The 144179-nt window shown below is 34.9% G+C and overlaps 1 protein-coding gene and 2 long non-coding RNA genes across 4 annotated transcripts; 1 reads left to right on the top strand and 2 right to left on the bottom strand.

Annotated features, from left to right (window-relative positions):
* The first annotated feature begins 25298 nt into the window (after window positions 1–25298).
* LOC132285495 (fasciclin-like arabinogalactan protein 14) lies at window positions 25299–26487 on the top strand. Its single transcript, XM_059787689.1, has one exon. It carries the CDS (start codon window positions 25378–25380, stop codon window positions 26242–26244), a length of 867 nt encoding a protein of 288 aa, XP_059643672.1. The 5' UTR covers window positions 25299–25377; the 3' UTR covers window positions 26245–26487.
* Window positions 26488–83666: 57179 nt separating this feature from the next.
* Window positions 83667–135981, bottom strand: LOC132285876 (uncharacterized). Its single transcript, XR_009472628.1, has 3 exons — window positions 135612–135981; window positions 134065–134195; window positions 83667–83754 (listed from the first exon to the last, which is right to left on the bottom strand). It is a non-coding gene; the product is annotated as an uncharacterized LOC132285876 (long non-coding RNA).
* LOC132284750 (uncharacterized) lies at window positions 85444–88690 on the bottom strand. 2 transcript variants are annotated; one of them, XR_009472340.1, is made up of 5 exons: window positions 86783–88690; window positions 86448–86695; window positions 86078–86290; window positions 85868–85960; window positions 85444–85795 (listed from the first exon to the last, which is right to left on the bottom strand). It is a non-coding gene; the product is annotated as an uncharacterized LOC132284750 (long non-coding RNA). The 2 variants fall into 2 exon arrangements; XR_009472341.1 differs by lacking the exon at window positions 86078–86290 and having other exon boundaries at window positions 86783–88684.
* Window positions 135982–144179: the final 8198 nt, after the last annotated feature.

Raw genomic sequence — 144179 nt, 5'->3', positions numbered from 1 at the left:
TTAGTACATAGTCCTTAAACACTCTAAAATATTACACAAAAGCTTGAAAGAAAACCCTACTACACACAAACTTGAAAGAAAGCACTCTTACGATACCCTATCTCACTCTATAGCTTTTGATGCCCCATATAAATGCCTTAAGAGCCTTTTTTATAGACCCCAGACTTGAAATAGATCTAAAATTCAATTCGAATTTTAAATTCAAATATAACTTTATTACAAACTGACACTCTTTTCAGTCTGTGCTTTTTTAAGATGCTTTTTATTTTAGCTGTTTCTTCTTTGGAATGCATCGCTGTGGTGGAAAGTTAATATAGTGGAGGACAATTAATACTCCATCATGTTGTCTAGATTCTGGTTTCCAATATCTTCTAGTTGATCATCATCATCCATGACATCAATGCTATAATTCATTATTTAATAATCAATTTCGCTATTTATAGCTTCGATTATTTCCTTGGTTTCTTGAGTGGTTACTAACCTTTCTTACTTAATGGATTTTGTTAATTCAAAATTTTCTTCATTTTTAAATGCTGAAATTTGAATTATTATCCTTTGTCCAGAAAATATGGTGGTCTATTGTTCTTTTGGTGTCCATGATTCTTTAAGCTTTTTCTAGATCATAGTTATCCCTGCTGCTCGATTTACTCGAATATCATGATCACTCGTGTATTCGGGCTTTTTCTTTTTTAGTTTGTTCTCATCTACGATATTTCCCAGCCATTGCGGTGTTAAGTGCAGTTTTATCAAATGAATCGAGGGGATAATAATCTATTTCATCCTATTCTGGTGATGCAGTTATGACCTCAACATGAAGTGGCCGTTTTGGCTTAAATGTGCTGTAGGCTTCCTGGATGGATGCTGGCATTCCTTCTTTGTCTTCTTTAGTGTGATACTGAAAACTTGTCAAGAATCCATATTCTAAAGCATAACCTTTAGTTTTGTGATCTCTTTTGGACAGTTGTTGACCAGTTGTGAAACTTAACCCAACTACCTTAGGACTATGTCCCTGAGTAGCATAACAATTTGGAATTTTAAAATCCTATATTCTTTTAGCGAACTCATGCCAAAGTAAGCACTATTTGGTGTTCCTATAATCTTTAGGAATATGTGCGTAGTGAGTTTTTCTGCCTTTTGATAAATTGAATTTGCAGAATCCACTGATAAAGTGGTCCAAACTTTTGGATCTTGAATCGTTTTTTTCTTCTTTTGAAAGTTCTTGAATTTTTGCTGTTTGAATAGAAGCATTAGTAGTTTCAGGAGTAACCCTGTTTATTTCTAAGGCATTTACCCTCTTACATTCTTTTTGGAGCATAGTGATATGCTTACTTGTCACTTTTAATGTAGTAAGCATATGTTTTGTATCTTGGGTTTTGAAATCATTCCATACAGAATCCAATATACTTTTTGAGAACAATGATTGTTTCTCATTTGTTTTAAAAACATTTGTAGGATTTTTCATCCTACTAAAGTGCAAGATTTCCAAAGAATAATTCTTCAGTATTCCCAAATTATTTGCCGTTGAACTTGTCGACCGTAATATTTTCAAAGGGACCATTTCCTTTCAAAGGATTTGAAACTAAAGTTTCATTGTTAAATTTATAGTCTTTCGACTTTCCCTTACGGGTTTTTAAGTCCGTAGACTGTAATGGTACTGGTGCACTGTTTTTATCCTCGTGGATAGTTAATTTATGTTGGCTATCACCATTTTTTATAGAACTGTCACGGAGTGTATAAGCCATCTCGTGTGTTAATGCTTCTGGTAGACTATTGGCTGCTCCTGCAATATGTTCAACATTAAATCGAAAGTTAGCAAACTATTGTCTCCATCGTAGTAATCTTCCTTTACTCATGTACCTGTCAAAATTAGACTTTATGAAAGTTGTGAAATACTTACAATCAGTTCTAATTAGAAACCGTTGAGGTCTTATAAAGATTTCAAAATTAAACAATCTATTTTTTATAGCAAGGATTTCATTTTCCATTGGAGTATAATTTAATTCACTAGGTTTAAAAATTCATGAAGCATACTTATAAACTTTTTCTAAAATAGTATCTAGACTCCTAGCTTTCAGAATTTCACTCCAGTTTGCATTAGAAGCATCTGTTTCAACTATCAAAAAGTCATTTTCTTTAGGGATTTTTAGCCTTTCCAATTTGTTGGCTAAATCTTTTATCTCCTTGATTCACTGAATATCACTTTGATTGAACACCCAATTTTCTCATTTTCTAAGCTTTTTGGTTAGACTTAAAGTGTATTGAGCTATATTTGGAAGATAATCCCTCATATAGTTAACACATCCTAAGAACTTTTGAAGTTGCTTACTATCCTCAATTTTGTCTGGAAAACCATTGAGTTCTTCTAAAACATGGGTTGAAATATGCTTTTTCCATTATCTATATTTAGACCTAAGAAGTCTATTTTTCCGTTTCAAGTATCATTTTCTTTTCACTAATAATGACACCATGTTTCTTTATGGCTTGAGCCACTTTAGATAGATGTTCTCTATGAGACTTTTTATCTTTTGAGAAGACAAGAATTTCATCTTTATACACTAAACAATATTCTGAAAAAAGGACTAAATATTTCATCCATTCTTTTTTGAAATATATTTAGTGCATTTTTAAACCTGAATGGCATGACCAACCATTCATACTGCCCTTGTGGGGTACTAAAAGCAGTATACGGAATGCTATCTTCTTCCATTTTGACCTGCCAATACCCTGATTTGCAGTCAAATCTACTAAATAAATTGTAATTTTGAATCCTGCTAATGAGAACTTCTTTCTTAGGAATGAAGTATCCATCATCAATTGTGGAATCATTTAACTTGTTATAATTGATCACCATCCTAGCTTTTCCTCTAGTGATCTCTGCATGATTTCGGACCATAAAAGCTGGACTTGAATGTGGACTCTTACTCTTTCCAATAAGGTTCATCTGTAAGAGCTCAACAAGTTGTTTTTTAAATTCTTGATAATCATTTGGGCTATATGTCATGGGTCTAACCCTTATAATGGTTAAAGGATCCACAAGTTCAAGTTTACATCTAGCCTTATCTTTTTCCCAGAGCTTCAAGGGCTATTCTCCTAAATTTTTTTTAAGGTGAAGTTTTATTTTACTTAAGGAGATATGTTGTTGAGCTTTAGCAACCTTTCGTAGGTTGAGATAATGCTCAATTAAAACTTGAGTCATTTCTTCTTCTTGTTCACTTTCGACACTTTGTATTTCTGAAAAATCAGAAAGTTTTAAAGTAGGTTTTTTGAATTTTATATCATTCTCACCACGCTGTATATGCGTAGACTCTGAATGTTTAGATTTGAGTTTACTTGGTACAAAACCATCGTGAACTATTTCGAATGCGTGTTTGACCCGAATAGTAATAATTTGCTTAATATCTTTTGTGAATCCTAGTGTAGATTTTGTTAGGAAACGTGCTAGTTTTAAAAACTTTTTGAGGGATTTAAATTCATAGATCTTGATTCATTACATAGAGACAAGTTTTATGCAAAAATAAAACATGATGTATCATTCAATAAAAAGATTGAATACTTACATCAAGGTTTGAGTAAACCTTAGATCTCTCCTCTAAAGTGAATGTTCTCACTTATTGTAGATCCCTTAGCAAGATGCATTCTCCTTGGATCTCCATCTTCTTGGTAATTGTTTTGTCTTTAGGAATCACTCATATGCCTCCATGAATGACCTTGAAAACTAGGCTTGTGGGAGCCTCCATTAGATGAGAACATAAACCCTAATTTTCTAGAGAGAGAAAATATATTCCTTTTTTCTTTTACTAAAAATCACAGCTAAAATATACATAGACCATGTATATTTATAGGCAACATAAAGGTAAAGAAAAGGAAACAACTAATCCTTCTCAATCTCTAATTCACATGTCTCAAATCTAATATGATTCCAATATCAAGTTGGGCTATGAGTGAGAATTCATTGGGCCTATTATTTTATTGGCTACAATGAATTAATAATTGGTCCGGTCCATGGACCCAATTCAATTAATTCATAAATTAATTTCTACTCCACTAAAAGAAATTAATTGAACTCCAATTAAATAATAAATAACCTCTAAGTCAATATTGCACTTTGACCCCTCTATGCATAATTAGTTATCGGATAAATAAAGCCATCAATCCGACTACTTAATTAATATATTTATTTTGGTACCTTTGATTATTTCTGGCTCGATCATAATAAAACATTTGTTTGACAAAAATAATAATTTAAATAAATAAATATATAATAAATCATTTTGTCTAAAAATACACGAAGGCCTTTGAATTTACTTTGTGATCAACCATAATCAATACAAAATAAATACAAGTAGCAATGATGCAAATATTGAAAATATAACTCTCTAACTATTAATTACATAACTACCCAAAGTGTCGGTCTAAGGATCCCGAAGAATCCGCCGAATAAATCAAAGTAATTATTAATTAATAAAAGAGTCTATAATTTTCTCATACTTAAGAGTCAAATGCCATGACGGTGATAGGGAGCAATTGCATACGACGGCTCTCGCAATATATCTCAACCTAACGCGGATCCAGTTCAAATCTTAATTAATTATGAGTCCATCTATAATTACCGACTATGAACCATTTATGATTACTATTTATATATCATGCATTGATTGCCATCACAAACATATATATAAATATCTCTTGTAATCAAATGGACACTATCAATTCTATAATGAATCGAAATATAATACATTGAATTCACCAATTGTATAAAACATAAATATTTCATAAACGTCAGGAACATATGTCACTTTAATCCAAACAGGAATTTGCTATGCCAGGGCATATAAATCCCAACAGCTCCCACTTGCCCTCATAGTCAATTCAAATTGCACCTAACTCTAATGTTATCCAGATGATGATCAAAATTATTGATCAATAACACCTTTGATAATGGATCAACAAAGTTGTGTTCCAATGCAATGTTCTAGCCACAAGTGCATTTTCCTCATAGCCAATTCAAATTGCATCTAACTCCAATATTATCTAGGTGTTGATCAAAACTATTGATCGACAACACCTTTGTTTATGGATCAATAAAGTTGTGTTCCAATGCAATGTTCTAGCCACAAGTACATTTTCCTCATAGCCAATTCAAATTGCATCTAACTCCAATGTTATCCAGGTGTTGATCAAAACTATTGATCGACGACACCTTTGTTAATGGATCAACAAAGTTGTGTTCCAATGCAATGTTCTAGCCACAAGTACATTTTCTTGCCGGACAATATCATGTAGAACATGATACTTCCTATCAGTGTATTTTGTTCATCTATGGAACCTTGGGTCATTGGTTTGGACTACTTCTGCACTATTATCGCAATATAGCTCGATAGGCAGGCTAGTATGCCCCACAACCTCTAAATCAGTGAGATCAAACCAATAGGCTTCTTTTGCCGCCTTTAAGGCTGCAATATATTCCACCTGCAGGTTTGAGTCAGCAGTTGAAATTTGCTTAACAATCTACCAACTGATTTCCCTTCCATTAAGTGAACATACACTAAGTCATGAACCTCATAGTATCTACTTCTGATTGAAAATCAAAACTAGCATACCTGACTAGGACCATATCATCACATCCATAAATGAGTATGATATCATTGATTCTCCTTAGGTACTTAATGATATTTTTCACAACAGATCAGTTGTCAAGTCCAGTATTGGACTGATCTTTACTGACTATCCCTACAATGTAGCGGATGTCCTATTTGGTATAGACCATGGCATATATGAGACTCTCATATGCCGAAGCATATTGTTCCAGTCTCATTTGCTCAATCTCCTTTGATAGTCTTGAAAAACTACTTACTAGAGAGGGCAATCCATATCAATAAAGTAAGAACTCATACTTTGAGTTATGCATACCAAACCTGGTCAAAACTTTATCAATGTAGGATTATTAAGATAAGCCTATTTTCCTTTTAACCTGATCTTGCAAAAGCTTGATCCTAGGAATATAGCTTACATCTTGAAAATCCTTCATTTAAAAGTAATTGAACAACTACATTTTTATTGATGACAAAACTTCCACGTCATTATAAATGAGTAGGATGTCATCAATATATAGAATTAAGAAAAATAATGACATTCCCTTGTACACTAATGATTTATTCACTAAGAAATCTTCTGGTATCTTTTTGTAGATTAACTTGCCTTCCATAGGTATCACCCTACTAGAAAGTTCTACAAGATCCCAGAATTTATTAGAATACATAGATTCCAACTCTGATTTCATAGTAACTTGCCAAAACGATCTGTATCCATATCGGTTCACGCTTCCGTGTAGCTTACTGGGTCCAACTCATGTTTAACAAGGATGTCCATAACGGTCTCACCTAAAAACATGATTCTGTCGGATTGGATAATTATTTTCCTACTACATCAATGTACCGATGAAGGAATCTGTGTACTAGATGATGCTAACGCATCAATAGGGAATTCATCTATAATTCTAAATCTCTATACTAAGTGTGTTCATATGTGGTACATCTGGTACTCATACCATATTCTCTAACACTATGCTACTAGGTATGTGATTCATAATATGATTCTCCTATAGATAAACAGTGAGTGTAAAAAAAAATCAACTTTTATCATTGAGATCATAAAATAATCCGTCCTAATGACATTTTAGAGTAGCTATCAAATCTATCATGCATATGATCTGTTTCCAACTTACTTGTCCATATCAAGCGCACATGTGCAAGACTACCCCATATGTGCATGTGATTCAAACTAAGATTTAGTTAAAAACACAGCTCAACAGTATCCTTGAGACAGACTAAGATGGAATGCAGTTCATAATGCGCATCGATGTCATTAACGTTAAACTCTTAAATGAAAGAGATAATGTGGCATAACTTATCATAGATCTAACCATGTTAAGTGGAATTCTGTTATTCCTATTTGACACCTAAATTAATTTAGCGTCAATTGCGGAAAACTGGTACACAACACCCTCATTGACCATATAGTCTTTACACTATCCCAAGAAATACTCATATACTCGATCAGATCGAAGTGTCTTGATAAGTTTACCTAATCTGTGCTCCACATCAGTCTTGACCCTCTCGGAATATACCAAAAGTATAAGACTTGTGTCGCAACAGATAAATTTATCCAAAACGTGAGTGATCTTGATTGAATGTTCATAAGACCACACGTGTCCGTGTGTACCGACTCCAATTGTTCTTTATGTCTATTTCATTTGGCTGATTAAGCCCTTAGAGTTATCTATCCTTCAAAACAGGATTCACAAGTTTGGTTTAGGCTCCTCTGTCTCACTAGGTAATAAACCTTCTTTGACCAATCTTTGAATCTCATTTTGATTGATTACAACCCAAAAATAAACACCAAAAAAATACAATGAGTCGGGAATAACAAATTTTCTCTTAACATTCAATCTAGAGATGTAACATTAGTTTCTCCATCCTGCAAATCTTAAGAGTTTGTAATTATAGTATATTAACCATCTTTCAATGCACCAGAAGCAATCACATATCTATTCAATTTTATAAAACCAGTTTTACAAAATAACAACACAGTTTTTATAAACCACAAGTGAAACAAAAATTAGATTGCGTCTAACTTCTGTGCATAAAGATAGTTCTCTAATACTAATATCCTCATACTCTCTAATTTCAGATGTAATACTCCCACTGACCTAACTACAACCTTGGCATTAGGTCAAAAGATAAATATATATCCATATCATTAAGGCTTCTGGATTCCTGAAATCCTTACGATGAATTGCAAACATGTTTAGTGGCTCCAGAATCTATCCATCAGGAATTAATAGATGCAACCACATAACATGGCTCAATGATTAAATATATATTTTCTTATGCCACGTCATTGCTTAGACAGTTCGTCCTATAGTGTTTTAGTTAACGGCAAAAGAAACAGTTTCATTCGCCCTCAACATACACTGCCTTATTCCCTTTAACCTTTTAGATACCTATGTTTTGTGCTAGCCTAGTCCTATTATCATCCTTCTTCTTTGTTTTGCCCGTCCACTTGGGCCTAGAAGAAGATGGTATAGACTAGGTTAGATTGATAGGAACGCCCAAACTCTTGATTATCCCTTCATCTGTTACCAATTCTATAAGAATATTAGCGAGTGTGAACTCAAACTGATTCCTTATTTAGTTCACTCTAATAGAGTCGAACGAATTTGGTAACAAGGCAATAATCATGTCAACTTGAAACTTACCACCCAAGTCAGCCCTATTGATCTCCAGCTAATTTTAAATAATAAACAATCATTTTCCAAAATTCGATTTCATACTGGAGTTCCTTAGGCTATCTTGATGCTATTCAAGTCTGATATAGTACTTTAGCATACTCTCTATCTAATCTCACCAAAACATCTTATTGACATTTAACATGATACTTAAAGAAAATAAAATAATGTAAATGTTAGCTTTGGAGCGTATTCGAGGTAAACTCTAGAATATTACACCAAGTCATCTCATTTGCGTTATTTCACTTATTCAAAGCATTAATGTTCTCTTGGGTATCTTAAAGTAAAAGGATTAGGTTTAGGAGTAGTAAATACATTTGTACCCTTGCGTTGTGAATAAAATATCTAAGTTCCTTTCCAAGTCAATATTAACGAGGTCCAGTTACACTGAATATGTAAGCAAGCAGATAAACTGGATTAGACATAATTAATCTGAATATAAATGCATTCATACAACATGCAATGTGAATTATTAATACTGTCATGCATATTTAAAATTAAAATGAGTTTGTTAACCACATAATATAATAAATCTCAATCGAACAAGAGATCATTATCATTATTAGTGAACAATCCCTTTTAATTAATGCGGGTCCCTCAACTCTGTAGCATAATAAATCAACCAATCAATATGTCAATAACTTATCCTGTTGGAGGAGTTCATTATTACTATTGTTGAGATTCATTTACTATTAGGTGAGCACTTCTATTAAAATAGTATGTGGGTCCCTTAACCACTGCATGAAAAATCGGATAACCAATAAGCCAATAACTTATTCGGTTAGCGAAGTTCATTATTGCTATTGGCGAGCAAATCCCATCATCTCCATATCTCTTAAGACAATGCCTTGTCTATCTATATGAACTGATTACCGATTATGTTTAGCCTTTCTAAAATCACCTAGTGTAGACCACTCCGTTGGGGAGCTAACACTATTGATTTTAGATTGAGTGTATAACGTTATTGATGCTCTAATGAAAAATAAAACATTAAATATCTTGTCATTATAATCTAGACTCTTTAAATCATGCATAGGGCCTTATTTTTAAAGATCTAATTACAATGAACATTTAATATTATTATTTTCATGAGACAACCATTCTTGTAATATTAAGACTCTTCAAATCATGCGTGGGGCCTTATTTTTGAATATCTTATTACAATGGTTTTAATAACGAAGGCCATGGGGTAATGTATAAAAATCCCCGCTCCCACTCAATTTTTAATTATTCATAATTAGGGTTTTGAATTTATCTATTTACATGATATAATGCATGCAAAACGTCTTGATTTTAATTCAATTAAATTTAGAAAATATTTGGACTTTAAACGATTCACTAATATTTAATTTGAGGCACACTTTAAAAATAATTTACAAAAATAATTTTTCGTTTCCCAATAAGTGCTCTCAAATTAATTAGTAATCAAATCCAATTAATTTTCAAAATTTAATTAATATAAATCAAGTCATTTAATTAAATATCATGGATCCAATGCATGAATAATAATAATAAACAATTAATTATTCCATGCATCAGTTAAATAAATAAATAACAGACAGAAGCAATTTAAATGGCCAATGGATTCAGCTTTTAACATTTATATGCTCTAAGTAATGCGCGCGGGTCTATCATTAACCGTGTCACATGGGATTATTTCCCATCAATCCCTCTTGATCTCCGGCCAAAACCTTGCCGCCAACAACTCTCCGGTCGCCGGAAAATTCCAGAAATTAAATTAGGCCTTAAAAAAATTCCAGAAAAATTTCGGAAAATTTCTAAAAAATCCCAGAAAATTCCTGAAGCCTAATTTAACCCTCTTGGACCTTCTTGAAGCTTCATAGCATCTTTTGACGAAGATTACACGGCTTTAAAAATATTTACAATTTGAAATACAATGGAAAAAATTAAATTACATCATTGAACTTTCAAACGGCTAAATCAAAGCCTTAATTACATTCATCCAAAGATAAAATTACATTAATTTAACCTATAAGCTTCATCCATGGCCCAACCATACATCATCATTCATTCACAATTATTCATACATCATCATGTATCAATATATATCAACATATTAAATCATACATCAATAAAAATATATATGAATATAATTTTGGATCCATGAATAATGATTTTCATAAAATCATGATCTCTAGTAATGAATCAAACCATGCTCTGATACCACTGTTAGGAAACGTGCTAGTTTTAAAAACTTTTTGAGGGATTTAAATTCATAGATCTTGATTCATTACATAGAGACAAGTTTTATGCAAAAATAAAACATGATGTATCATTCAATAAAAAGATTGAATACTTACATCAAGGTTTGAGTAAACCTTAGATCTCTCCTCTAAAGTGAATGTTCTCACTTATTGTAGATCCCTTAGCAAGATACATTCTCCTTGGATCTCCATCTTCTTGGTAATTGTTTTGCCTTTAGGAATCACTCATATGCCTCCATGAATGACCTTGAAAAACTAGGCTTGTGGGAGTCTCCATTAGATGAGAACATAAACCCTAATTTTCTAGAGAGAGAAAATATATTCCTTTTTCCTTTTACTAAAAATCACAGCTAAAATATACATAGACCATGTATATTTATAGGCAACATAAAGGTAAAGAAAAGGAAACAACTAATCCTTCTCAATCTCTAATTCACATGTCTCAAATCTAATATGATTCCAATATCAAGTTGGGCTATGAGTGAGAATTCATTGGGCCTATTATTTTATTGGCTACAATGAATTAATAATTGGTCCGGTCCATGGACCCAATTCAATTAATTCATAAATTAATTTCTACTCCACTAAAAGAAATTAATTGAACTCCAATTAAATAATAAATAACCTCTAAGTCAATATTGCACTTTGACCCCTCTATGCATAATTAGTTATCGGATAAATAAAGCCATCAATCCGACTACTGAATTAATATATTTATTTTGGTACCTTTGATTATTTCTGGCTCGATCATAATAAAACATTTGTTTGACAAAAATAATAATTTAAATAAATAAATATATAATAAATCATTTTGTCTAAAAATACACGAAGGCCTTCGAATTTACTTTGTGATCAACCATAATCAATACAAAATAAATACAAGTAGCAATGATGCAAATATTGAAAATATAACCCTCTAACTATTAATTACATAACTACCCAAAGTGTCGGTCTAAGGATCCCGAAGAATCCGCCGAATAAATCAAAGTAATTATTAATTAATAAAAGAGTCTATAATTTTCTCATACTTAAGAGTCAAATGCCATGACGGTGATAGGGAGCAATTGCATACGACGGCTCTCGCAATATATCTCAACCTAACGCGGATCCAGTTCAAATCTTAATTAATTATGAGTCCATCTATAATTACCGACTATGAACCATTTATGATTACTATTTATATATCATGCATTGATTGCCATCACAAACATATATATAAATATCTCTTGTAATCAAATGGACACTATCAATTCTATAATGAATCGAAATATAATACATTGAATTCACCAATTGTATAAAACATAAATATTTCATAAACGTCAGGGACATATGTCACTTTAATCCAAACAGGAATTTGCTATGCCAGGGCATATAAATCCCAACAGATTTATCCTAATAAAAAGAAGAGTATTTAAGCAGGAATTCATTACCTAATAGGATATCACTTCCTGGATCATTTTTCCAAAGTGTCGTTTGGAATTTCTCTCCTATAATCTTAAACTACAAATTTGGAGCATATTCAGTGAATGCAAAGTGATTACCTTCAACTATTGTTCTAAACATAGGAGTTGGAGCTTTCTGCCAATATTCAGATGGAATTGCATTAGATTTTTTCATTGACATCCCAGCACCAGTGTCTATATATGCATCAAGGTGATATGATTCATATCCTTTGAACTTGAATTCAGTCTTAACATAAGTGCTATTAGGAGAAGTGGCTAACGCTTTTATCTTGGTTGACTCTTCTTCTTTATTAAGAAGAGTTTCGATTTTTTCTTCTACAAGTTTTTCTTTAGAAGATTGATCTTTCTCCTAATTTTAAGACTCATCTATTCATATAGGGATTTTGTATAGAACATCATATATTCCTAAATTCATTCTCGTTTTTGCTATAAAGCATTCATGGTGCTAATCTACATCAATTCTTCAAATCTAATGTGTTCATTTTCTTTAAATGTCAATGTGTTACATAGATTACATTGAAAGTGTCTAGATTGTTTGAACGTACAAACATGTTCTAGTGAAGTTACTTTCATTTGAAGCATTTTTATTGGTAATGCTTTAGACTCTGATGTTGAGTCTTCTTTTGATGTTGTAGATTCTTCTTATTCAACAGTATAAGTTGACTCCAAATCAGATTCATCTTCTTGTTCTTGTATAATGAACATGTTTTGTTCCTCGGCTCCCTAAATGATGGGTTGCCATATTTTAAAGAGTTTAGAATTTGATTTTGAGTATTCCTTACTCTTTTTGGGAAACTTATTCGTATAATATCCTTCGTTGCAAAGCCAACACCTGCAAGTTTTTGTCTTTTTAGCAGGAGTTGTTTTCCTTTTTTGAAATATCTCTTTTTAGGAAAGGACTTCCTATTTTTAATAGTTTTAGATTTTCAAAATCTATTTCTAAAACCATATTTTTTCTTTGGAATATATTTCTTTTTCCTCTTTCTATGTGTTTTTTCTTCCCATCCCCACTGGGCTGGCATATCAAGAAAACCATAACAAAAGTTTGAATTCCCTTTTAATTGTCTACGAGCTTGTCGCTGTAGTTTACTATTTATACAAGCTTCCTTAAGGAATTCTTGAGCTACTGACATGATTTCTCCAAGGCTATTATGTTTTAGTCCTCGAGTAGTTATTCTTCTTTTGATCTCATCATCCCATGGGGGTTGTAACTTTTGAATGTACATATTTTTGTACATTTCATTACCTGGATCTCCTGTCTTGTAAAAATATTTTTCAGATTCACAAGTGTATTCTTCAAATTTGCTTATGTCGCAAATTGATAGATTAATTATATTTTTCTTGGCTTTTTCTACTTCTTGCTCACCTAAACTATGAACATCGCTATAGAATTGTTTATATAGCAAAGTGGCTATATCTAACGGACTTCTAGATAGTTGGACATTTTCTTTCCATGCAAGATTTTTTAAACTTGCGGTGAAAGCCATCCACCATTCTTTAGCTATACCAGTCAAAGTGGCTTCACACCATGACCTGTCTTCTTTGTTGGTCCATCATCTTCCTGCAGTTCCTATTACTAAGACACAGGCATCTGTCCACTTAGACATTCAATTTTTAGGTATTCACCTGTTGAATTTATAGGTCTAGGGCTTGCTTCTCTAGGAATGTAAGTACTAGTATTCTTATCTCTTCTGGTCTGCCACTTGGCAGTCTTCCACTGGATCTCTTTGCGTCTCTGTGACAATTTTTGTGGAGTTAAAATATGTTATTACTGCTGGTTGTTCTGAGATTGATCATGACTCATTGACTCTGGATTTTCTTGAGTTACTCTGCTACTCGAGCATTCTCTTGATTCCATGTTTTAATTCTATTAATCAAATATTCTAATCTTTTTACATCTCATGTAGTTTCAAATTATTCTTCTAGTTTTTCTAGAGTCTCTCATTCCTTAAAGGTTTTGAACTTCTCGGTTAAGAATTCATTTCTTGTCGGCATTCCTGAACTGCTCGGAATACCAAGGTTTTTTCCTATTTTGAATTTCAGGATTATGTCACCATTTAGTGTCTCATAACTAGTTGATAGATTTGAAGATTCATTTTGTTTTTCTTTTCCTGTAAGTTTCCATCATTCAGGAAATTGAATTTCATTCCACTTTGAGATTTTGGGTTGATACATGTGATTCCTAGCCTCGGTTTGGATGAAAGTTGTTTTTCTCCCGGATTGAGAGAGTAAACTTCTCAGAGCATTTGATTGCATTAATTTATAATACACTCGGTATTCAATTGTGAGATTGAATCTATTTTTTCTAAAATTTATCCCATGAGTTGATAACGTGACTTTCAATGCTTCATGAGCATCTCTGATGCCCACTGTAAAATTTGGGATAGCATTAAAGAAAACAATTTGCTTATCAGTATCTGCTTGGATTGCACCTATATTGTTTGAAACTCTCAATTCTATCATCTCTTAAGATGCAGAGTAGAGATCCTAGATCCTAGTTTTTTTCTCGCTAAGAGTTTTATAGCTACTTGTACTGAGCCTATATGGACGTAGTTGTATCCTTGTTCTTGATCTCTAGGAATCTGATCTTTAGCAAGTAACATAGTAACATAATATCTATTTCTTCACTTGTAACTGAATGTGTCATTTCGACCTTTTAAAATCTATATGTTGGTCATAGGTCGAATCTTCCAATTTTATAGAGTTGTTTGAATTCAAATTCTGGAATTTGATATTCTTTTATTTCATTAGAAACACTTTTTAACTCTATTTCTTCCATATTTTTTATATCCATTATTTCGGATACTGATTTTCTCGGCCTTGGCTAAAGACTCGTAGCATTTTTATCGGCCTGATTGTTATAGCGGGATTAGGTAGCATTTTTATCGGCCTGATTGTTATAGCGGGATTAGGTTTTCTAAAACCACCTGTGTCTTGGTACAAATACTCCTGTATTTGTTTTTGCCTTTTTCTAGAGGATTTTCCTCTACAATTTTTTATTTTCCTTTTATTAGGATTTTAACAGATCTTTCCAATTCTATCATAGTACTACTAAGAATTTCTATTTGTTGGTCAATCTTATTTAAAGATGCATTGTTCACTATCGTGGCTGCTACTAACCAATTGTTTTGGTTTATAGCTAGTTCGGAATTTTCAAGAACCTTGTTTTTTTTTTTTTTTCCTAATGGTAACCTATAGCCCTTTTGGCTTGGCTATTCTCATATTATAATCTCTGATCAACCTGTTCTTGAAATTTGCTCATAATCTTTCGTCAATTCTTTGAATTAACGGTTTGATTTCATTTTGGATCTGAAAAATAGCTTTCACTAATTTTTCTGTTCTTTCTTCGAAAGGATTGGGTTGATCTGGGTCAACCTCTAGAGTTTTAACTATCCTTTCGATTTCAGTGGTTTTAGTTCTAAGTGTTGAGAAACGTGCTAGCTTTAAAAACTTTTCGAGGGATTTAAATTCATAGATCTTGATTCATCACATAGAGACAAGTTTTATGCAAAAAATAAAATAAAATATGATGTATTATTCAACTAAAAGATTGAATACTTACATCAAGGTTTGAGTAAACCTCAGATCTCTCCTCTAAAGTGAATGTTCTCACTTATTGTAGATCCCTTTTGCTAGACATCTTTTCCATGGATCTCCATCTTCTTGGTAATGGTCTTGCCTTTAGGAATCACTCATAAGCCTCCTTGAATGACCTTGGAAAACTAGGCTTGTGGGAGCCTCCATTAGATGAGAATATAAACCCTAATTTTCTAGAGAGAGAAAATTTATTCCTTTTTTTCCTCTCATCAAAATCACCCCTAAAATATACATAGACCATGTATATTTATAGGCAACATAAAGGTAAAGAAAAGGAAACAACTAATCCTTCTCAATCTCTAATTCACATGTCTCAAATCTAATATGATTCCAATATCAAGTTGGGCTATGAGTGAGAATCCATTGGGCCTATTATTTTATTGGCTACAATGAATTAATAATTGGCCCGGTCCATGGACCCAATTCAATTAATTCAAAAATTAATTTCTACTCCACTAAAAGAAATTAATTGAACTCCAATTAAATAATAAATAACCTCTAAGTCAATATTGCACTTTGACCCCTCTATGCATAATTAGTTATCGGATAAATATAGCCATCAATCCGACTACTTAATTAATATATTTATTTTGGTACCTTTGATTATTTCTGGCTCGATCACAATAAAACATTTGTTTGACAAAAATAATAATTTAAATAAATAAATATATAATAAATCATTTTGTCTAAAAACACACGAAGGCCTTCGAATTTACTTTGTGATCAACCATAATCAATACAAAATAAATACAAGTAGCAATGATGCAAATATTGAAAATATAACCCTCTAACTATTAATTACATAACTACCCAAAGTGTCGGTCTAAGGATCCCGAAGAATCCGCCGAACAAATCAAAGTAATTATTAATTAATAAAAGAGTCTATACTTTTCTCATGCTTAAGAGTCAAATGCCATGACGGTGATAGGGAGTAATTGCATACGACGGCTCTCGCAATATGTCTCAACCTAACGCGGATCCAGTTCAAGTCTTAATTAATTATGAGTCCATCCATAATTAACGACTATGAACAATTTATAATTACTGTTTATATATCATGCATTGATTGTCATCACATATATATATATAAATATTTCTTGTAATTAACTGGACACTATCAATTTCATAGTGAATCGAAACATAATACATTGAATTCACCAATTATATAAATCATAAATATTTCAGATATGTCAGGAACATATGTCAATACAATCCAGATAGGAATTTGCTATGCCAGGGCATATAAATCCCAACAGCTCCCACTTGCCCTCATAGCCAATTCAAATTGCACCTAACTCCAATGTTATCCAGATGATGATCAAAATTATTGATCAATGACACCTTTTGATAATGGATCAACAAAGTTGTGTTCTAATGCAATGTTCTAGATACAAGTACATTTTCTTGCCGGACAATATCATGTAGAACATGATACTTCCTATCAGTGTATTTTGTTCATCTATGGAACCTTGGGTAATTGGTTTGGACTACTTCTGCACTATTGTCGCAATATAGCTCGATAGGCAGGCTAGTATGCTCCACAACCTCTAAATCAGTGAGATCAAACCAATAAGCTTATATTGCCACCTTTAAGGCTACAATATATTCCACCTGCAGGTTTGAGTCAACAGCTGAAATCTGCTTGACAATCTACCAACTGATTTCCCTTCCATTAAGTGAACATACACTAAGTCATGAACCTCATAGTATCTACTTCTGATTGAAAATCAGAACTAGCATACCTGACTAGGACCATATCATCACATCCATAAATGAGTATGATATCATTGGTTCTCCTTAGGTACTTAATGATATTTTTCACAATAGACCAGTTGTCAAGTCCAGTATTGGACTGATCTCTACTGACTATCCCTACTATGTAGCGGATATCCTGTTTGGTATAGACCATGGCATATATGAGACTCTCATATGCCGAAACATATTGTTCCAGTCTCATTTGCTCAATCTCCTTTGATAGTCTTGAAAAACTACTTACTAGAGAGAGCCATCCATATCAATAAAGCAAGAACTCATTATTTGAGTTATGCATACCAAACCTGGTTAAAACTTTATCAATGTAGGATTATTAAGATAAGCCTATTTTCCTTTTAACCTGATCTTGCAAAAGCTTGATCCTAGGAATCTAGCTTACATCCTGAAAATCCTTCATTTAAAAGTAATTGAACAACTACCTCTTTATTAATGACAAAACTTCCACATCATTCTAAATGAGTAGGATGTCATCAATATATATAGAATTAGGAAAAATAATGACATTCCCTTGTACACTCATGATTTATTCACTAAGAAATCTTCTGGTGTCTTTTTGTAGATTAACTTGCCTTCCATAGGAATCAACCTACTAGAAAGTTCTACAAGATCCCAGAATTTATTAGAATACATAGATTCCAACTCTGATTTCATAGTAACTCACCAAAACGATCTGTATCCATATCGGTTCACGCTTCCGTGTAGCTTACTGGGTCCAACTCATGTTTAACAGGGATGTTCATAATGGTCTCACCTAAAAACATGATTCTGTCGAATTGGATGATAATCCTCCCACTACATCAATGTACCGATGTAGAAATCGATGATGCTAACGCATTAATAGGTAATTCATATATTATTCTCAATCTCTATAATAAGTGTGTTCACATTTGGTACATCTGGTACTCATACCATATTCTCTAACATTATGCTACTAGGTATATAATTCATAATATGATCCTCCTATAGATAAACAGTGAGTGTAAACAATCGACTTTTATCATTGAGATCATAAAATAATCCATTCTAGTAACTTTTAGAGTAGCTATCAAATCTATCATGCGTATGATCTGTTTCCAACTTACTTGTCCATATCAAGCGCACATGTGCAAGAATACCCCATATGTGCATGTGATTGAAACTAAGATTTAGTCAAAAACACAGCTCAACGGTATCCTTGAGACAGACTAAGATGGAATGCAGTTCATAATGCGCATCGATGTCATTAACGCTAAACTCTTAAATGAAAGAGATAATGTGGCATAACTGATCATAGATCTAACAATGTTAAGTGGAATTCTGTTATTCCTATTTGACACCTAAATTAATTTAGCGTCAATTGCGGAAAACTGGTACACAACACCCTTATTGACCATATAGTCTTTGCACTATCCCAAGAAATACTCAAATACTCGATCAGATCGAAGTGTCTTGATAAGTTTACCTAATCTGAGCTCCACATCAGTCTTGACCCTCTCGGAATATACCAAAAGTATAAGACTTGTGTCGCAACAGGTAAATTTATCCAAAACGTGAGTAATCTTGATTGGATGTTCATAAGACTACACGTGTACGTGTGTACCGACTCCAATTGTTCTTTATGCCTATTTCATTTGGCTGATTAAGCCCTTAGAGTTATCTATCCTTCAAAACAAGATTCACAAGTTTGGTTTAGGCTCCTCTGCCTCACTAGGTAATAAACCTTCTTTAACCAATCTTTAAATCTCATTTTGATTGATTACAACCCAAAAAATAGACACCAAAAATACAATGAGTCAGGAATAACAAATTTTCTCTTAACATTCAATCTAGAAGATGCAACATTAGTTTCTACATCCTGCAAATCTTAAGAGCTTGTGATTATAGTATATTAACCATCTTTCAATACACCAGAAGCAATCACATATCTATTCAATTTTATAAAACCAGTTTTACAAAATAACGATCTAGTTTTTTATAAGCCAAAAGTGAAATAAGAATGAGATTGCGTTTCACTTCTGTGCATAAAGATAGTTCTCTAATACTAATATCCTCATACTCTCTAATTTCAGATGTAATACTCCCACTGACTTAGTTACAACCTTGGCATCAGGTCAAAAGATAAATATATACCCATATCATCAAGACTTCTGGATTCCTGAAATCCGTGCAATGAATTGCAAACATGTTTAGTGGCTCCAGAATCTATTCATCAGAAATTAATAGATACAACCACAGAACCTGGCTCAATGATTAAATATATATTTTCCTATGCCACGTCATTGCTTAAACAGTTCGTCCTTTAGTGTTTTAGTTAGCGACAAAAGAAACAGGTTTCTTCGCCCTCAACCTACACTGCCTTATTCCCTTTAACCTTTTTGAATACCCATGTTTTGTGCTAGTCTAGTCCTATTATCATCCTTCTTCTTTGCTTTGCCCGTCCACTTGGGCCTAGAAGAAGATGGTATAGACTAGGTTAGATTGATAGGAACGCCCATACTCTTGATTATCCCTTCATCTGTTACCAATTCTATAAGAATATCAGCGAGTGTGAACTCAATCTGATTCCTTATTTAGTTCACTCTAACAGAGTCGAATGAGTTTGGTAACAAGGCAATAATCTTGAAACTTACCACCCAAGTCAGCCCTATTGATCTCCAGCTAATTTTAAATAATAAACAATCATTTTTCAAAATTCGGTTTCATACTGGAGTTCCTTAGGCTATCTTGATGCTATTCAAGTCTGACATAGTACTTTGACATACTCTCTATCTAATCTCACCAAAACATTTTATTGACATTTAACATGATGCTTGAAAAAAAAATAAAATAATACAAATGTTAGCTTTGGAGTATATTCGAGCTAAACTCTAGAATATTGCACCAAGTCATATCATTTGCCTTATCTAATTTATTAAAAGCATTAATGTCAAATTTGGTATCTCAAAGTAAAAGAGATAGGTATAGGAGTAATAAACACATTTTGTACCCTTACGTTGTGAATAAAATATCTAAGTTCATTTTCCAGTCATTATAAATAAGGTCCAATATCATAGAATATGTAAGCAAGCAGATAAACTGAATTAGACATAATTAATCTGAATATAAATGCATTCATACAATATGCAAGGTGAATTATTAATTCTGTCATGCATATTTAAAATTAAAATGAGTTTGTTAACCACATAATATAATAAATCTCAATCGAACAAGAGATCATTATCATTATTGGTGAACAATCCCTTTTAATTAATGCGGGTCCCTCAACTCTGTAGCATAATAAATCAACCAATCAATATGTCAATAACTTATCCTGTTGGAGGAGTTCATTATTACTATTGTTGAGATTCATTTACTATTAGGTGAGCACTTCCATTAAAATAGTATGTGGGTCCCTTAACCACTGCATGAAAAATCGGATAACCAGTACACCAATAACTTATTCGGTTGGCGAAGTTCATTATTGCTATTGGCGGGCAAATCCCATCATCTCCATATCTCTTAAGACAATGCCTTGTCTATCTATATGAAATGACTCCCGATTATGTTTAGCCTTTCTAAAATTACCTAGTGTAGACCACTCCGTTGGGGAGCTAACACTATTGATTTTAGATTGAGTGTATAACATTATTAATGCTCTAATGAAAAATAAAACATTAAATATGTTGTCATTATAATCTAGACTCTTTAAATCATGCGTAGGGCCTTATTTTTAAAGATCTAATTACAATGAACATTTAATATTTTTATTTTCATGAGACAACCATTCTTGTAATATTAAGACTCTTCAAATCATGCGTGGGGCCTTATTTTTGAAGATCTAATTACAATGGTTTTAATAACGAAGGCCATGGGGCAATGTATAAAAATTCCCGCTCCCACTCAATTTTTAATCATTCATAATTAGGGTTTTCATTTTATTCATTTACATGATATAATGCATGCAAAACGTCTTGATTTTAATCCAATTAAATTTAGAAAATATTTGGACTTTAAACGATTCACTAATATTTAACTTGAGGCACACTTCAAAAATAATTTATAAAAATAATTTTTCGTTTCCCAATAAGTGCCCTCTAATTAATTAGTAATCAAATCCAATTAATTTTCATAATTTAACTAATATAAATCAAGCCATTTAAATAAATATCATGGATCCAATGCATGAACAATAATAATTAGCAATTAATTATTTCATGCATCACATACAACAATAAATGACAGATAAAGCAAATTAAATGGCCAATGGATTCAGCTTTTAACATTTAATTACTCTAAGTATTGCGCGAGGATCTTCCATCAGCTTGCAAACACCCGCAGGAGGTTGATACGCGCTAGGAGAAGCAAAACACTGCTTGGAACGCGACTGGAGGGCCCCACACGCGCTCACACGCGCCTGGGGCATGCTGCAGGTGAAGCCACGCGCCCCCACTCGCTGGCACGCGCCTGGGGCGCGTGGGACGCGCCCCCACGCGCTGGCACGCGCATGGGGCGCGTGGGACGCGCCTCCACGCGCCTGCACGCGCGTGGAGGCCATACACACTTGGCTGGCGCGTGCAATGCACGCGCCAGCATATGTCACCTCCTGGCGCGTGTTCCTCACGCGCCAGGCTCACCCCACCGCTGCCACACCTGATTCTAGCCTCCTCCGACGTCTCTTCTCGCCGCCGGTGATGCTCCGGCCACCGGAAAAACGCCAAAAAATCCAGAAAAATTAATAAAAATTTCCAGAAATTAAATTAGGCCTTAAAAAATTCCAGAAAAATTCTGAAAAATTGGTAAAAAATCCCAAAAAATTTCTGAAGCCTAATTTAACCCTCTTGGACCTTCTTGAAGCTTCATAGCATCCTTTGATGAATATTACATGGCTTTAAAAATATTTACAACTTGAAATACAATGGGAAAAATAAATTACATCATTGAACTTTCAAACGGCTAAATCAAGGCCTTAATTACATTCATCTAAAGATAAAATTACATGTAATATTCCTATAAGCTTCATCCATGGCCCAACCATACATCATCATTCATTCACAATTATTCATACATCATCATGTATCAATATATATCAACATATTAAATCATACATCAACATACATCAATAAAAATATATATGAATATAATTATGGATCCATGAATGATGATTTTCATAAAATCATGATCTCTAATAATGAATCAAACCATGCTCTGATACCACTGTTGGGAAACGTGCTAGTTTTAAAAACTTTTCGAGGGATTTAAATTCATAGATCTTGATTCATCACATAGAGACAAGTTTTATGCAAAAAATAAAATAAAATATGATGTATTATTCAACTAAAAGATTGAATACTTACATCAAGGTTTGAGTAAACCTCAGATCTCTCCTCTAAAGTGAATGTTCTCACTTATTGTAGATCCCTTTTGCTAGACATCTTTTCCATGGATCTCCATCTTCTTGGTAATGGTCTTGCCTTTAGGAATCACTCATAAGCCTCCTTGAATGACCTTGGAAAACTAGGCTTGTGGGAGCCTCCATTAGATGAGAACATAAACCCTAATTTTCTAGAGAGAGAAAATTTATTCATTTTTTTCCTCTCATCAAAATCACCCCTAAAATATACATAGACCATGTATATTTATAGGCAACATAAAGGTAAAGAAAAGGAAACAACTAATCCTTCTCAATCTTTAATTCACATGTCTCAAATCTAATATGATTCCAATATCAAGTTGGGCTATGAGTGAGAATCCATTGGGCCTATTATTTTATTGGCTACAATGAATTAATAATTGGCCCGGTCCATGGACCCAATTCAATTAATTCAAAAATTAATTTCTACTCCACTAAAAGAAATTAATTGAACTCCAATTAAATAATAAATAACCTCTAAGTCAATATTGCACTTTGACCCCTCTATGCATAATTAGTTATCGGATAAATATAGCCATCAATCCGACTACTTAATTAATATATTTATTTTGGTACCTTTGATTATTTCTGGCTCGATCACAATAAAACATTTGTTTGACAAAAATAATAATTTAAATAAATAAATATATAATAAATCATTTTGTCTAAAAACACACGAAGGCCTTCGAATTTACTTTGTTATCAACCATAATCAATACAAAATAAATACAAGTAGCAATGATGCAAATATTGAAAATATAACCCTCTAACTATTAATTACATAACTACCCAAAGTGTCGGTCTAAGGATCCCGAAGAATCCGCCGAACAAATCAAAGTAATTATTAATTAATAAAAGAGTCTATACTTTTCTCATGCTTAAGAGTCAAATGCCATGACGGTGATAGGGAGTAATTGCATACGACGGCTCTCGCAATATGTCTCAACCTAACGCGGATCCAGTTCAAGTCTTAATTAATTATGAGTCCATCCATAATTAACGACTATGAACAATTTATAATTACTGTTTATATATCATGCATTGATTGTCATCACATACATATACATAAATATTTCTTGTAATTAACTGGACACTATCAATTTCATAGTGAATCGAAACATAATACATTGAATTCACCAATTATATAAATCATAAATATTTCAGATATGTCAGGAACATATGTCAATACAATCCAGATAGGAATTTGCTATGCCAGGGCATATAAATCCCAACACTAAGTTTACCAATTACTTGGTCACTAAGATTTTTGTCAGTGTTTTCTAAAGCTATAACAACTTTTGTTAGTTAATCTAGCTTTAGTTGAATATCTTTCTTGATTTCTCAAGATTTGATCTACTTTCTTTTCTAGGTTTGAAATCCTAGAATTATTTATTTCTTGACTTATGTAGTCAAATTTCTTATTTAGATTTAAAATCTCTATTTTTAAATCTAATTTGTCTTCTAGATCTAGCTTGATAGAATCTAGTTTTCTGGATAATTTTTGAACTTCTCTTTTTACAGAGATTTGTTCTAATTTTTGTTTAACCTGATTGAAAGTCCTAATTTAATTCCTTTATTTTTGGAACCCGACTATTATTGCCGATGGGGTTCATACAAAAATTAAAACTTAGTTGGTCCCAATTTTTCGTAACTTGGCTATGATACCAAAGAAAATAAACACAAACAGGCATACAACAAAAAGATAAAACAAAAGATAGACTTTACAATTTTTGATAAACTTTGGGTCTTCTTACAATTTTTCCTTATAAAAGGGTTTCAATTAGAAAGTCTCTATTATTGGTTCATGATATAATAAATACCACATGTAAACAAATCCCAATAAATAATAGAACTCCAAATTTATACTATAATATCCAAGGTTTTTTTTTTTTTTTTTTTGGGTAAATAAATCATCCAAGATTTTTCGTAAATAAATGATAGAAGTCCAAGATTTTTCCTTGGGTAAATAAATAAAGATAATACTTAGCAATTCACTGGTGAGTAGTTTCACCCTACCCACTCCTTGTATGTTCCAATAAGAAGAAAATATAGGAGGACGTGAATTATTTTGTTATTAAAGCTGATGTGGTAAATTCTTATTGGAACATACAAAGAGTGAGTAGGGCGAAGCTACTCATCAGTGAGTTGTTAAGTATTATTCAATAAATGATAGAACTCCAAATTTATACTATATATATATATTGTATCCAAGATCATTATTATTATAATTTTTTTTGGGTAAATAAAGCATCCAAGATTTTTCCTTAGGTAAATAAGTGATAGAAGTCCAAATTTCTTTTAATTTATCCTGAGCTCCTCTCTTCTTCCACTGTTTCAACACATAGTACACCCACAAAAACACACATACTCACATATATAGTCTAACAAGGGGGAGAGGCTGTGGCATGGAAACACGGGGAATTTAGAACCATAAAACTTCCCAAAAGCATTCAACAGAATCAAAACCCATCATCCCCTCGTGTGTGTGAAAGAGAGACCTTCACTCTCATCCACAATATCTTTAGAACCCACTCTCAAACCAACCCATATTTATACCACACCACACTTTCCTCTAAAGTATTGCATTCAAGTTTTCCTCCTGATCAGAAAATAAACAAGAACTCATCTTCAGGTTTGATCGACCAAATAATCTCAATCTCGAAGATGAGTTCATTCGCCCAGCCATCGTTCCTTCTCTTCTCCTCCTTCCTCCTCCTCTCCTCCACCGCCACCGCATTCAACATCACCAACATTCTCTCAAAGAACCCCGAGTTCAGCAACTTCAACCAGTACCTCAACGAGACCGGCCTCAACAGGGAGATCAACAGGCGATCCACCATCACTGTCCTCGCCGTCAGCAATGGCGCCGTCTCCTCCATCTCGGACAAGTCCACGGACCTCATCAAGAGCATCCTCAGCAACCACATAGTCCTTGACTACTATGATATTCCCAAGCTCCAGAAGCTCAAGGGTAAGTCCGAAATCTTGACCACATTGTACCAATCCAGCGGCGTCGCCAATAACCGGCAAGGGTTCTTGAACGTGACCAACTTAGGCAACGGAAACATCGTGTTCGGGTCCGCTGTGAAAGGCGCTCCTCTGGATGCTAAGCTCGTCAAGTTGGTGGCGTCTCAGCCGTTCAACATTTCCGTTATTGAAGTCTCTAGTGTTATAGTTGCACCCGGCATTGACGGAAACTTCACCGCTCCGCCACCAATGATGACACCTGCTCCGGCACCGTCACCGTTGAGGGCCAAGGCACCGAGGAAGGCCAACGCCCCCAAGAAGGCACAGGCCCCAGAGGTTGAATCCCCGGTTGACGAAGGATCCGATGATACTACTCCTAGCGAGGCACCAGCACCCAGCCCGACACCCGACAGCGCTCCTCCCAAGTCAGACACACCTGCTGCGGATGCACCAGCAACCGAAGACGCCACTGCTCCAGCTTCGCCGGCCTCACGCGCCGTCCTGAGTGCTGGTGGTGTCATGGGATTGGTGTTAGCATTGACGGTTGTCTTTTTGAAATTTTAGTTTTGATTACACATTAACTGACAGTAGGGGTCGGTTGCAAAATTTTCTAAGACTTAGAAAAATTGGGTGTATTTTTTCCCATCTAGAGGCGGGAAGGTCGTAGACTTGAATAAGAAACATGTTAAAATTTTTGAGTCTCTTTTTTTACAAAAGAAAGCATTTCAAGGGGTACTTGTGGAGCCCTAAGCTGTATTGAAAACAAAAAGAATATAAAAATTCTTCAGTATTTACGACTTAATTAAAGTTTCTGATTATTATTATTATCTGTCTATGACACAACCAAATAGAACATAAAGGAGACCTTAATCTATTGACATGTTCGTATGGAGTTAATGGTTAATATCATAATATGTTCTAAGCTTTATCTAGGATAGGCACTAAATATGTATTTGTGGATTTGTGCAATTAAAAATAATAATACTAAATGTTAAGCTTTTCTTCTTCTTTCTCACCAACCTGATCGGCATGTATAAGATGGCACGTACGTACATGACCAAAATGTGTCATGTTATGATTTATGGGGTGTTCGTGGGTCAATATGAAATGAAACCTAAAAGATAATCTTAGTGGTAGAAAATGTTTCTCAAGACTTACAATGTGAACTTCACAAGATTCAACGGCCAATTGAAATTAATGGTAGCAAATGTTTCTCAATACTGTTATATATATATGTATACATTCTATTTTCAGATTATATTTAAATAAATAATATTATAGTATATAGTATAATTAGACCTTATTTTTGGACTATAATCTTAAGACAGATTCGGCTTATACTATATTATTTAAATATTTTTGTTATTTTATTTTCAAGTTATTATATATATAGATTATTATTTTATAATAATAATTATATATATACACACATTATATTTATGCATAATATTTAAATAGTAATACTATAGTGTATGCAGTGACGGAGCCAGAATTTTTGTTCAGGGGCACATTGTACACTAAATACATATAAATTAATATCTATGGAGTATATATACGTAAAGAGAAATATGGATCTTGTGTTCACTTTGTTTGTTGCTGCTATTGATCTTGTGTTCACTCCCCATGTGTTGTTGGTTGTAATTATTAGCTGTGTTGTTTCTTGTTTTAGTCTCTACTATAATTGGGGCTTCTTGTACAATTCTCCATTATTTATACACAAGCTTACATTTTAACCAAAAATATTAAAAAAAGAAAAAAAAGAGAAGAGAAATATGGATATATATAGATAGAAATTGATATTTTTGGAATGAGGTAAATTAATAAATTACATATATGGAATATAATGAAACAATTTAAGAAAAAAAATTTAAGGAAACATATGAAAGTATACAAGGGAAGGAGAAATTTGAGGGGGGGGCACTTTTACACATTTTCAAAAAATATATACCTATATAGAAAAATATATGTATATATAAAATAAGAAAAGAAAAAAATCCAAGAGGGGCACGTGTCCCCCGGTCCTATACTGGCTCCAACCCTGAGTGTATGGTATAGTTAGACCACATATTTTTGGACTACAGTTTTTTTATTCTCGAATGAGAAGGGAAAACCACACCTGTAGCAAGAAGTTGAAGGCATTAGGATTCATGATGAATTTATAAGACAGATTAATTAGCATCTGGTTGTGCTTCTGTATATGGTGAACTTTGAGGTAATGGTGGTTTGTTTTCTCTCTTCCTTTGAAGTGTTGTGTAATTTTCATCGATCAATTATTTCCTTAATATTTTAGCCTTTTGGGTTCATATTTGGTCAAATATATATATACTAGTCATTCCCTCTCATATACTCACTCTTTATTTCAGTTTTGTGTAAAGAACATGTCAGGTCCAATACTCAAAATTAAAGAAGGAAAACGATTTGTGACTTTGAGGCATGTAGTCACTTTCTTACTGATTTTCAAAATTAAAGAAGGAAAACAATTTGTAACTTTGAGACATGTAGTCACTTTCTTTAAGGTGTTATTTGCTCCACTCTAATTGAGTTTACTATTAATTTCTATTGCAAAACACATACAAGATACAACAAAGTCGGAATATGTAGTTAGTAATATTAAAGATTCCCTTGAACACTCTGTGAAACTATTTATAATTTGACTTAGCAGTGAAAGAGAGAGAGAGAATTGAATATTGTGTTGTAAATAAATTCTGAACCAAGTACCCTATTTATAGAGTACAAATTGTTGCCAATTTGAACCTAAAAGCCACCACTGGACAAACATGTATTTTAGGGATAGATGTGACTATTCAAAATAGACAATTGAATATTATGTTAATAAATTTTGAACCAAGTACCTTATTTATAGAGTACAAATTGTTGCCAATTTCAACCTAAAAGCCACCACTGGACATGCATGTATTTTAGGAATAGATGTGACTATTCAAAATACTTAAAATGACGTGCCTGTTACTTAGAGATGTTTCAATTGTATACAACCTTCCACTTCTCTCACTCCTTATATTACAATATATCTAATAATACCCCACTATAGTGTAATATTTGGGGTATTAACTCATTCAAAATTACAATGACATAGTCATGCACACAAGAAGATATCTTTCAAGTTGAATCTTCAGTTAGTTAGTCTAATTAAGTACTTCAAAATTTTAATGAAGAACTATGGTGGTTGTAGCTTAAACCAAATCTCCTCGATATTAAAACTGAAAATACCGCACGTGATTATAAACAGTTTCTATGAGATGTTCTTATTTCTTTAGCACTATGATGGCCATGTGCTAATCCCCAGTTTCATGAACATTTACAGGAGTAAATAACTCTCGTTAAAAGCGACACCACTTCTTATGTTCATAGGAGAAGTTCTAATATATATGGGTCCATGTTACTTTAAACACTTCACATAATTTTTAACTTCTTTAAGAGTGTGTAACTCATCCTCAATACACAACAATCAGCACTAAATATCCTAGAAGATGCATTCATAATATAATCAGTGATTAAACATACACATATTAGTAACTTGTTAATCTTACCTATTAAACTTTGGAACTAGTGATGTTCTAGACAGAGTTGGGTTCCCATTACTGGTGATTTTAAAAAGGAAAAAAAAAAAGGGTTTCAACCATCATTCCACTAGATGTAATTTTTCAATAGATCTCGAGATTTCCATAAACGAAGTTACCTAGTCATTACTTACAAAATATCATCTTTAATTTAGTCGTTTAACATTCTCATTTGGGAATGATTGATGAAAGGATTTTTGGTTGAAGTCATTTGATCTCAAACCAAAGGCGCTTTCTTCGAAAAAAAATGATTCTGAATTGCCAACCGTGATCTCTTGACACACAACCACGAATGGTCCCAGAAGGAATGGGTGGGATCATGACGATCCTACTTAGGACCCAAGCTCCTTAGACAACAAAGTTGCCTATTTTTTATAGAACTTTTCGTAGACACTGTGAGGTCAAAGGAGTCATCGATGGCAATGATGATTCTTTCTTGTTTTGAACTGTAACAGCCCCTAATTTCCACATATAAGTTGATCAGGCTTCTATATAAAAAAAATCTGGGAATATCAACACATGGTAACAAACAAGCACAAAATACAATATGAAATAATGAAAGAAACAATGGCAGAAGGAAAAACTAACATTAAAAGAACCTCCAAATCTATAATCTTATTTATTACAATTTGGGAATACTGTAAACACAGGGACCCCTAAATCCAAATCTATAAACATCCATCATCCACAAAGTCTGTGTGATAACCCCGGATCTCCGGATGCGGGTTGGCCAGGCCCACGCCCGATTACCCGAGCATATCAAACCAATTAGCAATAAATGAACACAGAATATAATTAGGATAAACAGGAATAAATAAAATTTGCTGAAAAGAAAATAGAACGATTATCCCAAAAACTGAAACCTTGGAATAAATTTATAAATAAAGAATTATTCTGATACATTCAACTTCTCTATTTTGAATACAACTCGGGAATCCATCTGATGGACCCCTAATAAACTCCAACACTGGAAAAATAACAACTGAAGAACCCAATGCTAAACCATGAAAATAAAATCCTACGTCGTCGGTGGAGTGAATGACTATATCTGCTCAACACGATCAAGTTTTAAGCCTGGAACCGATGAACACTTGTAAAAATAAGAGTGGGTCAGGCCCACATGCAAATTCTATTCTAACTGCAATCCATACAATGACCCGATACGCAGATACACCCTAGATATCTCAATAATAGCTATCTAGTCCATATATATATAAATATGCACACTAAGGGACATTCACTGGACTATATAGGGGGTCTCAACCTGGACAGAAGACAACATGCAAAAACGCACCCAAAGGTGGGCATGAGTACCTAGACCTAATAGGGTACACCTCAACCCATCATAGCCAGCTACGCATCCACTGCATATACGCGCCCTAACCAACGACTCTGAGGCTCAAGCTCATATCGTGGTACCATAAAAATATATTTAAAATATGTTCTTATCCATCCATTAGAAATCCAGTTGGCCATTCAGCTTGTGCAGCTTCTTTGACTCAACATAGATAACAAGTAATCCAGCTAGTCATTCAGCTTTTGCAGCTTCTTTGACTTAGCATAAATATAAGTAGGATTTATTTATAATCCATTCCCTTATTCCAATAGGGTAGGTCTTAGCGTTTCTGAGCTAAGCCATCCTAGTATGTCACCGTCCCATACCGGTGCATACAATCCTCCATATCCGTCTAAATTACAACAAACACATAATAGTTAGTAATTTACAGTCCAAAACCATTCCAAATAATTGCAGAAGAGTATTTAGTATTTCAGCAATTTAAATCCAAAACCATGTAAATTACAACATATAAATAAAAGTTTAGCAATTTACAGTCCAAACAATTCCAAATAATTGCAGAAGAGTATTTAGTATTTCAGCAATTTAAATCGAAATTCATGTAAATTACAACATCTAAATAAAAATTTAGCAATTTACAGTCCAAACCATTACCCAAATTATTGCAGAACAGTGTTTAACATTCCAGCAATTTAAATCCAACCAATAATCTAGCTAATTGCAGAAAAAGATTTAATACTTCCACAATTAGCATCCAGAGTATGCATAGATCAAAACTAATAAGTAAATGACCTTTTTATGCATTTAAAATTAAGTTTTATAAACATACTGAACCCCATTAAATTGCTAAAATTTAGTTAAGCAATTAATCCGTCTTCCTTCCGTTAACAGCATAAAAAGTTCATTAATTATATACTGTTTGTCCCCTTGACTTAAAGATCAGTTAAATTAATTTAAGGTCTTCATAACACCCTAAATCACCCATTAAATCCCTCTGTGAAGTCCCATTAATTACCTAGAACAGTTCCACCTTCAAACAGTCTCAACAATGCATCAAAACGTAACTGGAAAACAAAATTTGAGAGAGAGCCTGCTCCAAAATTTTGGAGCAGGCTCTTTGTGCATGGGAGCCAGCTCTAAGGACCTTAGAGCCGGCTCTAAGAGTGTGGGATCCGGCGCCCACTTCCATGGAGCCGGCTCTCACCTCCTCTGAGAGTCCCCTGCTCAACTACACTCCGTTTCTGGCCCCTGCTTCAACTTCGGCCAGTTGCAACTTTTCTGTTTGGTTTTAAAACTAATCTTAAGGGTCCTAAGAGTTTCCAGTATCATTTAATCCATTAGCTACACTAGTTAGCATCATTGAAAAATCTTAGAACACCTACCGATTAAACCTGCTTAAAGACTAACACTGAAATTCAATAAGCACGAACTGAAATAGAATAAATTGCAACACATATTTAAACAGGATAATACTAAGCCCATGAGTTTTATATATAATCCCAGTAGCATTCCCATATTTTGTATTCAATGGTTGCAACCAATTCCAGTATTTACAACCGTACTGATTTAGCATACTTAAAGAACAAAATTTAAACGCAGACATGTGCGAATTATTACAAAGTTAATTTCATCACATACAAATTATGAATATAGCATACAATGAACATATATGGTTTCAATTAATGATTAATTAGACCCTAGAGACTATCTAGGTGCACAGAACACAGGGCAAAGGGAGAGAGACAGAATAGAACTTGCCTCTGTGGTTTTTGAATAAAAACCTTGTCGCCGTCTTCTAAGGTTTTCCGACGACGTCCAATTTATTGTCAATCTCCTATTGTGCAACCTTCCCTCCTCCTAGGCCCGTCCTTTAATCCGCAGTAGAAACCCTAACAACAAATCCTTCTGTTTTCCTTACAGTTTTCTCTCTCTGTTTTCACGTCCCTCTATATGCTCACTGTTCGTGAATAGGGTTAGTGCTTTTAACCCTAAGCAGATTTATAACAGTATATATAGGCATATATACCCTACGTCTATTTACATTAGAGATGGACACCCAACTAAACCCTAATCAGCCCAATAACGTGGTCCATGAAACTAAAACCCTAATTTACATTAAAATGAAATACATTAATAATTTAACCTAACAAAACATTTAAAAATTTACAGCTAATTTAATTAAATAAAAGAACATAAAAATGAACAATTAACCAATTAATGCAAATAATTAGACAAAAACAAAATAATCAATTACACAACCAATCCAAGTAAAGAAAATAATTAACCAATTAAACACAAAACAGAAACCACATAGCACATATAGTCACGTAAGCACCTAAAATGCACAAAAAATAAAAATGTAAATTCCAATTATATCCTTTACAAAATTAGGCATATTACATTCTTTTCCCCTAACAAACGGAATTCCGTCCTCGGAATTCACGAAATTCTGAAATATTTTCATTAAAATTCATTAACATTCCATTGTGGACACTGCCTCTGTGTAGGAGTTCCACGAAATTCCAAAACCTCCAAGAAAATTTATGGGTCCAATATGAAGGAAACACAAAAAATTATTCAACACATAAGTTGTATGTAGCAACTACTCATCCTTGCCCAATGTTTTTATACAGGGTAAAGATCCACAGTCCTCCAAGTTCTATAGCATAGATATGTAAAACTTCTATGCATCCCATCCCAATATTTTAAAAACACTAATCGATAGGCTATCGCCTAAATGGAGAACCACCATCCATAAAACGTCAATTTAAGACATAATAACTGACTTTCCTCAAAAACACACTTTTGCTTCTGATATAGAAGACATCCCAATCAACTGTTTCCTGATAGAAAACGCTAATGTAGGAGTGTAACGATTAACAAAACCTACTGCCACCTCCAAACGGCGCGCAATCCATTACAAAGAAGAGTATTTCTCCTCGATGTTTCTGGTAATGAAGCCAAGGTTTTATTGTACAACCCTCGCTACCATTACAACCCAACAGATATGTGGTTGTGGTCATACAAACCTTCTTGTGTTAACAATATAAGAAGTGAAATAAGCACTTTTAACTTTTCATAAAAACCTAGGATATCTATCCCAAGTATCTCCTTCATGGTCAAATATATATTCTCGATCAAATCCTCCGTCTAGAGATATGAAGCACAGCTATACCTCCATGATTAGTGCAATGTAGAACTAATGCGAAGTCGAAAAGTGAACATTACGAGAATAAATGTCCATCAGCAAACGTGCTCAATCCACCACTCTTAATCCGTGTGGAATTAAAATTCCAATAGATGTCGATATTCTCGACTAACCATCCACTCCTGACGAGTTCTACACCCCTTATCTAATAGGTGTCACTCGTATAGACAGTTATATACATGTCTCTTTCCAAACCTGTTCACTAGAACTGACATTTAATGTCTTGATGTTCCTTATAATCGTCTGAGTGCCCCGAGAAAATCTTCAAATTTTACATCTCAGTCACTCTGACATCATTCACAGAATCAACAAACCCTTCTCCAGTACCTTAAGCTCTATCTGAGCAAGGTAACCCCTCTACTAGGGTCAGCTCCCATATTTGGAGTTAACCTTCTTTAGTACCTTAGTAATAGCAAGTGTCTTTATTATACAAGCTATAACTTCAACTATGAACTCAACAAAGAATCGAAAGACCTGAATATCCTATCAGTTATTGAGAACGTCCACCTCCCTATTCCTTTCCACCAGACCGAATTCAATGCAAAGCATGAATTACCACTTCGATGCATCTAAGTCGTCCTGTATCCCCTTTACTCATATGAACTGATATCCTACCAGTCCAAAATAAACCAGGATTGAGCTGATTTAATATAAAAATTTACCAACATCCCAACCAAAATAAAGAACTAAAAGGTGTGAATCTCAGTCCTTATATTCTTCTTCCTATTTGTTTACAGAAAGTACAAACTGGTCTGGTACCACCAGCTTTCCTCAAAACTAACCCTACCACTGTAGCTATGCAACACCAGTTAGTGATAAACATACCGATAAGAAAATCAGCCAGTAATTCCATACAGCAAAAGTTAATTCACTATGACTTCCCACACACACCGTGCACCGCTTCCTTATATAGACGTTCAGTCTCTTCTTCCTGTCCTTGACACATCCTATTTCTCTAATCTAGGTAAGTGTCAAACTGACTCCTTTTCTCATTTCAATTGAATATGGAACGTTTGCCCATCCTCCATATAGTCATCAGTGTTGTAACAACAACTAACTGTTGCGAAATACGACTCTAAAAAAAAAAAAAAAAAAAAAAAAAAAAAAAAAAAAAAAAAAATTCCACATTTTATGTAGTGTAGAAACTTTGGTTCCTCCTCTGAGTGCAACACCAGCAACTCCTCTAAATGACACCCTCGAAAAATCATGTCTTGATTACGAATAGACTGCTAAAGATTTTATCAGCCCACTATCCTCTCTCAGCGTCATTCTAATAAATACCTACTAGTACAAAATCCTCTGTCCAAACCATAGTGGCATTACAGTGACCTTTACCTACCACAACCTCACGAATCCCCAAGACACTAACAACCACCATTATTATAGCGTTGTAAAAATGAATCCCCACCTAGCATTGAGCATATCAAACTAATCCTTTTCGATTATTTGATTCGTTTTGATAGTTTAACTATCACATCCTAACTAGCATACCATATTGATGCATATCCAGATCCATTAGATTGGCTAGAAGTTTATATTTCTGCTCAATCCTATGACCATACTTTCACAAATCCTAGCATACATAGCGCTATTATCCATGTCATCAACACAATAGTTGGTTGATCACATACTTGTGTTCCCAACCAATCCATACTCCCAATCCGGACTAATTAACAAAAATGAAACACGTAATAACAAAATTGAAACACATAACAATCAAAGATGAAACACGTAGTACACACAATACACAAAATAACCAAAATATAATTCCACTTAAGACATATTCCATTCCAGAGAATAAAACCTCCTTTGAACTCAAGTTCCCAAATTATGTCACAAAAGTTCATTTTGTAGTTTCGTTGGTAATCATCCAACCTTGAAACCTATCTGTAACCATAGTTTAAAAGCAACATTCTTTTACCTAAGTAAATACCAAAGGCTTACCCTTATCCTCCTTATACGCAGAATGCAAACCGTCTATCGCGGCTTTGCCAAGCAACTTATAATGTCACAGCCTAACCCCCATACTCTCCTAAACGTGAGATAAAATCACATCCTTGTTCTAATAAGAACCCCATCCAATTCCTAAACTCCTGAAGAGTACTTCTCAATTAACTCTTTAAGACATGATATGAAAATTCATCCATCTGTAGATTGGTTCACACCAACATTACCAATATCTTTCACTATACTATGGGTGAATGAGAGCACCCTCGTGCAATCCTTTATTTTCAAGCTTCAATATCCCCTTTCTTGGAGATGCTGATATCTCGTCCCTTAGGATTCTCTTCAGAATCCTACTCTTCACTTGTCTCCTTTTTGAGAACAACTAAAGTTGTGTTGGTCCCGATAAGTAGTGACCTAACACCTACACCTTAATCCTTCCTTGGCGTATACTTTCTAAGTAATGCCAACCTTGGAACTAAACCTTCGATCCTAAGTTCTGCTTTTGGCAAAGAACTCGACAACCTTTTCCGTTACTCCTTTGGGTCCGTACCGCTTTCGCCTTGAACCCCATCCTTCTTCTCGTGTCAACCACTCTGTATCTACAGAATTCAATTGACATCAACTCCTCCTAACGATCCGTAACGAGAGTACAACGAATCCTAACATGGCTCTAAGTTTTTAGGAGACGCAACGCGGAAGTCTTATAACGAAAACACTCCTAAGGACACTAGAACCTGGAGTGCTCTGATACCAACTGTGATACCCCCGGATCTCCGGATGCGGGTTGGCCAGGCCCACGCCCGATTACCCGAGGATATCAAACCAATTAGCAATAAATGAACACAGAATACAATTAGGATAAACAGGAATAAATAAAATTTGCTGAAAAGAAACTAGAATGATTATCCCAAAAACTGAAACCTTGGAATAAATTTTATAAATAAAGAATTATTCTGATACATTCAACTTCTATATTTTTAATACAACTCGGGAATCCATCTGATGGACCCCTAATAAACTCCAACACTGGAAAAATAACAACTGAAGAACCCAATGCTAAACCATGAAAATAAAATCCTACGTCGTCGGTGGAGTGAATGACTGTATCTGCTCAACACGATCAAGTTCTAAGCCTGGAACCGATGAACACTTGTAAAAATCAGAGTGGGTCAGGCCCACATGCAAATTCTATTCTAACTGCAATCCATACAACGACCCGGTACGCGGATACACCCTAGATATCTCAATAATAGCTATCTAGTCCATATATATATAAATATCCACACTAAGGAACATTCACTAGACTATATAGGGGGTCTCAACCTGGATAGAAGACAACATGCAAAAACGCACCCAAAGGTGGGCATGAGTACCTAGACCTAACAGGGTACACCTCAACCCATCATAGCCAGCTACGCATCCACTGCATATATGCGCCCTAACCAACGACTCTGAGACTCAAGCTCATATCGTGGTACCATAAAAATATATTTAAAATCTGTTCCTATCCATCCATAAGAAATCCAGTTGGCTATTCAGCTTGTGCAGCTTCTTTGACTCAACATAGATAACAAGTAATCCAGCTAGTCATTCAGCTTATGCAGCTTCTTTGACTTAGCATAAATATAAGTAGGATTTATTTATAATCCATTCCCTTATTCCAATAGGGTAGGTCTTAGTGTTTCTGAGCTAAGCCATCCTAGTATGTCACTGTCCTATACCGGTGCATACAATCCTCCATATCCATGTAAATTAAAACAAACACATAATATTTAGTAATTTACCGTCCAAAACCATTCCAAATAATTGCAGAAGAGTATTTAGTATTTCAGCAATTTAAATCCAAAACCATGTAAATTACAACATATAAATAAAAGTTTAGCAATTTACAGTCCAAACCATTCCAAATAATTGCAGAAAAGTATTTAGTATTTCAGCAATTTAAATCCAAAGCCATGTAAATTACAACATATAAATAAAAGTTTAGCAATTTACAGTCCAAACCATTCCAAATAATTGCAGAAGAGTATTTAGTATTTCAGCAATTTAAATCCAAATTCATGTAAATTACAACATATAAATAAAAATTTAGCAATTTACAGTCCAAACCATTACCCAAATTATTGCAGAACAGTGTTTAACATTCCAGCAATTTAAATCCAACCAATAATCCAGCTAATTGCAGAAAAAGATTTAATACTTCCACAATTAGCATCCAGAATATGCATAGATCAAAACTAATAAGTAAATGACCTTTTTATGCATTTAAAATTAAGTTTTATAAACATACTGAACCCCATTAAATTGCTAAAATTTAGTTAAGCAATTAATCCGTCTTCCCTCCGTTAACAGCATAAGAAATTCATTAATTATATACTGTTTGTCCCCTTGACTTAAAGATCACTTAAATCAATTTAAGGTCTTAATAACACCCTAAATCACCCATTAAATCCCTCTGTGAAGCCCCATTAATTACCTAGAATAGTTCCACCTTCAAACAGTCTCAATAGTGCATCAAAACGTAACTGGAAAACAAAATTTGAGAGAGAGCCTGCTCCAAAATTTTGGAGCAGGCTCTTTGTGCATGGGAGCTGGCTCTAAGGACCTTAAAGCCGGCTCTAAGAGTGTGGAAGCCGGTTCCCACTTCCATGGAGCCGGCTCTCACCTCTTCTGAGAGTCCCCTACTCAACTGCACTCCGTTTCTGACCCCTACTTTAACTTCGGCCAGTTACAACTTTTCTGTTTGGTTTTAAAACTAATCTTAAGGGTCCTAAGAGTTTCCAGTATCATTTAATCCATTAGCTACACTAGTTAGCATCATTGAAAAATCTTAGAACACCTACCGATTAAACCTGCTTAAAGACTAACACTGAAATTCAATAAGCACGAACTGAAATAGAATAAATTGCAACACATATTTAAACAGGATAATACTGAGCCCGTGAGTTTTATATATAATCCCAGTAGCATTCCCATATTTTGTATTCAATGGTTGCAACCAATTCCAGTATTTACAACCGTACTGATTTAGCATACTTAAAGAACAAAATTTAAACGCAGACATGTGCGAATTATTACAAAGTTAATTTTACCACATACAGATTATGAATATAGCATACAATGAACATATATGGTTTCAATTAATGATTAATTAGACCCTAGAGACTATCTAGGTGCACAGAACACAGGGCAAAGGGAGAGAGACAGAATAGAACTTACCTCTGTGGTCTTTGAATAAAAACCTTGTCGCCGTCTTCTAAGGTTTTCCGACGACGTCCAATTCATTGTCAATCTCCTATTGTGCAACCTTCCCTCCTCCTAGGCCCGTCCTTTAATCCGCAGTAGAAACCCTAACAACAAATCCCTCTGTTTTCCTTACAGTTTTCTCTCTCTGTTTTCACGTCCCTCTATATGCTCACTATTTGTGAATAAGGTTGGTGCTTTTAACCCTAAGTAGATTTATAACAGTATATATAGGCATATATACCCTACGTCTATTTACATTAGAGATGTACACCCAACTAAACCCTAATCAGCCTAATAACGTGGTCCATCAAACTAAAACCCTAATTTACATTAAAATAAAATACATTAATAATTTAACCTAACAAAACATTTAAAAATTTACAACTAATTTAATTAAATAAAAGAACATAAAAAAAATAATTATCCAATTAATGCAAATAATTAGACAAAAACAAAATAATCAATTACACAACCAATCCAAGTAAAGAAAATAATTAACCAATTAAACACAAAACAGAAACCACATAACACATATAGTCACGTAAGCACCTAAAATGCACAAAAAATAAAAATGTAAATTTCAATTATATCCTTTACAAAATTAGGGGTATTACAGTCCGAAAGAGTAACATAATCGAGACTAAAATAAATTTAGAAAAGAATGGATGATCACGACCAAACTATGGTTTGTTGAGTTTCAACCTTGTGGCTAAAACTGTCTGTACCTAAAATGTTAACAAAAGGTGGGTTAATCCTATGAGAAAATCCCCTCTATTATAGCCCAATAGAGAACCCATAAACCTAACTTCTCTAACGAAACAACACGGATAATAGGTAGGACACTGATTCATTACCTTACAACACCAAAATCCAAGATATGAACCCTAGATATTAAGGAGTGATCTACTATGTACCATAATACCCCCAGAAGATCACCTCATTTACATAAACATGTAATCAACATTTCTATACATAAGGAAATAGGCAACTCATCCATGTCTGCAACCAAACCACGTACCCAACAACTCAACCATGCCTTAGCAAATCAAACATACCAATAGGTACTTGTGAGACTGCGTTAATAGCCAACCCACGATGATTCCATAACACATTCTTATGCTCATAAACATAGTAGACTTATTGATGTAGGATAGAATTCTCGACAAGTGGATTTTGACCTAAGTGGAGTGTTTTTTTGGGTGGAAACAACACATTGAAAAAAACCCAATAGCTTTAGCTTGTGGGCCATGTTGGTTTTCGACTAAAAACCTTTTTTTAGGGCTCTAAAATCGCATTTTCTTATCTTTCGGAGGCTTCTTGATTATTTCTGGATTTTTGTTCGAGTCCTAAATGAAGTCTGATTGCTCTCAAATTTTAGATTTAGTATTATTTTCTTTTTTCTATTAGGTTTCTTTATGTTTTTATTTTCCTTCTAATGTTAGGTTTTCTTTTATTATAAATACCTGTACTACCAAGTGCATAATTAACTTTTATTCATTCAATTATCAATATATTATCATATTCCTTTAAAAATTTTCTTTTTCCTTGTGAATTCAAGGTAACCCTCATTCCTTATGAATGTCTTATCGCTTCTGCTTACATCAATTGGTATCAAAGCCTTGATTTACTCTGGGCTGAGGACGATTGCTCGTTTTGGTAGCACCCACTATACCGACGATGATCGCAAAGTGAAGGCTTACTGGGTAGCCATGCATACTCAAGATCAATTCGTAGCAACTACTTTTGGAATTGGTGGCAACCAAATTCGTGGTTCGGTTCGAGTTCGCGCTGAAGATGTGTCTCGTAGCTAACCAAATATGGGTTATGTTCCTATTTATCTACGTTGGTCTCCAACCTATGCGGATTATTTTGATGATTCTTCCGATGATGAGGAGTTCGTATTCAGTGATTGAGGTAGATGCAACAATCATGAATTTTAGGTAAAACTTGATCTACTTGCTTTCCATGGAAGTATTATTATTGAAGATGGCTTAGACTGGCTTGAAGAAGTTGAAGAATTTTTTGAATATTTTGAAATACCTAAAAACAAGCGAGTTCCCCTTGTTGCCCTTAAATTGAAAGGATGAACTTCAGCTTAGTTGGAACAAATACGCATTAACCGGAAGAGATAAGGAAAAGAGCCTGTGGGGCATGGTACAAGATGAAACATATATTCATGGCTAATTTTTTACCTCCAAATTAGGAGGAGTTGGTGTTAAAAAAAAATCATAATTGTCGAAAAGAGAGTTCATCTGTCAAAAAGTTTACAAAGAAAATTTACAAAAAATATAGTGGTGTTAAGGATAATAATAATTTTGTTGAGGCAACGATTGACATTATTGAGGTTGATCAAGAGAAAAAATTTATCGTTTCATCTATTGTAGTTGAAGAAGATGATGTGACAAAATTAATTCCTTTGTACAAGTTGGTAGATACAAAAAAGGATTTTAGAACGATAAAAGAAGAAGATGGTGACAAGAAGATCGATGCTGAAATTGATCAACAAGAATTAATTGATGATTAGCGGATTAATGATTTTTCCAAATCAGATGTCGAATGATAAGCGCTAAAAAATGCGCATTTAAATCCCTTAAGCTTGAATGTTCTAGGACCTTTATCTATCTTATTTTCCCGTTTTAGTCTAATTTCATGTTATTCCCCTTTTCAGGTACTTATCTCTAAAATATGTTAAATTAGCTGAATTAGAGCATTTGAGTAAGCATACTAAAGTCTAGTTGAAGAAAGGAGCAAAGTGGAAGCAAAGTGGTGAAAAAGTCCTCTATGATCGATCGAACCGAGCAATGATCGATTGCACCACAATCGTTCCAACCATGCCATGATAGATCGAACCCCTTGTCCTCATCCTCAGGAAAAATTCCTTTTCGATAGATCCAACCTTTCCTTCAATCGATCGAACCTTTTGATCTTATCCTCACCTACCACTTTTGTCCTTTTCCCATAAATATCTCAGCGTTGTCCTTATCCAAATAAATATGCCACCTTACTTCGATCGATCATAGCAACTATGTGATCGATCAAACTGCCTCAAATTGCGTGCAAAACAGATTTTAAGTTGAATTAAAGGTGTGTTCGTGGTGCAATCATTTGGAGGTCCTAGTGAACGAGGTCTGACCATTGGGTGTGATATTTGAGCTACCTAGAGAAGGAATTTGGCTATTTTTAGCATAGAGGTTGGTTAGTTAGAGAATTGGCTAGAGATTAGAGAGAGAAACATTGCGTTTTGGGGAGAGTTCTTCATTTTTCTAGGGTTTTCTACCAAGAACAACCAAGGAAGAGGATGAATTCAATCATGGAGGAAGCTCTTGAGGGTTAGATGACACCAGCCATGAGTGGCTAGACTATTCTCTTGGGGCTAAAGATAGCCCTAAGCATGCTTTCTAGACTTTGATGATTGAAATTAATGGGGATTTTTGTTGTAACTACTGTTTTGACCTCTTTTATATATTAATCTTATTTCTACATTATTTATGTAGTTTAATACTTCCAATTGATCTTTTAATTCTATGCATATGTCTATGTATGTTGGAATGAATGGTCTTGTGCTTTACACTTGATTTTTTACATTTGATGCTTGTCTATGTGTGTTAAATTGATGAGTCTAGTGTTGTTCAAGGCATGGTGCTTAATGGATTACTCTTGTGGTTTATTTGATGGTTCATACTTATTTCTTGATGGATTGTGTCACCTCCTTAGATTAATTAGTTTAATTTCCACGTCATAGCATAGTTGTAGTTTAATTGCCTTAATTTCCTAGATAAGTAGACATTCCATTCTTGTTGTTTGATGATCTATGCTTATGAGTACAAGTATTATATTTCTCTAGATTGTTGAGTGTGCATTGATTGTGGGCTTATGTAAGGATTAATGGCTTAATTTGATATGTTGTGCTATTCACTTGATATTTTAGACAATGTATGCTTACTTGGCCATCCAAGTTTATCATTCCAATCAATTACACACACCTTATTTACAACACATAATCCCCCTAATTTATCAAATGTTGTATGTCTAGGTGAGTAATGCTTAGTGGTGAACTCTATGTCCCAAGAACCCTACCCTCCCTCTCTCATTCTCCACATCTCACTTATTTTAGTTGCTTTATATTATACTACTTTAGTTTTCATTGTAGTTTACTTAAACCAATAAACCATCTTTGATCATTTGACCTAGTAAACCGATATTAATTCCGGAATACCTTCTCTTTCCCTTAGGACGATCCCTACTCACTCTTACTATTTTAGTAGTTAGTAGTGGTAGTGGCATTCTATAAACTTAAGTTTGGCCTCACCTTTATCGCACATTGGTTAGAGGAACGATCACCACCATCTAAGTCGGCATGGAAGAAATCGGGCTTGAAGTTGGTGAAGTATCAATATTTGAGCAGATTGTCGGTGAAGAAGTTTTAATTTCGAAAGATACCAATGAAGATATTTTGGTGTCATGTTTTGGATGTTCTTGTGGCAGTGAACAATATGATTTTGTGGTAGGCAATAATTTATGTTATTCACAACCAAACTTGAGGATGAGTTTTTAGGAAGTGGAGGGGACTGATGTAGGATAAAATTCTGGACAATTTGACAAGTCTGATTTTGACCCGAGTGAAGTGTTTATTTGGGTGGAAACGATGCATTGAGAAAAACCCACTAGCCATAGCTTGTGGGGCATGTTGATTTTCGGCTAAAAACTTTCGTTTAGGGCTCCAAAATCGTGTTTTCTTATCTGTTAGAGGCGTGTTGATTATTTCCGAATTCGAGGCCTAAACGAAGTCTGATTGCTCTCAAATTTTAGATTTAGTATTTTTTATTTATTAGGTTTTTATTCTTTTTGTTTTTGGAATTTGTAGAAAAATTTTATTTTTAGGCTTATTTTTAATATTATTTTCCTTTTTTTTTTTCTTATTTTTTTATAGTTTCTTTCTAGTGTTAGGTTTTCTTTTATTATAAATATTTTATACTGCCAAGTTTAGAATTAAATTCTATTCATTCAATTATCAATATATTATTAGATTCCTTTACAAATTTTCTTTTTCCTTGTGGATTCAAGGTAACCATCGTTTCTTGTGAACGTCTTATCGCTTCCGCTTGCGTCACTTATTCACATATCAAGCCTCTAAATCAAACCATAAAGAGTGTGATAAATATAAATTATAACACAAATGGTTTGAAATTAATTAAACCCCCATCAATAATTTTTGTGTGTGCATTGGGGCTTGCTTAAGTGCTCAACCGCCTTCCCCTTCATCAGCTATGGTCGCCGATGACCAAGGTTACTGGACTGAACTTTTCGATGGCTGAAAAATTTTCAAAGGCCCAGAAAAATTTGAAATAATTCCCGATAAATTCCAAAAGTCTTTTTTTACCTCCTTGGACATTCTTGAAGCTTCATAGCACTATTTAATGAAGATCACATGGCTTGAAAGCAATTTTACATTTGAGATGCAATGGAAATATAAATATTACATCATTAAACTTTCAAATGGCTACATCAAATCCTTAATAACATTCATCCAAAGAGAAAATTACATCCATTCATCCTATAAGCTACATCCATGGCCCATCATCATCTATTCATAAACATATATACATCTCATTCATACATTAACATATATCAATACATACATATGCATATATGATTTGGACCCATGAATGATGATTTTCTTTTAAAAAAAAATCTCTACACAAGAATCGAAACCAAACCCTTGATACCATTGTTAGGGAAATTCTGATTTTCAAAATGAAGAGGTCTTTTCATTCCACAACCTTAATTTATGTGTAGAGGCCATTTTCATGCAAGAAGAAGAAGATGATTCACATATAAGAGTTAGAATACTCACATCAAGACTTTAGAAAGTCATAGATCTATCCACGAATTAAGGGAATGTTCTCCCTTATGAAGACCACTTTAGCTCATTCTTCTTTCATAGAGCACCACCTTCATATTGGTAGTCTTGCATTAAGGAATACTCCATATGACCTCCATGGATGAACTTGAAGGCTCTAAGGTTGTGGGAGCTTTTAAGAGATGAGAACACAAAACCTTAAAGTAGAGAGAGAAAGTGTATATCTAAATATATCACTAATAGTGCACAAAGGTTTGTTCTCAATACATTGTCACAAAATATATATAGGCACATATTTTAGAATTAGTAATTCTCAATCTCTATAAGAAAAGTGCTATCTCTAATCTCACGAGCCTCTACATCAATTATGGGCTATAGGAAAGAATCCCTTGGGTTTACTAACCTTTTGGCTCTAATGAATTAATAATTGACCCGTTCCAATTACCATGGATCCAATTCAATTAATTCATAAATTAATTTCTACTCCACTAAAAGAAATTAATTGCACTCCAATTGGATAATAAAATAAACCACTGAGTCAATGTTGTAACTTAAACCCTCTATGCATAATTAGTTATCGAATAATTAAAGTCATTAATCTGACCACATAATTAATATATTTATTTTGGTTCATTGATTACTTTGGGTTTGATCACAATAATATTACATGAAGGCTTCCAAACTCACTTTGTGATCAATCATAATCAATACAAAATAAACACAAGTAGCACTAATGCAAATATTGAGAATATAACCCTCTAACTATTAATTAAGTAATTACCCAAAGAGTTGGTCATAGGATTTTGAAGACTTTTCCAGACAAATCAAAGTAATTATTAATTAATAAAAAAGTTTATACTTCTCTCATGGTTAAGAGTCAAATGCCATGACAATGATAAAAAGTAATTGTATACAATGACTCTTACAATATATTTCAATATATTGCGGATTTAGTTCATATCTTAATTAATATAAGAGTCCATTTTTAATTACCAATTATGAACCATTTATAATTGTTATTTACATACTCATATTGAACACCATCACATACATATAAATATTATGTGCAATCAAGTAGACAACATCAATTCCATAATGAATTGAACTTTAATATATTGCATTCACCAATTGTATGAAGCATAAATATAATTTCAAATAAGTAAGGAACATATGTCTCGATAATCCGAATAGAATTCGTTGTGCCAGGGCACACAAATATCAATACATAAACCAAGTGCTCTAAATGCAATGTGCATAGCGAGACATTTAACACTATCTTTCTTTGCCCAAACAACATTAGATTTATTATAATATGATTTTCCTATTATTTTAAGGAAAGTGTCATAAGGCTCAAGGGACTTTCTTTTTCTTTTCTTTTTTTCTTCTTTTTCTTTGCTTTATGAGTTTCAAGCACATAACTAAAGTAAAACATTTTATGCAAATTTTTTTTTTTTCAATTCTTGTTGCTTTATTTCAAGTTCTTTCAACTCATTAAGCAAAGACTTTGAAATTTCAAACTAAATTTTTCTTTTTCAAGTTCAATTTTCCTTTTCTGACACTTAAACTCAAGGGCAGAGCCAGGAATTAGGTTCAGGGGGGCACAATTCGGCACAATGTTAAGGGGAAAAAAAAAACCAGAGAAAAGAAGAAAAATTTAAAGTAGTAAAAGGGGAAAAAACAAAGAAAAAAAAGAAAAGAAAAATGAAATAATTTAGTAGGGAAAAAAATTAGAGTTTAATTTAAGAAGGAAATTTTAACTTTTTTAAAGAATTTAAAGAGAAACTAACTAGAAATTAATTTATAACTTGAGAAACTAATAATTTTAGGGTGGGGGGCTTTAACTTAAAATTTTCATATATTTATAGAAAAAAAAAATTAACATATATATTTAAAGGGCAGGGCCAGGACAGGAGGGGCAACTGCCCCTCCTGGCTCCTGGCCTACACTGGTTTTGCCTCTGCTTATACTTAATATGACAACTTTCTCTACAAAAATGATATATTGAAACAAGTTTAAGAGGACTAGTAACAATAGGAGGTTTAGTTTCAACTTTCATAAGGACTTCTTTTGATTTTTGAAATGACAAATCCTAAAAAGTTGAAGCTAACTCTTTTTTATTACTAATGTCTTTAACCACACTTTTTAACTTATCAAATTTTCAAGTGTCAATGTTAAACTTCTAAAAAGACTTCTTAGTTTTAATAAGATCCTTACTCAAGTTATCAATTTTATGCTCAAATGAATTATTAAACCATTTAACATGCTCGATCAAGTTCCTTTTTTTAGAAATTTAACCTTATCAAGAAGATTCAATTTTTCATGGTCAAGTTATTTTAAAATTTTAATGGTGATCAAAACTTCTAACTTATATATATTTCCATCAAGTTTCACAAGTTTCAAATTTTCAAAATTCCTTTTTAACTTGGACCACTCAACATGCATCCCTGTAACAGATTCACAAATATGATATTTAGCCATAACATTAATAGAAGACTCAAGGAGAGACATGATGCAATTATCACAACTAAATCCACAAAGATGATCTACTTTATGTGTAAAGCAACATGCCCTTATGGCAAATGTGAGTAGTGCAGTGCGAAAGCGATTATGTTAATTTAGTTGGAATCAATACTTTAATGACGGGGTGAGTAGGTCAACTAGCATAATTTTTATGATTGATTTAATTTCACACAACAACAAACAATTGCACATCTATAACCATAAAAATAAGTATAATAAAGTATAACAAGTAAAATAAAGTTATAGATAATATGTAGTGCCCCAAATCCTATGATTCGATGCATTAACCAAGTAGATCCAAACCCTACCCAAGAACTTGGGCAACAAATGCAGAAGCTAATGTCAAATAGTCAAAAATGCAGAAGACAGGGGTACAATGGTCATTTTGTGACACATGTAGTAGATCGAGTGTGAACCATTGGATAGCTTGCTCAAAATTCCACAATTTGGCCTCAAGAATAACCCAATTCAGGTTAATAACGAAAGAGATACGACCATTTGAAGAAAAAATGATTAAATGCACAAATGTGGTGCTCAAGCTCGAGCACTGGGATCAATACTCGAGCATTGAGAAGAATTGCTCGAGCACAAAAAGGTAATGCTCAAGCACAAATAAGGTTACGGTGATAAAATTCTCGAAAAAAGTAAAGCTCGAGCTCAATGAGCCAATGCTCAAACTCTTGAAGAAAAAGCTCGAGCACTGAGAGTAGTGCTTGAGTACTAAGGTTAGTGCTTGAGCTCAAAGCCCCAGAAAATATAATAAACCCTAAAAAAAATGCTTAAGGTCCCAGACACCTCCTTGGTACCCTACAAGGTCCTAAACATATCCTAAACCCGTCCTAAATATCGTTATATACCCCAAAGTGGTCAAAAGTCATCCATTCCAAAACTCACATCACATACATCATAATCAAAGAGTGTGTGTGTGTGTGTGACTACTCATACAAATGTTCAATTTACGGATAAAAACATACATTGAAATGAAAGTGACTCAGCCTCATTACATCATTTGTACAAAATGAACTATACATTTTAAGTGAGTTTACACTTAATCAAATATACACCGTAACTCGAATTATAATATCCAAATTATCTACGACATGAGGGGGCGATAAATACACACATACATCAACTACATCATTCAAAACCAAATATGAGGAGCGTCGTCCTCAAGAGCCTTGCCTCAACCTGAAAGGGGAATCAATGAGGGGTGAGCTTACAATGCTCAGTAGGAAATATATATGCTACGTACATACACATACTACATTTTTTTTGCCTTAAAAGAGTAGCCCATGTCAATACTACAAAGGGACATGCTCCTTAACGTCTAATTTCAGGAAAAATCCAAAAAAATCATCTTAAGCTACCAATTTCACTAAGGCATATCAATTTTACTATATGAATATCAACAAATATACAACATCCATTTCATTTCTAGTAAGCATGTACATATCAAATGAAATAAAACAAGTAATCAAGTCGCAACTACACATGCATGCCAACTTGCAACAAAATCGGGAATTCGGAATCATAAATACACATGTGCGAATGAAAGATGATCTAATATTTTTAAAGCATCAATTTTATACAATCGAACAAGAAGAGAATTTTTTGAAACAAAATTATTGGAATCTTGAAAAAAAGACTTGAATTGTATTGCTTGATTTGATCTTGCACCAAAAACTAACACTATAAACTATTAATTTGCAGCCCTGTGTTCATAAATATGTCTTTGCACAAGAACATTAATTTTGATTTTTCTAAAGAGGCATCATGCACTCTAGAACCTTAATATTGTACTCTATGGTATCCCAGGGATTCTGAGAAAATAGTATCCCTGTCAATGTTAATTCATTATTTCCTACCATCAAGGGAAAGATGGAATTTTCATTGGTTGGGAGTATTATATAACCACTACCCTCAAGATAATAAAGATTTTTCCGACATTCGGACTGTATTTTCTCTTCAAGAATGAAGAAACTCATTTTGCTATGATTATGCACACCTTTCAAGCTTAGTTTATTGCTAGGTAGGCTCAAATTTGTACTAAAAGCTCAAACAAACTGATTGATAACATCAAAAACAGATATCAAACTCACTTCCTTAATTATTCCTGTTACCAGTGCCTTATGACTTACAAGTGACTACCTTCATGCCCACTTCTAAATACCTAGTAGAGCATTTTGTACACAGCTTTGAGAACTAGATCCATAATTATAATTATTCTTGAACTGGTTATGCTTACAAGAGGGCTGAGGTGTGTTCAATGATCATGCCAAAAATAGGTTGAGTTGCCATTGCCTATCTGATGTTTTATTATGAAAGGCCTAGCTACTTCTCTTAGCTGCAACATTTTCCTCCATGTCCACGAGGCTTGATGAGGTACATTGACCACCCAAAAGCTTTGATATATCCTTTAACAGATTGTAGTGAATCCAGTCCACCCACAGGTTCTTGTTCCTCTCATTAAATAATTTTCAAGTTAGCTTGAGGAATGTTGCCTTGTTCCATAGCTCAAAATTAGGTATGCCTAACCCCCCAACCTCTTTAGGTTGACAAACACACTGCTAGTTAATCTTGGCTTTGTGGTGATTCATATCAACCTCTATAAGTAAGATCCTTTCTTCACTTTCACTGAAAGAGCTTTAGCTAGCTCTTTTTCTTCTAAAAATGGAAGTGAAGAACGAATCTCTCACTCATTCCTATTCTCTATATACATACATAAAAAATAAAAATAAAAAAATTCATCTTGACTTAGTTTATAGTTAATTTTTTATTGAGCTACTGATGTTTAACACTACATTAATCTTAATTTCAGGATGAAATGAAATAAAAGTTTTCACAAGTTTTTCACAATTCTGATGGTACCAGTCCTATCATAAATGATGTTGAGATAATGGAAAACCAATTAGGTATCAGAAAGGGATATCGTCGTGGGTTCGGAAATGGTTTTGTAGCTCCAAGCCATCAACGTGCATCCTCATCTTTTGAAGAGGCTTCTAGAAAAAAGGGTAAAAAATGTTAAAGAAGATAATGCATAACTCAGGGAGAAAGTTACAAATTTGGAGGAGAAGTTGGATACATTTCAGCACCTCCTTGAGCAGCAATAACACCTCCTTGAGCAGCAACAGTAGCTCCTTAAGCAGCAACAACAGAACCAACAGCCGCCACCATAATTCCACCAACAGCAGCATGCCCCACCAAGCTGGTATCTGCAGCCACCAACATGGTGGCAATTTCAGCACCACTCGCCAGCACCACCACAACAATTACCTGAATGAACAATTAAGATAATTATTTTGGTAGATATATTTTGGAGCTTTTTGTAATACCCCTAATTTCAAAAGGGATAAAAATGGAATTTAAATTTTATTTGTGTGCATTTTAAATTATTTTAATTCATTGTGTTATTTTTTTTTATTATTGTTTGTTTATTTTAATTAAGGGTGTAATTCTTTATTTGTTGGTTTATTTTAATTAATTGTTTTATTTATTTTATGTGTTTTAAGTGATTCGTTGCTTGCTTATTTGATTTAATTAATGGGTTTTATTAAATTAATTATTTATTAAGTATTTAATTTTTGAACAGGGTAATTATGTAATTCCCATTAACTAGGGTTTTAGATACGTTCTAGTTAGGGTTTTTGGAGCCGTCTCATAAGCATCTGATATGTAACTAAACTGGGTTACTTTGTGGGCCGACGAAGTTAGGGCTCTGTGGATTAGGGTTTTAATTTTGCAATTATAAATACCTCAGTATATGTTAAACCTAGGGTTACATATTGTCGTAACTTTTACACGAAAAAGTCGACCAAATAGAGAGAGTTACAGAGGGAGTTTTGGGGAGAACAGAGCAGTTTGTGAGAATTTCGACTGGGGTTCCAAGGTTTAACCAAGGAGAAGGAAAGAGCAGAGGTTCTAGGAGGTTAGACAAGTTTCAGTGGATGTCGGAAAAACTGAGACCAACGGCAACAAGGGTTTGTTTGCAAACCTATTCAGGCAAGTTCTATCTTCCTCTTTCCCTTTGAGCCGTGTTCTGTGCACCTAGATATGGTCTAGGGTTTTAAGGAAATTGAAAACTAAATCATTCATGTATGTTATACATCAAATTAATCATATGTATGCTTTGAATTATTTCTGTGATGATTTCTGCAATATCTGTTACAGTACATGCAAGTTGGTTCAGTTTATGTCCTTTAAGCATGAGGGTTCTTGTTGTAGTTTTTGTCTCTGTTTTTATTGCAACTACTGTAAACTAAGTATGGAAAGACTACGGGAGTTATGTAAATCTCGTAGGATGGGTGCTATTTCTGTTTTAGATCTCTGTTGCATTTTGCTTCGTTGTAATCCATGCATGAGGTTTCAGTTTTTGCACAAGTTTACTTCTATTAATTGATTTAAATTGCTATAATCAAACCTTGGGGATGCTATCAGGAAGGTGTTAGATCCTTTAGATCAGTTTAAGAAACAAGCAGAGGGGTAGGAATTGATCGGAGAAGGAGCAGATTGACGGAAACGGAGCAGAGACTGAACTGGAGGCTCTCAAGAGGGAGAGAGCCGGCTCTAGAAAGTCAAGAGCTGGCTCCCCTTCAGCAAGAGCCGGCTCCTAGGGGATTGGAGCCGGCTCCAATAGGGGAAGAGCCGGCTCTTCCATTCCAAGAGCCGTCTCCAATTTGTTTTTACGTCCAGAAAGTGGTTTTAGGGCTCTGTTTGGTGTTTTGAGCACTGTTTGAGCTTCTGAGTGATGCTAATGAACTGTAGGGACTTAACAGAGGATCTAAGTAGTTAATTTTAAGTGTTATTAAAATTAATGTTGCATGGTTTAAGTCTTTAAGACAAAGGATGAAGCAGTGTAAAAATATACCACAGTGTATGCTACTAACAGAGAAAGGAACTAAATGGCTTGATTAAATTTTAGAAATTTAATAAGACTTCACGGGGGATTATATAGTTAATTTTTGGGTGTTATTAAGACCCTAAATTAATTTAAGGTTAATTCTAAATTAACGGATCAAACTGTATAACACTTATGTACAATTGTATACGGCTGGTGGATGGATGAAGTTTTAAATGCTTAAGCTTATTTTTAGGCATTCCAGTGGGATGTAATATATTTATAAAATGGTCTTAAATATATTATAGGGTCATTGATGTGTTAGATGTAATCTATGCAGGCTCTGGATGTTAGTTATTGATTTATTAAATCATCCCTTACAACTATATGGTTAATTGTTTGGATTTAAATTGCTGAAACATTTAAAAATCTTCTGTAATTAATTGGATATTGGTTTTGGATTTTAAATTGCTGTACTATCATTCGTAGTCTATAATTTACATGGTTTTGGTTTTAAGTTGTTGAAATACTAAATACTGTTCTCCAACGATGTGGATGGTTGGTTTTGGACTATAAATTACGTGCTTATTATTTATGCCTTGTAATTTACCTGGAATTATGTATTGGAACATAATTGCTGAATTCTTATACTTAATTCGGTCAATTATTTGGAATCATATATTGGATTATAATTGCTGAATTCTTATATTAAATTTGACCAATTATTTGGAATTATGTATTGGATTTTAATTGCTGAATTCTCACATTAAAATTCTGTCAATTATCTGGGTTTGGTTTTGCATTGTAAATTACTTGCTTATCATTTGAATGTTGTAATTTACATGGATATGGAGGATGGTATGCACCGGTATGGGACGGTGGCATACTAGGTATGGTTTAGTTCAAAATGCTAATTCCTACCTTATGGATTTTAATTGGTGAACAGTATGACTGGTTCTATCAATTATATGGACTTTGTGGATTGTATGCACCGGTATGGGACGGTGGCATACTAGGGACAGACTGATTTAAAATACTCAGTCCTACCTATTTTGGAATAAGGGAACGGGTTGTTAAATAAATCCTCCTTATATATATATATAAGTCGGTACGGTTGAATACGCCGAATGACTTATGGGATTTCTTGTGAATGGTTAGGAACGGAGTTTAGATATATATGTTTATGGTACCACGAGTTGAGCTTGAGTCTCAAACTTGTTGGTTAGGGTGCGTATATGCAGTGTGTAGCTGGTTATAGTAGGTTGGGTGTACCCTGTTAGGTCTAGGTACTCATGCCCACCTTTGGGTGCGTATTCGCATGTTGCCTTCTATTCAGGTTGAGATCCCTACTGTAGTTCAGTGAATGTCCCATAGTGTGGATATATATATGTATGGACTAGATAGATATTGTGAGGTATCTATGGTGTATCTGCGTATCGGGTCACTGTATGGATTGCGGTTAGATTAGAACTTGCTCGTGGGCCTGACCCACCCTTTTATTATTTTTTCAGGTGTTCGTCAGTTCTGGGCTGTAGAGCTTGATCGTGCTGAGCAGATACAGTTATTCACTCTACTGATGGCGTAGGATTTTATTTCGTGTTAAGACTTGGGTTTTGTTCCAGTCTTTTGAGTACCATTGGATATTTTAGGGGTCCTCCCAAGTTGTATAAATTGGAGAACGATTTCCATTCGTGGTGGATCGGTTGTATCAAAATAGTTTTAATTATCAATGAAATTATTTATTCTGAGGTTTTCAATTATTGGATTATCATTCTAGGTTCTTTTCAACAAAATTTTATTCATTCTTGTTTTCTATATTGTATTCTGTGTTCATTAAATTGCTAATTGTTTTGATATCCTCGGGTAATCGGGCGTGGGCCTGGCCAACCCGCATCCGGAAATCCGGGGGTATCACACTTTTTGATGGCTAGCTAGTTGATTTCTAACTATTTTGGTAGTGTATTTTTTTGCCTGCATTTTTATGATTGCATTCCGTTTAAAATGATGTTTTAATTTTTGAGGATGTTTGGAACCATTTGATGTTAAAGCAGCTAGTAGATACTTTTAGCTCTTCTTTACAAAACTGGAGAATTTGTAGTTCCATCAATAGATTAAGAGCTCGTTTGTTGGCACCGTATTGTGGTGATAATTTGTTTTTTTCTTTCCAAAATGATATTGTGGATGAATTTACTTTTTAGTTTCCATATTTTGATATATAAGGTGGATGAGGTTTAAAAGTTTTTTTAGAACACAAATCCAGCAGAGCCAAATAATAATAATAATAATAATAATCAAGTATTAGGGATAGTTTATAACTGTCACAAATTTAATATTAATAGTAATAAAAAATAAAAATTGTGCCTAATAAGTATTGTATTAGGGACGGACCACAAGGCTGTCCCTAATATATTAACTATTAGGGACAGTAAACACCATCCCTAATAAATCAAAGGGGGATGGTCTTATTTGGGACAGTAAGTCTATCCCTAATAAATTAAAGTAGGATGGGACTTTTCGGGACAATAAGTCCGTCCCTAAAGGTTGATTTTTTTAGGGACGATCAATTTTTACCATCCCTAAAACTCTTTTGTGACACAGCTATTAGGGACAGTCGAATTTGATCATTAGGGACGGTCTTAGGGCTTTTAGGGACAAATTTGACTGTCACTAAAAACCTAATTTCTTGTAGTGTTAATTTTAGTTTGTTTTTAATCGTAACAACTAAGTAAACTTTTCAACCAGTTACCTGTAAACCATTAGGACTAAATTAAAGACTGAACATAATTTCTCATCTCCCTGTGGGTTCGACACCCTCTTTATAGTACTATCCTACACGGAGTCGTTATATTGTGAGTGGTAAAATTAGACACACGACTAACCAGTAGATAACTAACTGAGTGACCACCATAATAAAGTTGTGGAGCCCGAGCTCACCCTGTGACTGCCAAACCCTCGCTGTTATGGATCAAATCATACAATAAACCCTAAGAACATCCCAAAATCATCATTCAATTCCACAAGGTAAGCACGTACTGATATATAACCAAAATGCAGCTCAAAAGTGCACATAAGCTCATGCTATCCAAACAAATCATGCCTTAAAGTCTGACACTATCATAACATACTCATTAATGCGATGATATCAATTTAAACATAATAAAATCATGATAGTTAACTATATATAATCATGGGGACATTTTATCAATTCTACCCAACATAGATATCTATATAGTCATGCTTCCAAAAGTAAGCTCATAATACTGTTGGTCCTAATCAATACCAAGTGGTGTTTACCTATTTAATGTCAAAAACTGATGTAACATAGTTTTCAAGGGCTTATACCTTCAACATTGTGATGCACATTAGCTTAAATCATCACACAGCGATAGTATTGTCTTTCACTATCTTATGACACAATTACACAATTACATCACAATGTTGAAGGTATCAACCTATTTAGGTTATTTTGTTTTATGTAAACTGAGGTTCAACACATGAAAATTAGCTACAGGGACTTTCAGGGGCATCATGGTCATTTTACAGTGGCATTATATGTTTATACATATGTTTAGATACCAGCATTGCATTGAACAACTGTGGTTTAGCCTGCATTTTGTATTATACAGTCTCTAGATCCATTTTGTGCTGAAATTCACAAGTGGCTATTACAAGGGCATTTTGGTCTTTCTACTTGAAGCTTAGGTGTGATGACCCTAGATTTTTCAACCCAGTGTGTCCTATGACGACCCGAATCGGATCCAAAATGCCGAAACAAAGGATAGAAAAATGGTCTCTAGAGATACAACATGTCTCTAAGACACTAATGTGACCCTCAATGAGGTCACGGAATCCAAAGAAAACAAATATGGAAGCGATGTTTCAAAAACGGACAAGAATGAACCTAGGGATAAAATGGTTATTCCATACTCAAATGGGTGCCACCGTGCACACCATTGAAAAGACAACAAAAAATTAATGAATTTAGGCTCAAGAATCACCTGATTCGGAGTCCGGACGACAAAGATATCAAGTTCTGAAGTCGAAAGAAGGGAAACCCTATCTCGGTTCGAACTAAAAACATAAACTACCTTTCTAAAACTTGAATATATTGAGCTACAAGAAGAATCTGAAGCTCTAATTGGTACCATTGGAAAACTTATTTTGACGCGGTCAATTTAGACTCAAGAACGAACCAATTTGGAGTTGAAACGAAGAAGATATGATGATTTGAAGTTGGAGGTGCAGTGCTGAACCAAGACACACACACACACATACATCCGTTGTAACGACCCGGTCATTTGCCGTCCTTTCCTTTTTCCTGAAATTTTACGAATGAATTTTTTTTGTTTAATTTTCTTTTCTGAGCTCTGTTTCGTGTCGCTTAGTGTCATCTCAAGTGCTCGGAATTGGTTTCTCAGACTCTTTTCCATGGATTGACAACTTCCTTTGAGGACCGAGTCATTTTCACATTTTTCGTTTTTTGACACTATGCGCTATTTCGTCCTTTTCCCTATTCTGTCTTATCTCCATTTGTCAGTTTTTGGCACAACCTCACTTCTCGTGCTCGGAGTTGGTTTTTGACTTCACGTGCCTTTATCTTGAGTGGTTTCCTCGAAATACGTATCTTTACTTTTGTAAGAAAGTACTCTGGTTGCTCCCGGTGCCCACAAGGGCATGGATGCACAATTCTTTAGAATCTTTTTCATTTCTTGGGGTGTTTTTCGTAAATATCTTTTGAAGATATTTTATTTCAGGGGTTTTTAAGAAAATATTTTTGGAAGATATTTTTATTCTGGGCCATAAGTGCGGTTTTCACTTTTTGGAGGGGCTATTGTGCAATTAATGAAAGTTATTGCAAAATATCTTGTTTTAAGTCTGGATCCTCGTACGGAATTCATTTTCACATTTCGTCGAGTTGTGTGCTCTTGGAATTTCCTCATGGTCGATGTTTTCCAGTTTCAGGGTTTCTGGCCCCAGTTTGCGCCAAACTTGTTTTGGGCATAACTTTCTGCTTGGGACTGGGCTTTCGACGCTGTTTCTTCTGTTGTTCATATTTTATCATTTTAAATCTTTTTTGTTCACAAAGTTTTGCTATTTGAGCTCGTCTGCTCAAATTTTACTTTTTCGGACCCGACGGGGCCCGTTCGGGGCACTTTTTCAGATTTCTATAAAAGGGGGGTGAGATATTCATTTTGCATCTTCTCCCCTTTTCATGCACGACCTGGAGCTCCCATGGCAGCCCAAGGGGTGCTGCCATCTTCTCTCTCCTCTTTTGGTTCACTTTTCCTTGATGGAAAGTTTTCGGCCTTAATGTTTATTGTTCCCCTCGCCGTGCTCTACCTTTCCCCCTTATTAGAATTCAGTTTTGACCATTTCTTGAGTTTGGTTTTGAGGTCAAGTTATAATTTTGATGGTGCTTTCATGGGGGTTATGTTCACGGCGTTGTCCCCTACAAAACCTAGTACTTTCGTCGGATTTCGGAGCCGTTCCATTTCGATGGCATTTGAGATTTTCATCTCAAATTGAGGTAGGGGATGTTCTAGATTTAAATTCTTGTTATATAGCATGCTTGTGATGCTTATACTACTTGTTTTCATTATTAAATGAAAATCTGGAGATTTTATTATTTATTTTTTTGTACGGGATCTAATTTTCCCGGTTGCTCATGACTTGATTTAAACATGTAGCATGATTTTATATTGCCCCTTGATATGCTCATTGTCGTGTATTAAAATTGAAACATTTGAATAAGTATTAAAGATTTTATTTAATATTTATCTTAGGTGAAAGATTAATTCACATGGCCTTAACTAACTTGAAATCAATATGTGTTAACATATTAAATTAGGCCTTAGCATGCTCTCCAACATAGTTGAATTTGAAAGTGATCGGAGGTGTTTTGAAAATTAGTAATTATTAATTAATTTGATTAATTAATTTGCCCCGAGTGCACTATTCACTCTATTTAAATTCTGACTTGATATTCTTGACTTACATGCCATATAGCTTCACATATATTTGATTTAGAATATTCGGTTAGGTTTTCAAACCCTTCATTTAATTAAATTCCTTGTTTAAGATTTAATCCTCATGGTGATATACAACTTGGAATTGAATTGTGGCATGCTAAAAAATTAAGCTTAGGTATAGCTGTTCATATATATTAAATTAGGATTAATTGTATGAGAATTGCAACTTTTAATTTATATTTAACTTTAGTGAAAGGTTAAGTCACATGGTCTTAAATTGAATGAAATAAACTTATAATGTGATATTACATTAGTCCTTGGCATATTCTCTAAGATATGTTAAATTGAGAACATTTGGTTAAGTTTGAAAATCTAGAGATTTAAATTAAAAAGAATTAATTAAAATCTATTTTGCAGTCCCATTAGCTTAATTAAGGTTTTAACTTGATATTTGTATTGGCCATGACTTGTTTACTAGTATATATTAATTTGGGACTATCTGAAGTTGTTTTAGAACCTTGGAATTTAAATTAGCATGATTTAATTAAAGTTCTACTTTGTTGTTCTAACAAACTAATTAAGTTTTAGAATGGATATAGGTGATGACCTTGCCATGCCCTTTAACATGTATTAAATTGAGGTTAATTGAAATTGAATCAGAAATCTAGAGAATTTAATTGTGTTTATCTATTTAAATTCTATCAATTTGCTCCATGATCTAGTTGTGTTTTAGAAGTGGTTTCTATATTCAAATCATGGACTTAGACTTGTTGTATATTCATTTGGTTATGTTTTGAACATTGGATAACATAGTTGCTATGTTTGTATTTGTGATAATATGTTTTCCTTATTGAATATATCGTTGCCTTGTGTAATGATTTGCACACTTCGTGTTTAACATCTTTCATGCATAGCGTGTAACGAATCGCACACTGAAGATTCGACATTCATCATATCATATTAGTTGTGGATTTAGAGCATGTATTATATAGGTTTCCAAATTTGGTTGTGCTTAGTAGATAGTTGATTATCTTGCATATTCCTATTGATATATGCATTGTTGCACAAGTTGTTGATTTTGGAAACTTGGGGATGTCGTTGTTTGACTATGGCTAGGACGTGGTTCTAGTATGGGGGATAGTCCCTCTATATAGTCTAGTGCGCACATAGGGAGGTTACCCATGGGCTAGTAACCCTAAAGTAACTATGTTGTCGGTCTGATCCGGCGTGACGTCCGAGTATCCACTTTGTTTGATTTCACATTTCATTTTCAAGTTGATAACTAGATGATGTTGTAACTTGTTGTTCCTTATTTTTTGTTCCATTTTAAGTTACATGATGTTAACTTTGCAAAATTGTGCTTTATGCGTTGTATTGGAAGTTCCAATGTTGGTTAAATTGCATCGATATTGAAAGTCGTGTTTTGACGTTCTAACAAAGCTTAGGATTGATCCTATTGATTCATTTAGAACTTAGACGTTAGGTGGCATGAACCACCACTATTATTTTGTGCTTTAGATTCTAAGTTGATGGCTTTGAGAACTTATACCTTATTGCATTGTATAACATGCTCTTTTGTTGTTGAATTGCATGGATAATGTGATTCTTGTTAATTTGTATTCAAATATACTTTTGTCATGTTATATGGATTACTCTAGACCTAGTTCAATTGTATTGAAAATGCAATTCATGTTAATCTATGCTCAAGCATTCTTCTTGTCGTGTTCTTTAGATTATCCCAAACATGATTCGTTTCATACACGTATGTATATCATGATTCTTGTTGCTTAGACTCTAAGGTAGCTTAGGATGCTTCCCGAGTCTCACTTGGACATAAACGTTAGGTGGTATGAACCCCTTTAACATGCTTCACCTTGAGGTGATAAAGTTGTAAAATGCTAGGTCGATGCATGCTCATCTCCTATGAGTAGCTTTATGTTACTCACCCCTAAGATACTGGGGCATATTTCAGGTACAAAGACTTGGTTCATGAAGCCTAGCATTCCTTGGATGTCGTGTAGCTTTCAAGTTTCCATTTCATGCAAATGTTAGCATGAAATGTCATTTTGTAGACTTATATGTCAAACTATGTATATTTGATTCCATGTATGAAATGTGTACATAAATGCACTCCTTTCAATGTATTTGACATGTATGAGATGAGGCCGGAGGCCAATGACATGTGTATTATATTCTATACAACTTTTTAACTTCATGAAATATTATGAAAATCTTGAAAAATCGCAAGTCATTGCTTCACCATGGTTGCATCGGGTGTGGGAATTCCGTTTTCATTCTTTCATAGGTTCTGATAAATCATGTTTGAAGTGTGGCCAAGGGCCAAACAGTCATTTGATCCCGTTTTGTATTTTTGGATTCCGAGTTTTCATTCCAAGTTCCATTTTTGCCTTTTTGCCCGTTAGGGGGTCGGATTCTGTATCGGTGGTATTTTTAAGTCGTGGACCATTGTAGCACATCCAAATAGGTAAGTTACGTTTGCGTTCATGGTCGTTTCTGGGCAAAACCTTATCGTTTGTGTTTTGAGCCTCTTGTGAATTCATTTCGCACTTTTTTTTGCATATTCTGATCTAGGGGCATTGTAGACTTTTCACGGTGGTTTTATTTTCTTCTTTCAACATGTTTGAATAGAAAACATGATTTTAGGGGGGGTTTATTTTCCGTGTTTTTCCAGAAAATGTCGTCTTGGTGCCGGAAATCGATCGCAAAGTTCAGCTTTCTGTTTTTTTTTAGCAGCTTTTTGGACCTCAATGACCAGATTTCATGGAGGGGCATTTCGGGCATTCTACATTGTGTTTTTTTTTTTTAATTCTTCCCGTGTTACGTAGAAAATTCAATTTTGAGGGGGGTTACTTCTTTGTGTTTTTCCAGAAAAATTCATCTACTAGCCCGTTTTTACTCTCTGTTCTAGTTGTTTCTGGAAAAAAATGCTTGTAGCAGCTTTTTGGGTCCATTTTGACCTAGGCTGTTCAAGGGGCATTTTAGGGACTTTACATCATTTTAGTTTTGGTTTCTTCTACATAGTCGGGTAGAAAACGTGATTTTAAGGGGGGTTTCTTCTTCGTGTTTTTCCAGAAAAACTCGTTTAAGGATTCGTTTTTAGCCTCGGTTCTGGAAAAAAATTTTAATTGGTGCTTGCTGTTAAAACACTATTCCTACCCAGATTTCTTACCCGGAAAATAAGTCTAATTTTTTTAAACTTTGAGGCTTCATATCTTCTTTGTCCCGACTCCAAATCAAGTGATTTTTGAGTCTAAGTTTATTAGTTTTTGTTTGTCTATCCAACGGTATTCATGGTTGCATCTAATTCTATCTGAAAAGACTATTTTACCCATTGTAAAGTACCCTTGCCGCACTGATTTTAAACTCGAAAGTTGGTTTTTATGAAACTTTGGAATTTCATATCATCATCATCCGGACTCTGAATCAGGTGATTCTTAAGTCTAGATTTGTTAATTTTTCGCTGTCTTTCCAGCGGTGTGCTCGGTGGCACTCGAATCCATATTTTTTAAAAATAACTATTTTGCCCCTGGGGGCTTATTTGTCATATTTTTGACCTTTTACTTCCACATCAGTTCTCATTGAGTTCCACAACCTCATGGAAGATCACTTTGACTTCTTAGAGTCTTGTTTTCTGTATTCGCTTTCGCTTATCGGATTCGTTATCAGGTCAACCTTCGGTTCATCATAAGACATGCTGGCCTAAAAATCATGGTCGTCACATCGGTGAACAGTAACTCGAGCGCTCAAACAAGGACTTCGAGCGCTCGTAAATTGCCTGAAGAGTTCTGCCCAAAGTTGGAGCGCTTGAACCCCCCTTGGAGCGCTCGTTTGGCTGTAGGCTGCACCTGAAATGCCAATTTGAAATGCAATTTTGAGGACTTTCTGGGCCTTTTTGAAAAAAACACAAAGAAGAAACCCCTATCAAAATCATGTTTTCTAGCCAACCATGCCAAAAGAAAACTTTATTTTTCATGTGAAAACCCCAAAAATTCCCTTATGCTCAGTTTAGGCTCGAAACGGCAAAAATGTAAGTTTGCACCAAACATACATTTGACCCCAAATGCACTTCTAGCCTGAAACGAATATGCACGCAAACGTAATAAGTGATTTTGAGTGCGCGGAAATGGTCTGCGGCTCCCGAAAACGACTGATGCAAAATCCAACCCCCTAACGGCCAAAAGGGTGAAAATGAACTTGAAATTAAAATTTGAAAACCAAAATTAACAAACGATTGGAAATTACCGTTTGGCCTTTGGCCACACTTCATACATGATTAATGAGACCCTATAAAAGAATAAAAATGAAATTCCCACACCCGAGGCAAACATGGTGAAACAATTACTTGGCATTTTTCAATATTTTCATAATATTTCGTGAAATCATAAGTCACATGGGATACAAAATAGATGACATTGGCCTCCGGCCTCATCTTATACATGTTGAATACATTGTAAGGAGTGCACTCATATACACATTACATATATGGAATCAAATATACTAATTATGTGAAATGAAGCTACGAATAGCTTTTCAAGCCAACCTTTACAAGAAATGGAAATCTTCAAGTCCACTAATCATCCAAGCATGATGAGAATTGCAACCCTGATTCTTGTACCTGAAATATACCCCAGTAACTTTGGGGTGAGCAACATAAAGCTACTCGTAGGAAATGAGCATGCATCGACCTAGCATTTTACAATTTATCACCTTAAGGTGAAACATGTCAAAGGGCTCAGGCCACCTAATGTCTATGTTAAAGTGAGACCCAGGGAGCATCCTAAGCTACTCTAGAGCATAAATTAACAAGAATCATGACATACATACGTATATGAAATGAATCAAGATTGGGATAATCCACAGAACACGACAAGAAGGATGCTTGAGTATAGATCAACATGAATTACATTTTCAATACAATTTAACAAGGTTTAGAATAGTCCATACAACACGATAAGAAGAATACTTGAAATTAGGGACAGGGCATAATATCTATACAATAGAACAAAGTTGGAATATTTCATAAAACACGAAAAGTTATAGATTAACATGAATCACATTATCAATGTAATTGAACAAGGCTTGGAATAATCCATACAATACGACAAGAAGGATACTTGAGTACGAGGAGCATATTATCAATGCAATTAACATGATTGGAACGTTCCAATTAACAAGACAGGGAGAATACATAAAACCAAGAACAAGACATAATATCTATGCAAGTAAACAAGATTAGAACATTCTGATTAACACGATAAGAGTCATACTTGAATTCAAGAACAAGGCATAATTTCTATGCAAGTAAACAAGATTGGGGTATTCCAATGAACGCGACAAGAAGAATACATGATATCAAGGATAATGCATAATATCTACACAATTTGACAAAGTTGGAACAATTCGCATACCACAAAAAGAGTTGTAGATGGAATCAAGAACAAGACATAATATCTATGCTAGTAAACAAGATTGGGATATTCAATACAACACGAAAAGAGTCTTAAATCTTCAAGGAATACGACACTTGAAATTTAAGCGGTTAAATCATGAATGAAGCATAAAATCTATGCAATGAAACAAGATTGGAGCATTTCAAATACACGACAGGTTTAAATCTTCAAGAAATAGCAACTTGAAATTTAAAGAGTGAAATCAACCAATGTGGAAACTCGGATATCGCCCGGATTAAAGCTGTACTCTTTAGATCACTTTTGGGCTACTAACCCATGGGTACCTTTCCCCTAGTGTGCACTATAGTTGTAGAGGGACATTCCCCCGTACTAGAACCAAGTCCTAGCCATGTCAATTCTTAATTGATATCCCAAGTTCCAAAATCAACAAGTTGTGCAAGTCAAGGTAATATCAAGATACAAGTAATGCATTAAGCCACATTCCATACATAACCAAGATTTTGGAACACACAAGTCATGCCCTAAGTTCGTCAACTATCATGGCATGTGAAATGTCAAGAAATCATAGTGTGCATCTATGTAAACGACAACCAAGATATATATAGCACATGAAATCCATTGATGTAAGTATACAACTAGTATAAGATTAATCATTAAATCATTTGCTTAAGAATTCTTGAACAATTAAACCATTCCAATGTAAGGGTGCAAGTTCATTAACTACACTAATGGAGCTAAGTTGCAACAAGTCATGATACATGATAAATAGGCAAAAGCCCCATGAAATAGATGTCGAAATCATTAGAACACTAAGTAAAAATTAATTAACCTAATTAATCAATTTCTCTAGAAATCAAAGTTTTCCAAAAATTCTCAATTTAATATATGTGAATGTCCATTCCATGGTGGTTGCAAATATCACATTAATTTCACAAAGGGAGCAAAATATAATCATGTGGAATTTAATTAATTTAAATTAATTAAATCTCTAGATTTCAAAAGTTGTTCAAATGATCTCAAATTAATATATATCAAGGATTAAGTCATGGTCATACCATATATCAAGTCCAAAATGGGATACAAGCAAAACCCAATTTACTAGAATTTAAATCAAATTTAATTTAGTAATTCTCTTGATTTGGAAACCTATTCAAATCCTCCCAAATTAACACACAACAAGGATCAAGTCATGGCCATGCCATATAACAAGCCATAAGTGAGTTATATGCAAGTTACAACAACCATTAATTTCTCAAATTAACGTTAAAACATGCATACAAGTTGTATAAGCATCAAAAGATGCAAGATAACAAAATATAAACCTATAACATCCCCTACCTCACTAGAGAAGCGTCTCTCTAGAATCCAAGGCAAATCAACATAAAATGGCAAACCCTTCTAGGGTTATGAAGAGGAGAGTGAGAGGAACAAAAAGTGTTCTAAGCTTCATGGTCTAAGGTGAGTGGAAGGCCCTCAAAAATTAAGGTCAATGCTTAAGGCTTTAAGCTCCTCCAATGGTGGCTAGGGTTCCTATGTGTAGGATGATGTAAATAATGAAAGAGATAAAATGTGAGTGGAGGATTTAGAGGTCCTCCACTCACTAGGTGAATCTACACCATGGTCAACACACACTAGTTTGGTCAATTGAACAAAAGTCCTTTTTAAAAATCATAATCCCAAAGTGGCCCAAAAGGAATTGCAAGACTAAATTTGGAGCATACACTTGCCACAAATCAATGGTTCCTTCCTAGGCTTAATCTCAAGCCTACACTTGTCAACCATCCAAGCCAACAAGTGCACCAATCTTAGGTCAACAAGTGGATGAATCTCCACCTTCCATGTGTCATTATCCAAGACATCAAAGTGTTTTCACACAAATGTCAACAAGTGGACTAATGAGAGTGTGACACTTATCACACTTTCCAAAAATTGCAAAAATGTCCTTTTGAAAATATCTTCCAAATTAAATTGCAAAATGGTCCCTAAGATGTGACGGCCCAAGTTTTTTAACTCGGTGCGTCAGTGATGAACCGAAAGACGACTCGATAACGGATCGAAAATGCGGAAGCAAAAGATAAAACAACAATTTCTAGAGATACATCATGGCTCTAAGACACCATTATGACCCTCAATAAGGTCACGGAACCCAAAGGAATTAAATGGGGAAGCAACGTTTCAAAAACGAATAAGATTGAACCTAGGGGCAAAATAGTCATTTCCAGTTTAAAAGTGGGTACCACCAAGCACAACATTGGAAAGAAAACAAAAAATTAATGAATTTAGACTCAAGAATCACTTGATTCGAAGTCCGGATGAAGAAGAAATGGCTTACGGAAGAAGAAGGGGCAAAACGGTCAAAAAGTACAAACCCTAGATCATCTAACCAGTTAGGAGGCCAAAAATCACTAGAAAAACACTGCCCATGCACATGTAACCGGTTACGAAACCCCTCGTAACCGTTTACATGTGAAGGAGGCAGAATGGGCAGCTCAAAAACCTGGCAGCAGGGTTTTTCCGGAAAAAATAGAAATTTGAGGACCAAGATGCTATTTGCTGGAAAAACTCGAAGAAGAAACCCCCCTCAAAATCGAGTTTTATACATGACTTGAAAGGAAAATAAAAAAATACGCAAATTTAAATGCCCAAAATGCCCTCCCAAGAAAACTGGTCCAGAGGGTCCAAAAGGCTGCTAAATTTCAAAACAGAGAGCTGAGCTTCGGATGCGATTTGCGATGCCAAAATGGCATTTTATGGAAAAACACGGAAAAGAAACCCCCCTTAAAATCACATTTTCTAAGTGACCATATGAAGAACGGAATTTATTTCCCAAAGAAAATTCCCAAAATACCCTCAGGTCAGAATATGCAACAAAAGTGTAAAATGAGTCCGTAGAAGGCTCATTTCACCAAAGAAGAAGCTTTGCCCTGAAACGACCATGCACGCAAACGTAACTTACCTAATAAGATGTGCTACAATGGTCCGTGACTCAAAAATATGGCCGAAGCAAAATATGACCCCCCAACGGCCAAAATGCCAAAAAATAAAGTTTGGAATGAAAACTTGAAACCTAAAATCATGAAATGATTTCAAAATGCCGTTTGGCCCTTGGCCATACTTCATGCATGTTAAATGAATGCTAATAGAAGAAGTTCATACACAATGCACGCTTCGGTGCAAAATAGCATACTAAAATGTATGATTTTTCATATGTTCTCATCGAAGGCAAAAATGAACATCCTTGACATAAATGTAATTCCAAAAGGAGTTTGGCCGTTGGCCTCATGTTATATACATAAAATGAGAATCAAAAAGTGTGCTTAGGCATACATTACAAGTTTAGAAGCAAATATACACATTTGACATACAAGGTTACAAATGGCTTTTCAAGCCAACTTTCACAAGAATTGAACCCTTCAAGTTCCCAAATCATCCAAGGATGTTGAGAATCTCTAACCTTGAATCCTGTACCTGAAATATGCCCCAGTATCGTAGGGGTGAGTAACATAAAGCTACTCGTAGGAAATGAGCATGCATCGACCTACGTTTTACAAGTTTGCATGATTAATTATTGTGGTTCATTCCACCTAACGTCTATGTCAAATGTGAGACTCAAGGAGCATCCTAGCTACCTAAGATCATTTCTAGCATCAATCACCTCATTCATGCAATTTTAGCAACATAGGGTCATGCTTACACAAAACAACAACATAGGAGCATGCTTACACAAAGCAACTAACATAGATTCTCAAAGTCATCAATTTGAAATCTAAAGAACGAAAACGACATAAGTGATCATGCCACCTAATGTCTATGTTCCAAATGAATCTATACGATCATTCCTACTTTACATTTGAACAACACAACATGAATGTACTTGACAACATCAAAAGCTTATAATGATTCATTAAAATTATAAAAATATGAATGTACTTAACAACATTAAAAGCTCACAATGATTTATTAAAAATCATGAACATGAATGTACTTAACAACATTAAAATGATTTATTAAAATCATAAAACATGGATGTACTTGGCAACATCAAAATCTACAAAGATCATAAAGTATGGATGTACTTAACAACATCAAAATCGCCGATAACCAAAACCACAAGTCACAATATAAACATGATTGCTAATTTGGAATTGAATGCGAAAATAAATAATGGAAGACTTGGACATCTAGACTCGGATTTCTGCCAAGATCAATGGTTGTTCCGGGCACTAACCCGCAGGGAAAACCACCCTAAGTGCGCACTATCTCAATTGGGGAGAACTCATACCTTCCGCACTAAAGCCGAACTTTAGCCATATCATAGTAACCATGTCCCAAGTGACTCCAAAATAAATAAGTTAACAACTTATCTATATATGAAACCACATCGCATGCACAAGTAGTTTGTAACCACACATGACATGCTTTAAATCCACAACTACTATTGGATGACAAATGTCGAATCTTCAGAGCGCGATTCATTACGCGCTATATAACATCACATGTCGAATCTTTAGTGTGCGATTCGTTACACACTATGGCAATATAATCTAATATTGAAATCACAAATTCATGAATCCATTACAAGTCAAAAATCATGCTTTAAACAAACAACCATTGTCAAATACATGATCAAATCATTAATGCAATAGAAACGAAAATTTATCAAATAACCAAATTAATTTCCCTAAGCTTCATACTTCAACCAAATGGTCCCTAATTAAAACATGTTATACAACATATCATGGTATCCACATATATTCACTAAAATCTCAAGTAGGACAATGGTACAACAAGGTAGAATTTAATTATATCATGATAATTAAACTTCTAAATTTCAAGCAACTTCAAATGGTCCCAATTTAATACATACTAGTACACAAGTCATAGTCCTCATGATTATCAAGTTAAAAGCTTAACTAGGCCTAGGGAACCATTAAATAGATTTTAATTAATCATTTAAGTTAAAATCTCTAGATTTTCATACTTGTCCAAATGCTCTCAAATTAAAGTATGTTAACAAACATGCTTAGACTTAATTTAAAAGCATACTACAAGTTCATTTCATGCAAGGTACGACCATGGAAATTTATCTTTCACAAAAGAAAAATATTAAATAAAAAGCTCAACTCTTATTCAAATAATCCCTATTTAATATATGTTAACAAACATATTAAAGCTTAATTTATCATCATACCACAATTCAAATCTAAGCTATACACATCCTTGAAATTTAAATCTTACACAAAGAAATAAATAATACTAACTTTCTAGATTTGATACAAGGCATACATATGAGTTGTATAATCATAGAAAACAATCAATACAACACACAAACAATCCTAAAACATTCCCTACCTCCATTTGAGATGAAATCTCAAATCCCCACCAAAATGAAACGGCTCCGAATCCGACGAAACTTCTAGGTTTTGTCGGGGACAACACGATCTACATGAACCCCCAAGAAGCCCCATGAAAATCCAAACTTGACCACAATCCTGAACTCAAAATTTGGTCAGAAATGGTTTCTAATAAGGGGGAAAGGTGCACAGCGTCAAGGCAAACATTAAACGTTAAGGCTGATGACTTTTCATCAAAGAAAAGTGGATATTTATAGTAAGTCTCAAAAAGAAGAAGAAGAAATCTGATTTTTTTGTTCTTAAGTCCCATATTTATAGTAAGTCTCAAAAAGTGCCCCGAAAGGGCCCCGCCAGGTCCAGAAAAGTGGATTTTGAGCAACAGCAAAACTCTATGAATGAAAAAGATTCAAAATGAGAAAATATGAACAACTGAAGAAACGGCGTCAAAAACCGAGTCCCGAGCAGAGAGTTATGCCCCAAACAAGTTTGGCACAAACCGGGGCCAGAAACCCTGAAACTGGAAAACATCGATTAGGAGGAAAATCTAAGAGTCCACGACTCGATGAAATGTGAAAATGAATCCCGTATGAGGATCCAAGCTCAAAACAAGACATTGAACAACAACTTTCATTAATTGCACAATGGCCCTTCCAAAAAGTGAAAACTGCGAAACTGTCCCAGAATAAAAATATCTTCCAAAAGATATTTTCTTAGATACCCCTGAAATAAAATATCTTCAAAAGATATTTACGAAAAATACCCCAAGAAAGGGAAATGTTTCCAAAGAACTTTGCACTTATGCCCCTATGGGCACCAGGAGCAGCCAGAGTACTTTCTTGCGAAAGTAAAGATACATATTTCGAGGAAACCACTCAAGATGAAGACACATGAAGTCAAAAACTAACTCCGAGCACGAAAAGTGAAGTTTTACTAAACAAGCGACAAACGGGGAAAAGACAGAATAGGGAAAAAGACGAAACAAGGAAAGGGACGAAAGGCGCATAGTGTCCGAAAAGTGAAAATGCAGAATTGACTCGGTCCTCAAAGGAAGTTGTCAATCCACGCAAAAGAGTCTCGGAAACCATTTTCGAGCACTCGAGATGACACTAAGCGACAAGAAACCAAACTCAGAAGGGAAAAGACAACGGAAAAAATTTATCCGAAAAAATCCGGGTCATTACATAAGATGAAAAATAATTACTTTCGATAATTACACTAGTGACCCTAAAAGAAAGGAAAATTCCAAGGAAAGTGTGCATCTACACCCCTAAGGAAGAAAGTGCACAAATGGCATGCATTTATAGGAAAGTAAAAAAACATGTCTCTAAGAAATCATATATCATGAGTGCATGCAAAAGTGGAAGCAAAACCAAACACGAAAAGCGAGGTTATGCCAATAAAGTGACAACCAAGAAAAAGACGAAAGATGAATAGTGACAAAAAAATGAAGAATGCGAAAATGACTCGGTACTCAAAGGAAGTTGTCAATCCGCACGAAAGAGTCTCAGAAACCAATTCCAAGCACTCAAGACAACACTAAGTGACAAGAAATAGAACTCAGAAAAGGAAACTAAACGAGAAAAAAAAAAAAAAAAAATCTATCCGTAAAATTTCAGGAAAAAGGAAAGGAAGGCAAATGACCGGGTCGTTATAACCTACCCTCCTTAAAGGAATTTCGTTCCCGAAATTCAAAACATACAAGAAAGAATAAAATAGGGACTGAAAAAAAGGTCAAGTGAAGGACAGCTCATAAAGCACTGAAGGATAACTCCAGATGTCTCAAGATCAACTGAAGGAACACGAAACCACGAACTGAGATAACGCCTCATATGAATCGGCACGTTAACTCAATGTTAACCGCCGAGAGAATCCCAAGACAACGAGACGTCGAAACACGATACAAGAAGAGAGTGACAAGGTAGTATGAACAATGACCAGAACCCGCCCACAACGTATTCAAATGTGTGGTAGTAATGACAGTGCCTAACGCCCGCCCATACTTACTCGTCAGTAAGGTAGCAATGACGGTAACTTGCACCCACCCACAACACACAACTTGGTACAGTAGCATGACAGTATAAGGCACTAATTCATAACCTGCCCCGAACCAGGTCAACTCTGAAAAACCTATCGATACGGATGACATCAATGTTAGAAACGATCGTTACCAAAAGCACTACAGGGACTAGGCACTTTGTGAGAGTGGGGTATAGTCCAATGATGTCTGGCCAGACCATCTTAGCGAATTCTGAAACTCTGACAACCATGTCATAGGCACCGCTACGCTTAAGGCCTTAGATTCACGAAGGAAATGGAAATGAAATGGTGCCTCCCTAGTGCACGTCTCGCTCCGCCAGACAAGGAAAAGGAAATGAATCGCAGTCTTCTACGCTCACATGAGCCTTACTCGCCTCAACCGTCAGACTAAGGTCTCGAAACACCCAACCAAGAAGACAGACAAGAAGGTTCCCGACATGGGTCCTTACAGAATGAATTTATCCTATCCAAGGAAGAAACTCATAAAACAAGAATGCATCCAAGGGGTACGATAGATCCTATGGGACAATGTCAAAACTAGACATAAAAGTAAACAGCTAGCATGCAACATAGCAACGGACTACCTACTCACACAAGTAGTAAAAATCATGTAAGACATGTCAGTGTATACAGGAGAAGAACGCAAAACACGACGATATGCTGTATATAATCATGTCAAGATAAATAAGAGTATACAATGTACTCAGACAGACAAGCATATACCACATGCTAAGATAACGAGCAGGTACCATGTGCTAAGGTAAACAAGCATATATCATACACTAAGACAGTCAAGTAAACTTCTAAACAAGTTGCCACATAAGCAAACAGACATGTTATCAAGTCAAAATATGTTATCAAGAAGCACGTAAGTACATGGTATGACAATACACGTGAATGAAAAACGTAAGGTATGCCGACATACGTCACATATGGTCATGCTAATATAAGCACATAGACATAATATCACACCAAGACATGATAGTGATACGGACCATGTTATCAGGAAGGATATATATATACATAAGGTATGCTTAACAAACAATAGGCGTCTCACAACACCTGAGCATGTGAACATGTTATCATACAAGATATGTTATCAAACAAGGCATGTTATCAAGATATAAATGACATATCAAAGCAAAATACTTGAGCATGATATGCACCCAAAACCCATCATCCAAGGTATTCGAACCCGGACACTCTGATACCACCTGTGACGACCTTGGATTTTTCAACTCAGTGTGTCTTATGATGACTCGAATCGGATCTAAAATGCGGAAGCAAAGGATAGAAAAATGGTCTCTAGAGATACACCAAAGTGACCCTCAATGAGGTCACGGAACCCAAAGAAAACAAATGTGGAAGCGATGTTTTAAAAACGGACAAGATTGAACCTAGGGGTAAAATGGTTATTCCACACTTAAATGGGTGCCACTGTGTACACCATTGGAAAGAAAATGAAAAATTAATGAATTTAGACTCAAGAATCACCTGATTCGGAGTCCGGACGACAAAGATATCAAATTCTGAAGTCAAAGGAAGGGAAACCCTATCCAGGTTCGAAACAAAAACAGACACTACCTTTCTAAAACTTGAATATCTTGAGATACAAGAAGAATCTGAAGCTCTAATTGGTACCATTGGAAAGCTTATTTTGATGCGGTCAATTTAGACTGAAGAACGGACCAATTCGGAGTTAAAACGAAGAAGATATGATGATTTGAAGTCGGAGGTGCAGTGCTGAACCAAGACACACACATACATATACCCGTGAACAGTAACTCGAGTGCTCGACCAAGGGCTTCGAGCGCTTGTAAATTGCCCCAAGAGTTCTGCCCAAAGTTGGAGAGCTCGAACCCCCCTTGGAGCGCTCGTTCTACTGTAGGCTGCACTTGAAATGCCAACTTGAAATGCAATTTTGAGGACATTCTGGGCCTTTTTGAAAAAAACACAAAGAAGAAACCCCCCCTCAAAATCATTTTTTCTAGCTAATTATGCCAAAATAAAACTTTATTTTTCATGTGAAAACCCAGAAATGCCCTTATGCTTAGTTAAGGCTCAAAAAGGCAAAAATGTAAGTTTGCACCAAACATACATTTGACCCCAAATGCACTTCTAGGCTGAAACGAATATGCACGCAAACGTAATAAGTGATTTTGAGCATACGGGAATGGTCCGCGGCTCCCGAAAACGACCGATGCAAAATCCGACCCCCCGACAGCCAAAAGGGCGAAAATGAACTTGAAATGAAAATTTTGAAAACCAAAATTAATAAATGATTGGAAATTACCATTTGGCCCTTGGCCACACTTCATACATGATTAATGAGACCCTATGAAAGAATAAAAATAGAATTCCCACACCTGATGCAAACATGGTGAAACAATTACTTGGCATTTTTCAATATTTTCATAATATTTCATGAAATCATAAGTAACATAGGATACAAAATACATGACATTGGCCTCCGGCCACATCTTATACATGTTGAATACATTGTAAAGTGTGCACTTATATACACATTACATATATGGAATCAAATATACACATTTTGTCAAATAAAGCTACGAATGGCTTTTCAAACCAACCTTTACAAGAAATGGAAATCTTCAAGTCCACTAATCATCCAAGCATGACGAGAATCGCAACCTTGATTCTTGTACCTGAAATATGCCCCAGTAATTTTGGGGTGAGCAATATAAAGCTACTCGTAGTAAATGAGCATGCATCGACCTAGCGTTTTACAATTTATTACCTTAAGGTGAAACATGTCAAAGGGCTTATGCCACCTAACGTCTATGTTAAAGTGAGACCCATGGAGCATCCTAAGCTACTCTAGAGCATAAATTAACAAGAATCATGACATACATACGTATATGAAATGAATCAAGATTGGGATAATCCACAGAACACGACAAGAAGGAAGCTTGAGTATAGATCAACATGAATTGCATTTTCAATACAATTTAACAAGGTTTAGAATAGTTCATACAACACGATAAGAAGAATACTTGAAATTAGGGACAGGGCATAATATCTATGCAATAGAACAAAGTTGGAACATTTCATGAAACATGAAAAGTTATAGATTAACGTGAATCGCATTATCAATGTAACTGAACAAGGCTTGGAATAATCCATACAACACGACAAGAAGGATACTTGAGTATAAGGAGCATATTATCAATGCAATTAACATGATTGGAACATTCCAATGAACACGACAGGGAGAATACATAAAATCAAGAACAAAACATAATATCTATGCAAGTAAACAAGATTGGAACATTCTGATTAACACGATAAGAGTCATACATGAATTCAAGAACAAGGCATAATTTCTATGCAAGTAAACAAGATTAGGGTATTCCAATGAACACGACAAGAGGAATACATGATATCAAGGATAATGCATAATATCTACACAATTTGACAAAGTTGGAACAATTCACATACCACAAAAAGAGTTATAGATGGAATCAAGAACAAGACATAATATCTATGCCAGTAAACAAGATTGGGATATTCAATACAATACGAAAAGAGTCTTAAATCTTCAAGGAATACGACACTTGAAATTTAAGGGGTTAAATCACGGATGAAGTATAAAATCTATGTAATGAAACAAGATTGGAGCATTTCACATACACGACAGGTTTAAATCTTCGAGAAATAGCAACTTGAAATTTAAAAAGTGAAATCAACCAATGTGGAAACTCGGATATCGCCCGGATTAAAACCGTACTCTTGAGATCACTTTAGGGCTACTAACCCATGAGTACCTTTCCCCTAGTGCGCACTATAGTTGTAGAGGGACATTCCCCCGTACTAGAACCAAGTCCTAGCCATGTCAATTCTTGATTGATTTCCCAAGTTCCAAAATCAACAAGTTGTGCAAGTCAAGGTAGTATCAAGATACAAGTAATGCATTAAGCCATATTCCATGCACAACCAAGATTTTGGAACACACAAGTCATGCCCTAAGTTCATCAACTATTATGGCATGTGAAATGTCAAGAAGTCATAGTGTGCATCTATGTAAACTACAACCAAGATATATATATATCACATGGAATCCATTGATGTAAGTATACAACTAGTATAAGATTAATCATTCAATCATTTGTTTAAAAATTCATGAACAATTAAACCATTCCAATGTAAGGATGCAAGTTCATTAACTACACTAATGGAGCTAAGTTGCAACAAGTCATGATACATGATAAATAGTCAAAAGGCCCATGAAATAGATGTCGAAATCATTAGAACACTAAGTAAAAATTAATTAACCTAATTAATCAATTTCTCTAGAAATCAAAGTTTTCCAAAAATTCTCAATTTAATATATGTGAATGTCCATTCCATGTTGGTTGCAAATATCACATTGATTTCACAAAGGGAGCAAAATATAATCATGTGGAATTTAATTAATTTAAATTAATTAAATCTCTAGATTTCAAAAGCTGTTCAAATGATCTCAAATTAATATATATCAAGGATTAAGTCATGGTCATACCATATATCAAGTCCAAAATGGGATACAAGAAAAACCCAATTTACTAGAATTTAAATCAAATTAAATTCATTAATTCTCTATATTTGGAAAGCTATTCAAATCCTCCCAAATTAACACACAACAAGGATCAAGTCATGGCCATGCCATATATCAAGCCATAAGTGAGTTATATGCAAGTTATAACAACCATTAATTTCTCAAATTAAAGTTAAAACATGCATACAAGTTATATAAGCATCAAAAGCATGCAAGATAACAAAATATAAACCTATAACATCCCTTACCTCACTAGAGAAGTGTCTCTCTAGAATCCAAGGCAAATCAACACAAAATGGCAAACCTTTCTAGGGTTATGAAGAGGAGAGTGAGAGGAACAAAAAGTGTTCTAAGCTTCATGGTCTAAGGTGAGTGGAAGGCCCTTAAAAATCAAGGTCAGAGCTTAATGCTTTAAGCTCCTCTAATGGTGGCTAGGGTTCTTATGTGTAGGATGATGTAAATAATGAAAGAGATAAAATGTGAGTGGAGGATTTAGAGGTCCTCCACTCACTAGGTGAATCTACACCATGGTTAACACACACTAGTTTGGTCAATTGCACAAAAGTCCTTCTTAAAAACCATAATCCCAAAGTGGCCCAAAAGGAATTGCACGACTAAATTTGGAGCATACACTTGTCACAAATCAATGGCTCATTCCTAGGCTTAATCTCAAGCCTACATTTGTCAACCATCCAAGCCAACAAGTGCACCAATCCTAGGTCAACAAGTGGATGAATCTCCACCCTCCATGTGTCATCATCCAAGGCATCAAAGTGTTTCCACACAATTGTCAACAAGTGGACCACTGAGAGTGTGACACTTGTCACACTTTTCGAAAATTGTAAAAAGGTCCTTTTTAAAAATATCTTCCAAATTAAATTACAAAATGGTCACTGAGATGAAAAATAATTACTTTTGGTAATTACACTAGTGACCCCAAAAGAAAGGAAAATTCTAAGGAAAGTGTGCATCTACACCCCTAAGGAAGAAAGTGCACAAATGGCATGCATTTCTTGGAAAGTAAAAATACACATCTCTAAGAAATCATATATCATGAGTGCATGAAAAAGTGGAAGCAAAACCGAACACGAAAAATGAGGTTATGCCAACAAAGTGACAACCGAGAAAAAGACGAAAGATGAATAGTGTCAAAAAATTGAAAAATGCAGAAATGACTCGGTCCTAAAAGGAAGTTGTCAATCTGCACGAAAGAGTCTTAGAAACCAATTCCAAACACTCGAGACGACACTAAGTGACAAGAAACAGAACTTGGAAAAGGAAACTAAACGAGAAAAAAATAAAAATAAATAATTATCCGTAAAATTTCAGGAAAAAGGAAAGGAAGGTAAATGACCGGGTCGTTACAACAGGTGTGTGACACATTTTTGTGGTCCTAGAGTGAGAGTGTATACACTACAATTGCATTTATTAGGGACTAAGTTTGGATAACAATACTATTACATCCTTCTCATTGTGAGCTGTAATTTCTAGTATACTAGAGGACAAAACAACTGAGTTGGCAAAGGTATATTGGCCTATTTACATGAAGAATGTCAGAACATTCTCTTGCTAATGATTGGCTAGAGGTGCCATGTGTATGTCCTTCTCGTAGTAGGACTTATGTAGTGAGCTCAAGTATATATATGTTGTTATAGAATTTTTGTGGTTTAAGCCTTTTTGAAACCCCTAATATTGACCTATATTATACTATACTTGAAAGATTCTTATGAACAAACATTTCTGAGGTATTTGATGATGATCTGAACCTAAAATCTACAAAGAAATGTCACTAGATTGATCCTTATTGCTGTGTTCATCATAGAGGTCATTTACTGTCAAGGTTTGCTAGTGCAGTGACTGGTTTGAGGGTTAAGTTTAAGCATGAGGTTGTTATGGTGTTAAGTCAAGGTTGAGAAGGTATATTTGAGCTATTTACATTTGTTGAGCACTTGTTCTTGAACTATACTATACTGTAAATGATTTCCTACTCTCAGACCTGTGATTAGTACTATTTGTTGGTTTAGCCTTGTAATTCATACATAGATTGGTTATATCTTGTTATACAATGTTTGATTTATATGCTAGCAAGTTTAAATTGATGGATCAAGGCTGTTGAAGTTGGTTATTGGACAAAACTTTAGTTAACTTTGGTTTTGACCTACCAAAACCCTAGTTCTTAAGTGAATAGTTGATATCAATGCCTAATTGTGATTATATTGTGATATACATGATGTACTTATCTTGTTTATCATCTGAGTATGTCTGTAATGGTGATGTAAGGTTGTGGGATTAGTCATAGAATATTTGGGACACGAAATTCCTGTTTTACCCCTCAAACCCTAGTTTCTGCGAAAGGTTTCTAGAGACTACAGTTTGGTGTTTTAAGTTGCACAACCATTCTTATATTTTGTGTATGCTTGAATATTATTTATATACATTCTTTAATATGTATTTGTATGTAAAGGATGTGAAAACTAGTGTCTTAACTTGTATAAGGGTGTGTGCAGAGTGTGAGACAACTGAGTGTGTAATTACTTGCATATAACTAGTGGAGCTTTTAATTGGCTGAGGCCAAGAACAAGATTTTTCCCTATTGAGAGGGTTTTCTTGTATATCTTGTGTTCAGTGCCTTGAGTTCATTTGTTGATCTTGTTATGAACAAGAAGAAGTTTAATTTGACTAATTCATCCCCTATTGGTCTAACAATTACCATCCACATAACCATATACCAAGTATTACTCATGAATTAGACTGCATGTAACATATGTAACCTCACAAAACCAAATAGACACCTTGACTATCAACTAATATCACAATAACGAATCCAATAAATACATTAGGCATAACATCAATAACTATATCAATAAATTGCCACCTTCAAGCCTCTTTAAAATCAAATATAGAATTTTAAATACACACACACACACATATAAGCATGCATACACAATCTAAACTCACAAAACTCAAAGAAATATAGCCTTATATACGCAACACACCCCCTACCTCAATTGGGATGAAAACCCCAATAATCGCCAAAATGAAAGTGTTTCGTTTGAGCTTTAACTTCAGAGGGCCGAAGATGATAATAAAGGGAACGATAAAGTCTCCTGGTAAGTGCTGAAAAGTGTGCATTTAAACACCTTAAGCTTGATCATTCTTGGACCTTATCCCATCTTATTTTCCTGTTTTAGTCTAATTTCATGTTATTTCCTTTTTCAGGCACTTATCCCAAAATAAGTCAATTAGCTAAATTAGAGCATAAAAGATGCAATCTCAAGCTTAGTGGAAGAAATAAGCAAAGTGGTAAAAAACAGCAATCTTCGATCGATCAGACCAAGCTCAGATCGATCTCACAGTGATCATTCCAACCATGCCAAGATGAGTCGAGCCTCATGTCCTAATCCTCAGGAAATTTCCATCTTCGATCAATCCAACATTACTTCGATCGATCAAAATTTTTTGATCTTGTGATACCCCTCGGATTCAAGACACGGGTTGATTAGGCCCAGGCCCAAACCCGAGGGAATATTAAATAATTAAAGTATTTTAAATCGAACACAAAATAGAAATTTAAGTAAAGAAAACCAAAAGAAATATAAATAAAATCCTCCAATGATAAATAATATCAATTCAATCCTCCAACACCTTCAAGGTTACAACTTGGGAATCCAAATAGTGGACCCCTAAAGAAAATCTCAACTAAACTGGAACTGAAAACATCAAACTAGAATCATCGAGAGAAGTCCTACATAAGTAGATGAATGAGAGACTGTCCTCGATAAGCACAATCAAGCTCTAAGGCTGGAACAGTCCTGCACCTGAAAAGAATAATAGAAGAGTAGGTCAAGCCCACGAGTAAGTTCTAATCTAACTGCAATCCATACAGTGATCCGATAGGCAGATACACCGTAGACACCTCACAATATCTATCTAGTCCATACATATAAATATATCCACACTAAGGGTCATTCACTAGTCTATAATAGGGGTCTCAACCTGAATAGAAGGCAATATGCGTAAATGCACCCAAAGGTTAGCATGAGTACATAGACCTAACAGGGTACACCTCAACCTATTATAACTAGCTACGCATCCACTACATATACGCACCCTAACCAACGAGTCTGAGACTCAAGCTCATCTCGTGGTACCATAAACATATATATAAAGTCCGTCCCAAACCAGGGTATGTAGTTCAATTATTTATCGACCTGACATACAATAACAAATTAGTTAGTCACTAACTTATTCAGTTGATATGACTTAACCATCATCCATTAATCCCGGAAGCCACTCAACTTAGTTACAGTTGATTTGACTTAAACACAATTAGGATTCAATATTTATAAATCCATTCATTTAATCCGTTAGGTTAGGTTTAGGCGTTTTGAGCTAAACCGTCCCTAGTATGTCACCGTCCCTAGTATGTCACCGTCCCATTCCGGTGCATGCAATCCTCCATATCCTTGTAAATTACATCATATATACAACAGTTTAGTAATTTACAATACAAAACTAATATCCAAATAATTGCAGAAAGAAGATTAACAATCTAGTAATTAAAATCCAGTATTAATCCATATAATTGCATCAAAGAATTTAATATTCTAACAATTAACATCCAAACATGCCTAGTTCAAATTTAATATAACAATGACTCTATCATGTATTTAAAACAAGTTTTATTAGCATACTGGATCACCTTAAATTGCTAAAATTTAATTAAGCAATTAATCCGTCCTCCATCCATTATCAGCATAGAAAATTTATAAATTTTATATTGTTTGTTCCATGAATCAACTTAAATCAATTCAAGGTTTTAATCACACCCTAAATTAACTATTTAATCCCTCTGTGAAGTTTCATTAAATTTCTGAAATTTAATCAAACCATTTAGTTCCTTTCTTCTGTTCATAGCATGCACTGTTGTATATTTTTACACAGCTTCATCCTTTATCAGAGAGTCTTAAACCATGCTACAATAAGTTTAATATTACTTAGAGTTAACCCTTAAAGCCCTATATGAAGTCCCTACAACCCATCAGAACCATCCAAATACTCAAACAGTGTCAAAAATATCACATAGTGCCGTAGGAACCCATTTCAAAACGCACAAAAGTTTGGAGCCTGCTCTTAAAATGAAAGAGCAGGCTCTTTCCCACTTAGAGCCGGCTCCAAACTCCCTTGGAGCTGGCTCTTGCTAAAGGAGAGCCGGCTCTTGGCTTTCCAGAGCCGGCTCTCTCCCTTGAGAGCCTCCAGTTCAGTCTCTGCTCCGTTTCAATCTGTGTGCTCATTCTCTGATCAATTCCTACCCCTCTGTTGGTTTCTTAAACTAATCTTAAGGGTTTAATACCACTCTAATAGAATCCCTAAGGTTTGATTACAGCAATTTGAATCAATTACAAAGATTAAACTTGCTACTGAACTTAACATGCGTTAGTACCAACTGAAACCACATGCACGAATTGAAACGGAACAAATTGCAACACATATTTAAAATAGAATAATAACAACCCTATGAGTTTTATATAACCCCAGTAGTGTTCCTATATTTTTTTTAACAGTAGTTGCAATCAAATACAGAGACTAAAGTTACAACAGAAACAACATGCTTAAAGGACAGAAAACTGGAGCGAGACTTGCATGCACTGTAACAGATTTGTTTTCAACACCACAGATCATCAATATAGCATATGTTAAATAGGTAAATTCCAGTTACTAATTGATTAAACCCTAGAGATTATCTAGGTTCACAGAATATGAGCCAAAGAGAAGGAGAAAGAGAAAAACTTGCCTGTGATTTCAGTTATGAAATCCCGGCGTCGTCTCTAAGTTTCCGGCAACTACTAACTTCCTTCAAGCCTCCTATGGGTGTGATTTAATCCACCACAACCCTCCTTTGATCCACTCTATTCTTGTCCTTGGTAGCTCTTACGATTGCTTCTGTTCTGTCAACTCGCTCTCTGTTACGTTCTATTTTCACTGTGCCGTGAATAGGGTTCTCCAAACCCTTAGTGAAACTCATACATGTATATATATAGGCCCTTAGAAAACCCTAATTAAACTAGAGCCAAGGTAGAAACCCTAATTAAACTAGAGTAAGCCTATAAACTTAAGTCACACACACGTTAGTTAATTATATGACGGCTCTAAGAAAAACCCTAACTGAAAAATATATTTAAAACTTTAGTTAACGTATTTACATAATTAATCTATTCAAATGTAACAATTACCAAATAATTCAATTTTAAACCAAACAATTTATCAAGTAGTTCAATGTAACAACAATAATTAATTAAATGACAAAATAAAATGCAATTAAATCAAATAAGTCACAAAATGCAAATAATCTCAAATAAATCAACTAAAGCAAATATTAAACACAAATAAACAATTAACAACCAACAAAAATACACTCAAATAATTTATTAAAATACCAGGATTATCCTTTTTTAAAATTAGGGGTATTACAGATCTTATCCCTGCCTACCACTTTTGTCCTTTTCCCAAAATATCCGAAAAATATCTCAGATTTGTCATTATTCCAAAAAGGCGCCGCCATAGTTCGATCGATCTGACCACCCTTGTGATCGATCGAACCTCCTCAAGTGCAAGAAAAATAGAGTTCCAACCAATTAAAAGGTGTGCTCGTGGTGCAATCATTTGGAGGTCCTAGTACACAAGGTTTGACCGTTGGGTGTGACACTTGAGCTATCTATATTAGGATTTTAGGCCATTTTATACATAGACAATCTTACAAAAAGGAACCATATACACAAGAGAGGTTGGAGGAGTCTAGAGATTAGAGAGACACACACCATTTGGAAGTTCTTTCACTCATCTAGGGTTTCCATCAAGGAGAAGAAGATCATTCCTACCATGGAGATGGCCCTTGAGGGTTAGATGACTACATCTATGAGTGCCTAAACCATTCTCTTGGGGCTAAAGATAGCCCTAAGCATGCCTCCATTAGAAGAAATCAAGTTTTTAGTGACAGTCAAATCTGTTCCTAAAAGCCCTAAGATTGTCCTTAATAATCAAATTCGACCGTCCCTAATAGTTGTGTCATAAAAGAGTTTTAGGGACGGTAAAAATTGACCGTCCCTAGAAAAAATCAACCTTTAGGGACTGACTTACTGTCCCGAAAAGTCCCGTCCCACTTTGATTTATTAAGGACGGACTTACTGTCCCAAATAAAACCGTCCCCCTTTGATTTATTAGGGGCGGTATTTATTGTCCCTAATAGTTGATATATTAGGGACAGCCTTGTGGTTCGTCCCTAATACAATATTTATTAGGCACAATTTGTAATGTCCCTAATAGGTTTTATTATTATTAATAATATTAAATTTGTGACAGTTATAAACTGTCCCTAATACTTGATTATTATTATTATTATTTTTTTTTTGTTTTTGCTCTGCTGGATTTGTGTTCTAAAAAAACTATCAAACCATATCCACCTTATATATCAAAACATGGAAACTAAAAGTACATTCATCCACAAAATCATTTTAGAAAGAAAAAAATAAATTATCACCACAATACGATGCCAACAAACGAGCTCTTAATCTATTGATGAAACTACAAATTCTCCAGTTTTGTAAAGAAGAGCTAAAAGTATCCACTAGCTGCTTTAACATCAAATGGTTCCAAACATCCTAAAAAATTAAAACATCATTTTAAACTGAATGCAATCATGAAAATGTAGGCAAAAAAATACACAACCAAAATAGTTAGAAATCAACTAGCTAACCATCAAAGAGCTCCAAAATATATCTACCAAAATAATTATCTTTATAGTTCATTTAGGTGATTGTTTTGGTGGTGCTGGTGGGTGCTGAAATTGCCACCATGTTGGCGGTTACTGATACCAGCTTGGTGGGGCATGCTGCTGTTGGTGGAATCGTGGTGGCAGCTGTTGGTTCTATTGTTGCAGCTTAAGGAGGTGTTGTTGCTGCTTAAGGAGGTGCTGAAATGTATCCAACTTCTCCTCCAAATTTGTAACTTTCTCCCTAAGTTGTGCATTATCTTCTTCAACATTTTTTACCCTTTTTCTAGAAGCCTCTTCAAAAGATGAGGGTGCACGTTGATGGCTTGGAGCTACAAAACCATTCAAACCCACACCGATATCCCTTTCTGATACCTAATCGGTTTTCCGCTATCTCAACATCATTTATGCTAGGACTGGTACCATCAGAATTGTGAAAAACTTATGAAAACTTCTGTTTCATTTCATCCTAAAATTAAGATTAATGTAGTGTTAAACATCAGTAGCTCAATAAAAAATTAACTATAAACTAAGTCAAGATGATTTTTTATTTTTTATTTTTTATTTTTTTTTATGTATGTATATAGTGAATAGGAATGAGTGAGAGATTCGTTCTTCACTTCCATTTTTTGAAGAAAAAGAGCTAGCTAAAGCTATTTCAGTGAAAGTCAAGAAAGGATCTTACTTATAGAGGTTGATCTGAGTCACCACAAAGCCAAGATTAACTGGCAGTGTGTTTGTCAACCTAAAAAGGTTGGGGGGTTAGGTATACCTAATATTGAGCTATGGAACAAGGCAACATTCCTTAAGCTAACTTGGAAATTATTTAGTGAGAGGAACAAGAACCTGTGGGTGGACTGGATTCACTACAGTCTGTTAAAGGATATATAAAAGCTTTTGGGTGGTTAATGTACCTCATCAAGCCTCGTGGACAAGGAGGAAAATGTTATAGCTAAGAGAAATAGCTAGGCCTTCCATAAAAAAACATTAGATAGGCAATGGCAACTCAACCTATTTTTGGCATGATCATTGAACACACCTCAGCCCTCTTGTAAGCATAACCAGTTCAAGAATAATTATGATTCTAGTTCTCAAAGCGGTGTATAAAATGCTCTACTAGGTATTTGGAAGTGGGCCTGAAGGTAGTCACTTGTAAGTCGTAAGGCACTGGTAACAGGAATAATTAAGGAAGTGAGTTTGCTATATGTTTTTGATGTTATCAATCAGTTTGTTTGAGCTTTTAGTACAAATTTGAACCTACCGAGCAATAAACTAAGCTTGAAAGATGTGCATAATCATAGCAAAATGAGTTACTTCATTCTTAAAGAAAAAATACAGTTCGAATGTCAGAAAAATCTTTATTATCATGATGGTAGCGGTTATGTAATACTCCCAATCAATAAAAATTCCATCTTTCCCTTGATGGTAGGAAATAATGAATTAACATTGAAAGGGATACTATTTTCCCGGAATCCCTAGGGTACCATAGGGTACAATATTAAGGTTCTAGAGTGTATGATGCCTCTTTGGAAAAATCAAAATTAATGTTCTTTTGCAAAGACATATTTGTGAACACAGGGCTACAAATTGATAGTTTATAGTGTTAGTTGTCAGTGCAAGATCAAATCAAGCAATACAATTCAAGTCTCTTTTTTAAGATTCCTATAATTTTGTTTCAAAAAATTCTCTTCTTGTTCGACTGTATAAAATTGATCCTTTGAAAATATTAGATCGTCTTTCATTCCCGCACGTGTATTTTTGATTCCTCAACAGGGTAAATCTTAACTGCTATAGCATAGGATCTTACTTAAGACAACATAGGACAGAATTATCTTGAGTTGATTTAAACAATAAAATCAACAATCAACCACCACTCTCCCAACGGATTAACCACATCTCTTTCTGTTTTCCATTTATTTACTCCTACTACAACACCCATTCACCAAAGGCGTACACTGGTAGTATTCCGAGGCCACAATAGTATAGTATCATCAATGCGTCAACTTTTTTCTTCTCCACTTTCCTTCTAAACAAACAACCCCCACTATGTATAAACACAACTCATATGAGGAGCCACTCATTAAGAGCAGAAGACAAGCTACTACTGTAATTATGGCCATTTCAATTATATTTGCTAACTAGAAATAGCTGTTGATCATATAATTGGCTAGAGTAGAGTATATAGTATGTTGAGAACATGGCAATGTAATAGGAGTTATATATAGAAGAGGGTGACTGGGATATGTTTGGCACAAGCAGCTCACCTAACTTGTTAGGCCAGTGTATGGTAAAACTTTTCTATGTCTAGAAATTAAAGAAAAAGTTAGCATATAGATATGGATAAAAAAAAACTTACATAGTTCTGCTTAGCTATCTCATTTACCCATCCAGTTTCTTCCCTAAAATGTGTATCCTTTTACATACATACTAGTAGCAGGACCCTCCTCAGGACTTTCAACTTCCTTATCTTCTTCATTTTGCCTTTTTTGCCTTTCTTGACTTTCTTTCAGCTGCAACACAAAATATGATTTAGATGGATGATAAATTAAAATTTTATAATTATTATTTTAAATATTACGTACATAAACATCATAGCATCTGGCGAAAGACATCGATCCAAAAACATGTGGAATGTCATTCTTTGAACGGTTGCCTTTATTTCTGTCACTTATTTTCTACATGGCAATTCAAACAATAATACAAGTTAAGAAACCTAAATAGCTAGTCAATCAATGCATTATAATCAATGATTTCAAGTAAATAATTTAAAGCACGTGGTTAAAAATCCGAACTTGAAATTCTGGTGAAGTCCACTAATCGCACATTTCTCCCCAAACATCAATATCAATAATACCATAAGGATGCAAGCGTGCATTCTCAATCGGAAGATGCTTGTCAAAATGATTCTTCAATTTATATCTATATTTCCTTAAACATTTAGACACTTCCTTAGTTACTTGCTTGAATTCAGTTTCATTGTCATGCGCATCCACTCCAAAGGTCACCTTTATAATGAACATTTAATTTAAGTTAAAAAGAGCCCAATAATTCACACAACAAATAGCACAGAAAATATGAAAAATAAATAACAAGTCAACAAAACAAGTATTAAAAATGATATAGTATTCCCTTTATGATATAGAAAATAAAAGAACTCATTACCTAAAAATGTTCATAGAAGACCTGTCTCTCATAATCTGGAATTTCCCTCCAAGTTTTATATTTTAATAGTGCTTCTTTATCTCTCGTATGGATGCCAACCTCAGCCGTCCATAAATTGTGATTTTTGCCAACGGGTTTAATATAACCCGTCCCAAACTCTACTGGAATTAGAACATCCTTTCACTAGAGTTCCTTAGCTTTGTGTAGGGCTATATTCTTTGCTTTTCCATGCCCTTTTCGTTTTGGGCCTGAAAAATAAAATTATCAACTTAATTAAAACATAGTCATTCTACAAAAATGCTTGTAGTTAATTAATGATGAAGCATAAGTATCACCTCCACTTGGTTGTGGCCTCGTCTTCAAAGTATTACCAGCACCTTCCATAATAGGCTGTTGACTTATTAAATTACAACCTTCAGCTTCTCCACTCGGTTGTGTGGTAGTTGAACTTGTAGATGGTGTCTCAATTCGAGTTTGAGCCACGCTGGACCTTAATAGTCTATGCATTGGTGCCTTAGAAGTGTCTATAATTCTGTTTACAAGCTGATATGAAGAATCAAGTAATATTAAATAAAAATAAACAAGTATATGCGGAATACATTCTGAGTCATCATTTGATATTGGCTACTTTAGAACATAAATAGAAAATAAATCAAGTGATCTAAGATTAGTTTAAATAAATCAGAAAAGTAATGAAGCACACAACCAAACAAGGCTAATTAATTTCCAGCACTCAACAGATACTAAAAGGTAAATATATTGAAAAAGAGAAGGAACTCAATTCTACATAAAGTTCACATCATGTATTAATCATGATTCCAAAAAAATATGACACATGCCCAACAATACAAAGCTTCATATGTCATCCAAATAAGTATCATTGTCGGACAACAATTTTAGTTCCTAATCTGAACTATATTGAATGTAAACTCCATCATCATCCTCGTCAACCCAAAAGTCATCATTAATTGTTGTTTCACCGCTATATTTTTCAATCACTTTAGCATCAAGGGCTTCACCCGCTAAATCATCCTTGTTCAAAGAGAGTGGATCCATGTCCAAGTCCACTTTAACAATCCTATCCACGATGCTTGGTTCGTTCTCTTGGTAGGCTGTAGTGTTAAACATTTCATCATCTACTACTACTTTTCCCTCTTTTTCAAGTACATCAAATGAACTTCTATTTGTTATATCTTAAACTACCTCCCATGTCCCTTAAAATTTGATGTCTTCAACGCAGAAGCATTGTTTTACTTGATTTGCTAACACAATTGGCTCATTTTTGTGAGCTCTACTGGCTATATTTATGCTCTTAAAATAGATATCTTTATGTATACCAATCCTAACATCAAACCAATCACATTTGGAAAGGAATATTTGTCTACCCAGTGGATATCGTAACTCAATGATATCTGTTAGTTTACCATAGTAATCTTCGCATTCTCCTTTCACTAACACACCATAATTTTGTGTTCGTCGATTTTGTTCCCTTTCCTTAGTATAGAACCTAATCCCATCTACAATACAAGTAGAATATCAACTTACTAGAGATCCAGGTCCACAGGCTAATGAATACAGATCATCACAAGTTATTTCCTTTTGATGATGACGCATTTTCAAGATCTACTGAAAAAATTGTAGTGTTAAACAAATGATAACACATCATTTTCATTAAATAAAAGAATTTGATTAATTAAGTCCAATATATACATGATGGACTTACTTGTGTTTCAAACCATCTAGAAAATTCTTTTGCATGTCTTTGATGAACATTTTGTGGATCTCGTCTCTTAAGTTCCACCTTGTGTTTTCTAAACAATTAGATGTTGTGAAGATAAAATTGTGTACATGTATTAAGCAATCGACTATATATTCACATAAGCTGACAAGATATGACATGCAATAAGTTACTTACTCTTCGTATGACTCAACTACTTCAGAATTTTGTAACACGTACAATCAGGCCATTTTCATGTCCTTACGGGACATTATCTCCAAACTTTGCACCCCTAGAAGTCGAACTACTTGCTTTAGATCTAAAATAGTGGTCCAGTTATTGTTGCAATCCCCCTCACTATATCTTTCTTCTTGATTGAACCAAGTCTCAATCCCTCCAAGAAATTTTGAACAAAATGTCAAGCATTCATTGTCTAAGTAAGCTTCAGCAATGGACCCTTCAGGACGTGTTTTGTTACGCACGTACAGTTTGAGGGTATGCAAAAATCTATATAACCATTAAAATTATTACAAATATTTAAATCTAACAGACCATTAGAATTTTTCATAAAAATAATGTTTATGTATTAAAAAAAATTACAGTACCTTTCAATGGGGTACATTAACCGATATTGTGCGGGGCCAACAATAATGGCTTCACGCAACAAATGCAAAGCCAAGTGCACTATAATGTCAAAAAAAAATGGAGGAAATATTATCTCCAACTTGCATAGTATAATAGCAATGTCCCTTTCCATTGCCTCTAAGACATCCACTTTAACAGTTCAACAACACAATTCCTTAAAGAATAAACCAAGCTCTGCTATTGCATTACAGATATCTGAATCTAAGAATCCTCGTATAGCTATGGGGAGGAGGCGCTATAAGAGAACATGTTAATCATGACTTTTCAATCCAAATATCTTATAGTTATTAACATTCACACACCGACTTATGTTCGAGGCATAGCCATCTAGGAACTTAACTAATTTTAGCCATTCACACAATTGCTTTTTATCATTCTTTGACAATGTGTAGCGTATTCGTGGCATCTCAAATTTTTCACCATTATGCTTGAGGTGTAGTTCTTTCCTAATCTTCATTAATTCTAAATCCAACCGACTTTTGAATGTATCCTTTATTTTTCCTTCAATGTCCAATAATGTCCCCAACACATTATCGCATATGTTTTTCTCTATATGCATAACGTCTAGGTTGTGCTGCAGTAAAAGGGTCTGCTAATAGGGTAGTTCAAAGAAAATACTCTTCTTTGTCCAGTTAAGTTCAAATTTTTCACGAGTTCGCTTCTTGTTAATTAGTCCCTTTCCGAAACTAACCTCGGGTATGCGGTTAAGTTGTTCCAGAATATCATCACTTGTCAACTATTTTAGTGGCCCTTTATCTTGCTTCTCACCATTAAACTACTTGTACTGCTTCCTAAAAATGTGATCCAATGACAAAAACATACGACTTTCCAAATAACATATCTTCCGTCCGTTTTTCAAATAACAAGAACATGTTTCTTCGTTACAATTTGGACATGCTAGATAACCCTTCGTCATCCATCTAGAAGTCATCGCATAGGCGGGAAAGTCAGTAATGGTCCAAATCATTGCCGCATGCATTTTAAAGTTACATTTACTGTAGGTATCATAAGTCATCACACCATCCCTCCATAATTCTTTTAACTCTTCAACCAAAGGCCGTAGGAACACATCAATATCATTACCAGGCAAGGTTGGACCAGGAATAACAATGACATGAACACATATGGTTCCTTCATACATATCCAAGGTGGCAAATTGTAAGGCATAATCATCACAGGCCACATACTATAGGAATTGCTCATGTTACCAAATGGATTGAATCCATCAGTTGTTAATCCAACACAAACATTATGAGGATCAGCAACAAACTAACGGTTGACCTTGAATATAACGCTTTTGATGATCATAATTCATTAATGATGTTCTATACATTCTAATGTCTATCTTGAGCAAAATTATAGAACTAAGCATTTATCAAGTCAAAACATTACATGTAAAAGCACAAATGAGAAGGAACATCATGAAGATAGGGGAAAAGGACAAAAAGAATCAAGATCTTATCAAATGGGGTAGCTAAGATGGTGAGCTTTTAGGAACCATTGTTAAAGCATGTATGACCATTTTGAAGCTCATATCTAGGGTCATACACTAATCACTGGCATGGTAATCAAGAAACATAGAGAATGAAAATCATTTATGAACTCAAAACATGCTCCTTGAAAGATAAGTTCCATTTCAGTTGACCGTAATGGAAAGACAACTTGAAATAATCGACCGATTCTAACAAAGAGTTTGGATCAAAGCTTCTAGTTATTTCGGCCTACCGAAATAAAAGACCAATTCATTTCAGTCTACCGAAATTAATTAATGAAAAATTATCGCTAGTTATTTCAGACGACTAAAATAAAAGGAGTAAATGAATCAGAAGAACTGATTCTAACAGAGAGTTTTGGAACAAAGGAGGAAGGTATTTCGGACGACCGAAACAAAAGGTAAATCATTTCGGTTTACCAAAATAAAGAGTGATAGCCATCCTTAAACTATTTCGGATAACCGAAAGACAATAGTGTTTCATTTTGGTCAACCAAACCTGCGCAGATTCAAATTTTGAACAGCTATTTTAACTCGAACTGTGTGCCTAACAGCTAAAATACACATCAGATACATCTGAAACTCTATATAATGACTTGTGGTCTTCATAAAAAGGGATTGCAACTATTGTGAATCATATCCTTGCAATAATAAAGCCTTTGTATTATCATTCACACACTTCATATCCTTAAAGAGTATTGAGCTTCAATCTATTCATACATAGAGCTAAAATTTGTACTATAGATCTAAGAGAGAGATTATATTATACTTCATTTATCTTCTTCAAATCTTGTAAGGGCTGGTGTGGCCCAAGGAGGACTAAGAGAAGGTGTTTCTCTTAGCACTTTGAAGCAAGGAGGTACTTCTTATAAAAGGTTTTCTCTCGACCCGTAAGGATAAGCCATAGTGGATTGGAAAGTCTCAAGAGGGGTCTTGAGACGAGGAGTAGGTGTTTTTGAACCTCGCTAAAATCGCTGAGTACTTATTTGCAATCTTTATCTCTATCTCTTACATTTATTACTTAAAGTCTAGCGTGATGGATTTCTTGATAAATGTTGTTAGTTGAGGCTTAAAATTCAGATTGTTTTATTTAAATAATTGTTAAGAAAGTTAGCTTAGTACTTTCATATTAATTGAAATAAAAATTAACATTGTTTGCATTGACTCTATTCATCCCTCATCTAAAGTCATTACTTGGGTAACAATTGGTATCAGAGCCTAATCTCTATTGAAAAGGCTTAAGTGTATTAGAGAACGATCATGGCAAATGTAAATGGTCACTTTCATCAAGAAGGTTAATCTAATTCTAGACCTCCTTGGTTCGACGGAACAAATTATGGCTATTGAAAAAATAGAATGATAGATTTTCTTCAATCCATAGATTATCAAATTTGGTTGGTCATAGTCAATGGACCATTTGTTCCGATGAAAGTAGTTGACACAAGAAAAGTTCCTAAAACTGAAGAAGAATGGGACACTGAGGATTATAAACTCATTTCCCTAAATGCTAAAGCCAAGGTAAATCTGAATTATGCCATAAGTCCTAGTGAGTACAATAGAGTCTCTACATGTACCACAACTAAAGAAATCTGGGATAAACTTCAGATTACCTATGAAGGAACATCACAAGTTAAGGAATTTAAAATTGATATTCTTATGCATCAATATGAATTGTTCCGCATGAATGAAAATGAGTCCATTTGTGAAATATTTGTGAGACTTACTGACATTATAAATGGCTTGAAGCATTATGGTAGGACTATTACTAATTCTGATCTTGCAAGGAAAATTCTAAGAAGCTTACCTGAAAAATGGGATGCAAAAGCTACGGCAATTAAGGAGGCACACAATCTCAACACACTTGAGTTGGATGAACTACTTGGCTTTCTTCTTATATGTGAAATCAACCTAAAAGATAGAGAAGGAAATCATCATCGAAAGAAAGAAATTGCTCTCAAGTCCTCTCAAATAGAAAAGGAGGTTGTCGGCAATGAAAGTGAGAATGATGATCTTGCTCTCATTACACAATCCTTCAAAAGATTTCTTCATAGGAAGAAATTCAACAAGGGAAGATTCAAAAAGGGTGGATCATCAAATAAACAAACCAAATGAGACACCCCTTGTGACGACCCTGGATTTTTCAACCCAATGTGTCCTGTAATGACCCGAAATGGATCCCAGAATGCGAAAGCAAAACAAGGACATGTCCTTAGAGATGTACGTCATCCCTAAGGCATCAGAATGGCCCTTCAAGGAGTTTTGAGGCTCAATGGAAGCAAAACGAAGACAAGGGTATCAAAACCCTACCAAAAGAAGGACTAAGGGTAAAATGGTCACTTTACCCTAAGAGGAAGGAATTTAACTTCTAATAAGTCAAATGAGGTCAAAAATATCCAAAAACATCCTTTAGTAACTTCACATGAATTCCCAAGGCTAAAGGAAGGGAAAACCCAAATGAACCCTATCCCGGTTCGAACCAAATCTAACACCCTCTCACTAAAACAAGAAAATCTTAAGCTAGGAAAATAATCTAAAACTCAAATTGGTACCATTAGAAATTTTATTTTGATGCGGTCAGTTTAGACTCAAGAATGGACCAATTCGGAGTTAAAACAAAGAAGTTACGGCAGTTCGAAGTCAGAAGTCCAAAACTGAACCTGTAGAAAATCCCTGAAGGACTTGAACCGGTTCAACATTCTTGAACAGGTTCAACATGGATAGAACATCCATGCTGGACCAATTTTCACACCTTTAACTGGTTTAACATTCTTAAACCGGTTCAACCTGAACAGAAACAATAAAATGCAACAGAAACAGTAGAAAAATAGAAAAATGAGTTTGTAACACGGTTTTCGAGACCAAGATGGCATTTTTTAGAAAATGTCATGAAGAAACTCCCCCTAAAATCACATTTTCTATGTAACAGAGTCAAGAACGGAATTTATTTCCTAAAGAAAATCCCCAAAATGCCCTTAAGCAAGATTTTGCAAGAAAAATGTGAAATGAGTCCATAGGAGGCTCATTTCACCAACGAAAGAGTTTCAATGAAAATGGTCATGCACACAAATGTAAATAGTGATTTTCAGTGCGCGGGAATGGTCCGTAGCTCCCAAAAATGGCCGAGTTAAAATCCGACCCCCCAACGGCCAAAAAGGCGAAAATGAACTTGAAATGGAAATTTTGATATCCAAAATTATAAAATGGAGTCAAATGACCATTTGGCCCTTGACCATACTTCATACATGATTAATGAGACCCTATGAAAGAATGAAAACAGAATTCTCACACCCGATGCAAACATGGTGAGACAATGACTTGTGATTTTTTAATATTTTCATAATATTTCATGAAGTCAAATTTTGTATTGGAAACAAAATACATGTCATTGGCCTCCGGCCTTATCTCATACATGTCAAATACATTACGAAAGGTGTACTTTTGTACACATTACATATATGGAATCAAATATACACATTTTGACATAAAAGGCTACAAGTGGCATTTCAAGCCAACCTTTACAAGAATTAAAACCTTCAAGTCTACAATCATCCAAGCAAAGATGAACATCATGAACCAAGTCTTCGTACCTGAACAAAACCCCCAGTAACTTTGGGGTGAGTAAACAAGTTTACTCGTAGGGAATGAGCATGCATAGACTCAATTTCTTTACAGATTTTTACATTAACTTTAAACAATTCAAAAGGATCATGCCACCTAACGTCTTTGTCAAAGTGAGACTCAGGGATCATCCTAAGCTACCTTAGTATATAAATCAATAAGATTCATGATATATAGACATATATGAAATGAATCAAGGTTGGGATAATCCTAGGAGCATGATAAGAAGGATACTTATAGATCAACATGAATTGCATTATCAATACAATTAAACAAGGTTTGGAATAGTCCATACAACATGATGAGAAGAATACTCGGATGTAAATTAACAAGAATTGCATTATCAATGCAATAAACATGATTGGGACATTCCAATTAACACGGCAAGAGTTATATGTGAAATCAAGAACAAGGCATAATATCTATGCAATTAAACAAGGATGGAATATTCCATAAAACACGAAAAGGCAAGTATACGAGACACAAGTATACTAAATGGAATCTAGATACAAGAAGCAAGTGCACAATTTCAAGTATACTGAATGAGGTCCGAATACACAAAGTAAGCATAATGTCTATGCAATTAAACAAGGTAGGAAATACTCCATATATCACGACAAGGTTCTTAGATCTTCAAGAGATAACACTTGAAATCTAAGGGTTTAGAGATTTTGCAGGTTGATATAAATCATTACACGTGGTCTATGCCACTTAGAATCAAAGTCAAGTTATATGTATAGGATCATTCCAAAGTCACAATAACATAAAGTAACATGAAACAAGATAACTAAGAAAATTAACACGATTGAACCAATTCAATTAACACGACAAGGACAAGGCGTGAAATCAAGGATAATGCATAATATCTATGCAATTAAACAAAAAATGGAACATTCCACACAACACGAGAAGTTTAATACATGAAATCAAGAACAAGGCATAATATCTATGCAAGTAATCAAGATTGGAACATTCCAATTAACACGAAAAGGTCTTAAATCTTTAAGGAATACAACACTTGAAATTTAAGGAGTGAAATCACGGATGATGAATAAAATCTATGTAATTAACAAGATTGGAGCATATCATATAACACGACAAGGTTTAAATCTTTAAGGAATAGCAACTTGAATTTTAAAGAGTGAAATCAACCAATATGGATACTTGGATACCATCCGGATTAAAACCGTACTCTTGGGATCACTTTAGAGCTACTGACCCATGGGTACTTTCCCCTAGTGCGCACTATAGTATAGGGAGCTTTCTATCTCCCATATTAGAACCAAGTCCTAGCCATGTCAATTCTTGATTGATATCCCAAGTTCCAAAATCAACAAGTTGTGCAACCAAGAGTGTATCATATGAGATATATTTTTGTACATTGGCATATTTCGGTAACAAAACAAATCCTAGTCGAGTTGTAATTTCAGTTACCATATTAGACTTGACATCGACTGCAGAATTCAGAGGTTGACGAAAGAGGAAAGTATTGTTGATCGTTGAAAAGGCAAGAAGGACGATTTGACAGCTTTTGAACTTTTAGTTTCCTGTTCTGCTGAATCCCTTTTTTATTTCACTTTCCTTCTAAAGTGCTATGCACGAGACTTCCTTTATTTTATGAAGGAATAAGACTTTGCAAACCTCTATATAAACCATATCATACACAAGGATTATTTAACGCTTTTTGTTATACATATTCGATATTTTTAAAGCCTTAGGAAGTTAATCCCTCTTAGAAAATCAAAGTTGATTTTTCTGTAGTCTTCCTAGAACATACACATATTCACCTAGATAGGTTAGAGTTGTGTAGTTCGAATCCTGATCGTGATCATACAGTTATATCAACATCGATCAGACGAAGCAGATCTTCTTCTACATCATTCAGATGATTGAAGAATAGAAGTAAACGCAATCACACTTTTGAAAGGGTTGGAGCATTCGTGGAGTGTTGTCTGATCTACCTGCTGCTTTTCTACAAATATCAAGTGTCAGTCTGAGATCAAGTTGCTATTGGACGAGGAGTCGCAAAACCAGAAGATCGTCAGCGATTGGTGTGGTGTAGAACGATAGGGTGTGAGCCAGAGTCAAAGTTCGGTATACTTTGTTTCAAGCATAGTGGATTGGTTTACTTTGGACTGCACAGTCCACGAGGTTTTTCCCATAACAGTTGACGTATTTTATCAACTGGGGTTTCCTCGAATCCTGGTGTCATCTCTAACTTTATACTTTGCATTATTTTATTTGCATGTGATTAACTGTTTAATTGTTAAAACATAAAATAAGCAAAGTTGTTAAGGACACAGATCTATTTTCTAGAACAAACTAACACTTTCCAAGTAATTTCCACTACGTATGACTCACAATTTGGTATTAGAGCTGAGCTCTATACACTGAGTTGATCCTTATTGGAAAATTCTGTTTTGTTTTTCAAAAATAGCTTTAAACATTATGTCTTATCCGTTGAAAGAAGGTGGTTCTAATCAACGTGGTCCCTTATTTGAAGGAGATAATTACAATTTTTGGAAATCTAAGATGAGAGCCTATTTGCAAAATTCTGGTGGTAAAACTTGGGCAATAGTTGAATCTGGTTATACACCTCTAACAGTTGATACAACTGTGGATGGTAAAATAGTCAAAAAGTTAAAAGATACTTTTGTTTTTACTGTTATTGAAACTGAGCGTAATGATGCTAATGGCAAAGCTTTATATTCAATTATTAATTCTGTTGTTCTATCTGAATATGCTAGAATTTCTGATTATAAAACTGCTAAAGTGGCTTGGGATATTTTGCATGTTACTCATGAAGGAACTTCAAAAGTGAAGTTATCCAAAATCTAGTTGCTCTCTCATAAATTTGGCAACATTATAATGAAAGGAGATGAATCCTTTTCTGACTTTTATTCTAGTCTTCTTGAAATAATTTCTAAACTGCGTCACTTAGGGAAAAAATTTACTGATAAAAAGATCTGTAAGAAAATCATAAGGTCTTTACCTAAAAGATTTCAGATTAGGGTTGAAACCATCTCTAAGCATTGGGATTTGGCTACTTGTCAAGTTGATGAGATGGTAGGTTCATTAAAAACTTTTGAGATACAGAATTTTGATTTAGGTCAGAAGGAGAAAAATCTTGCATTGAAATCTACACAGGTTGAGAATTCTGTGGATGACAACTCTGATGATGATCTTACATTCTTATAAAGACAATTAAGTTAGATTTTACAGAGACAACAGAGGAGAAGGAATAGCAACATGGCTAATCCTCAAAACTTTGACAAAACATCAAAGTTTAGGTTTAATGAAAAGAAAGTAGAAGAATCCAAAGAAACTGAATTCACATGCTGGAATTGTGGTGGCAAAGGCCATACATCCACTGTTTGTCCTAGTCCTAAGAAAGAACAAAAGGATAGGAATAAAGGGAAAGCAATGAAAGTTTCTATTTCTAAAAATTCTACTTTAAGTGATAGTGATTCTCCTCAAGATAATTCCAATGATTTTTCTTATGTCACTTTTCTTAATAGAGGTCCTCATGTCATGTCTTTATCTGATTATAATATTTCAGATAATGAAGCCAATGAAGTTCATGATGAACAGGTGCAAGAGGCTGAAAAGGATGATGAAAGATTGAAGAAGATGGTCAAAGAAACCATTGAAGTCAAACAGGTAATCAATAAGCTAGCAAAGGAACTTATCCAAGCAAAATGAGAGAATGAAGATCTAAAGAAACAGATTGATGAAGGAAAAAGGAAAGCTTTTGAAAGCGGTTCTATCATCACTGAGCTTGAAAAGCAGATCATCATTCTGGAGGATAAGGTAAGTGTTGCTAACTCATTGAAGGAATGTCTTGCTTTAAAAATTGATTATCTTGAAATTGAATTGAATTCTGAAAAAGATAAACTGAAAGGATTCAATTTGAGTCATAATAGTTTGAATAAGATAATCAACATGTGTAAGGATGTGAATGATAAAATAGGGTTAGGATTTGTTAAAGGTTCTTCTAATAATCAAGGTAAAACAACTTTTGTTAAACCTACTATTATGCCTAAACCATGTTTGCCTGATGCATCACATTCTGATATGTCTTATGTGCCTAAATTGTTGCATTGCACTTTTTGTGGAAAGAATGGACATAAGTATAACTCATGTATTCACAAGAAAAAGAAAGACTTTTGTAAAAATCATTCTCAAAATTCTTATGCTAAGAAAAAGGTGCGTTCTAGGAAGAAAAAGAATGTGTCACCTAAGGTTTCTAAAACTGAAATTTTGCCTAAGGGAAAGGTAAAGAATGTAAAAGAATTTCAAGAATTAAGAGTGAGAACTGTTTGGATCAAAAAGTCTGATTTGATCAAGTATGTGCTTGTTGAGTCCTTGGAACAAGTTTCCAATAGGACTTCACCTTTGAACTGAGTCCTATTAAATTTAGTGATCATGGTTTGTGTTTAAAAGAAAATTTTGTTGCTATTGGATCACTTGTTAGGGTTTGGTTTAGGTTTGAGTTTTTTATTATAGTCTTCATGATATATTTGTGAAAATTCTTTCATTGAATTTATGGTCTATCTTTGAATACATATTTGGACACATGATTTTTGATTAAAAATAGATTCTTGGCTTGTAATCTATACAATGAAAGTTCATTTGCATTGATTAAGGGATGTTTAGATTTAAATCTCTTAAATTCATAACCTTTTGTGCACTAGTCCAAATCTGAAAAATTTGATTGAAAATCTTTAATTTGTTGACTAGGGTATATTGATCATAAAACTTATAAAGGTTATTGTTTTGAAAAAAAAAAAAAATAGGAGCTTTAAAAATAAAATGAAAAAAAATTCATCTAGAAAAAGAAAAAGGAAAAAAAATGCTGAATTCTCTGTTTAGGAAAAGGTTACCTATTAAGATGTGTTCGAAAGCTCCCATAAGACTTTGAAGTAGAGCTAAATGAGTAAAAAGAAATGTGGAGACAAGTTGAATTGGGAAATTGTTGTCTGCTCTTTAGAGTGAAAGCCACCTAACTTAGAAAAATTGCTCAAAGACAATTTTATCTTGATGTTTTTCGATCAATATGGTTAAGACAATGATTTATTGATAATTGATTGGAAATTGACGAGATGGATTGTACACACACACATGAACTTGCTAAATTGATTTCTAACTGTTTCATTAATATTTGCAAGTGAAAATTCATGTTGTGATTACTTCCTAAGAATTGAAATTGACTGACTAATCTGTGGTGTCAAGAATTTTGTTCATAGATATCTCTATAATTCTCTGGAAAGTTGGATCAGGTATGGACTTGGAAAACTTTGCTTGACTGCTCAATGATTTGTTTTTATTTTTGTTTTGTTTTTAAAAAAAAAATGAAAACAAATGGAAAATTTTTTTAAAAAAAAAATTCAAAAAGATTTTTGATTTTAGATTATAGTTTTTTTGGTTTGGTTTGATCATTGAGTGTTTCACAAAGTCAAAGGAAAAAGTTCTGAAAATTTTCAAGAAACCATATTGTCCATTGCCTACCGGTCCCCATGGCTCCTACCAGTTCTCAGTTAAAATCTTCGAGGTTTAAGTTTCTGGAGCTTGGCTACTGGTACCTCAATGTTGGTACCGATTCTAAAGTGGTTCATGCTTTGGATTTGTTGTCTGCCTAGTGGGAACCGGTTCCTATTTTGGCTACCGATTCATGGCAGCGAGGATATGCATAAATAGAACCCATTTTGTTCTTTGTTGGGTCATATTGCATAAACCCATTCACTCTCTAGAGTACCCACTTTCTCTCTCTATATTGCTCACATATATTCACTTTTTCAAATGCATTATTCTCATAATATTGTTGCTTACATTCAATTATATATTGTTATCTTTGTATCAACATAAAGAATTGAAGATTGAAGCTTGGAAGTTGAAGAGAATATGTGGAGTTTAGGAGTTTGAGAAAATTAGAGATTGAAACTTGTTTGGGTTGTGATTAAAGCTTTGTTTACTTTGATTTTGGGTTGTTTGTTGGGGTTTTGAAGAATCAACTCAAGCTTGTTCAAGAACTAGTGTTGAAGTTCACACTAAGTGTTTGATACAATTCCTAAAAGAAGTTGAAAACTTCAAAGTGAAAAATTGTGTGAAGAACATGGCATCTTAATTACTCAAAGAAGCCAAAAGTAAAGGAATTGAGATTCCGGAAGCTCCAAATCAAGCTAGAACTAGTATTGTCATCGTGATGCATGTGTGATCAAACAATAGATGCAGAGTCTGATGAGGATGATGAAAAGAATGATGGTGGAGAGTATTGATTTCTTTCTGACATTATTTCTGGACATACTAATGCCTGATATTTTGTCTTGCATTATGACATTACTTTTTGCTCAGTTTTTACATTGTCATGACTTGGTATTTTTGGATATTTTGTTTTGGTTTCTGATATGTATTAAACTCATTCCTATATACTCTGTTTTCGTATTATTTTTCTCTAGTTATTTTGCTATTACTTTGTCAATTTTGTTCCAAAAAGGGGGGAAAAAATCTAAAGTTTTTGGATCATTAATTCAGGGGGAGGTTTTAACTTGTTTTATTAAACTTTCACTGGTAGTTTTGCTTGATCCATGTGCAGGAATTCAGATGAAATTTTGTCCAATAGCAGAAGAGAACAGAGATAAACAAATTCCGTTTTTCCTTAAACAGTTGTAATTTATTTTTCTTCTTTGGGTAGATTATAAATTGTTTTTAGGGTTTTGTCATGAAATTGCCAAAGGGGGAGATTGTGGGATATATTTTTGCACATTGGCATATTTCGGTAACAAAACAAGTCCTAGTCGAGTTGTATTTTCAGTTACCATATTAGACTTGACATCGACTACGGAATTCAGAGGTACACGGAAGAGAAAAGTATTGTTGATCGTTGAAAAGGCAAGAATGATGATTTAGACATTGTTTCCCACTTAGGACACAATAATATACATGGTATATTTTCAGAGTTACCAAAATATAGACAATCCAAGTTCAGGCTGGAGTCTGTCAAGTGGCAACCAGTTCAAGATTTGGGAACCGATTCCAGAGGCTAATACTCGAAGGATAATTCTCTGCCAAGTGGGAACCTGTAGTAGAATTGGGAACAAGTAGCCAAATACGTCGGAAAGGCTTCTGATCTTCTTGAACAGGTAGCTAATTTGGGAACCGGTAGCAACAGTCCTGACAGCATTCGAACTTTCAGTTTCCTGTTCTGCTGAATCCCTTTTTTATTCCACTTTCCTTCTAAAGTCCTATGCACGAGATTTCCTTTATTTTATGAAGGAATAGGACTTTGCAAACTTCTATATAACCCATGTCATACACAAGGTTTATTAAACGGCTTTTGTTATACAGATTTGATATTTTTAAAGCCTTAGGAAGTTAATCCCCCTCAGAAAATCAAAGTTGATTTTTTTGTAGTCTTGCCAGAGCATACACATATTCACCTAGATAGGTTAAAGTTGTGTAGTTCGAATCCTGATCATAATCATACAGTTGTATCAACATCGATCAGATGAAGCAGATCTTCTTCTACATCATTCAGACGATTGAAGAACAGAAGTAAGCGCAATCACATTTTTGAAAGGGTTGGAGCATTCATGGAGTGTTTTCTAATCTACCTGCTACTCTTCTACAAATATCAAGTGTCAGTCTGAGATCAAGTTGCTGTTCGACGAGGAGTCGCAAAGCCAGTGGATCGTCAGTGGTTGGTGTGGTGTAGAACAATAGGGTGTGAGCCAGAGTTAAAGTTCGGTATACTTTGTTTCAAGCATAGTGGATTGGTTTACTTTGGACTGCATAACCCACGAGGTTTTTCCCATAACAGTTGACGTATTTTATCAACTGGGGTTTACTCGCTAAAATCCTGGTGTCATCTCTAACTTTATACTTTGCATTATTTTATTTGCATGTGATTAATTGTTTAATTGTTAAAACATAAAATAAGCAAAGTTGTTAAGGACACAGATCTGTTTTCTAGAACAAACTAAAAATTTCTAAGTAATTTCCATTGCGTACGACTCACATATCAAGATACAAGTAATGCATTAAACCACATTCCATGCACAACCAAGATTTTGGAACACACAAGTCATGCCCTAGATTCTCAACTATGATGGCATATGAAATGTCAAGAAATCATAGTGTACCTCTAGACCAAGATATTTGGCACATGAAATCCATTAATGCAAATATACCAAAAGTATAAGATTAATGATCTAATTGTTTACTAAATAATGCATGAGTAATCAAACTATTCCAAGATAAGAGTGCAAGTTCATTAACTACATTAATAAAGTTAAGTTGTAACAAGTCATGATACATGATAAAAAGACAAAAGCCCCATGAAATACAAGTCTAACTCATTAGAACGCTAAGTATAAATTAATTAACCTAATTAATTAATTTCTCTAGAAATCATAGTTGTCGAAAAATTCTCAAAATAATATATGTGAATGTCCATTCCATGGTGATTGCAAATATCACAAAGTGAGCAAGATAACATCATGTGGAATTTAATTAATTTAAATTAATTAAATCTTTAGATTTCAAAAGTTGTTCAAATGATCCCAAATAAATATATAACAAGGATTAAGTCATGACCATGCCATATCAAGTCTAAAATGGAATACAAGCAAAGAACAATTAACTAGATTTTAAATCAAATTAAATTCATTAAATCTCCAGATTTGAAAACTCATTTAAATCATCCCAATTTAATATATAACAAAGATCAAGTCGTGGCCATGCCATATACCAAGTCCAAAATGAGTTATATACAAGTTATAATTAATCATTTATTTCTCAAATGAACATAAAACATGCATACAACTTATATTTCATTACAAAAGCAAGTAAAACTCTTAGAAAATAAACTATAACACCCCCTACCTCACAAGAGGGTTGTTCCTCTTGAATCCAAGGCAAATCAACAAAAAATGGCAAACCCTTCAAGGGTTATGAAGAGGAGAGTGAGAGGAACAAAAAGTATTTCCAAGGTAAAGCTTGGAAATCAATGGAAGGCTCTCAAAAAACAAGGTCAAAGCTTAAGCATCAAGCTTTTCTAATGGTGGCTAGGGTTTGTGGTGAGGAAGAGAATGAAACAATGAGATGAAGTGTGAGTCGAGGAAATAGAAATCCTCCACTCACTATGTGATCCTACACCATGGTCAACACACATAAGTCTTGGTCAATTGAACAAAAACCCTTCTTTAACAACATAATCCCAAAGTAGCCCAAAAATAATTGCAAATAGGTCCCTCCTTTAAATATCTTGCAAACTTAATTGCAAAATGGTCCTTTTTGAAAATATCTTCCAAATTAAATTGTAAAATGATCCCTAAGACGAAAAATAATTACTTTAAGTAATTACACAAGTAACCCTAAAAACAAGAAAGTTTCCAACGAAAGTGTGCATCCACACCCCTAAGGAAGAAAGTGCGCTAATGGCATGCATTTCTAGGAAAGTAAAAATACGCATGGCATGGAATTTAAATAATATGGATGCATGCAAAACTGGAATCAAATCCGAACACGAAAAGTGAGGTTGTGCTAACAAAGTGACATACGGGAAAAAGACGAAAAGTGAATACTGCCCGAAAAGTGAAAATGCGAAAATGACTCGGTCCTCAAAGGAAGTTGTCAATCTAAATGAAAGAGTCTCGGAAACCATTCCCAAGTACTCGAGATGACACCCAGTGACGAGAAACAGAACTCGGAAAGGAAAATTAAATGAAAAATTTATCCATAAAATTTGGAAAAAAGGAAAGGGAGGAAATTGACCGGGTCATTACACCCCTACCTGCTTTCATTATGGAAAACTGTGACATTTCAAAGATGATTGTTTTGTTTATAAAGAAGAGAAGAAAAAGAGAAGAGCCATGCAAGCCACTTGGGAAGATGATGACTCCAACGGCTCCGAAAGCGATGAGGAAAAAGCTATTCTCTGTCTCATGGCAAACAGGGATGAGGTAAACTCTAATCTCAACTCTTTATTTTGAATGTGAAATGTCTTATGATGATTTGGTTGATGCTTATAATGGACTACTTGATGATTTTAAAGAATTGCATGATGAACTAGGCAAAATGGTTAAAACAATATGCTTCTCAAATAAAAGAAAAACTTATCATTAAAAACAAATTTCAAACTCTTCAAAATGAAAATGATTGCTTGAAAAAGGAATGCACTATACTTAAAGAATCAGCATCACATGATCTTATTTCTGAAAACAAATCCTTGAAATTAATCATTGAAAACCAAATTAATGGTCTTGCAAAGTTTACTCAAGGTACAAAGAATCTAGAACTCATGCTAGGTGCTTAAAGAAGTGTCTTTAATAAAAATGGATTAGGATATGATCCTTTTGACAAAAAAGCTTGCCTATTGAAAAAGAGAAAGCCATTGGCTAACTACTTTGTTAAAAGTAAAAACAAAAATTCTAGATGCAACTATTGTAAAAGAATGGGTCATCTTATTCAAGATTGCTCTAAGAGAAGGCCAAAAATCATAAAGAAGTGTGTTCCTAAAGGAACATACGTGCCTCTAGCTAACTGTTACGGACCCAACAAAATTTGGGTACCAAGTGAAGACTATTTGTAATCTCTATTGCAGGATGGTTTGAAGGCTTCCACATCTTCTAATGACAAATGCTTTCTAGATAGCGGATGTTCAAGACATATGATGGGTGACCACTCAAAATTCTCTTCTCTAAAAGCATACAAAGAGGAAGCGTCACATTTGGAGACAACTCTAAAGGCAAGGTAATTGGTATTGGGATTATAGGTATTTCTTCTTCCTTGTCTATTGAAAATGTCTTGCTTGTTGAAGGATTAAAGCGTAATCTATTTAGTGTAGTCAACTTTGTGACAATGGATTTGATATGATCTTTAAAATGGATAAGTATATCTTAAAAGAAATGAAACTCAAATATTTTATGCGCCTAGAAGTGATAATGTATATATTTTGCTCTTAGGTGAACTACATAAACAAGATGTTAAATGTTTTATGTCATCAAATGAACATAATTGGTTGTGGCATAGGAGGTTAGGTCATGCTAGCATGGATTTAATCTCAAGATTGTCTAAAAATGAATTAGTCAAAGATCTCCCTAAAACAAATTTTTTGAAAGACAAACCTTGTAGTGCTTGTCAAGTAGGTAAGCAAATCAAGTATTCTTTCAAAAGGAAAAAGGATATAACCACTTCAAAGCCACTTGAATTGATTCACATGGATCTATTTGGGCTGGAGAAAATTGCTAGTCTTGGTGGTAAACTTTATGCTTTTACGATTGTTGATGACTACTCTAGATTCACTTGGGTATTCTTTCTTACACATAAAAATGATGCTCATTTAATTCTTTCAAAATTTTGTAAAAGAGTCAAAAATGAAAAGGAGTGTAAGATTAAGACTATTCGAAGTGATAGGAATAGAGAGTTTAATAATCAAGAAATGGCTAGAACCATGCTAAATGAGCACAAATCACCTAGATCTTTTTGGGCTGAAGCTATTAATACTTCATGTTATGTCATTAATAGAGTTGTCATTAGAAAAATTCTCAAAAAAAACACCTTATGAACTATGGAACAAAAGGAAACCTAATATAGGTTATTTCAAAGTTTTTGGGTGTAAATATTTTGTTCTAAACGACAAAAACAATCTACGAAAATTTGATGCTAAATCCGATGAAGGCATTTTTCTTAGCTATTCGTTTAGAAGCAAAGCATTTAGAGTCTATAATAAGAGGACCTTGGTTGTTATTGAATCCATACATGTTGTATGTGATGATTCCCCAACTCCTCCTATAAAAAGTGTAATGGACAATGATGAAGAAATTGAACTTGAAAAGGGTGTAAATGAACTCAATATAAATGAGTCCCCTATTGAGTTTGAGAAGAGTATCAATGAACTCAATGTAAATGAGTCTCCTATTGATATCTCTCAAAAGACCAATTCAAGTGATGACATCTCTCATAATAAAACTACTCCAAATGAATGGAAGTTAGTTAATAATCATCCAATAGATCAAGTTATTGATGATCCATCCAAAGATGTTAGTACAAGGTTACAATTAACAAATGTATGCAACTTTGTGGCATTTGTTTCTCAATTTGAACCTAAAAATATACATGAGGCTGAAAATGATGAGTCTTAGCTTTTGGCAATGCAAGAAGAACTCATTCAATTCAAAAGAATCAAGGTTTGGCATCTTGTCCCTATACCTCAAAATAAAACAATCATCAGCACAAAATGGGTTTTTAGGAACAAAAAGGATGAATCGAGAACTATTGTTAGGAACAAGGCTAGACTTGTTGCAAAAGGCTATAACCAAGAAGAAGGTATAGATTATGAAGAGACTTTTGCTCCCGTCACTAGACTTGAGGCTATAAAAATGTTGCTTGCATTTGCATCTCACAAAAATTTTAAATTATTTCAAATGGATGTAAAGAGTGCTTTCTTAAATGGTTTTATAAATGAAGAAGCATATGTAGAACAACCACCGGGCTTTGAAAGCTATGAAAGTCCAAACCTTATAAATTGACTAAAGCATTATATGGTTTGAAACAAGCTCCTAGAGCTTGGTATGAAACACATAGTGGGTTTCTACTTTCAAATGGTTTTGATAGAGTTAAAATTGACAATACACTTTTTACCAAAATCATTAGTGGGAATTTATTGATCATTAAAATTTACATTGATGACATTATTTTTGGATCAACTAATGACTTACTAAGTAAAGAGTTTGCCACCTCTGTGTAAAACGAGTTTGAAATGAGCATGATGGGTGAACTCAACTTCTTCTTAGGGCTGAAAATCAAACAAACTCTTAATGGAATCTTTGTTTCCCAATCAAAGTATTCTAAAGATTTGCTAAAAAAATTTGGCTCGGAAGACGCCAAACATGCCAAAACTCCCATGAGTCCATCCTTAAAGCTTGATAAGGATGAGAAAGGCAAGGATGTTGATATGAAGAAATATAAAGGGATGATTAGAAGCCTTCTATATTTAATGGCTAGTAGGCCGATCATTATGTTTAGTGTATGTTTATGTGCTAGGTTTCAATCTTGTCCCAAAGAGTCTCACTTAAATGCTGTCAAACGTATTTTTAAATACTTAAATGGCACTATTAACTTAGGATTGTGGTATCCTAGGCATACTCCCCTTGAACTTTGATCGGTTGGTCAATTAAACATCAACCTTCGCAATAGCACGAATCATTGTAAAATAGGGCTATTGGTCGGGTAAGTCGAACCACTGGGACTGCGCTAATCTATGGCAACCTAAGTGTCTAGAGTCATTTTAGAGTGATAAGGGGTGTTCATAGAGGGTTTGTTTTGTTTGTCACTAAATTACAAATTCAGAATGCATAAAACAATAAATTGAAGGAGATTAAAAGAGAAGATTTAGAGAAGGAAGTCTAGGGAAGTGAGTCCACTCCAAACCTCTACACAAGCTAATTATATGATTAATTTGGGGAATTAATGTAGAAATGACCTTGATATATAATAATATATGACTACTATAATATCTTCAAGAAATTCAATTAATTAAAGAGTAAGAACAACCTATCAAAGCTTCACATGGTTGAGTTACCTAAACTAAGATGCAACCCTAGACATGCTCACTAAGCTAGAGATTGTCAAACAATTAATCAATTGGTGGAAGCACATGATATCAAGTCACAAGATTAACTCATCAAAAGAAATTCTTAAGCTATGGATTAACAAGCTACTCAAAACCATGCCATTAAAACCGTTCCATAATCTTAGTTCCATTGTCACTATGAAACTATAAGCCATACAACTATGAGATTAAATAATCTAAGACAAGAGTATGTAAATCAACATAGTCATTCAAACATTCAAAATCTTCATTACAATTTGTAACATGCTCTAGACCATGGAACTAGCCAAATATACATTTCATTCCCCAAAATAAATCAAAAACTAGACATGCTTACAAGGTAGAGCTTCATCACCTCCCTAGATGGAGGTTTAGTTACCCATTGATGCACTAGAGGAAGGAGGAATCAAAGCCTTGACCTCCATTTTCGAGCTCCCCTCTTCTAGCTCCAAGAACACACCTTTCTTGCTCTCTTCTCTCTCCTCTATCTTCTAAAAATGAAGCTTAATGTATTGTGTGGCTCTTATCCCTCTTATCTACCACCAAAAGGCCACCAACCAACATCTCCAACCACTTCATTAAAGAGGAAAACAAAATGAAGAAACCAAGGTGCAAGTGGGCTGAAATGAGCCATTTCCGAAGGGCATTCTGCCCAAAATTCGAGCACTCTAAGCAAGGCCTCGAGCACTCGAATTTAGTGTAAAAAGCTCCATGCTTCACTTGCTCCGCCCAGACCTACTTTGGTTAAACAGCCATAACTTTGTGTTCCAAACTCCGAATGATGAACCGTTTGAAGATTTAGAAAGATAATTCAGAGATCTAAATATTTCATGTTTTGGTGGAGATCCAATTCTCAAGGATGGTTGGTCGAAAATGAAGATCAAGGCAGAATTTCATTGCTGCCAGGCAGTTCTGCGCACCTCTGGTAACAAGGCCATAACTCTCTGCTCCGAGCTCCAAATGACAAACCGTTTGAAGATTTAGAAAGCTAATTCAGAGCTCTAAATCTTTCATGTTATGTGGGAAGTCCAGTTCTCGATTTTGGAAGGTCAAAATGGCAAGGAAAGTTCAGGTTCTACTGCTGCCAGAATTCAGCATTGGCACCTTTTGTTGCTCAAGATTCCACAAGGCCTTATTCTTGTTCCATTTTGGCCAATGAACCTGAAAATGCATAAAAACATAGAAATGAAAATAATCTACATAAATTAACATACAACGGACTTTACTAATGCAATTTAGGGCGCTTGAATATACAATATTCGGCGCTTATCAAACTTATAGGATTTACTGATGCGGATTTTGCCAGTTGTAAAGTTGATAGAAAAAGTACAAGCGGTGCCTGTCACTTTATAGGTCAGTCCCTTGTGTCTTGGTCATGTAAGCAACAAAATTCAGTCACATTATCCACTGCTGAAACTGAATATGTAGCTGCTGGCAGCTGCTGTGCACAAACTTTGTATATCAAACAACAGCTTGAGGATTTTGGCTTATTCTTCGACAAAATTCCTATCAAATGTGACAATACCAGCGCCATTTGTATTTCAAAGAATCCCATTCATCACTCGAAAACAAAACATATTGAGATTAGATATCATTTCTTATGGGATCACGTATTAAAAGGCGATATTGAATTAATGTTCATTAGTACTGAGAATTAATTGGCTGACATTCTCATGAAGCCACTTCAAGAAGACAGATTTTGTACACTTCGACGAGAAATCGATATGGCATTGGAAAGTGATATTCAATGACAAATGACAAATACTTCACTAAAGCTGCCTCTGTACTCATTTCGGCAGATCGAAACTCTATTTCGGCCGACTGAAATAAGATTGTCAATATCACTTCAAAATCCAAACCGGCCGACCGATGCAGTCATTTCGGTCAACCGATGCTTCGGGGCCCAAACACGTAAAGGGCCAAATTTGATTTTAAATGGCCTGCAAACCCTATTTTTTCTCTCAAACTCAAAAACCCTCTCTCTCACTCTCAGAAGGCGATTGCGAAGCTTTCTTGGTATCACTCTCTCACTCTTCGTTTCAAGGTAAGATTCTTCCCATCAATTTGTTCTTCACTATCTTGTGTTGGTATTTGGTATTTTCATTGCTATTCTATGTGGTTATCTCTGTTTATGATAGGAAACTCTCCTCTCTTGATATCGTATACCATATACTCTAGATAACCTTGAATATAATCTCCCATAGCTTCTAGGAAGAATCCATCTAGGATGGCCAGAGATTTAGAAAAACGCCCTAAGCGTGCTCATGATCTTGAAGTAGGAGGGTCTGCCCCACCCAATCCTGACCAGCCCGATCCCTATCCTGCCCCAACTATGCGTCTTTTCCAAGAACCCGAGTTCAAAGAAATAAATGAAACCAAATTCCTCCACAAGATTGTTGAGAAGGGAAATTTTTTTGATAGTAGTGAAAGTGAAGAGTTGATTCAACACACCTTCTCTCTATTTGATGCTATTGGCTTGGGTGGATTTGTATCACTCAAAGTCCCTTATTACCCCAAGCTTGTAAGGTTGTTTTACACTCATCTTGAGAAAGAACTAGGGCAAAACACTTTCAATTCCTTTGTTGTAGGCATTCACATTCACCTTACCCTGTCCAGTATTCGCCGTATTCTCAAAATTCCTCATGGCGATATCACCTACTTTACTACCTGTTTGACCCTCTACAAGTAGTTCAATGAATGAGCCACCTTCCTACTGAAAACACTGACAAGATAGTTACAAGTCAGTTAACCGTGCAAGCTCGCCTTATTTAGCATGTTATCATCCATACCATCCTTCCAAAATCTAGCGGCCGCTCGGATGTGTAATTTATAGAAGCTTTTCTAATCTGGTGTTTCTAAACGGAAAGAAGTTTGACCTCTCTTTCCTCATCTTTCACCACATGCACGATTGCACCAAGAAGCAAAAAACTCACCTATTCTATACTATGCCTCTTACCCTCATATTCATAGCCTAAAAGGTATGACTAGCAGGAGAGGATGAGAAAGAATTGACTAATCTTTATAGGATTGACAAAGACTTGCTGGGCTGAATGGGTCTTAAAAAATCCGAAGATAACACTTGGTATGACTCTAAATTTGGTAATCCAACAAATAAGGGTCAAGAATTGGTTATGGCAAAGCAACAAGCAGAAGGTGCTGAAATGGGTGGTGATGAAGAATGAGAAGGAAAAGAAGACCAAGAAGAGGAAGAAGGAGAAGAAGAACAAGAAGAGGAAGAAGGAGAAGAAAAGCAACAAGGAGCCACTAATGCTCCCCCAGTCCCTTTATCAAAAGATCGATCCCTCCGTGAGCTTCTACTAGAAAGTATTGCTCTTTCTAAAGAGTAACTTGCCTTTAGCAAAGAAAATAGGGAACACATTCTCACATTGCACAAACGAGTTAAAGAAGTAGCCAATGAAGTCAACCTTGTGAAACATGACCTTGCCGACCTCTGCATTACGGGACTCCCTCATTTCTATCATGTCCCCCCCCCCCCCACCTTTTGATAAATGACAAAGGGGGAGAAATGATGTGTTTGTGGTTATAGTAGTTAGGATGTTGTGTCTATGGATGTGGTAGATGTGGTAGTTGTGGTAAATGGATATATTATAATAGTGAGTCTAGTGGTGACCATGCTATAATTTGACTGACTCCATTGATCAATGAAACACATGTTTTTCATTATAAAATACATGTTTTAAATATGTTGTCTCAATCATGCTTACAATATCATGCTTTTAATATGATATCTCAAATCTTGCTTATAATGTTAAAATAGATGCACAAGGAAAGGGGGAGATTTGTAATCTCTTACATGTATAATTTCATTTTTAAAACTATACACACTGATAGGGGGAGAAATGTTCATATTTTATATTCTTATTTATCTAACACATCAATAAATTGTCATCATCAAAAAGGGGGAGATTGTTGACCTTGAATCTAAGGCTTTTGATGATTATAATTCATTAATGATGTTCTATGTGTTCCAATGTCTATCTTGAGAAAAATTATAAAACTAAGCATTCATCAAGTCAAGACATTACATGTAAAAGCACAAATGAGAAGGACCATCATGAAGATACGGAAAAAGGATAAAAAGAATCAAGATCTAAATGGGGTAGCTAAGATGGTGAGCTTTTAGGAACCATTGTTAAAGCATGTATGAACATTTTGAAGCTCATATCTAGGGTCATACACTAATCACTTGCATAGTAATCAAGAAACATAGAGAATGAAAATCATTTATGAACTCAAAACATGTTCCTTGAAAGATAAGTTTCATTTCGATCGACTGAAATTGAAGGACAACTTGAAATAGTTAACCGATCCTAACAAAGAGTTTGGAACAAAGCTTTTAGTTATTTCGGCCTACCGAAATAAAAGACCAATTCATTTCAGTCTACCGAAATGAATTGATGAAAAATTATCACTAGTTATTTCAAAGGACCAAAATAAAAGGAGCAAATGAATCAGATGACCCGATTCTAATAGAGAGTTTTGGAACAAAGGAGGAAGGTATTTTGAACGACGAAGCAAAAGGTAAATCATTTCGGTCTACCAAAATAAAGAGTGATAGCCATCCTTAAACTATTTTGAACGACTGAAACACAATGGTGTTTCATTTTAGTCGACCGAACCAGTGCAGATTCAAATTTTGAACGGCTATTTTATCTCGAACTGTGTGCCCAACAGCTAGAATACACATTAGATACATCTGAAACGCTATATAATGACTTGTGGTCTTCATAAAAAGGGATTGCAACCATTGTGAATCATATCCTTGCAATCGTAAAGCCTTTGTATCATCATTCACACACTTCATATCCTTAAAGAGTATTGAGCTTCAATCTATTCATATATACTCTGGAGTGAGCTAAAATTTGTACTATAGATCTGAGAGAAAGATTATATTGTACTTCATTTATCTTCTTCAAATCTTGTAAGGGCTGGTGTGGCCCAAGGAGGACTAAGAGAAGGTGTTTCTCTTAGCACTTTGAAGCAAGGAGGTGCTTCTTGTAAAAGGTTTGCTCTCCACCCGTAAGAAGAAGCCATAGTAGATTGGGAAGTCTCAAGAGAGGTCTTGAGCCTAGGAGTAGGAGTTTCTGAACCTCGCTAAAATCGCTGAGTACTTGTTTGCAATCTCTATCCCTATCTCTTACATTTATTACTTAAAGTCTAGCATGATGGATTTCTTGATAAATGTTGTTAGTTAAGGCTTAAAATTCAGATTGCTTTATTTAAACAATTGTAAATAAAGTTAGCTTAGTACTTGCATATTAATTGAAATAAAAAATTGACCATTGTTTGCATTGACTCTATTCGCCCCCCTCTAGAGTCATTACTTGGGTAACACCAACTATGCTAATTATCAAAATCCTCCCAAGCTTTTGAATCAGCCAGATGTCGTAACTCATTTGTCTTCTTCACACATTTCTCCTTATGCCACCGCATATCTAAGGTTGTATCCTTCGACATAAACAACCGTTGAAGTCTTGATTTCAAAGGGAAGTACCGAAGAACTTTTTGAGGGACTTTTTTACCCTTACCTTTGTGAGGTTTATACCTCGACTCACCACATTGTGGACAATTTCCCTTACCAGCATTCTCTTTCCAAAATAGAACACAATCATGTTTACATGCATGGATACATTCATATCCAAGACCCAAATCTCGCAACAAGCTTTTAGTCTCGTAATGAGACTTTGGTAACACATTGTTGTCAGGAAGCATTTCCTTAAATGCTATAAGCATCATGTCAAATGTTTTATTGCTCATTCGACCTATAACCTTCACATGGAATAACTTTAATATCGCTGACAACTTTGAGAATTTTTTACAACCTAACCATAATTCACATTATGCATCATTTAACAATCTAGCAAAATTTCATCCTCCCACATCAACATCAGGCAAATTGTAATGACCCGGATTTTCGGATAAATTTTTTCCGTTGTCTTTTCCCTTCTGAGTTTGGTTTCTTGTCGCTTAGTGTCATCTCGAGTGCTCAAAAATGGTTTCCGAGACTCTTTCTGTGGATTGACAACTTCCTTTGAGGACCGAGTCATTTTTGCATTTTCACTTTTCGGACACTACGCGCCTTTCGTCTTTTTCCCTATTTTGTCTTTTCCCCGTTTGTCGCTTGTTTGGCAAAACTTCACTTTTCATGGTCGGAGTTAGTTTTTGACTTCACGTGTCTTCATCTTGAGTGATTTCCTCGAAATACGTATCTTTACTTTCGTAAGAAAGTATTCTGGTTGCTCCCGGTGCCCATAGGGGCATAAGTGTAAAGTTCTTTGGAAACATTTCCCTTTCTTGGGGTATTTTTCGTAAATATCTTTTGAAGATATTTTATTTCAGGGGTATATAAGAAAATATCTTTTGGAAGATATTTTCATTCTGGGGCAGTTTTGCAGTTTTCACTTTTTGGAGGGGCCATTGTGCAATTAGTGAAAGTTATTACTCAATGCCTTGTTTTGAGCCTTGATCCTCGTACGGGATTCAATTTCACATTTTGTCGAGTCATCGACTCTTAGATTTTCCTCCTTGTCGATGTTTTCCAGTTTCAGGGTTTTTGGCCCCAATTTGTACTAAACTTGTTTGGGGCATAACTCTCTGCTCGGGACTCAGTTTTTTATGCTGTTTCTTCCATTGTTCATATTTCCTCATTTCGAATCTTTTTCATTCACATAGTTTTGCCGTTTGAGCGCGTTTGCTCAAAATCCACTTTTCCGGACCCGAGGGGCCCTTTCGGGGCACTTTTTGAGACTTACTATAAATATGGGACTTAAGAACAAAAAAATCAGATCTCTTCTTCTTCTTCCTCTCCCATGGCCGGCCAAGCTCCCTCCCATGGCTGCCACTTTCTCTCTCCTCCTTTGATCCACTTTTCTTTGATGAAAAGTTTTCGGCCTTAACTTTTAATGCTTGCCTTGACACCGTGCACCTTTCCCCCTTATTAGAAACCATTTCTGACCAAATTTCGAGTTCGGAATTGAGGTCGAGTTTTGATTTTCATAGGGCTTCTTGGGGGTTCATGTAGATCGTGTTATCCCTGACAAAACTTAGAAGTTTCGTCGGATTCGGAGCCGTTTCATTTTGGTGGGGATTTGAGATTTCATCTCAAATGGAGGTAGGGAATGTTTTAGGATTATTTGTGTGTTGTATTGAGTGTTTTCCATGATTATACAACTCATATGTATGCCTTGTATCAAATCTAGAAAGTTAGTATTGTTTATTTCTTTGTGTAAGATTTAAATTTCAAGGATGTGTATAGCTTAGATTTGAATTGTGGCATGATGATAAATTAAGCTTTAATATGTTTGTTAACATATATTAAATAGGGATTATTTGAATAAGAGTTGAGCTATTTATTTAATATTTTTCTTTTGTGAAAGATAAATTTCCATGGCCGTACCTTGCATGAAATGAACTTGTAGTATGCTTTTAAATTAAGTCTGAGCATGTTTGTTAACATACTTTAATTTGAGATCATTTGGACAAGTATGAAAATGTAGAGATTTTAACTTAAATGATTAATTAAAATCTATTTAATGGTTCCCTAGGCCTACTTAATCTTTTAACTTGATAATCATGAGGACTAGGACTTGTGTACTAGTATGTATTAAATTGGGACCATTTGAAGTTGATTGAAATTTAGAAGTTTAATTATTATTATATAATTAAATTCTACCTTGTTATACCATTGTCCTACTTGAGATTTTAGTGAATATATGTGGATACCATGATATGTTGTATAACATGTTTTAATTAGGGACCATTTGGTTGAGGTATGAAGCTTAGGGAAATTAATTTGGTTATTTGATAAATTTTCATTTCTATTCCATTAATGATTTGATCATGTATTTGACAATGGTTGTTGTTTAAAGTATGATTTTTGACTTGTAATGGATTCATGAATTTGTGATTTCAATATTAGATTATATTGCCATAGCGTGTAATGAATCGAACACGGAAGATTTGACATGTGATGTTATATAGCGCGTAACGAATCGCACTCTTAAGATTTGACATTTGTCATCCTATAGTAGTTGTGGATTTAGAGCATGTAATGTGTGGTTACAAACTACTTGTGCATGGGATGTGGTTTCGTATATATATAAGTTGTTAACTTATTTATTTTGGAGTCACTTGGGACATGGTTACTATGATATGGCTAAAGTTCGGCTTTAGTGCGGGAGGTATAAGTTCTACTCAATTGAGATAGTGCGCACTTAGGGTGGTTTTCCCTACGGATTAGTGCCCGGAACAACCATTGATCTCGGCAGAATTCCGAGTCTAGATGTCCAAGTCTTCCATTATTTATTTTCGCATTCAATTCCAAGTTATCAATCATGTTTATATTGTGACTTGTGGTTTTGGTTATCGGCGATTTTGATGTTGTTAAGTACATCTATGCTTTATAATCTTTGTAGATTTTGAAGTTGCCCAGTACATCTATGTTTTATGATTTTAATAAATCATTTTAATATTGTTAAGTATATTCATGTTCATGGTTTTTAATAAATCATTGTGAGCTTTTAATGTTGTTAAGTACATTCTTGTTTTATGATTTTAATGAATCATTATAAGCTTTTGATGTTGTCAAGTACATTCATGTTGTGTTGTTCAAATGTAAAGTAGGAATGATCCTATAGATTCATTTGGAACATAGACGTTAGGTGGCATGATCACTTATGTCGTTTTCGTTCTTTAGATTTCAAATTGATGACTTTGAGAATCTATGTTAGTTGCTTTGTGTAAGCGTGCTCCTATGTTGTTACTTTGTGTAAGCATGACCTTATGTTGCTAAAATTACATGAATGAGGTGATTGATGCTAGAAATGATCTTAGGTAGCTAGGATGCTCCATGAGTCTCACCTTTGACATAGACGTTAGGTGGAATGAACCACAGTAGTTAATTATGCAAACTTGTAAAACGTAGGTCGATGCATGCTCATTTCCTACGTGTAGCTTTATGTTACTCACCCCTATGATACTGGGCATATTTCAAGTACAGGATTCAAGGTTAGAGATTCTCACCATGCTTGGATGATTTGGGAACTTGAAGGGTTCAATTCTTGTGAAGGTTGGCTTGAAAAGCCATTTGTAACCTTATATGTCAAATGTGTATATTTGTTTCTAGACTTGTAATGTGTGCCTAAGCACACTTTTTGATTCTCATTTTATGTATATGACATGAGGCCAATGGCCAAACTCCTTTTGAAATTACATTTATGTCAAGGATGTTTATTTTTGTCTTCGATGAGAACATATGGAAAACCATGCGTTTTAGTATGCTATTTTGCACCGGAGCGTGCATTGTGTATGAACTTCTTCCATTAGCATTCATTTAACATGCATGAAGTGTGGCCAAGGGCCAAACAGCATTTCGAAATCATTTCATGATTTTAGGTTTCAAGTTTTCATTCCAAACTTCATTTTTTTGCATTTTGGCCGTTGGGGGGTCATATTTTGCTTCGGCCATATTTTTGAGTCACGGACCATTGTAACACATCTTATTAGATAAGTTACATTTGCCTGCATGGTTGTTTCTGGGTAAAGCTTCTTCTTTGGTGAAATGAGCCTCCTACGGACTCATTTTACACTTTTGTTGCATATTCTGACCTAAGGGTATTTTGGGAATTTTCTTTGGGAAATAAATTCCGTTCTTCATATAGTCACTTAGAAAATGTGATTTTAGGGGGGGTTTGTTTTCCGTGTTTTTCCATAAAATGCCATCTTGGCTTCGGAAATCGCATTCGAAGTTCAGCTCTCAGTTTTTAAATTTAGTAGCTTTTTGGACCCTCTGGACCAGTTTTCTTGGAAGGGAATTTTGGGCATTTCACTTTGCGTATTTTTTGATTTTCCACAAAAGTCACGTAGAAACTAGATTTTGAGGGGGGTTTCTTCTTTGAGTTTTTCCAGAAAATGTCAGCTTAGCCCTCAAATTTCCATTTGTCCCGGAAAAACCCCTGCTGCCAGGTTTTTGAGCTGCCCATTCTGCCTCCTTCACATGTAAACGGTTACGAGGGGTTTCGTAACCGGTTACATGTGCATGGGCAGTGTTTTTCGCATGATTTTTGGCTTCCAAACCGGTTAGGAAGGTCTCCTAACCGGTTAGATGATCTAGGGTTTGCACTTTTTGACCGTTTTGCCCCTTCTTCTTCCGTAAGCCATATCTTCTTCATCCGGACTCCGAATCAAGTGATTCTTGAGTCTAAATTTATTAATTTTTCATTATCTTTCCAATGGTGTGCTCGTTGGCACCCACTTTTAAGCTAGAAATGACAATTTTGCCCCTAGTTTCAATCTTGTTGATTTTTGAAACGTTACTTCCCTATTTAATTCCTTTGGGCTCTGTGACCTCGTTGAGGGTCATAATGGTATCTCTAGAGACCATTGTTTTGTCTTTTGCTTCCACATTTTGGATCTGTTATCGGGTCATCTTTCGGTTCATCACTAACGCACCGGGTCGAAAAACTTGGGCCGTCATAAGTGGTATCAGAGCGTCCGAGTTCGAATACCTTGGACGACGGGTTTTGGGTGCATACCATGTTTTGTTGATGTACTTTGATATATTCACATGCTTTTTGATAACATGTTTACGTTCCATTTGATAACCTGCTCGGTGTGATGACATGTTTTCTGCACTTATATGCTTATGTGTTTAAAAGCATCATCATTTGATACGTGCTTATGTGTTTAAGTACCTAGGAGTTTTCATTATCTATTTAGCATGTTGTATAGGCTTATCTGCTTATGCATGACTGTATGTTGCATACATTGACGTGGTAATTATTTGATGCATTCATTGAGCGAGTTGCATTCGATCATAATAACTCGTGTTATTATTGATCTCGTTTCTTTTTCACGCATGTAGCGTCACAATCTTGACTCACGGAGAGTCTTCTCGTTAGGGCTCGGATGAGCATGGTGTTGTAGTCTCCTTTTTGGCGAGATAAGACGTAAGCCACGGAGGCACCGTTTTATCTCATTTTCTTTTGTCTTTTTATGACGTAGTCACGGAGGTGTTGGAGGTGTCGGTGTCATCCCTTAGGACTTCGTAGTAGTCTTGACATCATGATGTCATTGAGGTCTTTATTTCTAGCATCATGGGATGATGAGTCAAGATTGACTCGAATCTTTCCTTTAGGAGTTGGGAAGTTTCTTGTGAGCCTCAAGGCGAGGTTCTTGTGTCTTGCCTCCTTAGGGCGATGGTTTCAGGATTTGGATAGATGCGTTAACCTAGAATCCTTCTTGTGTTGCCTTGGTTAGCGCTTACAAGCTACAGTTGGGATGTGAGCGGCTTTGTGTAATTAATTATGTTGGTGTAATTAATTACTCTCCTTTGTCTTTGGAGACTTGGGGCGTTGTGTTAGGGTTCTGGTGAAATCCTGTAGAGTTCCTATCGGACTCATTGGCATCTTGGATTAGGGGTTTTCTTGTTGATTGTCTCGTAACGGTTAGCATTGGGGCTATCCATTTCGATGTTGTCTTGTTTCGTATGGTGCTGTGATTCCATTGGGGTATGAGTTGGTCTTGGGAAAAACTTGCTGACCCTATGTCTCGAGGACTTTAGTGGTCGTTTGGGGGATGGTTCCTTTCCTCGTAGTGAGAGATTGGACTCATCCAGGTTTTGTGTTGCGTTTTTTAAGAGGTTGTCTTTTGAGAGGCATTCCATTCATTTATTTTGATTTTACAAATTTGTCATTTGTATGATCACTCTTACATGTTTATGAGCTCCATTATTTTCGGGCATGCATTAGAAACATGTTTAGGATATGTAGCTATGCGGTAGTTTGTGTGAAAGTGTATATGATATGTTTTCATATACTGTATCCATTTAACATGCAAGTGCCATTAGTGGTGTATGGCATGTCATCATTTGTTTAACCCCTATGTGATAGGTGGCATGTTTCATTTACCTTGTGTGTACTATGCTTAGTATTAAGATATTATTTGATTTATATCATTTAATTTTTGCGAACATGCACTATGTGAGTATTTGTTTTAATACTACTTCATCTTTCCTACACTTATGTTAGGGTTTTGTGACCGTGGTTATTGGGATAGAGATGAGTGAGCCACGTTGTAGACTTGTGTTTTGAGGATTTTAGTTGTCCACTATAGGGATTTTGATCCAGCGTTTCGTCTTCTGTATGTAGCCTTACGGTAGGTCTACTTTAGATCTGCGTTTAAGTTTTCGATTTTGCGGGTCTAATTCATTAGCTTGAGGACACAGACTTGTTAGGTTGTGGATTCAGGACTAGTGTTGTTGTTGTTGCATTTTCAGATGTGGGGTTCGTTAGTACTCCAGCGTTAGGGATTTAAGGCCTTAAGCATAATGGTGCCACTGACATTGTTGTTAGAGTTTTCGGATTAGATACCCCAACTCTCGCGGATTCCTGGTTTCCGTAGTACTTTTGGTAATAATCATTCTGACATTGATGTCATTTGTATCGAAAACTTTCTTTCTGTGGCATGTTGTGAACTAGTGCCATATACAGTCATACTACCTTACTAACGAGTAAGTGTGGGCAGGTTTTGGCCATTGTTCGTACTGCCGTGTCATTCTTAGCCATTTGTCTTGATTTAACTTGTAGTCGTCTTGGGATTCACTCGGTGATTGATGTTGAGTTAATATGTTGATTCGTTTGGGAAGTGTCACTCAGTTCTTGGGTTTTGCATTCCTTCAGATGATCTTCAGGCTTTTGAAGTTATCCTTTAGCACCTTATGGTGTGTCCCTTAGTTTAATCTTGCTTTGATCTTGTTCGGTTCTCTTTTGTCTGTTCCTGATTTCGGGGACGAAATCCCTTTAAGGTGGGAAGGTTGTAATGACCCGAATTTTTCGGATAAATTATTTCCGTTGTCTTTTCCCTTCTGAGTTTGGTTTCTTATCGCTTAGTGTCATCTCGAGTGCTCGGAAATGGTTTTCGAGACTCTTTTCCATGGATTGACAACTTCCTTTGAAGACTGAGTCATTTATGCATTTTCACTTTTCGGATACTATGCGTCTTTCGTCTTTTTCCTTGTTTCGTCTTTTTCCCTATTATGTCTTTTCCCCGTTTGTCGCTTCTTTGGTAAAACTTTACTTTTCGTGCTCGGAGTTAGTTTTTGACTTCACGTGTTTTCATCTTGAGTGGTTTCCTCGAAATATGTATCTTTACTTTCGCAAGAAAGTACTCTGGTTGCTCCCGGTGCCCATAGGGGCATAAGTGCAAAGTTCTTTGGAAACATTTATCTTTCTTGGGGTGTTTCTCGTAAATATCTTTTGGAGATATTTTATTTCAGGGGTATCTAAGAAAATATCTTTTGGAAGATATTTTCATTCTGGGGCAGTTTCGCAGTTTTCACTTTTTGGAGGGGCCATTGTGCAATTAATGAAAGTTGTTGCTCAATGTCTTGTTTTGAGCCTGGATCCTCGTATGGGATTCATTTTCACATTTCTTTGAGTCGTCAACTCTTAGATTTTCCTCGTGGTCGATGTTTTCCAGTTTCAGGGTTTCTGGCCCTAGTTTGTGCCAATCTTGTTTGGGGCATAACTCTCTGCTCGGGACTCAGTTTTTGATTTTGTTTCTTCTGTTGTTCATATTTCCTCATTTTCAATCTTTTTCATTCATAGAGTTTTGCCAGTTGAGCGCGTTTGCTCAAAATCCACTTTTCCGGACACAGGAGGACCCTTTCGGGGCACTTTTTGAGACTTACTATAAATATGGGACTTAAGAACAAAAAAATCAGATCTCTTCTTCTTCTTCCTCTCCCATGGCCGGCCAAGCTCCCTCCCATGGCTGCCACTTTCTCTCTCCTCCTTTGATCCACTTTTCTTTAATGAAAAGTCTTTGGCCTTAATGTTCAATGCTTGCCTTGACGCCGTGCACCTTTCCCCCTTATTAGAAACCATTTCTAACCAAATTTTGAGTTCGGGATTGAGGTCAAGTTCGGATTTTCATGGGGCTTCTTGGGGGTTCATGTAGATCGTGTTGTCCTCGACAAAACCTAGAAGTTTCGTCGGATTCGGAGCCGTTTCATTTTGGTGGTGATTTGAGATTTCATCTCAAATGGAGGTAGGGAATGTTTTAGGATTGTTTGTGTGTTGTATTGAGTGTTTTTCATGATTATACAACTCATATGTATGCCTTGTATCAAATCTAGAAAGTTAGTATTGTTTATTTCTTTGTGTAAGATTTAAATTTCAAGAATGTGTATAGCTTAGATTTGAATTGTGGCATGATGATAAATTAAGCTTTAATATGTTTGTTAACATATATTAAACAGGGATTATTTGAATAAGAGTTGAGCTTTTTATTAAATATTTTTCTTTTGTGAAAGACAAATTTCTATGGCCGTACCTTGCATGAAATGAACTCGTAGTATGCTTTTAAATTAAGTCTAAGCATGTTTGTTAACATACTTTAATTTGAGAGCATTTGGACAAGTATGAAAATCTAGAGATTTTAACTTAAATGATTAATTAAAATCCATTTAACGGTTCCCTAGGCCTAGTTAATCTTTTAACTTGATAATCATGAGGACTAGGACTTGTGTACTAGTGTGTATTAAATTGGGACCATTTGTAGTTGCTTGAAATTTAGAAGTTTAATTATCATGATATAATTAAATTTTACCTTATTGTACCATTGTCCTACTTGAGATTTTAGTGAATATATGTGGATACCATGATATGTTGTATAACATGTTTTAATTAGGGACCATTTGGTTGAGGTATGAAGCTTAGGGAAATTAATTTGGTTATTTGATAAATTTTCGTTTCTATTCCATTAATGATTTGATCATATATTTGACAATGGTTGTATGTTTAAAGCATGATTTTTGACTTGTAATGGATTCATGAATTTGTGATTTCCATATTAGATTATATTGCCATAGCGTGTAACGAATCGCACACTGAAGATTCGACATGTGATGTAATATAGCGCGTAACGAATCGCACTCTGGAGATTCGACATTTTTCATCCTATAGTAGTTGTGGATTTAGAGCATGTAATGTGTGGTTACAAACTACTTGTGCATGGGATGTGGTTTCGTATATATATAAGTTGTTAACTTATTTATTTTGGAGTCACTTGGGACATGGTTACTATGATATGGCTAAAGTTCGACTTTAGTGCGGGAGGTATGAGTTCTCCCCAATTGAGATAGTGTGCACTTAGGGTGGTTTTCCCTGCGGGTTAGTGCCCGGAACAACCATTGATCTCGGCAGAATTCCGAGTCTAGATGTCCAAGTCTTCCATTATTTATTTTCGCATTCAATTCCAAGTTAGCAATCATATTTATATTGTGACTTGTGGTTTTGGTTATCGGCAATTTTGATGTTATTATATACATCCATGCTTTAAAATCTTTGTAGATTTTGATATTGCCAAGTACATCCATGTTTTATGATTTTAATAAATCATTTTAATGTTAGTAAGTACATTCATGTTCATGGTTTTTAATAAATCATTGTGAGCTTTTAATGTTGTTAAGTACATTCTTGTTTTATGATTTTAATGAATCATTACAAGCTTTTGATGTTGTCCAGTACATTTATGTTGTGTTGTTCAAATGTAAAGTAGAAATGATCCTATAGATTCATTTGGAACATAGACGTTAGGTGGCATGATCACTTTTGTCGTTTTCGTTCTTTAGATTTCAAATTGATGACTTTGAGAGTCTATGTTAGTTGCTTCGTGTACGCATGCTCCTATGTTGTTGCTTTGTTTAAGCTTGACCCTATGTTGCTAAAATTGCATGAATGAGGTGATTGATGCTAGAAATGATCTTTAGGTAGCTAGGATGCTCCTTGAGTCTCACCTTTGACATAGACGTTAGGTGGAATGAACCATAATAATTAATCATGCAAACTTGAAAAACGTAGGTCGATGCATGCTCATTTCCTACGAGTGGCTTTATGTTACTCACCCCTACGATACTGGGGCATATTTCAGGTACAGGATTCAAGGTTAGAGATTCTCACCATGCTTGGATGATTTGGGAACTTGAAGGGTTCAATTCTTGTGAAGGTTGGCTTGAAAAGCCATTTGTAACCTTATATGTCAAATGTGTATATTTGCTTCTAGACTTGTAATGTGTGCCTAAGCACACTTTTTGATTCTCATTTTATGTATATGACATGAGGCCAATAGCCAAACTCCTTTTGAAATTACATTAATGTCAAGGATGTTCATTTTTGCTTTCGATGAGAACATATGGAAAACCATGCGTTTTAGTATGCTATTTTGCACCGGAGCGTGCATTTTATATGAAATTCTTCCATTAGCATTCATTTAACATGCATGAAGTGTGGCCAAGGGCCAAACGGCATTTTGAAATCATTTCATGATTTTAGGTTTCAAGTTTTCATTCCAAACTTCATTTCTTGGCATTTTGTTCGTTTGGGGGTCATATTTTGCTTCGGCCATATTTTTGAGTCACAGACCATTGTAGCACATCTTATTAGGTAATTTACGTTTGTGTGCATGGTCATTTCCTGGAAAAGCTTCTTCTTTGGTTAAATGAGCCTCCTACGGACTCATTTTACACTTTTGTTGCATATTCTGACCTAAGGGTATTTTGGGAATTTTCTTTGGGAAATAAATTCCTTTCTTCCCATGGTCACTTAGAAAATGTGATTTTAGGTGGGGTTTCTTTTCCGTGTTTTTCCAGAAAATGCCATCTTGGCATCAGAAATGGCATCTGAAGTTCAGCTCTCAGTTTTTAAATTTAGCAGCTTTTTGGACCCTCTGGTCCAATTTTCTTGGGAGGGCATTTTAGGCCTTTTACTTTGCATATTTCTCGATTTTCCTTGAGGGTCACATAGAAAACTAGATTTTGAGGGGGGTTTCTTCTTTGAGTTTTTCCAGAAAATGTCATCTTGGCCCTCAAATTTCCATTTGTCTTGGAAAAACCCCTGCTGCCAGGTTTTTGAGTTGCCCATTCTGCCTCCTTCACATGTAAACGGTTACGAGGGGTTTCGTAAACGGTTACACGTGCATGGGCAGTGTTTTTCTCTTGATTTTTGGCCTCCTAACCCGTTAGATGATCTAGGGTTTGCACTTTTTGACCGTTTTGCCCCTTCTTCTTCCGTAAGCTATATCTTCTTCATTCGGACTCCGAATCAAGTGATTCTTGAGTCTAAATTCATTAATTTTTCATTGTCTTTCTAATGGTGTGCTCAGTGGCACCCACTTTTAAGCTGGAAATGACAATTTTTCCCCTTGGTTCAATCTTGTTGATTTTTGAAACGTTGCTTCCCCATTTAATTCCTTTGGGTTCCGTGACCTCGTTGAGGGTCATAATGGTGTCTTAGAGCCATGATGTATCTGTAGAGACCGTTATTTTGTCTTTTGCTTCCGTATTTCGGATCCGTTATCGGGTCATCTTTCGGTTCATCACTGATGCACCGGGTTGAAAAACTTGGGCCGTCACAAGTGGTATCAGAGTGTCCGAGTTCGAATACCTTGGACGACGGGTTTTGGGTGCATATCATGTTTTGTTGATGTACTTTGATATGTTCACATGCTTTTTGATAACATGTTTACGTTCCATTTGATAACATGCTCGGTGTGATGACATGTTTTCTGCACTTATATGCTTATGTGTTTAAAAGCATTATCATTTGATATGTGCTTATGTGTTTAAGTACCTAGGAGTTTTCATTATCTGTTTAGCAAGTTGTATAGGCTTATCTACTTATGCATGACTATATGTTGCATACATTGACGTGATAATTATTTGATGCATTCATTGAGTGAGTTGCATTCGATCATAATAACTCATGCTATTATTGATCTCATTTCTTTTTCACCCATATAGCGTCACAGTCTTGACTCACAGAGAGTCTTCGCGTTAGGGCTCGGATGAGCATGGTGTTGTAGTCTCCTTTTTGGCGAGATAAGACGTAAGCCACGGAGGCACCATTTCGTCTCATTTTCTTTTGTCTTTTTATGACGTAGTCACTGTGGTGTTGGAGGTGTCGGTGTCATCCCTTAGGACTTTGTAGTGTTCTTGACATCGTGATGTCATTGAGGTCTTTATTTCTAGCATCATGGGATGATGAGTCAAGATTGACTCGAATCTTTCCTTTAGGAGTTGGGACGTTTCTTGTAAGCCTCAAGGCAAGGTGCTTGTGTCTTGCCTCCTTAGGGCGATGGTTTCAGGATTTAGATAGGTTCGTTAACCTAGAATCCTTCTTGTGTTGCCTTGGTTTGCGCTTACGAGCAACAGTTGGGATGTGAGCGGCTTTATGTAATTAATTGTGTTGGTGCAATTAATTACTCTCCCTTGTCTTTGGAGACTTGGGGCATTGTGTTAGGGTTCTGGTAGAATCCAGTAGAGTTCCTATCGGACTCATTGGCATCTTGGATTGGGGGTTTTCTTGTTGATTGTCTCGTAACGGTTAGAATTGGGGCTATCCATTTTGATGTTGTCTTGTTTCGTGTGGCGCTGTGATTCCATCGGGGTATGAGTTGGTCTTGGGAAAAACTTGTTGACCCTATGTCTCGAGGACTTTAGTGGTCGTTTGGGGGATGGTTCATTTCCTCATAGTGAGAGATTGGACTCATCAAGGTTTTATGCTACGTTTTCCGAGAGGTTGTCTTTTGAGAGGCATTCCATTCATTTCTTTTGATTTTACAAATTTGTCATTTGTAAGATCACTCTTACATGTTTATGAGCTCCATTGTTTTCGGGCATGCATTAGAAACATGTTTAGGATATGTAGCTATGTGGTAGTTTGTGTGAAGGTGTATTGATATGTTTTCATATACTATATCCATTTAACATGCAAGTGCCATTAGTGGTGTATGACATGTCATCATTTGTTTAACCCCTATGTGATAGGTGGCATGTTTCATTTACCTTGTGTGTACTATGCTTAGTACTAAGATATTATTTGATTTATATTATTTAATTTTTGCGAACATACACTATGTGAGTATTTGTTTTAATACTGCTTCATATTTCCTGCACTTATGTTAGGGTTTTGTGACCGTGGTTGTTGGGATAGAGATGAGTGAGCCACGTTGTAGACTTGTGTTTTGAGGATTTTAGTTGTCCACTATTGGGATTTTGATCCAGCGTTTTGTCTTCTGTATGTAGCCTTACGGTAGGTCCACTTCAGATCTGTATTTAGGTTTTCGATTTTGCGGGTCCAATTAATTGGCTTGAGGGCACAGACTTATCAGGCTGTGGATTCGGGACTAGTGTTGTTGTTGTTGCATTTTCAGATGTGGGGTTCGTTAGTACTCCAGCGTTAGGGATTTAAGGCCTTAAGCATAACGGTGCCACTGACATTGTTGTTAGAGTTTTGGGATTAGCTACCCCAACTCTCGCGGATGCCTGGTTTCCGTAGTGCTTTTGGTAATAATCATTCCGACATTGATGTCATTTGTATCAAAAACTTTCTTTCTGTGGCATATTGTGAACTAGTGCCTTATACTGTCGTACTACCTTACTGACGAGTAAGTGTGGGCGGGTTCTGGCCGTTGTTCGTACTGCCGTGTCATTCTTAGCCATCTGTCTTGATTTAACTAGTAGTCGTCTTGGGATTCTCTCGGTGATTGACGTTGAGTTAATATAGCAATTCGTTTGGGAAGTGTCACTCAGTTCTTGGGTTTTGCGTTCCTTCGGATGATCTTCGGGCGTTTGAAGTTGTCCTTTAGCACCTTATGGTGTGTCCCTGAGTTTGATCTTGCTTTGATCTTGTTTAGTTCTCTTTTGTGTATTCCTGATTTCGGGGACGAAATCCCTTTAAGGTGGGAAGGTTGTAATGACCCGGATTTTTCGGATAAATTTTTTCAGTTGTCTTTTCCCTTCTGAGTTCGGTTTATTGTCGCTTAGTGTCATCTCAAGTGTTCGGAAATAGTTTCCGAGACTCTTTTCCGTGGATTGACAACTTCCTTTGAGGACCGAGTCATTTCTGCATTTTCACTTTTCGAACACTATGCGTCTTTCGTCTTTTTCCCTATTCTGTCTTTTCCCCGTTTGTCCCTTGTTTGGCAAAACTTCAGTTTTTGTGCTCGGAGTTAGTTTTTGACTTCACGTGTCTTCATCTTGAGTGGTTTCCTTGAAATACGTATCTTTACTTTCGCAAGAAAGTACTCTGGTTGCTCCCGGTGCCCATAGGGGCATAAGTGCAAAGTTCTTTGGAAACATTTCCCTTTCTTGGGGTGTTTTTCGTAAATATCTTTTGAAGACATTTTATTTCAGGGGCATCTCAGAAAATATCTTCTGGAAGATATTTTCATTCTGCGGCAGTTTCGCAATTTTCACTTTTTGGAGGGGCCAATGTGCAATTAATGAAAGTTATTGCTCAATACCTTGTTTTGAGCCTGGATCCTCGTACGGGATTCATTTTCACATTTCGTCGAGTCGTCAACTCTTAGACTTTCCTCCTGGTTGATGTTTTCTAGTTTCAGGGTTTTTGGCCCAAGTTTGTGCCAAATTTGTTTGGGGCATAACTCTCTACTCGGGACTCAGTTTTTGATGTCGTTTCTTCTGTTGTTCATATTTCCTTATTTTGAATCTTTTTTGTTCACAGAGTTTTGCCGTTTGAGCGCGTTTGCTCAAAATCCACTTTCCCGGACCCGTCGGGGCACTTTTTGAGACTTACTATAAATATGGGACTTAAGAACAAAAAAATCAGATCTCTTCTTCTTCCTCCTCTCCCTTGACCGGCCAAGCTCCCTCCCATGGCTGCCACTTTCTCTCTCCTCCTTTGATCCACTTTTCTTTGATGAAAAGTTTTCGGCTTTAACGTTTAATGCTTGCCTTGACGCCGTGCACCTTTCCCCCTTATTAGAAACCATTTCTGACCAAATTTTGAGTTCGGGATTGAGGTCAAGTTTGTATTTTCATGGGGCGTCTTGGGGGTTCATGTAGATCGTGTTGTCCCCGACAAAACCTAGAAGTTTCGTCGGATTCGGAGCCGTTTCATTTTGGTGGGGATTTGAAATTTCATCTCAAATGGAGGTAGGGAATGTTTTAGGATTGTTTGTATGTTGTATTGAGCATTTTCCATAATTATACAACTCATATGTATGCCTAGTATGAAATCTAGAAAGTTAGTATTATTTATTTCTTTTTGTAAGATTTAAATTTCAAGGATGTGTATAGCTTAGATTTGAATTGTGGCATGATGATAAATTAAGCTTTAATATGTTTGTTAACATATATTAAATAGGGATTATTTGAATAAGAGTTGAGCTTTTATTTAATATTTTTCTTTTGTGAAAGATAAATTTCCATTGCCGTACCTTGCATGAAATGAACTTGTAGTATGCTTTTAAATTAAGTCTAAGCATGTTTGCTAACATACTTTAATTTGAGAGCATTTGGACAAGTATGAAAATGTAGAGATTTTAACTTAAATGATTAATTAAAATCTATTTAATGGTTCCCTAGGCCTAGTTAATCTTTTAACTTAAATGATTAATTAAAATCTATTTAATGGTTCCCTAGGCCTAGTTAATCTTTTAACTTGATAATCATGAGGACTAGGACTTATATACTAGTATGTATTAAATTGGGACCATTTGAAGTTGCTTGAAATTTAGAAGTTTAAATATCATGATATAATTAAATTATATCTTGTTATACCATTGTCCTATTTGAGATTTTAGTGTATATATGTGGATACCATGATATGTTTTATAATATGTTTTAATTAGGGACCATTTGGTTGAGGTATGAAGCTTAGGGAAATTAATTTGGTTATTTGATAAATTTTTGTTTCTATTCCATTAATGATTTGATCATGTATTTGACAATGGTTGTATGTTTAAAGCATGATTTTTGACTTGTAATAGATTCATGAATTTGTGATTTCAATATTAGATTATATTGCCATAGTGTGTAACGAATCGCACACTAAAGATTCGACATGTGATGTTATATAGCGCGTAACGAATCGCACTCTGAAGATTCGACATATGTCATCCTATAGTAGTTGTGGATTTAGAGCATGTAATGTGTGGTTACAAACTACTTGTGCGTGGGATGTGGTTTCGTAAATATATAAGTTGTTAACTTATTTATTTTGGAGTCACTTGGGACATGGTTACTATGATATGGCTAAAGTTCAGCTTTAGTGCGGGAGGTATGAGTTCACCCTAATTGAGATAGTGTGCACTTAGGGTGGTTTTCCCTGCGGGTTAGTGCCCGGAACAACCATTGATCTCGGCAGAATTCCGAGTCTAGATGTCCAAGTCTTCCATTATTTATTTTCGCATTCAATTCTAAGTTAGCAATCATGTTTATATTGTGACTTATGGTTTTAGTTATCAGTGATTTTGATGTTGTTAAGTACGTCCTTGCTATATGATCTTTGTAGATTTTGATTTTTATGATTTTAATAAATCATTTTAATGTTATTAAGTACATTCATGTTCATGGTTTTTAATAAATCATAGTGAGCTTTTAATGTTGTTAAGTACATTCTTGTTTTATGATTTTAATGAATCATTATAAGCTTTTGATGTTGTCAAGTACATTCATGTTGTGTTGTTCAAATGTAAAGTAGGAATGATCCAATAGATTCATTTGGAACATAGACGTTAGGTGGCATGATCACTTATGTCGTTTTCGTTCTTTAGATTTCAAATTGATGACTTTGAGATTCTATGTTAGTTGCTTTGTGTAAGCATGCTCCTATGTTGTTGCTTTGTGTAAGCATGACCCTATGTTGCTAAAATTGCATGAATGAGGTGATTAATGCTAGAAATGATCTTAGGTAGCTAGGATGCTCCTTGAGTCTCACCTTTGACATAGACGTTAGGTGGAATGAACCATAATAATCAATCATGCAAACTTGTAAAACGTAGGTCGATGCATGCTCATTTCCTAAGAGTAGCTTTATGTTACTCACCCCTACAATACTGGGGCATATTTCAGGTACAGGATTCAAGGTTAGAGATTCTCACCATGCTTGGATGATTTGGGAACTTGAAGGGTTCAATTCTTGTGAAGGTTGGCTTGAAAAGCCATTTGTAACCTTATTTGTCAAATGTGTATATTTGCTTCTAGACTTGTAATGTGTGCCTAAGCACACTTTTTGATTCTCATTTTATGTATATGACATGAGGCCAATGGCCAAACTCCTTTTGAAATTACATTTATGTCAAGGATGTTCATTTTTGCCTTCGATGAGAACATATGGAAAACCATGCGTTTTAGTATGCTATTTTGCACCGGAGCATGCATTGTGTATGAACTTCTTCCATTAGCATTCATTTAACATGCATGAAGTGTGACTAAAGGCCAAACGGCATTTCGAAATCATTTCATGATTTTAGGTTTCAAGTTTTCATTCTAAACTTCATTTTTTGGCATTTTGGCCGTCGGGGGGTCATATTTTGCTTCGGCCATATTTTTGAGTCACGGACCATTGTAGCACATCTTATTAGGTAAGTTACGTTTGCGTGCATGGTCATTTGTGGGCAAAGCTTCTTCTTTGGTGAAATGAGCCTCCTACGGACTCATTTTACACTTTTGTTGCATATTCTGACCTAAGTGTATTTTTGGAATTTTTTTGGGAAATAAATTCCGTTCTTCACATGGTCACTTAGAAAATGTGATTTTAGGGGGGGTTTCTTTTCTATATTTTTCCAGAAAATTTCATCTTGGCATCGGAAATCACATCCGAAGTTCAATTCTCAGTTTTTAAATTTAACAGCTTTTTGGACCCTCTGGACCAGTTTTCTTGGGAGGGCATTTTGGGCATTTCACTTTGCGTTTTTTTGATTTTCCATGATAGTCATGTAGAAAACTAGATTTTGAGGGGGGTTTCTTCTTTGAGTTTTTCCAGAAAATGTCATCTTGGCCCTCAAATTTCCATTTGTCCCGGAAAAACCCCTGCTGCCAGGTTTTTGAGCTGCCCATTCTGCCTCCTTCACATATAAACAGTTACGAGGGGTTTCGTAACCCGTTACATGTGCATGGGTAGTGTTTTTCTCGTGATTTTTGGCCTCCTAACTGGTTAGGAAGATCTCCTAACCGGTTAGATGATCTAGGGTTTGCACTTTTTGACTGTTTTGCCCCTTCTTCTTCCGTAAGCCATATCTTCTTCATTCGGACTCCGAATCAAGTGATTCTTGGGTCTAAATTCATTAATTTTTTGTTTTCTTTCCAATGGTGTGCTCAGTGGCACCCACTTTTAAGCTGGAAATGACAATTTTGCCACTAGGTTCAATCTTGTTGATTTTTGAAACGTTGCTTCCCCATTTAATTCCTTTGGGTTCCGTAACCTCGTTGAGGGTCATAATGGTGTCTTAGAGCCATTATGTATCTCTAGAGGCCATTGTTTTGTCTTTTGCTTCCGCATTTTGGATCCGTTATCGGGTCATCTTTTGGTTCATCACTGATGGACCGGGTTGAAAAACTTGGGCCGTCACACAAATCTTCTTGTTGTTGTGCATTATTGAAGTTTCCCATTTGTAAGTTATCCAACAACTCAAATACATTATCTACATTTCCATCTTCATCATGGGTATGGGTACTTTCCCCATTAACATTAGCATCAATATTAACATTATTGCTGGTTTGAGGAACCTCCCCATGATATATCCAATTGGTATACCCCTTGTTCATCCCATTACTCAAGAGATGTTGCTTAACCTGTTTAATTTCAAGAAATTCCTTGTTTTTGTAACGACGACATGGACATCGGGTAATACCGCCTGTCTGTACATGACGACTAGCCATCTTAATGAAGTTTTCTATGCCATCAAAATAGATTCGACTGCCCCTAGTGTGATGATGAATCCAAGACTTAGCCATGTAACTGTTATTTTACATAAAATAAATTTAAAAAAGTTAGAATATCAATTATAAACAAGTCATTTGATGCCTATGTTGAATATTTCATAACTCTTTAAGAATGAAAATCAATCATATTATAAGGGAAAACAATAAAGAAATCCATTAAATAAAAGTGAAAGCAAGGTCATTGTAATGTGTTGAGAAGTAGCTAGCTAAGAATAATGTCTATTGACTTTGATTTGAAGCCCCTTCTTTTATTTTCAATCACAGAGGTTGCATGAGGAAAATATGTAGCTGTTTTTATCAGTAACAATCAATTCATTGATATCCTCATCTTTTTATTATATATATATATTTCTCTTTTTTCTTCCGACAGGAAGGTATTGATCCACTATATCATAAAGTGAGGCACACTACTTTTTGATATCATGCTTCTCTTTCAAGGCTTTTATACTTTCAACTAGTTCTGGTGTGTCTCTGGATAGTAAAGGGTCAGGAAGGACCATATTATTTAGCTTTAAAAGCATAAAAATAAAAATAAAATAAAAGTGGCAAGAAACTGATGTCTTTAAATTGATTGTTTGAAATGGTATTTCAAGAATTCATTAATATATATTGTATATTCAGTTCAATTTTCTTTTTAACAAAACAAGTTTGCTTTATAATTTTCAGGATTACAATATTGCTTCGTTAATCAATTTATGCATGGTATCTCATAATTATTATATATGGAACAATGTGAGTGTGAGTTGCCAGTTAGCTAGATTGCTTAAATAGTTAACAGAATTAAACTCCATAGAAAGAATCATTATGGTTTACTTTCTCATGTTCAAAGGAAAACTTTTTTTAATGAAATTTAATATATTTTTGTATATTATTGGATCGCCAAACTCTTCTCGATCAATAATGTAAATATATTACAGTACCCTACATAGAGAAGTAGTATCCATGCATTAATAACACAACACATTGGAAACATTAGATATAAAGACAATATTCGAACTTCTAATTGAACCATATAAATTTATTACCAACATAACCAGCTCATGCACACATATTTGACACATTTTAAAAAAGTCACAAATGAATAAAATGTGTCATGAACAGCCTTTTCAAAATTGTTTCATCAATCGATCCCGCCTCCAGTGAATTATATTTTCAAAAATTGTATAATCAAATTTAATTTTCATTCCACTCCCTTTGTGGAGAAAGAATTTTCATTTATCTAACAAATTTTGGTAAATGAGAGAACAAAGTGATGAGGCTGTCTCTAGATAAATTAAACAAAATATATGCAGGGCCAATTACTTGTAAAGAAAAATGGTCTTTTAAAAAAAATATCTGCAAAACAAAATATATGTACTTGATCCATAGGCTCTCTCTTTTTTTGGTAGGGAGGGGGGAAGTGGTAAAATATCATTAAAAGGTGCCAAAATAAGGGTACAACCCATATAAACAGGAGGTACACAAGAAGGAGAATAGAATAATATGCATAATCACGATAGATCCATGACGGAGAGCATTAGAACTAAATATCTAGGTAATATAAACTTATAGAGCATTAAAATCCAGAAATTGTAAATACACAAATAAAATAAAACATAATAAAAGCATTAAAATCCAAAAATTGATAAATAAACAAATAAAACAAAACATAATAAGAGCATTAAAACTAAATATCTAGGTAATATACACTTATAGAGCATTAAAATCCAAAAATTGATAAATAAACAAATAAAATAAAACATAATAAAAGGAGTAAGAAATATATCGTACCTAAAATTCTGATCAAACTCAATCTTGGGTGAACAGCTAGTGGATATGACTTGCAATAATTATATAATGGCACCAATTATCAGTTCTGAACAGGATCTTGTGCAGGTTATATTCCATGTTTTGGAAGCGAACTAATACAACACCACCATGGAAAAAGTTAGCTTACAACTTTCAAATGGGACACTGGCTAAATTATTAGTATCAAAACTTCACTAACAAGTCAACTACAAGGCTTATTCTGGTTAATGAAGGGTCGCTTTCTAGAGCATTCATAAAATTTCCTTCCTTTCATTAACAAAGGGATTGTAAGGGCCTATTTGATTTATTTTTTAAGTCACTTCTCTTAAATTTTTTCCTAATAAAAATAAAAACTATACAATCACTTTAGTATTTTCGACTGCAACCAGAAACTGAAAGACAGGATATAGAGAATATCATTCGGATGTAATTGCAATGCTGATATTTTTAAAACTTGACTTCTTGAACAATTCTCAAGATTGCCTAAGGTTATGGCTTTAAAATGGAAAAGAAAATATGATTTATGTAACCAAACCTAAATAGTTGAAATAGACTTTGTTGAGTCGAGTATCATAATTCTACACCAAATCATCCAAACACCAAAATAACAATAAATCAAAATGAAGCGCTAAATAGTTGTAGTGAAAATATATATATATATATATCAATTCTGATCAAACTCATTCTTGAAATCTATATGAAACAATGATGAAACCACAAAATTATGTGTCAGAGGTGGAGGAGACCTTGAATAACAATAAGATATAAAAAAAGATTTATATAACCATAATAGGAGGCTATATTAAAATTCTTTTTGGACATAAATGAATTACATTTATAGGGCAAGGCCGACCATTGGCCAATGATCTTTGTATGGACATTCGAATGGAATCTTGCAGCAAAACTCTCGTTCCATAATGCGAGAGAGGTGGTGAGCCCCATCGTTTCCCTCTCACATTCAAAATTTTGAATGTGTATCATTATTCTTTAATATTTCTAGTAACTAGAACTTTAACCTAAAAATTTTAGAATCACTACCATCAATTCCATCAAAGAATCAAGAATATAAAAAGAAAACTAACCATTCTCAAATTAACAAAAATTGTAACAATCAACAATTCAGTTCCAACAGGAATTGTCCTCCAGGAGACCCCAACCCAATTTTTATACAAATCACTCCCTGAAGTCAAAATCCCTACAAAATAGCCCTTTATAACACCCCCATGGTTTTGACGTGAGGCATGAATGATCAAGAATAAAGAATACAAAGGTCATAATGATGACTAACAACAATAAAGCTTATGATGAATATCAACTGAAGCCAATTAAGAGACCTCAGAATTGTAGGAGGGGAAAAATAATTTTTAAAAATTAAAATTTCAACGAAACGATGATTCCTCAAAAAAAAAAAAAACCTAAACTCATACCTAAATCAACCTCAAAAATAAATAAATAAATAAATAAATAGTATAGATAAAGAAGCAATCTAAGCTAGTTAATTGAGATACAAAGAAGAGAATGAAACATACCTCTCGGCAAGTAGATAGCCGCCAATAAAAGAAGAAGCAAAAGGTTGAGTGATTAAATCTATTGTATAATAATGAATGAGTAAAGAAATAACATAATAAGAATGAAAGTAGTACACAAATTCTTTATGTGTCTGTGAATTGATGAATGAATTGCATATATATATATATATATATACATATATATATATATATATATATAAAGGATATATATACATATATATTTGTATGTATATCAGGAATAAATTAATAAAGATAAAAAGTTCAAACAACCTGTACGATTTCAGATTTCCCATAGTGATTCAGACTCAGACGACAAGCCTTTTCCAGATTTGTAATTTACCCCTTCAATAGACCTTTTGCAATTTCGAAACCCTAGAAAAAAAACTAAGGTGAGGATCATGAAAAATGGCAAACAGGAAAAGTACGAATTAACTTTTGCTTGCCTCTATTGAGATTAGGAGGTTAGCTTGGCTGGAAACAGAAGAAACCTTCCAAAGGTTGCTTTTAGGTCGTAGAGCAGGGCGACGTTGAGAAGAACAGAAGAGGTGAAGAACTGATCGAAGAGCTTTGTGAGTTGTGAAGGTGGAAGAGGATTGCAAATGATACTAATGTTTTTTAGATTAAAACGACATAGTGTGATGGGCTTCCCTATGTTATAAAATAAAATAATTTTATAATATTTCATTTTAACGCCAAACAAAATAAAAATGAAGCGCTAAAGTTTAGCGCTATTTTTTTGTGGCATTGGGGACGGTCTTCAATAGACTGTGCCAAAAAAAAAAAAAAAAACTTTTTAGGGACAGTTTTTAGGGATTTGGTGACATATCAGATTGACTGTCCCTAAAAGGCTAGTATTAAGGACAGTAAAATTTGCCCGTCTCTAATAATAGGATCTTTAGGGACAGGTTTTAAAGCGTTACTAAAAGACTGTCCCTAATAGCCTAATTTCTTGTAGTGCTCCTAGACTTTGATGTTTTGTATTTTGAGGGGATTTGTGTTGTAACTCTTGTCTTGACATTTGATTTATATATGAATCTTGTTTCTACAATGATTTGTGTAGTTTAATACTTCCAATTGATCATTTCATTCTATTTATATGTCTATGAATGCTAGAATAGATGTTCATGTGTTTATCTCTAGGTTTTGTGATATTGATGCATGTTTATGTGTGTTGATGCTATGAATCATGTGATGGTCAGGGCATGGTGCTTTAATGGAATTCTCTTGTGGTTTATTTGATGGTTCATATTTATTTCTTAATGGATTAGGCCTCTTCCTTAGTTTAATTAGTTTAATCTTCATGTCCCTAGCTCAGTTATAGTGTAATTGCCTTACTTTCTTAGATGGGAGGACAATCCATGTTTATTGTTTGATGTCCCATACTTATGAATGTAAGTAGTATATTTCTCTAATTTGATGATGTGTATTTATTATGGACTTAAAAGAAGGAATAATGGCTTAACTTGATATGTTGTGCTATTCACTAGTTTGGCTAGACAATGTATACTTATTTAGTCATCCATGCTTGTTAATTCAATTAATGACACACACTAGTATTGCAACATATAATCCCCCTCATCTATTACACATTGAGTTTCTGGGAAGGTGATGTTTGGTGGTGACCTCTAAGTCCCAAGATCCATCTCTTATATTCTCTACATTTTACTCTGCTTCAATTGTTTTACCTTGCATCCATTTAGTTGACATTGTAGTTAATTAACCAATCAAAACATCTTTGATCATTCGACCTACTAATCCAACATTGATTTCCAAGCTAAATACACTCCATTTCCCTTGGGACGATCCCTACTCACTCTAGCTATATTTATAGTTAGAAGTGGTAGTGGCATTCTATAAATTTAAACTTGGCCACACTACACTCCATTTTGTACTTCGTGCTAGGCGCGCACCATCTCCTACGGCTGCCTCAAAATCCAAACCCGAACTCACCCCAAAATCTCGAAAGTGCTCTGAAATGAAAACAAAATTGATCATTGGATGTTGTCCCCGTTATATCTCCCTTCTACGGTGTCGACAAAATTCGACTAGAAAGTGATGAATCCGGTTCTTGAAGCCAAGATCCAAAAATAGTAGAAAAAGAAAAGTAAAGAAGAAAGGGGATAGAGAAAATTATTTTTCTCTTCTAAACTATACATATATAATGCAACCACCCCAAAATAAAATATGATGTCCAACGTGTCCCAAATAAAATATATATATGTCCAATATATCCCAAAATAATAAATGCAAAGTGTTAGAAAACAATTCCCAAACACTTGACCTGGCCCAGTCCCACATGACACGAAATCTAAAATGTCGAAAAAAAATAGAAAAAAAAGAAACTGATCCTCACAAATTATACCAACATCTTTAGCGTGGAAACCATAGTTAGAAGAAATCCAACCAACCGAGATGAAAACCACGAAGAATTTAGTCATCTCGTATAAGTCGAAGCACAGTACATTAATAGACTCTGACTAAAGCTCACACCCACTCCACTCTATCAAGTACCAATTGTTGAACGTCTCTAACTTTACAACTCCCCCGTCCAACTTTCTAAAATTCAAGCTTAATCCTATAATGATTGTACAAAGGTTGGTGGTGGATCACGAGCAATCCTCGAATGTTATGACCCTTCCATAGTTTAATCAATTTCTTCTTTTCGAATCTAAATTTTTGTGACGGCTAAAAGAAAATTTTAATGCTATGATCAATCTCTGTAATTTGAAGTAGTCTCTGATGATTAGTGAAGAACATCACCCTAAATCACTCTTGTGTTTAAGTGTGTGCATTCAAAAATACACAATCATATTTTTTTGAAAATCTCTCTTAAAAAGCTTCGATAATCATGTAAAAGATAAATCCTTATTCTTCTCAATTAATTTAAGCATTTGATCTTAGTCAGAGTAAGAGATATGAGAGGTTTTTATATCCTAGAGAGTAATCAAAATAAATGGAAATATGTTATACACATCTGTAGGAGTTTTAGTACAAATAAGAAACTAAAATGTTGCCAAAAAAATGAAATCCCTCATATTTACGAAAGTTTAACTGGTTAGGTTGGAAGTTCAGCCAGTTGGACTTTTTCGAAGAGCATTTTGTGCGATCAGAAAGTTCAACCAATTAAGTTCAAAGTTCCGGTTGGATTTCTACTAAGTGTAGTATTTATCTTTGCATAAAGTTCAACCGATTGAACAAAAAACTTAACTGGTTAGACTTTTATAGAGTGCAAAAATAAAGATGTTTAAACATGAAAAACTTCAATACACTCGACACCAACTCAAAATACATATGTGTAATGTATTCTCATCCACATAACTCTTCTAAATGATATTTTCATCGAATTCAACCGTAAGGGGCACTTGTGCCTCAGCTTCGAAAGAATGAGACTTAAAATAAACAAAATTACAACTCGATTATTGACACTAAAATTTTCACAAACATATAAATTTATATCTAAATACTTTTTTGGACATTTAATTACTAGTTTCAACTTTTCTAGATGTTGCCCAATTAATGACCCTATAGGGGGGGTGAATAGAGTCTTAGCAAACAATGGACAATTTTCAATTTCAATTGATGTGCAATAACAAAGTAAATTTCTCAACAATAATTTAACAACGAAAGTTGAAGTCTAAGTTACACTTATCAGCAATTATTAAGAAATAAATTCAAAAGAACTTAAAGCAATAGATATAAGAGCTAAAGAGAGAGATTACAAACAAGTACTCGGCGATTTTAGCGAGGTTTGGAAACTCCTACTCCTCGGCTCAAGACCCCTCTTGAAACTTCCCAATCCACTATGGCACCTCTTTATGGGTGGAAAGCAAACCTTTTACAAGAAGCCCTTCTTTGTTTCTAAGTGCTAAGAAAAACACCTTCTCTTAGTCTTCCTTGGGCCACATCAGCCCTTACAAGAGTTGAATAAGATTGTTAAAGTACAAGATGATCTCTCTTAGATCTAAAGTACAAGATTTAGCTCACTCTAGAGTATGTATGAATAAATTGAAGCTCAATACTCTTTGAAGATATGAAGTATGTGTATGATGATAAAAAGGTTATAAGATTGCAAAGATATGTTTCTCAATGAATGCAATACCTTTTTATTAAGACCACAAAGTCATTATATAGACTTTCAAATGTATCTGATATGTATTCAAGCTGTTGGACACACACTTTGAGGAAAAATGGCCGTTCAAAATTAAAATTCTCGCTGGCTCGGTCGTCCGAAATAAAACACTCTTGAGGTTCGGTCGACCGAAACTATTTAAGGTTGGCCATTATACTTATTTCGATAGACCAAAGGATTCTTTCTTTTGTTTCGGTCGACCGAAACTCCTTCGTCCTTTGTTCTAAAACATTCTGTGAGAATCGGACGAGCCGATTCATTTAACTCCTTAGTTTCGGTCGTCTGAAACTTCTTAAGAAACTTTTCATTTTCTTAGTTCAGTAAACCAAACTCAGTTGGTCCTGTATTTCAGTAGACCGAAATACATTAGAAGCTATGATTCAGACTCATTGATAGAACCGGTCAACCGATTTAAATCATCCTTCCATTTTGGTCGACCGAAATGGAACTTAAATTCCAGGAGCATGTTTTGATGATATTTAAACCTGGTCCAATGATTCTTAACCTTAATGAATGAATTTCTATGCATGATTTTGAGAGTGTGAGCTTCAAGATGTTCATACATGCTTTAACAAGGTTTCCTAAAACGCTCACCATTCTAGCTAATCCCATTTGATGAGATGTCGATGACTTGTCTTTGAGTCTTGATTCCTTTGACTTTTTCTCATGCCTTCATGATGCTTCTTCATTTTTGCTTTTCTGTGTAATGTCTTAACTTGATGATAGCTTAGATCTGTAATTTTACTCAAGGTAGACATTAGTACGCATAGAACATCATTCATGAATTATGATCATCAAAAGCCTTAGATTCAAGGTCAACAATCTCCCCTTTTTTGATGATGACAATTCATTGATGTTGTTCGAAAAATAAGAGTATGGAATATAAACAATTCTCCCCCTATCAATGTGCATAGTTTTAAAGGTGAGAACATTCAAATAAGAGATTACAAATCTCCCCCTTTCCTTGTGCATCCATCTAAGCATTTTTAGCAAGATCATATTTAAGGCATGTATACATATTAAGCAAGATCAAGACAATGCATTAAAAAAGAATGCAATTCATAAATACCAAAAATGTATTTCATTTGATTAATGAATTCAAGGTGCAGTCAAAAGATTGCATGGTCAATAATCACATCTATTTCATTTCACTACTAACCCATTCAGAACTTCATAACTACATTGTTAACTACAACCATTACAATTAACAGCCTACAACCACTTACATCAACACTACATCAATATCATTAATACCACACTACATCAACATCATTCTCCCCCTTTGTCAATCATCAAAAAGGTGGGGGGGAGGGGGGCATCAAAAGTGAGGGAGTCCTGTGACTCGGAGGTCAGCAAGATCGTGTTTGACGATGTCGACTTCGTTTGCTACCTCTTTAACTCTTTCACGCAAGGCGAGAATGTGGTCTCAATTTTCCTTCTCAATGGCAATTTGGTTTTTCGAAAGAGTAATACTCTCAAGTATAAGCTCACAGAGGGATCTTTCCTCGGAAGGAGGGATATTCATAGATTCTTGTTGTTCTCCCTCTTCTTCTTCTTCTTTGTCTTCTTGTTCTTCTTCTCTGTCTTCATTTCCACCCACTTCAACACCTTCTGCTTGGTGCTCTTCCATGACAATGTCTTGGCCCTCATTTGTCAGATCTCCAAACTTAGGGTCATACCAAATGTTGTCTTCGGATTTTTTAAGCCCCATTCGACTCAGCAAGTGTCTGTCAATTCTGTAGAGTTTAGTAAGCTCCTTTTTATCCTCTCCTTCTATTTGCACCTTGTATGCTCTGAAGATTAGGGTAAGAGGCATGGCATAGAATAGGTGTGTCTTTTCCTTTTTAATGCAATCTTGTATGTGGTGAAAGATGATAAAGGCGAGGTCAAATTGCTTTCCGTTTAGGACACACCATATGAGAAAAGCTTCCATAAACAACACATCCGAGCGTCCGCCAGATTTTGGAAGGATGGTATGGATGATGACATGATAAATGAGGCGAACTTATATGGTTAACTGACTTGCTATGATCTTGTTAGTGTTTTCAGTGGGGAAATGGCTCATTTGTTGAATTGCTTGGAGAGGATCAAACTCTTCCCCATAATACCATTTATAAGATGTAAATTATGTGATATTGCCGTGAGGAATTTTAAGAATGCGGCGCAAATTGGACAGGGTAAGGTGAATGTGAGTGCCTACAACGAAGGAATCGTAAGTGTTTTACCCTAGCTCTTTCTCAAGATGAGTGTAAAATATCCTCACTAGCTTGGGATAATAAGGGACCTTGAAGGATACAAATCCACCCAAGCCAATAGCATCAATTAGTGAGAAGGTGTGTTGAATCAACTCTTCACTCTCACTACTATTAAAGAACTTTCCCTTCTCAACTATCTTATGAAGGAATCTAGTTTCATAGATTTCCTTGAACTCGGGTTCTCGGAAAAGATGCATATTTGGAGCAGGGTAGGAGTCAGGATTTTCAGGATTTGGTGGGTTAGATCCTTCGATATCCATATCATGAGAGCTCCTAGGGCGCTTTTCTAAATTTCTGTTACTTCTAGATGGTTTCTTTTGTGAGGCCATGAGAAGTTTCTTAGATGGGTTCTAGATGGTTTTCTAGTGGATGAGGGACTTTGTGAGACTCACGATAAAGATGATGTGAAGGTTTGTGCAATGGAAAACTAATCTAAGATGCTACAACAGAGATACTAATAGAGATTGACAGTCAAAGGAAATGAAATTGATTGATCTACGAGAGAGGAGTGGAACTTACCTTAGAGGCGAAGATGGGAGAAGGAGAGAGGTTCGCAGTCGCCTTTTCAAAGAGAAAAAGAAAGTTTGAGAGTTTGAGAGGAAAGATGGGTTCGTGGGTCATTTAAATCAATTTTGGTCCTATTCGTATCTGGGCCCTGAAGTATCGGTCGACCGAGATGGCTTCATCGGTCATCCGATTTGCATTTTGAAGAGGAATTAACTTTCTTATTTCGGTCTACCGAAATATAATATCGGTCTGCCGAAATGTTTATTTTGGCAGACCGAAGCACAGTTTTGGTCTGCCGAACTGAAGTCAGAGGTCAAATGTATTCAGTGTTCATCAGTGACCATGGATCTTTTTCTCTATTGCCATTCCGATTTCTCGACGAAGTGTGCAAAATCTATCTTCTTGAAGTGGCTTTGTGAGAATGTCAGCTAATTGATTCTCGGTACTAATGAACATTAATTCAATATCGCCTTTTGATACGTGATCACATAAGAAATGATATCTAATCTCAATATGCTTTGTTTTTGAGTGCTGAATAGGATTCTTTGATATGCAAATGGCGTTGGTATTGTCACATTTGATAGGGATTTTGTCGAAGAATAAACCAAAGTCTTTAAGCTGATGTTTGATATACAAGATTAGTGCACAGCAGCTACCAGCAGCAACATATTCAGCTTCAGCGGTGGATAATGCTACTAAATTTTGTTTCTTGCATGACCAAGATACAAGGGACTGACCTATAAAGTGACAAGCGCCACTTGTACTTTTTCTGTCAACTTTACAACTGGCAAAATCAGCATCTGTAAATCTTACTAGTTCAAAGGATGTGTGCCTATGATACCACAGTCCTAAGTTAATAGTGCCACTCAAGTATTTAAAGATGCGTTTAACAGCATTCAAGTGAGATTCTTTGGGATAAGATTGAAACCTAGCACATAAGCACACATTAAACATGATGTCTGGCCTACTAGAAATTAAATAAAGAAGACTTCCGATCATCCCTCTATATTTCTTAATATCAACTTCCTTACCTTTCTCATCCTTATCAAGCTTTAAGGAAGGACTCATAGGAGTTTTAGCATGTTTGGCATCTTCCGAGCCAAATTTCTTTAGCAAATCTTTAGTATACTTTGATTGGGAAATAAAATTTCCATCAAGAGTTTGTTTGATTTGTAACCCTAAAAAGAAGTTGAGTTCGCCCATCATGCTCATCTCAAACTCGTTTTGCATAGAGGTGGCAAACTCTTTACTTAGAGAGTCATTTGTTGACCCAAAAATAATGTTATCAACATAAATTTGAATGATCAATAAATTACCATCAATGATTTTGGTATAAAGTATATTATCAATTTTACCTCTACCAAAACCATTTGAGAGTAGGAACTCACTAAGTCTTTCATACCAAGCTCTAAGAGCTTGCTTCAAACCATATAAAGCTTTAGTCAATTTAAAAACATGGTTTGGATAATCATAGCTTCCAAAGCCCGGTGGTTGTTCTACATACACTTCTTCATCTATAAAACCATTTAAGAAAACGTTCTTTACATCCATTTGAAATAATTTGAAATTTTTGTGAGATGCAAATACAAGTAACATTCTTATAGCCTCAAGCCTAGCAACGGGAGCAAAAGTCTCTTTATAATCTATACCTTTTTCTTGGTTATAGCTTTTACAACA

The sequence above is a fragment of the Cornus florida genome, unplaced genomic scaffold, assembly GCF_030987335.1.
Source record: "Cornus florida cultivar Cherokee Brave unplaced genomic scaffold, ASM3098733v1 CherokeeBrave_3.0.0_Hap2_Chr11, whole genome shotgun sequence".
In the NCBI taxonomy this organism is placed as follows: Eukaryota; Viridiplantae; Streptophyta; class Magnoliopsida; order Cornales; family Cornaceae; genus Cornus; species Cornus florida.
Note: the sequence above shows the minus strand (reverse complement) of the source record. Positions and strands in the feature narration are given on the sequence as shown.

Excerpts from the sequence above, each read along its gene's own strand:
- LOC132285495 (XM_059787689.1), top strand. The coding sequence starts at position 25,378 with ATGAGTTCATTCGCCCAGCCATCGTTCCTTCTCTTCTCCTCCTTCCTC.